General features: G+C 32.2%; 4 protein-coding genes and 2 long non-coding RNA genes across 11 annotated transcripts in view; 1 reads left to right on the forward strand and 5 right to left on the reverse strand.

Moving 5' to 3' along the window:
• Nucleotides 1-749, reverse strand: part of LOC132735785 (uncharacterized) — a 7,744-nt gene extending 6,995 nt beyond the window's left edge. Inside the window, exon 1 of the mRNA XM_060722773.1 lies at nt 625-749. The gene's annotated coding sequence lies outside the window, so the exon portion shown is untranslated. The remainder of the gene's footprint in view (nt 1-624) is intronic.
• A 2,203-nt stretch (nt 750-2,952) lies between these two features.
• Nucleotides 2,953-6,269, reverse strand: LOC132735783 (uncharacterized). The gene is made up of 4 exons (XR_009626497.1): nt 6,114-6,269; nt 5,109-5,237; nt 3,730-3,838; nt 2,953-3,066 (listed from the first exon to the last, which is right to left on the reverse strand). It is a non-coding gene; the product is annotated as an uncharacterized LOC132735783 (long non-coding RNA).
• A 13,377-nt stretch (nt 6,270-19,646) lies between these two features.
• LOC132735782 (uncharacterized) lies at nt 19,647-33,781 on the reverse strand. The gene is made up of 4 exons (XR_009626496.1): nt 33,622-33,781; nt 31,873-31,998; nt 20,890-21,005; nt 19,647-19,712 (listed from the first exon to the last, which is right to left on the reverse strand). It is a non-coding gene; the product is annotated as an uncharacterized LOC132735782 (long non-coding RNA).
• A 4,179-nt stretch (nt 33,782-37,960) lies between these two features.
• LOC132735786 (prolyl 3-hydroxylase 1-like) lies at nt 37,961-119,862 on the forward strand. 6 transcript variants are annotated; one of them, XM_060722776.1, is made up of 20 exons: nt 37,961-38,618; nt 39,323-39,475; nt 39,839-40,010; nt 40,784-40,909; nt 42,201-42,337; nt 43,678-43,803; nt 44,235-44,417; nt 45,743-45,799; nt 47,818-47,971; nt 50,190-50,271; nt 50,647-50,722; nt 51,024-51,159; nt 53,295-53,399; nt 54,168-54,274; nt 56,039-56,134; nt 57,591-57,704; nt 63,797-63,947; nt 116,151-116,268; nt 116,774-116,846; nt 118,282-119,862. In XM_060722776.1, exons 1-20 carry the CDS (start codon nt 38,211-38,213, stop codon nt 118,579-118,581), a joined length of 2,874 nt encoding a protein of 957 aa, XP_060578759.1. In that variant the 5' UTR covers nt 37,961-38,210; the 3' UTR covers nt 118,582-119,862. The 6 variants fall into 6 exon arrangements, with proteins under 6 accessions (XP_060578759.1, XP_060578758.1, XP_060578757.1 ...); XM_060722775.1 differs by lacking the exon at nt 116,151-116,268 and adding an exon at nt 64,938-65,055 and having other exon boundaries at nt 118,282-119,861; XM_060722774.1 differs by lacking the exons at nt 116,151-116,268; nt 116,774-116,846; nt 118,282-119,862 and adding exons at nt 64,938-65,055; nt 66,280-66,352; nt 67,179-70,680.
• LOC132735781 (uncharacterized) lies at nt 81,509-84,563 on the reverse strand. Its single transcript, XM_060722771.1, has 2 exons — nt 84,467-84,563; nt 81,509-83,690 (listed from the first exon to the last, which is right to left on the reverse strand). Exon 2 carries the CDS (start codon nt 83,687-83,689, stop codon nt 81,587-81,589), a length of 2,103 nt encoding a protein of 700 aa, XP_060578754.1. The 5' UTR covers nt 83,690; nt 84,467-84,563; the 3' UTR covers nt 81,509-81,586.
• Nucleotides 119,863-133,367: 13,505 nt separating the features above from the next.
• Nucleotides 133,368-135,723, reverse strand: LOC132735788 (uncharacterized). Its single transcript, XM_060722780.1, has one exon. The coding sequence runs from the start codon at nt 135,721-135,723 to the stop codon at nt 133,615-133,617; it is 2,109 nt and encodes a 702-aa protein (XP_060578763.1). The 3' UTR covers nt 133,368-133,614.
• Between the last annotated feature and the right edge of the window lie 8,456 nt (nt 135,724-144,179).

Here is a 144,179-nt window from a genome sequence, read left to right on the forward strand (position 1 = left end):
TAGAATTTAAGACCTTTCAACATTTCATTGGCTTTAGTTCCGCCGTTTGTTTTTATCGTTTAAGCAACACACTTTCTTTGACTTGGGGACCATTTTGTGATACGTCACTTTTCATGGAATGACACGTAAGTGTCTCATTGTAGTTTTCATAATAACTGCCGCATGAACACATCTTCGAATGTTTTTTATTTCATGTTTTAATGTTGACTTCTGCTTAAGCCGGTGCTAAGGGGCATGGACAGTATTGCACTTTGCAGTATCCATCATGAACAGGCACAATCAAACCTAGCATGCAACATGTTTAGTTTGTCGTTTCAAGATTCTTAAGGGATTCCGTTTTTTTCTATTTCATTTTTCTTCACTGACTATATGTTACATGGTGAATGAAATAGTTACCTTTACTTTCCTGTCTGCATGTTTAAAATGAATCTGACAGGATTGCCGAAGAGCGCCCAAAACGGCAAAATTTAAAGTTGCAGGCTCGATTTGTTGAGCCTTGTTCCTGGTACTGGAAAGTACAATCTACAGCCCTACTGGTCACGCCCCCCTCCTCAAGCACCATATTTAAACACGTAAACAATTGAAAAAAATATCAATCAAATTTGATGAAAAAATATTTCTTACCTTTCCAGTTTTTGGTTATACAGTTTACTTTATATAAGCTTTCCAAATTGATCAAGATCAATTATAAAATATCGTGTGTTTAATTTAATCAAATCATATGACCTACACGTTTATCTCTCATTACCTTACTTCCGTTTATAAAAAAAAACGTCTATTAATAGCACGTTCTAATTTATTTAAGGCCAGTTATGATAATTTTTTTTCCGCAGTTAACTCCCATTGATAATAAAGAACCATGTCAAATAAGATAATTATGTCATAAGAATACAAGACAAAAGAAAATGTTAATGAGCGTAACTTTAAAAAGATACAATGTACGAGTAAAACACTAGTTTTTAAAAAAGATAAACTATATTTGTGAAAATCAGTCATTGTTAAAATTTGAAGAGGGGGTAATTATTGCATAATCGATCGCTGTTTGAAACTCGCCCCTCTTAATTTTCAATTTCCCATGATAAAAGAAATGCTGATTTTCTGATATAATGTTCCTGTTCGTTTAAGAAGATTAATTTTCTTTTTACTTTTAACATTTTTATTAAGATGAATTATAAAAGTAGATTATATAGTTTTCTTGGTGATAATGTAACATTAAGTTTGATATGGTTGTCTTAGCCAAGAATGACCTCAGTTCCATTTGCACAAACAATTCCTAAAAGGTAGCGATGGGACAAGAAGCAGTTAATGACCAGGGATGTTTCTAGACAATATGATTATTTCTGATTATCTCGATTGACAACAAAATAACTGACAGTCTGTAAACGTATCAGAAACTCCGGACCGGAGGGTGATTACACATCAAAAATGTCATTATCTCCCATGGTATCAAAAATCATGAAAGTTTGCAATAGTGCAAGGAACAGTCGCAGACTAGTGCAATGCACTTCGGAGTATTTCCAGACATCAAATATGTCATAATGTCAATTGACATCGAAATTCATGAAAATCTGAGACTATATAAACGCTATATTTAATGTAAGAAAGAGGTTTTTCTGTCCTTTTATCACTTAAAATAATTTCAAAGTAGCTGTGAGAATGAGTTATTCGATTGAACTGTAATGTTATAAACCCCATGCATTTAAAGCCAACACAATTCTTATGCGCCATGTTATTGTAGCAATCATTTCATGGTATAATCATTTTCTTTCTTTTATTTCTTATTTCCTTTTTTGTATTTTCTGATCGCAGATCAGATAATACATAGCTACCATTCACGGTCTAACACAAAATTTCCTAACAGTCCTAACAACGCAAATTAGTTCTCACTCAAAACTGCTTAAAAACCAGCAATTTAAAAGAAAGAACAATTTTTTGTTACAAGTGTCCAACAAATAACTACACTTCAAACTTTTAAAGTAGCGTTGGCTTATAGAGTTGTCAATAAATGCACACTCACAAATTACGCGGATGAATATGACTTTAATCAATGAAAATGCTATTTTTAGCGATGTCGATTACCGAATACTACACAAATAAATCTGACTGGCGAGTAGTTGAATATATAGTTTCTACATGTTGGACTGTTTGGGCGAGAAGATTTTTGCTAAATTATTTACTTCAATTTTAAACAACAGGTTTACCCTGAACAAAATACCTCGAAATTACCCTAACCCGAAATGCAACGGAAATTCTAAATTTAGAATGACTTGATTTTATTCAGCTTTTGGTTATAAAACTTCTCCGTGGTGCAGGGGTAACGCGCTCGTTTAGTGTGTGAGAGATCTGGAGTTCAAATCCCAGTCGAGTCAACATTTTTTTAATTCTTTTTTTTTTTAGTGTCTTTGTTAAGGAAATAGCCACGTCATGCAAGGATAAAGTGTGGCTATCATCAAAAAAATTAACATAAATTATTTTTTGATGCAACTCTAGTTATGCAAAATTCCGTATGTATCAAACTCTGGTGCCCTGCAAGATGACTTATAGTACATAAAAATAAACTTATACAGGAAAACACATACAGATATACAGTACGATTTAGATTGCAGGGATCAGAAAATACCACTGAGCTTGCAGCCCTTTGATTTATCTTATTTTCATTTATTTTCTTAGACTTGTAAACGTTTGTTATAGATGAATATTGGGTTAGTTAATCTCGTATAAACAATAAAATGACAACACGCACCAAACACACATTGCTTGGTGAAAACTAAAACTTTTTTTTTAATTTGTAATTTCAAGTGGCTGTATAATATATATGCATTAAAGGTTTATGAACGTGAAGAAAATATATTGAAGAGCACACTATATTAGTATCATGGAACAGTTTTTTGTTGTAAATAAGCACATTCAAAACATTACATTCTACGTTACTAGACACAAAAGGATTCATAACTGTTTTAAAACTTTATTTCATTAAAAGTACGATTTCACTACATTTTTGAACATTTGAACAAAATTCATCCGAGAAGACCATGGTGTTGAATATTCCTTCCCTTTCAAAACGCACTGGAAAAGAACAATAACCACCTATTTCATGTGCATAAGATAGAATACAGATATCAAACTCCTCATCGTGATTACCTCCCTTGGCAGGTTGTACTGATAAGGGGAGATCACTGCGTAGGAGATGGTACAGATATACGAGTATTAGAATATGTTCATCACTGAATAATGAATGCGGTTTAAAAACTGATTTCGAATATTATCTTTTATTAAATATATTTGTATTGGATTAGAATAGTTTTATCCATAACGAATATTTGAATTATAATTGAATATTTGCATTCTTAACATATATATTTAAATTGAATCAGATTAACTATATTCATAATGAATATATCAATCCAATTTTTGTAATTGAATTCGAAAACATTTTTTTTCATTCAAAACGAATATTTGAATCCGAATTTCGAATTGTATTTGAATATTAACATTCAAAACGAATATTTAAATCAAAATTTTGAAATGAATGCAAATAGTTGCATTATTTACAAACAAATTAATAAACTAGCAAAATCAATGACATTTTCTCAATTATTCTCACTCTTAAGGAATATTAGAATACGAAGTTTAAATTAAATTCGAATATTCGATTCATTATAGTACTAACTACGATTTAAAACATTTTTCCCCCGTGAAATAAACCGATATTTTTAACAAGTAAAATACCTTGTCTATAGGCGCCGACATTCGCAATGTCCGTCTATACAGTGTCTGTCCCTAAATCTACAGTGATCACTGGCCCAGTAACCGTCACAGTCACTTAAGGTTGCACATGCTGTAATATAAATATATCATGGGACATCATGCCTACCATAAGCATCTTTCAATAACCATAAAGAAAATAGTGATATTGGAAGAATATTATCCGAAAGCTTTACAAATCACTAATTTCTTAAATCATGGGTGACCTCTTTCCCACCCCGCCCCGGACGTGGCCAGTCGCCTTCTGGTAGAGGGCAAAACGCCCATTAGGAGCATAATATAGACTGACATAGAAGGTAGACCTAAACACGTATTCAAAAATATACATCCGTGCAATAAAACGGCCTTAACATTTCAATATTTTTCATTTCCTACAAACTTTTTTGATTTTTCTATAGTCATTTAAAAGCCACGGTCATTTGGACGACCACACGCGTTCTTTGGCGCCATGAAGCTGACGCTGATATAATAAGAATAAACGCTGATAGCTCGGTGCTTTACCTTCTTTTATTTTATTATTATTTTTTTTATCATGAAAATTCTTTCTTTTAAGCGTCTTCAAACCACGATGATGTCTCTTTATCTTTGTTAGGGTGCTATATTATGTTTTATATAATAAAAACAACTTTTGATAACTTCGAGAGTGATTGTATTATGAAGAAGTAAATAACCAAGTATATGTCGTCGGCCTCGGTTAATATCACATAAGCCAGGGCCATTAAATTAGATATTCACTTCATCGCACAATATTTATAATAATAATTGCTTGAAAATTAACAGTTTCTAAAAAAACACGTGGTTAATTACTAAAAATAAATAGCAAGACGCCCGAGATCTCGTTTGACAGACGACTCCATTTTTTTTTGAAGTTGATTATCTTCATGTTTTTGTTAACAAAAATGTGGGTAAATCATATTTTGGACTTTGACCTTTTACATAATTGTAGGAAAATGGATAGATTACAATGCCAGATTTGGTTATAAAGGCTGGTTTTTGCACAGTTTTTGTGACTGTTGATGAACAGTAAATATTCTGGTAGCCTTCACTTTTGGGATCGACTGATAACTTTACTATCGCATAACGTAAATGTAAACAATGATAGTAAAAAATCAACAGCAACAACAATAACAACAACAACAGTATAAGAAAATAAAACAAATAAACAAACAAACTTATAAAGTTATGGAATTATGTCAGAGCTACTTGCATGTTTACTTAAAAATGGATTGCTACTCGGTAGAAAGACTGTGTATCTTTGACAAAGCAGCAATGGATTCACTCACGTGTCAATTATAACATAGAATTAAAAAAATAATAATAAAAATTCTGAAGTATAAAATTACTTGATCTATCTGGTGCTGGGTCGCACGTGCACACATTCGTTACACAAGTAGGTGTATATCCATCGGAACATAATACGTGCCCACAAGTTGTGGTGTCAGTATTCGTACAATCTTCAGCAAAACTCATGCCTAAATTTGATAGAGAAGAAAATTAATTAGAATCAAACTGTTGCTTGCCCTATAAAAAAAGTCTACTTGAACACAGGAACTTGAAATTATATCAATATTAACGATAATATGCAAAATCTACCCCCATAAAAATATAAAAGTATATAAGGGGTATTTTTGGATATTATCATTTATATTGGTTATTTGATAGAATTTCAAGTTCCTGTGACTTGATTATCATAGTAATGTTTTAAATAAAGATTTATTCATATAATTGCCATTATATATATATTTTTTCAGCATTTATTTCTGGGTGAAAATGAAAACATAAGTAACAGCGGCAACTTGAGAACAGCTTCAGAACTTCCGGTGTAATCCAGTTATAAAAGTAAAGTAAAAAATATCGAACATCATTTTATGCCAGCCCGCATAGCTCAATCGGTTAGAGCACGAGACTTGTAATCTCGACATTGTGGGTTCGATTCCCGAGCTAGCCAACTTGAATTAGTAATCAGTCTTTCGGATGAGACTTAAAATCGAGGTTCCGTATATGGGTGCTTAAACACTTGACACGCTTAAGAACAAGGAGAAGCTTCTGGAATTTGGTCGTCTTTCTGTATCTGTAATTGCACTATCCTCCAAAATCTAAAATGACTTATACTCTTCTGGAGGACTCGCCCATGTGGGCAGCCGGGGCGAGTATAAATGAACACAAATGCACACTCGAAAACCACCTCAACCCATAAGCCAGTTAGTACCGGTGTGCACACTCACGTTTTTCACGGCTCTTGCAGATTTCATGCCACACCGGTAAAGTTTGCTGCTTATTTCATGTATATATTACCGCTTTTGAAAATAAAGAACCATTTACATGTGTAACAATAAACAAGCACTTACCGACACAGATCACTAAAGCAAACGCTATCTTCACGTACATGTTTAATTCTCGTCCTTTGGTCGCAAACCGTAATAATGAAACTGGAAATTGTGAAAGCGGCTTATATATGGTATAACAAACGCGTGCTCTGATGTCATGGTTGTGTCCAAATGGTGTTTTGAATATGTGAACCAGTAACCAATAACCTTTCAAAATGACCTCTATTCACGAATCATCCCTTTTAGACGAGTATGACCTGAAGCGTACCAATTTTCTTGTTCAAAATGACACGAACAATTAAGACAAAGATTAACATATTGCGTTTCTCACATAACGTAGTACTTGTTTATAAAATGAAAGAAAATAAATTAGGGAAATGTGGCAACATCGTAAAAAGCAATTTTAACGTCGTCGGGTCATGAGTTGTCGATCATGTCATTTTTGGCTGTATTTAATTGAGCCATTTCTTTAAAGGCAGTTGTCAGTACTTGCTACCAAACAAAGCAACAACCTATGTTATTAGACCTTTCTACCTTAAACGGACTTCGTAAACGGACTCCGTAATACTGAATAAAATTGGGGATTTTCTGAAAACATATATGTGGAAAATAAGATAATTATAAAGATCAATACGCATAAACTGGAATACAGCGTTTTTGTACAGGGTTATGTTTGCTATATTATTTCTATAAACGACCAACACAATAATAGATATAATATAACCAAAATGTTTTTATAGACTTAAAAACAAAACAAGTTTCTTATTTCATATACTTTATTGTCATGTTAATTTTTCAACAAAGATAACCAAAATGACCATTTTTATGTGTGAGTAAGTGGAACTAAACGTAATTGTCATCACTGCTGTCACTGCTTAAGCTACAGTCTCACTTACATCCCGGCAAAAAAATATTTAATATTACCGGGGTGGTCCGGGATGATCCGGGAAGGTATAGCCTTGCCGGCTTCATCCTTAGCTCTGCCGGGAACGACCGGGGTTATACCGGGAAAGCACCGTAGCTCTGCCGGCACAAACCGGGGATGATCCGGGATATGATAGAGCCGGTAGAGCTACGGTAGAGCTACGGTAGAGCCCCGGTATATGCCGGCAGAGCCCCGGTAACTACAGGCAGAGCCCCGGAGGATAAAGGTAGAGCTACGGTTGATCCCGGTAGAGCCCCGGCAAAGCCCGGATCATTTCAAAAGAATAACGACAGTTTGCGATGATTGCACTTGTTTGTTTGTATTAAAACCCTTCCCATTTCGCTTCTATCCAGTATGGCATCAGGATTTTTCAGAAAATCATCACGAATTACTAATAGATATTGTATTATATAAAAATTATGTATCAATGTTATCATTTTCGGGCGTTTTCAATCCACCGGGGTTCTACCTGGGCTCTGCCTGGATCGTCCTGGGCTCTGCCGGGACTCTGCCTGGATCGACCGGGGCTCTGCCTGGGTCAACCGGGGCTCTTCCGGCGCCATCCGGGAACGACCGGGGAAGCACCGGCATGAACCGTAGCTTCACCTGGGCTCTGCCTGGATGATCCGGAGCGCATCCTGGGTGGTTAGTAGGGAACTACCGTAGTGCTGCCGGGGTAAGTGTGACTGCAACAATAATTTCATCCCGGATCGTCCCGGATCATCCCGGTAACTTACCGGGATGGTCCTGGGCTCTGCCGGGAGTAAGTGAGACCGAGGCTTTACGCCAAGTTCACGGAGTATTTTTTTAACTTTTTTGTCAGGAATCTCCTGTAGAGAGCCTGATTTTCTCTAATTTGATCTGCAAGGGAGCGCCTTTTCCTCCTGCGATGAACCGGCCGATTACGTTGACCGGCTTCAACATTTGAAACAGCCGGCACTGGGTGTTGTGTTGAATTCGGCCTGAACCTGCCCTCTCCTCGTAATTGTTGTCAACCTGCAAGTTTTGCTGATGTTGACCGCCCGCAGGCTGTGGAGCTCCTCTATCAAACATCATCATCGTCGGACTCACTGATCTGTTGAAGTAGGAGCTCCCTTTGATAGCTCTATTGCCTGGTGTTCACTTCGGTTGGTGGAGAAACAAGTCCCGTATACCTTGCACATGTGTCCTGTACATATATACATCAAGTTTGATAATAAAGATACTACACTTTTAACAAAAGTAATGTCTATCATCAACAGCAAGACAATGTGCAGTACTGTTGTTTTTTTTTCAATTACGTTTCGCTTGAAAAAAAAGAGTATTTAATATAAACTTATTACATAGTCGCTTATATAAATCATCGGTCAACATATGCCCGCTTTAACGTAAATGTTGTCTTGTAAAACCTTTAATTTCGAAATTTTGTTTGTTGATGTTTGTTTCTTCTTTCATTACAGAAAACAGCTCTTAGCTTAGATACTAGCATGCGTTTTTATTCCTCTCAGCATTGATGAAATCTTACCTTATATCAGCATTCTCAACGGTATCAATAGTGCTGTGAAGAAGTCGACCGAACTTATTTGATACTCTGTCTTTCAATTGTTTTAATGTATCCGTTCTGTACTGCAACTGATGGTTATTTGACAGCCTTGATATCAGTTATAACGTTGGTCCAGCTACATGGGTGAGCTCATATGCCCTTAGAATTAATACAATTTGTATTATATTGAATCATTTCTGATATCAGTATGTAAATTAACATGAAAACATACTGTATCTTCATATCACTAAGTCTCAACACAGTTGTTGCAATAGATGGAGCATCACACGAAATATTGCGACCAATGCATGAGTCACAAGAACAATTCTATTCTTGATACCGTCACTTCCACGCTATCAATTCGCAAGTTATTGTGGATTCAGATGGTGACGTCAGGATTTCCCGGTCATCTGAATGATGTTCAGCAGTTTAATCTTATGCTAGACATTGGCAGCGACATACTTCCATTTCCAGGGGAATGTGTTCTTCTAGGAGATAAAATTTATCCTAATCGACATCCCCTTATGACCCCATATACATCACAGCAAATTAACAGACGTAATGTTCGAAAAGAAAATGCAGAAAGATTAACAGGTTTATTCAGAAATATAGAGTTTTAGTTGATTAAGCTATAGGGGAGATCAAGCAATACAGGTCGATTAGTTCCATTTAGCGCCATTCTAGAGTTCTACTTCCCCCGAGTCGTTAATATATGTGCTTCTTCGGTGGGACGAAGAAAATTGCTGCAACTCTTTTAAGTTTAGAAAATACGAAACCTTGTGATTTTGTTGAGTAATTAATAAACCCCTAAGATTGACTGCTATTACGAAGTATGTTTCTGTTTATGTTTACGTTTCAGTTTAAGATAGAAAGGTCTATCATGAGGTTAATTTACTTTTACCGTGAAAAAGTATAAAATAATCGTTCATTTTTTTTATATTTTCCGTTTCCGTTTATTTTGGTCCCTGTTCCTATAATGTTTCCTAATGAAGTGCTGAGGGCACCAGTGTACGCATCCGTTTTCAATCAGAATACCTCGGCTTTTATCGTTATCTTGTAATTCGAAAAGTTGCGATGTGTCAATTCAGTACTTCCGACGAACGTTTACAAAACATCACAATTAAGCAGGTACTTGCGCTACCTTAAAGCTCGTTAATACATGTATGAAATTAGACAAAGCCTATGAACGGAGAAGTCGGTTTTTTTTAATCCATTTTTCCGTTTTAAAGGTGTCATTCTATATTTCATGCACGCTTCTTTTTTCACTGAGAACACCCAACGATTATTATTATTCCGAAAGGTTGCGAATGTTCTGTTATCGGAATACCCCGTGTATTATCATTGAATAACATCGAAAATGGCGGCGCAACAGTTCGGGACCCGGTCTTTTAACGTAATAACAAAAAAATAAAACTAGACAATTACGAAAATATCTGTCATTTGTTACGGCTCGGGTCTGAATATCCGGTCCAAGGGTAACCCGCCTTTTTGGCAGTAACGAGGCTTGCCGACTTGCCGCCCATGAGGGGGTACCCGATGGGTGGATATTCCGATTTAAATCGCAAACATAAGTCAGATATTTTTCTTGTATATTCTGCCATATTCTGCCCTTTTTAAAACGGTTTACCTCAATAAGATATTTTTTATGAAAATAAATCTTATTTAATTAATAACTGTTCTTACAATAGCGTATGAATTAAGAACTTTTTATTAACGGCGAAATGGTGTAATCCAGGGCATATACTAGTATTTTCATGAAATGACGACGTTTACAATTCGATTCATTCATAAAAAGCGCTAAAATGACATTCTATGGCACGCGACTCATATGGCACCCCAGTGCCAGTTGAAATTTCCGGCATGGGTTAAACTAACGACAACACCAGCTACATATGTAGAAGGAGGTGGCGGAGCAAGTTCAACGTGGCTCAATGAAATTCTCAATCGGCATGCAGGCTACAATACATCATTTATTTTGTCCTTTATAATTGGCCACCTTAACCCGTTGCCTCTTTTGCTCATCGGTCAACAGATGTGGCACCCATTTAGCAGAAATCTTTCTGATTTTAAAATGCTTCTTAAAAATAATGTGAACCGTTGAAAGTGATATGCCTACCTTTCGTGCAATATCGCGAACTGTAAATCTGGCATCTCCTTCAATGGAAACGATTTCTTTACGAGATGCAGATTTTGGCCTACCTGATTTTGGTTCATTTTGAATGCACTTTACACCAGACTCAAATTTCTTTTTCCATTGCCTAAATATGTCATTAGACACACAAGAAGGCCCATAAGCAGTAGAGTTCAGTCATTAACCGCTTCAAAGAGCAACCCAGTTTTGAGAGAGCTTTGATGTAAGCCCGTATTTCATCTTTTTTTGTCGACGCTTCTACTACAGTGGTCAATGACATGCTAACTGCAAACAGAACATTTTATTCGTCCTCAATAGTTTTATTTCAGTTAATTTTTACCTGCAATGTTTTTCCCCATTAATAGTCATCTTAGATTTAGACAATATTACTTACATTTTTTTTTTATTTTAATCAAAATGGAATCTGATTTGATTTAAATAGGAATTTATAATAAAACAAAGATTTAGTAGATACTGTACACTAATTCAACGGATAATTTTGCAACTGTAAGTTTGTCGAAATTTCGTTTCAATCGTCTTATGCCTGGCTCGAGAAGAGAATATAACGACTAGAAAAGCTTAGAAGGAAATCCAATCGAACGCAAAAGTATCAAAAAGGCGATCTGTCATATTTGATTTCATATATTTATTGAAAAGCTGTTAGAAACATCTAGAAAATATCATTATTGTGTTTTTATATTTATTCTGACTTATATCTTTTTCCAAAACTTCTTGCCATCGCGCAATCGAACAAACCTTTACTTTTAACGGTTGTTCTTCTAAAGTATCAATCGAACAGGCTTTTAGGGTTAAAATGACCACTGAAAATTCTACCTTTATTCATTTCTTTACTGTTAATTTAGCGGAAGTTGAGGTGAAATTAGAAGGCCTTCGGCCGAAAATTTAGTGTCCATTTCTCGATGCCAGTTTGAAACGGAGAGTGGTAAATACTACGCCAATGTTTACATACGGGTCCTTTAGTGAGGTCGCTAAAAAGTTTGTGCAAAATTTAGGTCAATTAATACATAAAGATATAGATATTTTGGACTCTGAAAAATAAAAATGAGGTAAAATTAATAAGTTCGGATCAAAGAATGATTTCTTTTGAAACATAATGTGGTTCAAATGGTGTATGCGTCATTGGCTATATCACAGGAGCTTGAAATTCTATCAATGATCGCTGAAAAGTCAGATTTAAAAAAAAATACATACCTATATATAAAAAGTGTTTCTTTATATATACAGGTATGGATTTTTTTAGATCGGACTTTGAGCGATTATTGATAGAATTTCAAGCTCCTGTGGTTATATTTAATAAAGGGTGAAATGAAGTTCTATCTGTGTCATGCAAACATGTAACAAATTATTACAATAGTTTCTATACGTGCATCTATATGCGTCTTGTACCTGCGTCAATGTGAGTCTTGTTCGCGCGACAATGTGTTATGTGTACGTGCGTTCACGTACGTCTATGTGCGTCTTGTGTACGTGCGTTCACGTTCATCTTGTTTGTGCGTCCTCTGTACGTGCGTTCACGTGCTACTTGTTTGCGCGTCCATGTGCGTCTTTTGTACATCTTGCGTACGTGCGTTAATGTGCATCTTGTTCTCGTAGCCATTTGTGTCTTGTTCGTGCTTCCATGCGCTTCTTTTTCTCGCGCCTATTTGTGTCCTGTGTAAGTTCATGTGTACGTGAGTGTCCATCTGCGTCTTGTTTGTGCGTCCATGTGCGTCATATGCATTTATTTGTCATTCATAGTCTCTTGGGTCGACAAAAAGAATGTCATTTATTTTATATTTTGATTTAATAACCAGGCTTACCTTGTCAGACACTCTTTATAGTACATGTGCATGTGAAATATTCTATGTACTAGTCTTCGGTTTAAAATACCATAAATTCAAATTCACATGTAGTGTTTTTATTTGAGTCACAATGTATGAATTTAATGTAAATTCGCGTTCCGTTTGGGCGGAGCTTCCGTTGTTTATAATTAGCGGTTCGCAAAATATAGATTCAGACAACACAAGTTTTATATCTAGCTGTGTTAAATTGGTTCTATGTCCCATTTTCATATTATCTTCAAAGTTTCTTTTGGGGTGTAACCACTTAGCAATAGGCCGATCGACGTCATTTTCTCAACAATTATTTCAAATGATAGGAAACAATATGGTGGTGTTTCCGTTCAAATGCTGTAACTGACGTGAAATTAACCGGAAGTGTCATTATTATAACTTCATTCTGCAAGTTGTCGTGTTGGAACCTTTCTGATAGCTTAAAGTTCTATCTAACTGACAATATATTTTAGAACTTTTCATATTTTTTATTGACCCGGGTACCAAGAACCATGTTTCTATGGAAACTTGCGCTTCTATGTACAAAAGGTGGTTTCATTTTATTTTATTTTATTTTTCAAAATAAATAAATACTTGAGACAGGTTTAGGTATTTACAGATCAAAATTTCAACAATATTGAAGAACTGTGATAAACTTTCAGAAATACCCAAGTGTATGACAATTTCATTAAAAACACAATTTTACTCCTAAACACAACATTTTTTCAATAGTAGGCAAATAAACCATTATTGTAAAGTTTAAGTATTATAAAAGATGTTAACATGTTATAATTGTGTAAAGTAGGCGGTTCCACGTTCTTATCCGGAAATGGCCGAAAATGTACGGCAGTGAAAGTGGAGTTTCCTAATTTTCGTTGTGAGCAGTTGGGAGAATGTGTTGACAAGGTTTGATTTTCGACGTTCCATACTGATTTGTCTTGATGCTTCAAGATATTAGAGAATGGGCTAGTCCATAGTTAAATCATAACATTTTTTTCTTAGTCATAGCCCTTCCCTTATAAAGCAACTTGATATACCCTGACATGCACGAACTTTACTGCGATACGATGCAAATGCTTTGCACAAAGACTGTTTAACGCTATATGGACCTTCCAGCGCTTTGGTCAACTCACATGGAAGAATTATACGCCCAAAGCGGTGAACGGGGTGGGTAGCGTAAAGTTGTATTGAACGTGTCAAGGATGGCGGCGTTGTAACAGGCGTAAGTCTCGAATCCTAATCATCTTTGTTACCAACGTGAAATAGTCACATGTTATCAAAGTAGGGGCGACTTACTAAAATAAGTAAGTCTTTTTCTCGATATCATCTTAAGTAACAATTGCATCTTGTATTTACCCAAAATTCAAAGGTTGCTTGTTTGTAATAGACCCGATCGACCCGATATACTGATAAAACTCCTATTTTCCATATTGTTCAGGAGATGAAAAAAATAAATACAAAAACCTTTTACTATTTTTAGTAACATTTATTTATCTTTTCATAATACTAAATATTACTAACAAAATTACAAAGATTGTTTAGGCAGCCACGATATTAATGTCATGAAATTCATCAATGGTCAATCTGAAAGACAAAAAATTAAATACATAATTAGACTTTTTATCACCCCTTCTAAATATTCATATTGCTTTGATAAATCATTGCTTTTACCCGTTGATCGGTCTCTTAAAGTTCGTCATTTGAATTCTGTTCAATATGCCTTAGACTGTCCATAATTTTTTTCATTGACCTTAAAGAGACTGGCCTGGAATAACTCCCTGAACCAAAAATATTTTATTGATTGACAAGACTGTACTTGATGAAAGAGACAGTGATTTTAATAATATATATAATAGAAAAATGAATGAATAATGGCGACTAAATTGGAGTGTATAAGTGAAATTGTATATGATTAATCCAGAATGGGAGAAATGGGAATTAATAAATAAAATGTAAAGAATAAGGGATAATGAAACAAAAAAGGGATACTTGAACGATAATAAGGGACAGTGTATAAAGTAGGGGTTACAGAATGAATAAGGATTAATGGAATGAATAGGTGATAATCACATGAAAAGAATGAATAATGACATCGAATAAGGGATAAGGGGGAATCAATAAGTGATAATTGATTTATATGAGCCGCGTCACGACAAAACCAACATAGTGGGTTTGCGACCAGCATGGATCCAGACCAGCCTGCGCACCGCGCAGTCTGATCAGGATCCATGTTGTTCGCTTACCAAGCCTATAACAAGTAGAAAAACTGAGAGCAAACAACATGGATCCTGATCAGACTGCGCGGATGCGCAGGCTGGTCAGGATCCATGCTGGTCGCAAACGCCATTGTGTTGGTTTTGTCGTGACGCGGCTCATTATGTATTTGGTTAATGAATAAAGGAAAGGTGAATAGGATAAAGGTGCGTTTTAAAATTATGATAAAAAGAGAACTCGAACCTATCAGCGTCCATGACCATGCGTACATGTACAGTGACCATTCATACACTGTTTGTGTGGTTTGCCACAGTGATGAGAGAACCAGTACTGGTCACAGTCGGCAAGGTAGCGCAACCTGAAAATTAAGAAAATATATGAAATTTATACACGTTTTTATAGTCAGTAGTGTGTAACAGTAGTTATGAGGGAAAAGTTTACATTTTTGTTTTATTTTTAAATGGTAAATTATAAATTGCACTCCGTGGATTTCAGTTTGCTATGATATTAAAACTGTCTGCATCTCCAACAAACTCTTCTGTTTGCGTGATAGTTTCTTAACTGTTAGAACGGGGCCGTTTTTTTTTTTTTTTTTTTTTTCACATATTATGACCTTTTTGTTAAGGTGATAAAACATTTTGTCAACCATCTCCGCTTGAAAAAAATGGCGTTAGTGGTCTCCCTCATTTTGTCATGTTAGAACCGAAATAATATCGGTCTGAGCGGTGTTTATCGGACACTTACACCGGTTTTTGTTGTCTTGATGCAAAAAAAAAGAAAATACTACTGTTTTTGTGGTCAATTTCTACGCATCAAAACTCCTAATAGGTGTTAAATAACCGAGACCGGTTTTATTTCCAAACTGACCGCGTGGTTCAAAACCAAGTCAGGGGCCATACGCCGTTCACCCGACACTCATTGGTTGATTCAATGAACGAATTCAAGTGTGTCTATAAGCTTATAGCTCCATACACATTCGAAATAAAATAAATATAAACTAATAAATTTTATGTTTCGATTTCTTGTATTAATATCATATCAATGTTTGACAATAGGATGAAATTCGTCCTCTATATAATTCACACACATATCAATATTGAAAGCAACTTACCAGTTTTGTCCGGTGTTGGGCTACATGTACAAATTCCAGATTCGCAAGTTGGGACATTGCCTACAGCACACACCTCGTACGCACACTGGGTAGTGTCAACACCATCACATCGTTCCGCAACCGCAATTCCTAAACAATATGCACGTAATTCACGTTAATTGTTATTGCAATTAAAAGATGTCTACTCAGATTCGTCAGTTGTTATTTTGTTTCTGTTTCAGGCAGAAAAAAATGATAATGAAAGTTATAATGAAAATATCTGTCTTCTTTTCCAAAAGAATATTGCTTAAACAATCATATAACATTTAAAAATTGTGATGACGATGGCAAACGTTAACAATTATTGAAAATAAGTAAAAAGGTAAGAGTTAAACAAAATATAATGACAATCAAAGGTACTGACCTGCCAGACAGACCAACAGTAGTACAATCTTCATGTTGCTTTGCTTTCAAGTCAGAAAGAAATGTGAAATATATGTCTCTGTCGTTGATTAATATAAGTCGGAGCGATAAGAGATTGAATTATGAAATCATGACTGCGAGATCGTGATTATTTTGTGTCGAGATATGGAACTGTTTGGCATCTAGATTTCGTACATGACTAAACGGTCACGAAGGGTAACGCTTTGTTAGATATGTAATAAACTAGGTCGTAGAGAGAGATAAGAAACTTTTTAATGAACTATAATTGTATTTGTCATTTTTTTATCCTTTTTTTCAGTTCGGTACTGTAGAACCTGTAGAACTTTAGGGTGGTATGAAGACTATGCATTTTTACTGGTAATTGAATTATTGAGTTTCGCGGCCCCTTCGTGCAGTATTGCACCGAAAAGACTTCCAACTCTTGCTGGATAGCTTCTGTCGATGAAAAAACAACATTTGTTTGTTTGTTGTTGTTTTCGTTGTTGTTGTCTTTAAAGTCTTCGATAGAATTCTAACCGTGCTACCTTAACCTAACTGCCACCGAATCCAAAATAATGCATAGAACTAGTAGATGTAAGAACTTACATAATAGGAAAATAATGTTGACTTTGCTAAACTACATATAATACCTTGGCGAATAATTAGGACAACGAATAATTTAGACAACAGTATTTTGGTCTATGAATAGTTTAGACAACTTTAATCTTTGTACAGTGTATATCAATAATTTAAACAATTGAACATTTGTTTGTGGATAATTTAGACAACTTTATACGTCCAGAGCAATCAAAATATGGAAATTTCATGACCTCTTTCCACATTACTTTTTTGACAAAAATGTGTTTTAAAAATTATATAAAAAATTTCCCGAAACAAAAATGTACAACAAAGTTTGTTACCTGTCTTACTTATGTCTTGGAAAACAGCAGATTTTGTAAAATATGATTATTTATGTGTTTTTCTAAACAGAGGCTATCTTAATAAATATACAGTCGTTTAAATGAAATCTTCAAATATTGTTTTACAATATTTGTCATGTTCACATTCTCAAAAATTTCATTGCTAAACTTCCAACATCTAACAGGAAAATTATTGAAATTTACTACAAGAATAACTATTTCATCACAAGAAACTACTTGAATTCATTGCATCCTCTCAGTAAAATATTGAAATAATATTTAAATAATTTCACTTCCAATATATCAGAACATAATTACACAATAGCTGATATTTAGAGGATATTGAATGAGTGTTCAATGTTCAATACTGAATTTAGTACCTGCGAGCAAAATATTATTTCATTCAACGAATTGAATCAACGCAATAACGATCCTACATAAATATAATATTCTATGTATCACATGTACAAAATAAAGGCTGTTTAAAGTAAAAAATAATAATGCTCCATTAATGCGCCTTTATTGTTCCTCTAACATTTAGGGCGTCTTTACCCTATGTTTGTATAACGGAAATGACATCGGATCTAAATATATGCACAGTTGTACAATACCATTTTTATGAAGTCAAAACATTGGCACTAGTATACTATAAATTTGCATACATCACATTCTCAAAATCTTGATACTGTTATAGATTTACTTTTAACACGAACATTTTCAACATGAACATTATGATGTCATGATTTGATGACATCAGAAGTTCCCGATCAAGTTCTGGTTGCTCATAACGGACGAAACTTCCATTTCACAATAAATTTAAATAACCTCATCATGTAAAAAGCAATAAAATGACCAAACAGTCACATAGTCACAGAAAAAACACGATTATCGTTTACTTCACATGTTAGATAAAATTATACTAGTATCATCGGGTGTGTGTATTTTAATCATTAGCATTAGCTTTTATACTAAAACTCATGGCTATGCCACTAATAAAAATGTTGCATCTGACGTTAACTTTAAGAAATATATTTTGATCTTACATGCAAAACCAAGATCATCCCTTGTATTTATTTTTAATATCAAAGTCATCCTCTGGCAAAATTTTTAAAAAGCTTTAAGGAGCACAACATTGTAAAAATGTCACTTTTGAAAATAAGCCAACAATTTTGGTATAACTTCATCAAGAACTTTCTTGCAGTTTGTAACTCTAGGTGCTCCTTCAGAATTTTTAGCAATAAATATATCTCTAAGGCCATCTTCTCCAGCACGATTGCATACAATCTGAAGATATTTAAGGATTAGGTATGAACCTGCAATATTTTCTGCCATATTGAGCTTACACACACCCGATGATACTAGGCAGGTAAGAGAAGAGATGTTTTTCCCTTTTTCCTTGTTGTAAATCATTGAATGGTACACATCTAATGGCATATAACTATGTTGCATGAGTGTTGAGTGTTTAAAATTAATAACCTAAGAGAATCTACATCTGTTGAAGCATTGTGAGCATTATAGCTCAACCTAAGTATTCTTGACACCGGATTTTCTTGCTTGAGAGATTCTCTTGGGTATAGCTTTCGAAATACTGTCAAGGAGTCAATGACTGCTTGAACAGTCCCGAAAAATTGTTGGCGCCGTAAAAGGAACGATGATTTTGGCTAACCTCGGGTGTTACAAACTAAAAACAACACCAGGGCTAAAGGTTTTAGAACTGTTCTCAGAGTTCTGTCTCAAATCCCATGATTTCCAAAGATCAGTGTTCATTGTGCGGCAGTTTCTGACCAATCAAATTCCTAAGATTTGAGTATGAGCATAGGGAATTTATTTATAACCCTTGGAACCTAGGGTCAACACTCCATTTGAAGGAGCTGAGAGATACATAGGTTCCACTCTTCGGATCCATTTAGTCGTCTCTTACAATCACGCAGAGATAAACGATAGCTGCAAATATATCACGTGCATCAACCCCACAGCCACAAGGCTCGATTGTATAAGACGACTGTACCTTTACTGATGAATAATTCACAGTTTATCTTTGTCAATAAACGATTTAAACAACACAACTTTATATTTGCCGATGAATAATTTAGACAACTTTTCCGCTGCTGACAACAGTTTACTATACCTTTTAGACAATTTTACGTCTGCTGATGAATATGAAGAGAAAGTTTTATTGTACCTTTTGCTGATGAATAATTTTGAGAACTATAACTTTTCTACCACACAAAATACTTTAATCACTATATAACTTTTACGAAAACATGTTGTCAAAAAGCTAATAGATGGTTCAGCTATGTGGCCAATCAATTTTGTTTCAGAAACTGTAACAAAATAAATAAATAAGTAAATAAATAAATAAATAAATAAAGGAACGAACGAACGAACGAACGAATATTAAAATAATAAATAAATAAATAAATAAATAATGTCATTACTTCGGCTTAATGGGCCTTTAAATTTTGTTTTAACTCTTATGTACAAGAAAACGACAACCTTTCTGATTCAAGATTCATTTATTACAAAATTAACACAGATCAGAGAGTTTGGCACTGCTCTGCTCCTGCAAAAGAAAAAAAACAACATTTATTAAAAAACCTTCATAAGTGCGTCATTATATCAATATATGTAAAAAAAAAATTCTTTTAAAGCAGCTACCCTACAGGTTTATGGTGTTTTTTTATGAAAACTGAAAACAAATCAAGTGATTTCATATAACCTAAGGCATTTATTAACAGCAGCTATTATGTGTAACGTTATGAATTTTGCAGCAATTTCTGTAACTCCGTTACAAATTGATTTGAAAGTTGTTGATAAATACTGTGAATTTTGTTATATTTTGATCAATGAATTTATCGTTTCGTCTTTATTTATATTGTATATGAAACACTTGGAGCTTTCTTAACCCTTTACTGAGGTGGCTGATTAGTGCTCGACCCCGCCAAGCAAAAAGTAGAGTGCAAATGAGCCGTGTCATGACAAAACCAACATAATGGGTTTGCAACCAGTATGGATCCAGACCAGCATGCGCATCCGCGCAGTCTGATCAGGATCCATGCTGTTCGCTATCCGTTTCTTTACTTGTTACAGGGTCTGTAAGCGAACAGCATGGATCCTGATCAGACTGCGCGGATGCGTAGGCTGGTCTGGATCCATGCTGGTCGCTAACCCATTATGTTGGTTTTGTCGTGACACGGCTCATTAACGTTTTAATGTTTTACACATCTTGCATAAATGAGGATTCAAATAATGCATCTTTCAGAAAGAAAAATAAAAGAAAAGAAAACCAACATTTATAGTGATATTTATGTAACTATATCGGTAATGTTTAAATAATATATAAAGTAATAAGGGCAAAGAATCGTGTGTTTAATAAAATTAACATTGAGAATTAATGTTTACATATTTGAGGGAGGATAAAATATGAACATTTTCCTTCATATGTTTTATTTTCATTCATTTGGCTAAAAGTAAAGCCCTTGATGATAAATGAAAGCATATTACAAAAATAGACCTGCAGTGATATGTTAAAGGCCCATGATGCCCCAGAAATGCTTTGATTTTTATTTCTTTACAGCATTCATATTTGCTGTTCTGTCAAAAGTTTCCAAAATGTTACTTGTTGGCCAGTTATCTGAAATTTTGCTTCCGTTGTTTTTTTTGTTTTTTTTTTGTTGTTTTTTTTGTTGTTTTTTTATTATTATTACTTTATTTACCTTTTGTTAATTTACTTTATTTACCTTTTGTTAAAAGTGGCCGCACACACATTTTGTGTCTACACAGTGACGTTGATCCTTATTGCAATGATGACTGTGAGTCCAGTAGCTGTCAGGGCAGTCATCTTTAGTAACACATCCTGTTACAAAAATCGTTCGATTAAATTATTAATAAAAATATTTTTTTTTATCAAGAATCAAATTTGACGGATCTCTTGCATATATATCTTCTTTGCTGTTTTTCGGACGAAGTCCGTCTAAAATCATTTGTTTTTTCCTGTAAAATTAATAGGGTAGAACTGAATATAAGAATACTTTTCATTAGTCATTTTAAAATTACTATCTGAATTCTGGGAATCTCATTAGTCATTCAAAAACAAAATGGCAAGGATAATTCTAACTATTTTAAATTAAAATTTTAAGGCTAGTTCTTACATTGAATGTAAAGGATGATTCTTTTGCCATTATACATATTTTAATGTAAAAGATAGTTCTAAATAAAATGTGCAGGATATTTCTTCAACTTTGTAGTGAAATTGATTTGATATTTAAGTTCTGTTTAAGGTAGTACACCTTTACATTGGAAAACTGCCTCGGCTATTATCTATAATAACCTGGAAACAAATACGGATTGAAAGTAGTTCTACCACGTGGTTTCAGATTTAAACAGAAACAGAGATGATGTAAAACATATGTTTATATATTATGACATTTAATGTCTGTTCCGGTACTCTTTTGCTTGAAAAATGTCTGACAACAATTTTTTTAAATATGCCCACTGATGTTAAAAAAAAACCGACTTAAATGTCAACAGGTTGGTTTTTTGTACTTTCGGTTTCTACAACCATAATAATAAATACAGTAGAATCCCCTCTTAAGACACGCCCGGAATTAAGACCAAACCCCGCTGTTAAGACCATTTTTTTTAAAAAAAGAACGGAATTTTCTGTTCTTTATGTCAATGTTTACCATGAATCCAGAAATTAAGACTACCTCGCTTATCCAGTTTTTAAAGACCACCAATTCAGTCCCAATTCTCTATTTTGTTCTTTATTTGACCCCACTATTGAGACCAACAGATTTAAAGTCAACACCTGCCTAGATTTCTTTAATTTGTTGTTATGTTGTTATTTTTCTGCTTAATGCTCTTAGGGCATAACACTTCATTTCACGAGGTGTCAAAAACACCATTCATTGTTGGGATATTGTATGAAAATAAGGTGAGAAGGTGGATTTTAGAGTGGTTTTTAATGTTGCTTTAAGCACATTGATTTTTGCTATAAATTTATTTCTTATTTGATGGGTGGTATTATATACACCATGTAATATTTAATATTGAAATCAGATCAAATAGAATTTGATATAAATTGCTTCCGAAAATGTTTTCTTCCATCAGAATGTAACTTAATATCATACTTTATGTAATATTTGTAGGTTTTGGATACATATTGTTTTATTCACACAAAATGACTAAAATAGAACATGGTCGTAAAGTGTATAAACAATAAAAATACTCACAATTAAGACCACCCCGCAATTAAGACCACTTTGTTTATTTCCAAGTCCCGATGGTGGTCTTAATTGAGGGTTTTTACTGTATATAAATGATGTATTGTTTGCTTTTGGAACTATGAATTCACTTATTTTTGGTGGACTTTTACTATATATATTGGAAATAAACCAGTATTAAATTGCTATTTGTTTACATGTCAAGTTTCTTAGCGTAGGTTAGACCGAAATACCGCATCCGTTCTGTGTATTTCGAGGTTCTTATCCGAAGACTGACGGAAAGGGCCGAGTAGTTGCACTATCTCCACTTTGAAGAGTATAAAAATAGGCTAGAATCACTGACGGTCTCAACCCGGTACGGAATTAGACCGAACCCATTGTAGACTAGAAAGTACCAGATATACCTACTGCGTGCCAAAAAGAATCAATCACAGTACCTGATATAGCCTCAATAATCCAAGCAGCAGTATCAAGCACACCTGTAATTGAAGCATTGTCAGACGCCATGTTGCCAGTACTAACTAAGGTAATAGAACATTCAATTAAACCTATCTTAATTAAAATGGAAAGTCAGGAAAAAGAAAATGTAACGATGAAATCACAAATGCTAGAACTTACCACATAAAAAATGAAAGCCTGAGTTTAATTGTCTATTAGCACCAAGGAAAAAGAAAATGAATGCTGGAAAAGAAATTAATAGAAACCAATGATCAAATAGAAAATCTCGAGACCAGCTTGGATGAGTTAGAACAGTATGGTAGAAGAAACAATCTGAGATTTTCATAATGTTGTAATTCCATGTTCCAATCATGATACCGAGAATAACGCTGCAACAAGGTTAGGAAAATCGAACAAATCAACACTGACCAGCTCATTCTTGATATATGCCAGAAAATGAAAATAACTCGCCAGTATCATTAGATCAAATAGAAAGATCACATATTATTGGAAAAGTTAAAGATAAGAAATGTCAAATCATTGTGAAATTCAATTCATACAGAACCAAAGATCTAGTCTACAGTAATAAAAAAGGCACTCAAACAATGTAAAACACCTGAGTTTAATGTATTTATCTCTGAAGACCTCACTCATGAACGGCAACGCATTGTGCAAAAACTATCACAACTCCGCAGAGAAAAAAACATTCACTCGTATTGGACGCTGGATGGCAAGATCTTCTATAAAGAGTGCGAAAAAGGTAAACGTAGACCAGTTAAGGTGATTCTGCTTTGTCAGCCATGTTTGTTTTCACTATGTGGGTCCAAAGTGAAAGTAGGCCAAAATTCATATAACAACAAAGCTCACATTGTTATATGATGAGCCATTTGCAAGTACACTTCCAGTTCTATGTTTTAAAGACTATTTTAAACAAAAATAAAATGATAACAATAAGAAAATTTACCTTGAACAGTTGAATGTGCTACATTTCTGAAGACCAAAAACATTCTGTTGCAAAGTTTTATGCACATTTCATGAATGGCAAATCCTTTTTAAAGTCTGTTTTAGTGCCTACAAAAGCTATCTTTTGCAGAAAATACAAAAAACTTTAAAAAATATAAACCTTAGGAAAGTAGTTTATCTGACCTTGAAAAAAATGGCCACCATGACATGTGTAAAAAAGTAGTAACCATGAAAATAAACATCATTTACCTATCTCTTGTGTACATGACAAACAGACACACTTCACTGTTACACATAAAAAGGTTAGAATTTTAAAGTTTGATAGTGTTTTTATATTTAATAGTAGTTCATAAGGCTATAAACGATGATTGTTTTCTTGCACTACTTTTTTACAAAAAATAATGGAGGCCATGTGCTTAGAAGGACATGAGATATGGATTTATTTGGAGTTAAGTTTTGAAAGATATTTGTATTTGCTGCAAAAAATAGCTTTTGTAGGCACTAAAACAGACTTAAAAAAGGATTTTTGCCATTCATGAAATGTGCATAAAACTTTGTAACAGAATGTTTTTGGTCTTCAGAGATGTAGCACATTCAAGGTAAATATTCTTATTGTTATCATTTTTATTTTTGTTTATAATTGTCCTTAAAATATAAACCTGGAAGTGTACTTTCAAATGGTTCATCATTTTACAATAAGAGCTTTGTTGTTATATGAATTTTGGCCTACTTTCACTTTGGACAGACTTTGTGAAAACAAACATGGCTGACAAAGCGGAATCACCTTAAAGAAATCAATGAAATAGAGAACTTTGTACCTGACCCAGACCCAGAGAATCATTTTCAGGCAATGGTGGAAAATCCCTGGAAGGATTGTGAAAATCAATGTGCCCAATTAACGCTGTTACAAGTATGTGATTGAAAGAAACTTAACGCTGCATAATTTTTGAACATACTGATCATACAGAAGTTATTTGAAATGAACAGATATATATTAAATACAAATACTTCTTTTACACAAATTTTCATTTGACTTTTTCGATCTGAACTGTTTAAATGCAACAGATTAAAAATCTTATAATATTGTAATTAAGTGCTAATCGCCCCTCCACCTTGTGTGTTCCAAGAAGCCCTATTTATAATCCATATAAATGTAACTCTATCATTTATTTTACTAACACATTCGCCGATATATATAATGTTATATATGCTATAATTACAATCATCACACGTTTCAATAGTTTGAATATGTTTAGTAGTTTTTCTCCTTTTCTTAACAAGTTAAAAAATAGCAATGTTATTTTACTCTATAATCCAATAATTTTTCCTTAAAAAATTCATTAAAACACATCTTTCGGGGAATCACACCTTGTTAAAATTCTTGTCAACAAATCAAAATTATTGTGCACGTGCTTCAGCCATACAAACAGAAGTTGTAAACGTACACTTTAAAAAATTACTATGGAATTTCATTGATAAAATCCCAACTGACACGTGCAAATCGTGAATGTGCATGGTATTCAAATCAGTTTTATTTTGTTATTTTTAGAAATGTGTATTGATTTGGATTGTATACAGTGCTCATATTTTTGTGTATATGCAACGTTTCATTGTATTATATTGAAAATGTAATAATGTTGACTTCAAGATGAAAATGATTATATTTCAATCGTGGCTCCCGCAACTAGGTTAATGTTTTTTTTTTGAAAACAAAAACAAACAAACTTGTAAATATTTATGTGTGTGTGTGTGTGTTTTTCACTCATGTATGTATATAAGTGCGTATGTGCGTACGTGCGTGCGTGCGTGTGTGTATGTATGTATGTGTGAAAAAGTCTTATATTGTTACATTGATAGATATTAGCTAAATTTTCATGTTCTACTTTTCTTTCTCCTTTCTACCTGTTTATTATTGTCATTAATTATTCTGATTAGAAATATTCCAGCAGTAAATTTTTGTTATGAAATTTTCCTTTGAATAAGCTGGTGATTATTTTAATATCTATATTTTTATGAAACAAAGAAACTGTTCAATTGAAGAATTAAATTTTTCCATATTTTTCTATACTAAAAATGTTAAGTAATCAACTTTTTCTCTCCCTAATATTTTCCTCTTCTTACAATCAGTAGAACAACAAGAAGCATTATGTTTTCTACAATACTTTTATTTCTGACATTTGTCATTTTTTTCCGTTTATCTCTTTTCTATCCTATAGAGTTCAGTTTGTTAGGGTTATTTAGACTGTATACTCAGTTAATGTCTGTATTTGCTGTCATTTTCACATTATTGTTACCTGCTTAAATATCCAAATGGGTAATTGCCTTAATTCATATCGGGCGGCAATCGGATTATTTAATTGTGTGGCAATAAGTTCAGAACGTAACTCTGTTTTCTTATCGTGAGAAATTCGTTACTGTTTCATTTTTGTGCAAAATTATTTAGGTTGATATTTCGCTCGTTACAAATATGGTTAATTCTGGTCTGCTCATTCTTTTATAAGAAATTTTATCATTTAAATAACAGTAAAAAGAGCCTACTTAAAGACCATCCGCGACACAAATAGTTCGTTATGCGAAACCAATTTCAGTTCAAATTTTATGTTTTTAAAGATAATGTTATGCACACATGTAGACATAAATCCTGGTCCTGATAGTGTGATACAAACTCAAACCTGTATTTCAATATATTTCACCGAAATTCGCATTATAATTGATTTCATTTCTGATTACTGGCTAGACAACGATATTTTATGCTTCACAGAAACTTAAATGAGTAATAATGTCACTGACTCCCCATTTTCTCTAGACGGATAAAGTAATTTGTGTAGAAAAGACTGTAATTCATATTCTGCCGGAATGCTTATATATGTATCTGATAAATTTATCTCAAAAAGACTAAATGATCTCGAAAACTTTTTTTTGAAGAGTCTGTTTGGGTTGAAATAAGAAAAAACGCAAGAAAGAATTTTGATATGTACTACATATCGACCTTCAAACTATAATAATGATTACTGGGATAAATTGAACTTGTGTATAGAAAAGGCTTTTGATTTTTGCCCCAAACATAACAATTCTTGGTGATATAAACGAAGACCAACTAAATTCGAGTAATTATAATCTTCGAAATATCTTATTTATTAAATGGTATGCGTAATATCATTACTGATCCAACACGTGTTACTGCTCGAACATCAACCCTATTAGATCCAATAGTAATTTCAAATAATTTAACTGTTTTAACGTCAGGAATTCATTGCACTCCAAAAGAAATAAGTGACCATTTTGGAACGTATGTATTTATTAAAATCTTCCCATTTACCCTCTATACTTATAAGAGAACGTATATGGAACTACCAAACGAGCGGATTTTGTAAAGTTTAATGAATTAATTAACACAACTGATTGGTCTTTTCTAAATTTAAATACTATTGACGAAGCCTGTGACTTGTTTACAAAAAGGTTCCATAATTTAGCTCAACAATGTATACCTACAAATATCATCACAATAAGGCCTAAGGATAAAACCATGGTATGATTCAGTAATAAGAAATATGAGTCGTAAACGGGATAGACAGAAATGTAAAGCAATTAGATCAAATAAAGAATCTGACTGGTTAATATACAAACGGTATAGAAATAAAGTGAGCAATATGATTAAACATGCAAAGGAGAAGTTTTATAATCACTTAGAACTTTCTATATCTGATCTTAATTGTAATAATCCCAGGCAATATTGGAAAACCGTAAAAATGTTAATTAAAGAAAACAAAGGTTGTGAGAGTATTCCCCCACTTTACATGGAAAATTCGCCTGGCAAAACTTACTTCTTCACCGATCTAGAAAAAGCAAATTGTCTTAACGATTATTTTGTTTCAGTCTCAACTGTAGACGACACCCATTCGTCCCTACCAGATTTTGTTTCTAAAAGTAATGTTAAATTTTCTAGTTTACAAAATAAGCGATCAGGAAATAAGTGATATCTTAATAACGTTAATTACAAATAAAGCAAGTGGACCAGATGAAATTAGTCATAAAATGCTAAAAGAAACAAGATATTCTGTCTGTGCTCCACTAGGTATTTTATTTAACAGATCTCTAGTCGAAAATATTTACCCTAATTCATGGAAATCAGCAGTTGTAATGCCAATATATAAAAAGGGCAGTAAAAAACATGCCTATGAATTATAGACCCATTTTCTCTAATAAGTTTGTGTAGGTAAAGTATTTGAGCGAATTGTTTTTAAGCACATTTATAATCATTTACATGTTAATAATCTTATATATCACCAACAGTCTGGGGTTTTTACCGGGTCATTCCACCGTTTTTCAACTTATTGATATTTATCATCAAATTACTCAAGCCTTTGACAAAAAACAATCTACATGTATGATATTTTGTGACATTTCGAAAGCATTCGATAGGGTATGGCACAAAGGGCTTATATTTAAATTGCAGCAATACGGTATTGATGGCGATATATTAAATTGGTTGAGCAACTATCTTTTAAATCGGCACCAAAAAGTTTTTGTAAATTCAACTTTCTCAAGTGAGAAAATAACTACTGCGGGCGTTCCCCAGGGATCAGTCCTGGGTCCGTTGCTATTTCTAATCTACGTTAATGATATTGCGGATAATCTATTAAGCATAACCCGCCTCTTTGCAGATGATAGTTCGTTGTCGATTTCCTCTAGCAATATGAATTTTATAGAAAACACATTAAATACCGATCTACATACTCTTCAAGAATGGTCCCATAAGTGGTTAATTAAATTTAATCCAGATAAAACAGAAGTAATGTTTTTTTTCCTTAAATGATGAACAACGCCCTTCTCTATTCTTTGAAAATACCCAACTTACTTATGTAAAAACGCATAAACATCTTGGACTTACATTGAGTGAAGATGGAAAATGGCACGAACACATTAATAATATTATGACATCAGCTTCTAAAGTTCTAAGCTCAATGCAATCATTGAAATTTAAACTCAAACGAAATACATTAAATCAAATTTATTTATCATATATGCGACCAATCCTCGAATATGCCTCCACTGTTTGGGATGGCTGTAATGAAAATGATAAACATTCTCTTGAAAAGATGCAATATGAAGCAGCGCGTGTTGTCACAGGCCTAACTAGATCGGTATCTATAGACCGTTTACTTAGAGAAATTGGCTGGGTATCTTTGTCGGATAGAAGAATTATGCAAAAATTAATAATGTTTTACAAAGCCATCAAAACAATGTTCCAAGCTACTTACTAAATCTTTTCCCAAATAGTGTCGCTAATTTTACTCCATACTTCCTCCGAAATGATAACAACTATGTGACAATCGCACGGAGAACACAAATATTCGCAAAATCTTTCATTCCTTCATCCATAGAGTTATGGAACAATTTGGATGATCATATTAGACATGCGGCTTCTCTTAATATTTTTAAATCTCGTCTCAAAGAAATTTATAAACCACATACTGTTCCTAAATATTTTGTATACGGAGATCGAAGTTTATCTGTTTACCATGCACGTATTAGAAACGAATGTAGTAATCTTAATGCGGATCTTTGTAAAAATCATCTACGAGATAACTCACTTTGTAGCTACTGTACATCCAGTATTGAAGATGCCGAACATTACTTTTTTAAATGTCCCAAATATAACGAAATAAGAGTGCAGTTATTCCGCTCAACTCGCAGTTTCCATCCTTTGAGCGTAAAGACCCTTTTGTTTGGAAAAGAATCTCTTTCTGATGAGAATAACTTATTTATTTTTGATAAGGTACAATTATTTATTAAATTATCGTGTAGATTTGAATCTTAATTTTTTATATTATCTGTACTACTTGCCACGTTCAATTGATATCCCTACTTACTGAACTCTATCCCCCCCTTTTTTTTTTTTCCTTTTTTGTAATGCTTTTCTTCTTCTTTCTCCTTGTGCATTTTTCCCTAATTGCTCTACTATCATACATTTTGGTTTGTAACTGTCTTATTATTATTAGATAATTCAATATATCAGGGAAGAACCGTTTGCTGATGTTGTAAGAACTCGTGGTTCAACCCTTTTGCTACTTTTGTATTTATACTATGATAATATAATGTTATAAATGTGTAAAAAAAAAAAAAGAGCAATAAAATATGTTTAAATCAGAAAGTAGTTCTTTAAAATTTTGAAATGGCCCAATTTAAGTCATCTCTAGTTAGATTGGTCATAATTAAAGTGTATTTATTGCATGTGTGTAGTTTTTGTGTGTTATATGATGACTTTCAAAGTTGTTTTTTTTTTGTGTATTCTCCAGGAACTCATTTGTTGGTGGAAGGATTAAAGATGTCAGGAGTTTTAAAGTGGTGAATTTAAACAGTGTTACAACAGAATGAAGATTTCTGAAAATATTAGATGGCTAACCTATTATATTGTGGGCCTCATTGGACTTCGATAGTGTTAATGTTTAAAGTTGGGACAGTATATAATTCATCAAGAACAGTGGAATCCAGAATTAATTTAAGTCTCAAATTTGACTGATTTACTATAGAACAAAAAGTACGAAAATTCACCGGGCCGAGTCGTGACAAGTGTATGGCGTGGGTTCAAAGCCCAGAAGGGGCAACTTTTTTCTTTATTTTCTTTCTTTTTAACTTATTTATGTATCTGTCAGATCCCTTATAGCAGGAAAAAGAGTTTGTTTGATTTTAATTTTATAATTATTGTAGATATTTATTTGCTAAAAATGCCAAATTTAATGGCAAATATGATACCAGTTATTCTCAAAGTTTAATAAAATATAAACTACACGGTTAAAGTATTTTGTATTTTGCAAGACCTGCCAATATACATTTAAGAAAATTTAGGCAAAATTTGAAAACAGCCCCTCATTTTGGTAACTTTAGGAATATTTTGAATAAGGCTTTTTGCATAGGGAAATGGTCAAATAAGTGTTTTTTTTACCATACTATAACATAACATAACATAACATAAAGTTTCAAAACTTTTAATATTTGAAAATTGTGTTCTCCCTTAATCAACACTGTGTTTATTAGAATTTAGTTTTAGATGGCAGGTTTCAATTATTAAGAAAATCTACAGTTTCATTTTTTAACCATTTTTTTGTTGAAATTTAAACAGAAGATACTGCATGTTACTATTATTGTCCAATGCATACCTAAAGTTCAGCGTTTTAAAGGGACTGAGGATTTTTTACATGACGGGACTGGATTTTTTTCCCCAAGATTTGTGTACCATTTGATGTTGGTCTGGGCCATTAACATGTGTCCCATTTTTGAGAATAATAATTTCTGTTGTGCAAAGTGACCCAAAAAGTTACAACGCTTTTCACTCAGATTCGGCTAAAATTCGATATGCACTTTAATTTTTGGTAAACATGTATTCTTTATGATATAGAAAATTCAAATTTTATGTTAAATTTAGGGTTTTTGACCTCATTGCAGTGATTTAATTATCATATTTTTTTATCTTCAAAAGGTAAATTTTCAATTTGTTTCCTAGGACTGAAATTAAGTATGATTAAAATTTGCACAATGTGTATAATATCAAATTCATTGAAAATTAATGAAGATTTTATTGTGAGCTGTGTGGAAAATTGTTTAATATTGTAATCATATACATTTTAGTGTCACATACATTTTTAGAGACATTTGTGTGATTGTTAAAATGTAAATACCTCATTTAAATATATATGTTATCATGCATATTATATAAGATGTCGAAAAGACGGAGCATGTCAAAAAATATCCAAACTATTAGTGGATGAAGTGGCGCAACAAGCTGGTTTTTGTGAGGGAAAAACTAATAGATTTAACTCAATACAGGATTGCAGCAGTACCTCTAGACGCTTGCAGAAATCATGATCAATAAAAAGACAAATATAGTTGTTTTTTATTTCCGCTGATTCTTACATTTTTCATTCATTATCATACATAAATCAGTGTGAAAAGATGAATAAGACCTTTTAAAGTTCATTGCAAGACTTAAGCATTTAATCATTCAATCGCCTGGTCCGGTATATACCGGAATACTGTATTTAGTGTGGTGCTCCAATCATTTTAGTCTAACTCAAAATGAAAAAAAAAATGGTTCACCTGAATTTGCCGGTCTAGGGGCACATGTACACACATGGTTAACGCATGATGGAACATCATTGCCACTGCAAACTTCCTCAGCACAGCTTGTTCCGTCGTTCCGACAATATTCGGCTGCTGCAAGCGCTAAAATTTAAAAATGAAAAAAAAAATCAGATATGTTTATCTGAACAATGGAATGTTTTTTTTAGATAATTGTTTTTTTCATAACTCATTTATCTCTCAAACAGTCTTGCTACATATGCATTGTATTTCCATTGGCAAAGATCTTTGTCATTGCTACCAAGAACAATCAAAGCACCGAAAGTGCTGTTAGCGGCTGTTAAGGGGTGATACAAACGTACTTCTTTCGTACAGATATTTTGGAAATTGTTTATCAACAATTAAGCGCTATTCCATAAAAATAAGAATGTCCTTATTTTATAGAAATGACCATGTTGCGTGTAGCAAATAAGTCATTTATAACGTTGCTGTTTTTTTGTTTTTTTGTTTTGTTGTTTTTTAATATTAATTACATTTCTGGAAGGCTATGAAAACTGTTTAACTGACAGTTCAGTGCTAGATTCTCATTCCGACCTAATAAATATGTTCATCAAAAGTTGGTTACTTTAACACTGCTGATTTTGTTTCACTATTTAAAGTCAGGATCTTTGATTACATATATCTCACAAAAAAAAAACGGTTTTTTTTGTTTTTTTTTTTTTATTTATTTATTTTTATTATTATTTATTTTTTTTTTTGCTTTTTTTTGCTTAATACTGATTGTATCCGGCCTTGGACATAATTTGATACAATATGTCTAATAAGATACAATATCCCCATTGATAAGGTATTATTCTGTCATAAAACAATTTAGTTCACGCCTTTTAATATGAAATATAACCATGGACTTTTAGAGTTTGGTTAGCATGATGTTCCAACAGAAATAATTATTGAATCTAATCTTATCAATTTTGTCTTGTTTCCAATTCCATTTTCAATTCCCCAAGTCCAAAAATCCACATCAAATCATATTGTACATGTACCCCATCAAGCTTCGTTTACAAAAATTTATCTCGAAACCATATATTGTACTTGATATATAACAAAAATCTGTCAAAATAAATAAAGATGTGAAAGAAAGATGCCATGATTCATTGTTGATAACAATACTGATTCTATTGGACTGACACAAAGCTGCAAAACCTATAACAGACTCGGCTAGCGCTTGTCCAATATATATTTAACAGCTGAGTAGTCGTCAAATAAAATTCAGTATTGTACTCAAAAATGTATTACAGCCTCAAACCATAACAGCTTTATGCTGAGTTAACAACGAGACAACAGCTTCCGTATTATAAATAAGATATGAACCGCGTCACGACAAAACCATCATAGTGCGTTTGCGACCAGCATGGATCCAGACCAGCCTGCGTATCCGCGCTAAACCCACTCTATTACAAGTAGAGAAACTGATAGCGAACAGCGTGGATCCTGATCAGACTGCGCATCCGCGCAGGCTGGTCTGGATCCATGCTGGTCGCAAACCCATTATGTTGGTTTTGTCGTGACACGGCTCATAATTATATTCTTTCAAGTAGGAGGTAGAAGCAAACAAAGACAATCTCGTAATTTATCGTCCTTAATTGTTATCTGCGAGATTTTTTACTCGCGTATTCCATGTAGAATAATTAATGCATGTATATATCTATGTGCGGTTACATTATATTTAAAAAAATGCATGCAGTCGATAAAGTATATGTTACTTACCAACAAAAAGGAAAAGAAAAACTAGCGTGTACTTCATTCCTGTATTCTGGTTGATTTTACTCAAGCTAAATTAGTTACAATTGTATCGCGTATCAATTTAATTAAGGCATGTAACATGATAAGACAGGTCAAGTCAATCTGATACTTGTAAACGTATTTGGCATGTTTCGTGTTGTAACAGTTCCATTCCGGATTACATCAGTTAACGGCCGCAGCTTTACGGAATACCGTTAGGGCCATCATGGTTATACTTTATAATCCATAGGGCGGCAGTGCGATAGTGCGATGGCGATAATACGACGGCGCAATTGCGACAATGCGATAGTGCGATGACGACAGTGCGTTGACAGTTGTCAACGCGTTATCATACTGTCGTCATTGCACTATCGTATTGTCGCCATCTGGATTATAAAGTTTAACCTCGATGTCCCTAACGGTATACCGTACAGCTTGGCTGAGATTTATGTCAATGCGAATACTTATAAACTGATATGACCGTGTATGTCCAGTAACGCCGAAATAGTGAAAATAACGTCCGATTCGTGCAATAAGTTACGCAGAATTGTACATTAAATGGCGGATACCTGACAGGATTTCCAACGCGGTAAGAAAACTGGCCAATATATTTTTTATTTAACTGAACTGAAAAAAATCAATAGCCGCATACGGCTGCGAAGGCATAATTCTTTATCACTCATCAAGATTATTTTCACGAAATTGTTTACTTTTCAAGATCATTCGTAAAAATGAGGAGCGAGATTTCGGCTTTTTTGTCGGCTCTTACAAGTACAATAATGCATATTATACCGGATATTTTCAATTTTCGGTAGGGAAGTGACATAAACCTAACTTCTTGTGATATAGAACATTGAAAATAAACTGATAAAATGTGATTCAAGCCGTTTTTATGAGGTAACGCCGATGTACGTGAATTGTGCTTCGCGGTAACGCCGGAAAATGTGATTTTTTTCTTATATGGTACAGAATTATTTATTACACAGGTAAAAGTAAACAATTTCGTGGAAATGATCTTGATTAGGGATAAAGCGAAATGTCTTTGCAGCCGTATGCAGCTATTCATTTTTTTCAGTTCGATTAAATAAAAATATATTTACCAGTTTACTTACCCCGTTGGAAATCCTGTCAGGTATCCGTCATTTATTGCATATTTCTGCGTTACTTATTGCACGAATCGTGGGTTATTTTTCACATTCTGGCGTTACTGGATATACACGGTGTAGACGTTGAAATATGAAATGTCCATAGATATTTGTAGATATTTGGCATGAAACATTGTGTATCGGATCATTTCAAACTTTGTTCAAATTATAGCCCCGGGGTCCGAAATGGTCCTACCCCGTGGTCATAGGTTTTCGTTATGTACATATAGTAAAATCTTATATGAAAATTATCCTCTGAGGCTTCAAAAGCTAGAGCTTGAAACATTGTGGACCTCTACAAAGAGTGTTCAAATTATGTTTCTTTGGTCAAAATAAAAACAAGCCTCATCCTGGGGGTCATGAGTATTCTTTATATACATAAAAAGTATATTTTCTGAAACCGAAAAAGCTAGAGCTTCTAAAGATATTTGACATAACTTATAACAAGATCTTGTGGTCAAAATTGACCCTGCCCAAGCGGCACACATGCAGTGACCTGCCTTTTGTTATTTGGTATAAAGCTTTAAAAATTTGATCATATTCAGCTTCAGATGTTGAATTGAACGTTTGATGTTGTTATAAGATGGTCTAGATTTTGACCTAGTGACCTACTTTCCTGACCTTTTATTTCTAGCTGTAAAATTTGAACCACACTATTGTGTTCAAGGTCCTTCATTCGCAATTTGTCGGCCCTTTCTGTAAGTCTTCGGATAAGACATCAAACACAATAGTATGAATACACAGAAGGGATGCGGTATTTCGGTCCAACCTACGCTAAGAAACTAAACATGTAAACAAACAGAACTTCAATAATGGGAGTTGTTGACATTTTTTTCCAATATATCAAGTAAAAGTCCACCTAAATAAAGTGAATTCATAGATACAAAAGCAAAGAATACATCACTTTTATATATTTATCATTATGGTTGTAGAAACCGAAAGTACAAAATGTCAAACTGTTGACATTAAATAGAATTTGTTTAAAATTGTACATGAGCTAGTGGGCATATTAAAATTAAAAATGATTGTCAAACATATATATTTTCACGAGACAGACTTTATTTTCTTTAGATGTCAAATGAATACATTCGTTTTACATTATTAAAGAAGTTTCTGTTTACATCTGAAACAACTTTCAATCCGTATTAACTCCAGATCATTATAGTAATTAATAGTCGAGGACGTTCCAACTGAAAGTCCTTATCCGAAATCTTACGTAAAGTCCGAAAAGTTGCGATTGGCTAATACTTGTACCCTAAAGGTACTTTTGTACATGTATCCTTAAGGTACTAATAATACCGGGAGGTACTTTGTATCAGGAATGTTCAGATGTTAAATATAATACTTACATAAAAAATCATTTTGTATGCAAGTGTTTTTCACTATAATTTCATACAAAATAGGGTACTTTTTAAAGAAAATTCAAAGTTTTAATAACCCTATTCACATGAATAATTTTATGCATAAAACCAGTAGTATTGCTAACGAGTTGGACCACCAAACATAATATTTTGAATGTGTGTGCAAATGCATTTCAATTTTTTACCATTTTACTGTGTGATAATTGATAAATATTGAATAGAACTTTAGTATCATTAGCAGAAATGGACCATTTATATATGTTTTTAACTTTTGATTGATTGTTTAAAAGTCATTCCTGGTATTAAGTATTTAAAAACGAAGATCATTGCCACTTATATGAGATTATTTACAGGACTATCTTTTCGATGTATACAATATGTAATTAAAACTTCTTTTGGATAATTGGTATTTTTATCCAAAAAAAGGTAGCTTCTACATTCTACGATTCAGAGTCAACTCGTCCTCTGGTCAACTCGTCCTCTGGTCAACTCGTCACCTTTTTGGTCAACTCGTCCCTTGGACAACTCGTCCCCTGGTCAACTCGTCCCCAACTCGTCCCCTATATTTTATTATTATTTGTTTTTCATATTTTTCATAAATTATTATAGACTGTTAAAATAATAAATTATAAAATTACTAAATTGGACATATTTTGACGCTTTTTGTATGCGAATATTTGGAGTTTTTATGTGTTGTTAATTAAATGTATCATGACACATGCCTTTGGTTATTAAAGTAAACACATAGTAATTTGAAAATAGGATTAAAGACACATTTGCCTCTGTGGTTGGATACGTATTTATATATTTAAAGAACGTGTGTCTTTAATTTGAAATTATACAAATCGCGTGAAAATCGTGCCAAAGGTTGTTATAAAATTTTATTTTCCAAATGTCGAATTTTGTTTTTGATGGTGTATGGTCAAATATATGAAAATGTTGAATTAAATACAATTAACACATTCAATATGTTGACTTGTATTATACAAGAAATTCTGGAACTCGGTTTTATACAGCTCCTCTTTGAGATCAATTTAAAGATTTATTTATGGAAATTTAATATTAATCTTTACTAATTATTAGATGGCAATTGAATACTTAGTAATTACTTTATGTTTTCAATTAGTTAATATCCAAGGCAAATATTATTGTACGGATTTTTTATTTAAAAAAAATAATGAAAAAATAAATAAATACTAACTCTTTCAAAAGGCATGTATGTTTATACAACTCCTCTGATAATGGACTATAATATTACAATGAAATGCAATTTTAAAAAATCAGAAACAATTAATTGACAATTTCACAACAAACAATTATCATGTTTTAATTGACACGATCCTTCTATAATGAGATCAATACGCACCGACATAAAGTTTTTAGCACTTCCAATTTCTGTTAATCTGTCGTCAGTCTTTAATCCATTCAGGGAGGAGGTAAAAATCAAAGAGTTGGACCTACATAATAGTGACGAATAGATCGAACGTAGGGGACGAGTTGACCATATTAGGGACGAGTTGACTCTTTGAGGACGAGTTGACCAAAAGTAGGGGACGAGTTGACCAAAAAGGTGACGAGTTGACCAGAGGACGAGTTGACTAGAGGACGAGTTGACCGGATTGCCATTCTACAGTATATTATCCTAGATTTGTTTCTGTATTATACAGGCCAACGAATAATTACATTCTCGGTAGATAGTAGAACCAGGATACTATTAATTACTTTTCTCTGGCTCACACTATTCTTTGCGTGTTCAAGATACGGAAGGAAATAGTTTAGTGTCGTTCAGCCTGAAATATTTATTGGTATTCAACCAAAGTATCCCATTTCACCGGAAGTCGTTTGAAAAGTTGCAGAAAGTTTTGTACGTGGGATGCTGCAATCGGAATTGTGATGTTGATATACCCAAAGCTTATATTAATGATTGTACTTTGTTTAAAACATTAAATTTTAGATTATTATTACTCTGTTGTAAGTTTTCGCTTTTCAGCGAAGCCGTTTAAATTTTTTTCTTCAACTTTTTGATAGAAAGTCCAAGATAAAGTAGGAAAACAAAAGAAAAAGAAGAATGAGGACCTCTTTAGCCGCTTATGTACCATTTTTGATTACACTTGTTGAAAGTCTAATGCATGACCGTTTGACAAATTATGCACAGTATTATGATCTGGGTATGGACGCATATAGGCAGGAAAAATGGCCAAAATGTGCTGAATTCTTCCAAAGAGCCATTGACGATTTTCATTTCTTCAAGGATACTGTGATAGATTGTCGACTAAATTGTAAAAAAGGTCAACCAGAATTTAAAGAGATTTCCCATCAATTAATTTTTCATGATATTCTTGAAAGATCTAATTGTTTAAGAAGATGTAAGAAGAAGAAACTAGGTGATCGTGCGGAGGAGGAAATTGAAATGGTGTATGACAAGAAGTTTGAAGAGAGGACTCCATATAATTTCATGCAGTTTTGTTATTTTAAGGTTTGTTATGGTGGTTACAGATTGAATCTTTGATAAGTTTATTAGTATAGAGTATTCATAATTATGTCACAGTCAAATATTTACACGATAATTAAATTTAACATAATTATATAACCTTCGTATTTGGTATTCTCACATTCTGGTATATTTTTGCCTTTTTTGGTCAGGATAATTTGCAACCTATGCAATAAATTCATTTAATTTCATTCAATGACATGCTGCAGGTAAATAATAATTGTCTTTGTTTACAACACTATTTCAGACAAAGTTCATTTATATCTATTGAATATTCATATTCTATATCCTCTTTCTATTTGGAAAATCCCAGAAGAGCTGATTTTATGAAAATAATATTCATATTCGGTACTCCCGTTCATATTCGCGAAAAATGAATTCATATTTGGTATTTAGACATACTGGTCTAGACTAATAACTTGTGTGCAAAATTTCAGATCATTCCATCGCAATGCTTTTCATTGAAAACAGGATAAAAAGGGCTCTAAAATATGATATACATTTTGAATTTATTCAAGTAAATTTCTTAATTATCTCCCACATATTTCTGTTCTAGTGCCCCAGTTGATCTATTTTAAAAAAATCAAATTTTATGTTTTTAGGCTAGATGACAGTGGAGATTCTTTAAAATTACATTTTAATAAATGTTATATTATGTAATAAGCTAATTTTATTCTTCTTGAATTTAGGGAAAAAAGCTAACAGAAGCAGCGGCGGCAGCATATACATATTTCATAACACATCAAGATGATACCCGTATACTAGAAAATCTACAATATTACAGAACTTTACCAGAGCTAAAGGAAACAGATTTTGTTGATTTAGAAAGAAAAGAATATCAAGTAAATTTTTCACATTTCTTATCTCATTTTTTGTTGTAAAACTTATTCTTATTTATGTGTATAATGTCATGTAAAAATGAAACTGTAGTCTGTACCGAGACAACTCCATAAGCATGGTTTATTTGCATAAGATAGAGGCCTCTAAATTTGGAGAAAAATAACACTGTTAATTTTGCAGAAAACAGGAAGAATAGATTTGATATTAATTGAATTGTACATAATGTAAAACTGCATGATTTTGAAGAATTTTACTGAAGTATGGCATATATGAATGGCCCGCGCTATGAAAGGTAAAGAAACCCTGTTAAGTAATTTAGGTTTGAGCAGTAGCAGATGTAGGAAATTTTTTTATTTGTATTTCAGAAACAATATGTTAAGGCTCTAAATGCTTATAACCAGGGTAATTGGGACGAGGCTGCAGCAACATTTGAGGAATCACTTAGGTTGTATTTCATAGAAGAGGAGAAATGCCGTGCAGGTTGTGAAAAGGGATTCCGTCATAACAGACTGCCGGATTTTTTCAATGCTATTGGAGGTTCAAATTTTTACTGCTACAACTATTCATGTACAGTCAAATTTTGTTTACTCAAACTCCTAGTGCCCATGATAATTTGTTTGAGAGTTTGTAGATGGAGCTAATTTTTGAGAAATGGTATCATGTATAATAAGTTTTTATTAACTGGGGATGCAAGCATAGAACAAAGGTAGAAAAATATAGATATTTTGTAGCTATTAATCTTGCCGGGACAGGATGGTGAGTTTGTATGAATGGAGTTGTTTGAGTGAACTGTATATAATGATACCATATAGTATAGGGTGTCTTATATCTGACAATTATATAGTCATGAATGGTGTTTCTTTTTTCAGAAAAGATTCTCAAATAAAATTTCAAAATGAAATTGATACTAATCTTTTATTCTTGAAAACTGAATTACAACTTTAACCAGTGGTAAAAGCCTTTTAGTGTTAGCAATATACATACATGACTCATTGATTTATTCATTTAAATTGAAAAAAAGTGATAATTTATGGTGTCTTAGGTTTCAGGGCTTTTCCCCTAATTTTTAGCAAAACATATAAAAAAATCCCCAATTCAAATGGTATATGTTGTGTCTCTGAGTCTGACTGGTTATGGTTCTTTACAATATGCATAATTATCAGGTTGCTAAGGCATTGAATTAGAACCAGTCTCAGAATTTTCCAATTGGTCAGTTTGAAAATTTAAAATTTGAAATTAGCCAATGAAATGCTATGATTTTAGACTGGTCTCCACTATTAAGTTTATTTTGATTTTTTATGTAATTGCAGATCATTATGTAGCAGTCTTGGTGTGTCAGCAAAAATGCCTGAAGAAGCTAAGTACATTTGGAATGGAAGAGCTAGAGAATTTTGTTCAGGAACATTATAATTATCTTCAATATGCATACTATGAAGGTAAATTTGTACTATCTTAATTTTGTCAAATTAATATCAGGGATTTTAGATGGATCTCAAAGAGTCAATTGACTAAATTAATATCACAGCTTGATCTCAGGGCTTCCATGGAAGTTTGGGAGTCAGTTTGGCTTGTGTCTTCCAGAATATAATGCTTTTCCTTCTTTACCTATATAGTGTGACTTCCAATTATCAAACATTTTCAGTCCCTTTCTTCCAAATTTTGTAAATAAATGGAAGCCCTATTGATCTTCCAAATATTCCATATTATTCTTTCTTAAAATGAATGGAGTGTATGAGAATCAAATTTCAAACTCTGACAATCTTGTGTTTTCTGTTGTCAAAATGCTGTTGTTAATGTGTGTTTTTATCTTACCTTTGAATGGCATCTTCTCTTTAATTGCAGGGCAGATGTTTTGCTTGACTATTAATTAATTAATTACTAAGAATAGGGAGAGCTATTGTACACAAGTGGTGTCGGCATCCCACTTTGGTACAAGTTGGTATCCCAATAACTAATGTAGGGAATGGGTTGCATCTTCACACACTTGTTCTCTATGATTATCCAGCATGATGGGCACAAGTCCCATACCTCTAAATTACTGTTATACAGACTGCCCCTTTACTTGCTGTCAAAGTGCACGCTGTCTTATGGACAGCTCATTATGAATCCTAATAGGAATAATCTGTGAATTGAACTTCACTGAGGTCCAAACAGTTAAAAAGCATAAAATTTCAAATTGTAACATAGACCAATTTTGGATGGTTTCCATGAAGATATGCAAAAGGTGAAATAAGAAATATACTCAAATATAAATTGCAAATCAAATTTTTGTGCTATTCTTAGCCCGATTTGAGTTATAAACGTTGCAACGCTTTTCAAATTTGCATTGTTTTACACAATTAGAATGATTATTCCGGAAAAATGGAAATAAGTAAATGATCTGAAATTTTGCACACAGGTTATTGATTGTATTTACAGCAAATGGACCATTTGCATTTACATCAAATGGGACACTAATCTGGAAACAAAATCCCGTCCCTTCATGTCCAAAAATCTCAGTGGTCTCCCTTTAATGACTGTGTATTATTCTTGCTTACATGTAAATTGTTCCTGTCTGCTAAACAAGATGCTGAAATAGAAATATAAAGATTTAAAGGAGTTATCTTCAGAACCACTGCACAGACTTTGATTAGACTTTACAGAAACCATTCTTTGAGTTTCTTGTTCAGCTAAAGGAAAATAAATGGCCTGAAATTAATGTTCTTAATTTCTGTTATTCTATTTCAGCGAACAACTTGGAAAAAGCCTTTGAATCAATAGCCAATTATCTTCTATTCAGGCCCTTTGATGATGAGATGCTAGCTAATAAAGACTATTACATCAGAACTTTACGTCATAAAGAAACAGAATTTGTACCATCAGCGGTATTTCATACTTTAATTTACCAAGTATAGATGTTTTAAAGTGGCATGCATCCAGATTCATGTTAATTTTCATGAAATATTTTTTTTTAAATGTATTAAAATGTAAAATTTTATCAAAATAATTTACACATTGTCAAAAAAATGGACAAAATTTGGTAAGAAAAAGCAATTTAAGGCATTTAAACAAGTTCAATATTTAGCTTATTTTGCCCTAAAAATTTATGAAATCATACAATATTATTATTCTGGACTAAATAGAATGAGCAAATGATCTGCAATTTTGATCTTACATTATTGTTTATAGACCCAAATCAAATAGTATATGAAATTAGGCAAAACCTATATAAATTGGGAAAGTCGGTTAAAATAATAGTTTATTTTTTATTTTACATTTTCCGTTTTATAGGTTAAATCCGTTATTTCATGTACCGCTTCCATTTTCATTTGGAACACCTTGCAGAATATTATTAGTCTGAAAAGTTTCAATTGTTCCGTTATTGGAAATCCCCGCCTTTAATCATTATGTTACATTCAAATGGCAGCGCGCAACTTGATATGACACTGAAAACGTCACTGATAGGTTTAGAAAAAAATAATTTTTAATTGTTTTTATTTGATTTCCTTTTAAATATACATGTGTAGTCTATAGCCGGGAAATTCAAAGCCAGGGCCCGCTACGCAGACCCGGTCTTTGACTTCCCTGTATAAAAAATCTCAAAAATTAATTTCCAGTCCAGACATGTCCAAAAAAAGATCAAATCATTGGAGTCTCTTTAAGGATTGGTGTTAAAGACCTGCATTCATGTAATGTTTAATTAAATATAGTGATATTATTTGGAAAGGAAGTGCATTTGAGTTTTTGTATAGAGAGCATTGGAGTTTTTCTGTATAAAGAATTAGGTATTGGATGCTTGCTTGTTTGTTTTGTTGGATTTTAAGTTACACTGACACAGTAAAGGTCATATAACAAGTCTCCACCTTTCCTTGTGAAGGAAGACCTCGGGTGCTCTTTATGCATTATCTTAAGTGAAAAAAACCACCAACCTTCCGAGAGGTATTGAAATGGAAGTTCACCCATGTTCTCAAATTGACCTTGGCTCATTTATGACCTTGAAGGTTAAATTATTGGATTTCACATAAAACATTGAAAATTAGTGCATTTATGTTGTCTTAAACATAGACCTAAGCTAAGGATGGAAAAAGAACTATATTCATGTTCAGCTTAGCTGCTGTAATAAAAACTGATGTGATGGAAAATGAGTGTATTTGAAAGGATTATGAATTATATATTATGAAATGGTCTATAATATACATGTACTTTGATGTTTTTCCATATAAAGGCTGCGGCTAAATATGTTGAGCTATGGAGGCAGATTGATGAAAGTATAAGTTATATACGAGAAAAATACACGTTACCCAGTGATCAGATTGCGGAGGAAAATATAGAAGAATCAGGGAGTAATTCTGTAAGTTCAACATTTCTTTCTTTATTATTGGACCTGTTGAATAATAAACTAATGCTTTGACTTAAAAATATTACATTCATATGTTAATTATGTTACATATTAAACAAACTATATATATGACAAATGTGCGGAACATTTTTAGATTAGGGATCTCAGGATACTGTCATAAAAAGGCTCATGTACCACAGAAATTGAGCTGGTCCTTGGGGCTTTTGTAATGTCATCCCTACATCTCAGACTTTGCTCAGTTTGCTTAAGTGCTGTTTGGTTTGTGAAACCTGAAGTCTTTTCCCATTTGAAAATTAAGAATAACATTCAATTACATGTAGCAGATAATTGGGATTCAAAAATAAAAACTGTAAATCCATGGGAAAGAAAATGCATTTCATATGAATTATTATAGATATTATCTTGAGATTATTTGTTTCCAGAATGATGTGGCTGATTCAAGCACGGTAGAAGGGTCTGTAAATCGTAGTGAGAATGTAAAGGGGTTTGAGAAGATCGGGGTTAAGTTGCTGCAAGATTCTAAACAACTGAATGGGCAGGACCGATTTCTGGCTGATGGATTTATCAGAGAGGACCAGTGCGAGGCTTTAGCAGATCTTGCTAGGGTATGATATTCTCTGAACCAGACATTGAAATGATAAGCTGGACCACAAGACTTATGAAAAAAATTGCCTGTTACTGACTGAATATTTGTTTGTTTATTTGTTTGTTTCATTTTACGTCTTTTCCCAACAGTAATTCAGTCATATAGGCGGGTTGTTTCCTAACCATCGTTCCTGGAGAGTTACATTAGTACCAGACTACCTTCCTCCGTGCTAAACTACCAAAGCATCTCCCGGGGATCGAACCCACGCCAAAGAGGTAACTGGACTAGAAGTCATCGACTCTAGCCCCTCGACCACGGTGTCGGTTGTCTGACAGAATATAAATTACTGTTATTGAATAACTCAGAAACATTTAATAACTAGCCATAATTTTGATGTTTATGTACGAATTTGCTTTAAACTTTTACAAAACGAGACTTGCTACGAAACAAAAATATTGAATAATTTAGATGTGACCTTGACCTTAAATTGACCTTGACTGTCAAGGTCAAAATAATGAAATTATCTTCTTTTCTGTAATTGGCTGTAGCTTTGTAAGTGTATAAGTGGATGAACTTCATATTGAGACACAAGTTCTTTCAGGTCAGGACCTTCATGTATATCAAACTTAATATGACCTTGATACAAATATGGTCTTGACCTTGAAGGTCAAATTTTATAATTTTTACTGATTTTATCGCTTTAATTGGCTGTTGCTTGGTAAATAATCAATGGATTATTTTCATACTTTGACAAAACAACCTTTTGGACAAGAAATCCTAAAATATTGAGTGACCTTGAGCTTTAAATGACCTTGATGGTAAAGGTCAAATTATTGAATTTTGTTTAAGTTGTCACAATTTTGTTATTGATGTATGAATTTGATTTATATTTTGGCAAATCAACACTTGTGACCAAACAGACATGTAAAATAATTTTGATATGACCTTGACCTTTAAATGACCTTGATTGACAAATGATTGAATTTTGATTATATTTTCTTAACTTTGTCATTTATTCATGGCAAGGATTCATACTTGGACAAAACAATAAGTGTGACTTTACAGACCTATTAAAATTTAAAAAAGGAAAAACTTATTTAATTTTCTTTTTAAAGATTTGTTTAAACCATATATTTTTTGCTTTTAGAAAAAGTAAAAGAGTCAAGCGTTGCCCGGTGGTGGCTCTTGTTTTTCTCTTTTGTTGGAAGTTTTAAAATCATGGTATTGCAATAATAATATCAGATATTTTTATGTTGTGGAATTCTCTGAATATATAGAATTTTACAGGAAGAAGCATGGTCTTTGATACAAATATATTTTGAAATTCTGATTTGCTAATTTTAGAGAAAAGAATTTGACAAGTTTGGATACAGAGAGGTGACTGTCTCGGAAGTAATTGAGGTAATTTTGTACATTTTAAATGAAGTAATTGAGGTAATTTTGTACATTTTAAATGAAGTAATTGAGGTAATTTTGTACATTTAAAATGAAGTAACTGAGGTAATTTTTTACATTTAAAATGAAGTAGCTGAGGTAATTTTGTACATTTAAAATGAAGTAACTGAGGCAATTTTGTACATTTAAAATGAAGTAACTGAGGCAATTTTGTACATTTAAAATGAAGTAGCTGAGGTAATTTTGTACATTTAAAATGAAGTAACTGAGGCAATTTTGTACATTTAAAATGAAGTAACTGAGGTAATTTTGTACATTTAAAATGAAGTAACTGAGGTAATTTTGTACATTTTAAATGAAGTAACTGAGGTAATTTTGTACATTTAAAATGAAGTAACTGAGGTAATTTTGTACATTTAAAATGAAGTAACTGAGGTAATTTTGTACATTTAAAATGAAGTAACTGAGGTAATTTTGTACATTTAAAATGAAGTAACTGAGGTAATTTTGTACATTTAAAATGAAGTAACTGAGGCAATTTTGTACATTTAAAATGAAGTAACTGAGGCAATTTTGTACATTTAAAATGAAGTAACTGAGGTAATTTTGTACATTTAAAATGAAGTAATTGAGGTAATTTTGTACATTTAAAATGAGGTAAACTGAAGTAATTTTGTACATTTAAAATGAAGTAACTGAGGCAATTTTGTACATTTAAAATGAAGTAACTGAGGCAATTTTGTACATTTAAAATGAAGTAATTGAGGTAATTTTGTACATTTTAAATGAAGTAATTGAGGTAATTTTGTACATTTAAAATGAAGTAACTGAGGCAATTTTGTACATTTAAAATGAAGTAACTGAGGCAATTTTGTACATTTAAAATGAAGTAGCTGAGGTAATTTTGTACATTTAAAATGAAAGTAACTGAGGCAATTTTTGTACATTTAAAATGAAGTAACTGAGGTAATTTTGTACATTTAAAATGAAGTAGCTGAGGTAATTTTGTACATTTTAAATGAAGTAACTGAGGCAATTTTGTACATTTAAAATGAAGTAACTGAGGCAATTTTGTACATTTAAAATGAAGTAGCTGAGGTAATTTTGTACATTTAAAATGAAGTAACTGAGGTAATTTTGTACATTTAAAATGAAGTAGCTGAGGTAATTTTGTACATTTTAAATGAAGTAACTGAGGCAATTTTGTACATTTAAAATGAAGTAACTGAGGCAATTTTGTACATTTAAAATGAAGTAACTGAGGTAATTTTGTACATTTAAAATGAAGTAATTGAGGTAATTTTGTACATTTAAAATGAGGTAAACTGAAGTAATTTTGTACATTTAAAATGAAGTAACTGAGGTAATTTTGTATCAAAATGAAGTAACTGAAGTAATTTTACATCAAAATGAACATATTTACATATTGAGCAATTTTATCTCTTTATTACAGTCTGAGGAAAGGAGACTTTACACCTAGACTTTTTTCCTCTAAAAAATTATATCTTAAAGACTTTTTTTAAAGACATGCCCATATAATGGCAATGGTATTGAAATGAGCATATTTGCATATATAGCAATTTTTTCTTTTGTTAGATATAGTCGTCCCACATAGCCCAATAGGGAGAGTGTAGGGTCAGTATTCCATGGGTTGTTGATTCAATCCTTGGTCGAGGTGTAATTTTTTCATGACAGTTGATCTGGGACATTGAATCTTATAGTCATTTGTTTCTCACTTCAAAAAAATTCAAAATTCACGTAGTATAAGTAGTCTGTAACTTTCAAAGAATTTGGTAATTACTGTTGTGTTATCAAGGAAAGTCGATTATGTGGATCGACTGACAAGTTAAAGCCAAAAACATGTGTTAAGAATCAGCGTTAATATCTAGAAAAACAAAGCCGGTCAGCTGGATTGACTGGCATGATATGACCAAAAACATGTGTTAAGAATCAGCGTTGATATCTAGAAAAACATAGCAAACGGGTATTTTTCAAACTAGTTTTTTGTTGCCGTTTGTTTACAGCTCATCAAGGTAGATAAAGGCTATGAAATTTCATTGCGTTTATTGCTCAGAGCGGCTGAGGTGATGAAGATATATACATCAACATATTTCAGCCAATCAGAACTGCTGTTACATGATGTCAAACTCAACTGTAGGTCAGCTGGTGCAGATTTAGGTATGTTTTTATAAAGTGACTGGATCAGTCGATTCATTCAGGTTAACTCATTCGACCCGTACGCCGAGTATAGTCGTCGTCTTTATCTGTTATCGTGTACCGCGCGCCGAGTATAGTCGTCGTATAAAATTTATCGGCTATCCCGCATGACGAGAGTAGTCGTCGCGTATTGAACTACTACTGTATACCGCGTGACGAATTATGTCGGCGCATTTCATTGGTTGTTTCGACGGGTTATATTTAGATTTGAGGTATTTTGACCAATCACGAAACGCGTTATATGTATAGTATAAAGGATTACCTATACGAAAGTGAAAATTTTATCGAAATATCTCTATCTGAAAAAAAGTTATACTGCGTTAAAAAAATGGAAAATCGGAAGAATTTATTTGACATTATGTTTGATACCGACACGGAAAATAGCGCAAATTCGGATTGTGACATTAGTCTCGATAGTGAAAGTGAAATAGAATCAATTGGATAGATCGAGTGACAGTCAAAGTGAAATTGAAAGTGCGGACGAAAATGTGGAATATTTTCAGTGGAAGACAAACGATCGGTCAGAATTGCCTAAGAGACCATTCACAGGCCCAAATCCAGATCTTGATTATCGGACTCAAATGAATTTGATTTCTTTGAACTGTTCTTTTCTGTGTTTCTGATTGAGCTACTTTGTAGACAGTAATTTTGATTTTGTTTACAAAAATATTTAGTTGATGACCTTTTTTTCATTCCTTTTTATCCAGAAAAGTAACATAATTGAAAGCTCTAGAAAATAAGAGTAACTGTTCTAATGTAAGAAATACAAAAATGTTAATACCTTACAGTTTTTGTATTTATTTTGTAATTATTTTTATATAATTATTATATATAATTTTTATAATTATTATATATAATTTTGAAATTATCTAAAATTAATCCACACATATAACAATTTTCATTCATATTTCATCGATTATTTTTTCCGGCTAATATTTTCTTACTTTTAGACACAGTAGTAAAGATAAATTATTTATTGTTTTTTTTTAAATTTTCTAATTTTCTTTAAAAAAACAACAGGAAAATAAAAGTTTTTTTAATGAATATGAATTTCTGATGTATATACACATCTGCACCATAAATGTTACATTTCTTGTCTGTTTTTATGAGCTTCATAACATAATACTTATATTTGCTCATTAGTCATTACTATACTTATTTATTTGCATAATGCTTCCAAAGTATTCATTTCTAATTTGTAAATTAGCAGTAAATTTCTCAATACATTTTTTAAATTATTATATTATGGAGAAGAATGTTTTAATAGAAATTTATACAATAAATAAAGTTCTTTTATAACAAATAAACTGATTTCATGTTGAAAATCTTCTTTATTTTATTGATAATAAATCAGTCCAACATGTTGCCATAGTGATGGAAGTTACACCACTGATTAGGTAATTTTATTGCCAACATTTATGTGTCATTTCAGCTTGATTGGATTAAAAATGAGATTGCCAGAGGCAAATTACATAATGCACCCCCTATTATTTATGACCTGTCAATAAAACAGCAATATCCCTCAGGGAGACAGTTTAGATAAAATCAATAAGGTAACTAGGAGTTGGCTTATCAGTTATCAGTAGGGTTTAAGTGGTAGACAGTGTACAGGGTTGAATGAGTTAAATGAGGGTCCATCTGCCATTTTTAGTTGCTAAAAATACGGACCCCGGAGATGTATTCAGTGGTGCTGTTAGAAGGTTTGATATTGAAGTGTTAAGTGGAATTTCAAAGTATAAAGCTGCTAAAATTTGTCATTTTGCAATTTCCATTAGTGATCTAAACACAGGTATGAACTTAGTCTTTCTTATTGTTCTGCTTTCATGTCGATTTTTTTTTTATTTGATATGCATTTTGTTCTTGCAAAATCCTGGTTATACCTGGGCATTTTGTGTGACATTTTAAGTTCTATATTTCAGCCATTGATAGGAATACTTCATAAATTGGCCTTAAATTTTAGGTATATCAACAGATGTGTCATTTTTCGTAGTTTTACCAAATTTGACCTAGACCTTGATAGTTGACAATTTTCAATTATTACCTTATTTTTTGTATTGAAATAAATATCTATTAATAACATTTTATATGAATTGTTCATTTTTGTTAATTTGATATATATTTATATGTACATATATTTTGTAAACTTTTAAGTGAGCTTGTGTTTAAACTTTTGCTTCAGACTATTCCTTACCAAGCGACTGTGTACTACAAGAAAATGGAGACTGTAAAATGTCACAGGTTAATAATGCTGATGATTATATGTAAGTTGATCTATGAAGCTAGAACAGATATACAAATAATATGTACAATAAAATAGACAAAAATAGAAATAAAGAAGCCCTTAAGAATGCACAAAACAACAAAAATTGACAATGTTGACGGCTCAGTTTGATTGAGCCTGTTCATGGACAGTAAAACAATGGATGGAACTAAATAAAATGGAATTTTGAAAAAAAAACAAAAAAAGCAACATATTATTGAAAATTATTAAAAAAAATGTTAAAGTATCATTTAGAGTTTTGTTTAACCTATAATTGAAATATTATTTATAGTTTTGTGTAACATAGTTTTGTTAAATATACAATAAGAAAAAAAAGGAAATAAAGTATAGGACACTGTTTTGGTAATATTTTCAGAATTGTTGCATATCTAACAGACATGGTGGATAGTACTGGACAGTTTTATTTTACCGATGAGAACGGTGAAGTTCAGGTTGGTTACTATGTTATCTTGTAGGGTAATGGACGGATATTATAAAATGGAAGACAATTTTTTCAAAGGAGCATAGTTGTTTCATTTGTTGTCTTTATGTAAAATTGTATAATTCACTGACAACAATCACTTTTGAAAGTGTAATTATATGAAATTCTGACACAAAAATGACTTAAAGAATTTGTTTGCTCTAAATTTGCATCTTGTTTTAACTCGAATATGAAGAATGTTGGTATTATCTCCCCTGTTTGAACTTGTTTTTGTTGATCAATCTAAGTTATAAGCAGCTGCTATATTTCAGGCCAGTATTCAACCTCTTTGTGGACTTATGGTAGGCTTCTCAGCCGCTGATATGCACAGAGTAAACGTCCCCTGGAAACACGAGAGGTGTGCCATAGTTCTCTCCCTTACCAAAGATGAATCATTGAAAAATTCAGGTAGAATAATTTGCCCAAGCAATCTTATGGGGAAAAAACTCTGAAAACCCACAAAAGTTGATTTCCCCCCCCCCCCCCAATATTGATAAAAATAGAATTCAGAAGGGAGAATGGTTTTTTACTCTCAGGTTGATTGACACAAGAGGATATTGTTTTAGGTATAAGTATTATTGTACATGTATTATATTTTCACAAAACTTTTTAAACATAGAACTAACAAGTAAAAAGTCCCTTCTAACCTAAGTCTCCCCATACCTTGGTAATACTTGTTGATCTCTACTGGATAGACCCATCAGTTTAGAAAAGGAAGGTAGTCTAGTCTGGGTTAAACCCTCCAGGAATGAAGGTTGGAAAGACTACCCCTAGGAATTGACAGAAATACTGTTTGGGGGAAAAGGCATAAAAATGAAACAAAGAAACAAAACAAAAAGAAACTTTTAAGAGGTTACCCATTTGGGGCACTTTTTGGTGTTCAGATTGAAAGCAAACCGATGCTTTTTTTATTTTTAACAATGATAATTTTGCAATTTTTAGTTGCAATATGTCATTGTGAAAGGGTGGATCGTCAATTTTGCTTGAATTTGACATTTTATTTATTTAATAGCTAAAATCGGCTATTTTTCTTTTTTGTTCATGTTTATAAAGGGAAACCAAAACCATGCGTTAAACATAGTCACGCCTCTTTTTTTATAGCCCATGTTTTCACCTATGGCGGCAATACATACAGGGGCCCAGTAAAACAAACAAAACAAAATGTATGATTGGCCCTTTTGCCAAAGGAGTCGTGGCGCTCTTTGTTTATTGGGAAATTTATTGATTCGAGGGCTCAGTCGGATATTAAGAACATGCCCGGAAAAAAGGCGGTAATAGACACCGGGCTAATTTGGTTGTGCCTTTCTTTAAGAACGGACAGTTTGTTCAATGTAAACAAATCCACTAGAATCTTAACTGTCATTCAGTTTACACTCCCGATTTAACTTACAAAACTAGATAACCAAAATTAATATGAGAAAATGTTTTTTATTTTAGGTTTATTTGATAAATTGTCTATATATGTTTTGAGAGAATAATGCTTAGTTGCCTGATTTTTTTTGTAAACCTTGTTTGCTTGAAGAAAAAAAAACCGATTCTGATGTAATTATCTTTTTTCCTACGTCAATCTGAAATCATTCTAAGAATTTCTGAGGGTCGATGTTTTTGTTCTTGGGTACAGTAGGGGTAGAAGCGTAAGGTAAGGTTTTGTTTAGAGATAATAAAATCTTTATAAAGGCAAGCCTTTGTTAAATCAATCAATATTAAAAAATTCAAAATTTCGTTCGGGGTTCGAGAATTCCCAAAGTTGTTGGCCCCGGAAAAATGAAACGCATACGTAAAACATAGAATTGGATAAATACCGTCCAAGCACAGGAATTTAAATGTAATTGTGTTTTGTTAAAACATACATCTCGAAAAATTTGTTTGAAAATTTTTATGCTATAATAAAGGTCAACGCACATTTATTTTCGTGTTATAAAGTCTGCAGAGTCCCTCGGAACTGTTGGAGCCCTCGCCCTACCGGGCTCGGGCACCAACCGTTCCTCTGGACTCTGCAGACGTTATAACACGGAAAAACGTGCGTTAACCCTATATTGGCTTATTGGAGCACCAGAAATAGGTCAGATGGCTTGCCATGTGGAAAAATAAGTACATTTTGAGACAGGTCTAAAAATAGGTCAAAATGTGTAATATTTAATGGGTCCGAACTGCTACTGTAGTGCAGCTTTTGGTATAATGGCAGAGATTTAAAGGGAGACCACTGAGGGTTTTTTTTGAAAGAAATCGACTATAAATATTTTTAAGAGCTTTGTGTACTATCCGATGTAGGTCTGAACATTTCCTCACCCTGTTTTCCCAGAAAAAATATTTTATGGAGTGCAAAATGACCTAAAATGAAAAGCGTTGCAATGCTTTTCACTCAAATTGTACTAAGAATCGCACAAAAAAAAATATTTTCAGCATATTTCTTTATTATCCTATGCATATTTTTCCATATTAAACGCTTCACTTGATGTATGTCAGAATTTCAAATTGTATGTTTAAAGGCTTTTTGACCTCAGTGAAGCTCCTTTACTTGAGCAAATTGTTTTTGTTTTAAGATGTTGAAAAGGCGAAAGAGACGTTGTTAGATCTAGAGGAAAGACGTGTAGCAGAGTTCATTGATGCTGACAATTCAGATATACTCAAGGAATTCAGTGATCAAGGTAAATTAATATTCAAATTTTTTAAGGCTTATGGCCATCTAGTTGATGGCAACGTGTCCGCTATTTTTAAACATGAGCGAAACAAAATAGTTCTCTTTAAATGTTGTAAAGTTTACTGTTTGTGTTTTGAAATAAATATATTTTAATTAATTTTGAGTGATAACGTACTACAACACTGCTAGACGGTGTAGTTGCTCATCTGATATTTTAATAAAAAAAACATTAAATATAACCCCGAAGTGCCCCCATACCCGCCTCCCCCCTCCCACCCTTGAAATAAAAACTAAAAACTTAATAAAAGTTTTTAAAAAAAAACTAATTGAACTTGAAATCTGGTAGCGAAAAAAAAAATCAAGAAGTTAAAGATTACTTGCTTGAAAAATTATCGGAGCTCTGCCATTAGCCATTATGGCCCTTCAGGCTTTTAATTTTCTTCATGAGTAATAATACAAAAACTAGACCAATGATTACGCAAGTAATGTAAATGTATTTACTGTGAATATTGGAAAATTTACATAAACTATTCATTACATATAGATACTTATCTTTTACTAACATTAACATTATATTCAGTAATAAATCAAGGTGTTCCAATATGAAATAAAAAAACAGTCTTGACTAAAGATTTTTTAAACTGCGAGCTTAACACTTATTTATTCTGAATATTTTCCCATTGGTGTCTTATGTTTATATGGTTTTTGAATGAAAATGCTGATTTCTTTGACAAATTTGGATTTCTCCAAGTTCATTGATTATTTATGAACGCAGGAGTAAAGATTACACAGAGAGGCGAAGATCTGTTGGGAAAGGAAAGATTTGTTGCCGATGGGCTAGTTACCGAGGAAGAATGCCAAACTCTGATACAGCTTGCTAGAGTAAGTTGTTGTTCTTGTCGTTGTTGTTATGAAGAGTATTTTACTAGGGTTGTTTTACCTTCTTCAAATGGGTCAGGAGAAATGAAATTGTACAAAATTGTCATATAGAATATTTTTACTGGATATTGGCAATTTTTTTCTGAGTTTCTATAAAGTGTTGTAAGTGCCATTAAATTTGCATTTTTACAAGGGAATTACATAATTTGGCTAATTGTGCAAATACTTACTCCAATTGAACTGATTTCATGACTTGGAAAATTAAAGTTTTCTCAGACCCACACTTGATCACATAATTGTGAGGGGGAATAAACAACAAAAAGCAATGATTGTTTGCAATGCGCCATCCGCTTTTCAGGCAATTTACTACCACACTTATTGTATACAACTATTTTGGAAGCATTCTTTTTAAAAACCTGAACAATAATTTTTGCAGTAGATATGTGGCTTTATAAATTCAAGGTGTGAAAAATTTAATGTCAAACTTAAATAATTGTCATTCAAATTTATAAAATTGGTTTGGAAAAAATGTTGTTGTTTTTTCTGTGTACAGAAAAATCATATCAAATATGTAACCTTTTCAGTTTTAATTCTATAAATCCATAAAAAAAACAAATTTATTAGCTGAATATTTGGAAATTATACCCCTTACCTTTTTGTCAAGCACTGATAATAGTAGAGTGCGAAGTCTTACAGACTGAAAGCTCTTGTTAATCATATATGAAAATCAAAATGTTTTTATATACGGCAGTGATCATTCTGGTAGGTTGAAACATTAGAAACAGATATTTATTTACTTTGTCTACTATGCCTAAGTCACAAGTGACAAACAGCCAACTGGCGATGTCTATTTCTCCAAAAAACCGTAATACCGGCCACCGTGACAATTGGATGGCAGCAGCTGAAGGTTTCGCTCATTGGGCGGTCCCTGTCGAGTTTTAAGTACTACTTAAAAGCTAATGGCATCCGGAAGATAATTTTGGGGGTCATTGAGTTGAAGAAGTCATCTGGCGGGGATCGACCGGTCCCTGGCAATGTTTTTTGGATCGGACATTGTCTTTGATACAAAAACACACTCTGATTTTAAAGGTGGACATAGCCTGGGCCAGGCCAGCACCCGAATAGAAACCAGTTGGTGAACAAGTATCGCCCAGTACCCAGACGATTCATGCACAGGCACCGGGCAGTCATCGTTTTGTCGTACGGCAATCTTGGGGCTTGAGTTTGTTGTAATTGTGGCTTGAGATTTTGTAGTTATCTTAAAATGTATCTTTGAATACTTTATGATTTAACATGAACTTAATGGCTGAGCAAGAATGTCTACGTGGATATGTATTAAGGAAAAGGGAAACTACATTGTTGCATTATTTGCTTGGTCTTCATCTTGTCTCTATCAGCTGCCTTCTATCTCTATCAACTGCCTTCTTTGCTGGCATATTGACCATTGACTGATTTTTAAAAGATTTCATAAAATACCGAGCCTTTACCGCACGGCACCAATGCGGCGACCGTCCGATCCATTTATTAATCGCACAGATGCTGTCCGGATATCAGATGGCGACCGCACAGTCTTTGAATGCTGTCTGTTAACATAAATTTTGCATAAATTGCTGGTGCAGTTTAATTCATGACCACGCAAGGTATTGCGTAATTGTCAAAGCCGCCGATGTTTTCAAAAATGTAAAATCGGGCGGCGGCTGTTTTATTTGTGACCTAGGCATTACTATTATGGTATGCATGTATTCTTGAATTTTGCTATGTTTACAGCGTGAAGGTGTTTCGGGGGACGGTTACAGTGGACGTGTCTCCCCCCATACTCATCATGAGATTTACACTGGTCTTGATGTAGCCAGGGGTGAACAGGTAGCCCATATTCCTCTAGGAAATTATACCTGATTAATACTCAACCTTGCTGTTATATTTACTTGGTATTTTTCTCTTAAAAACTGTGTACTTCCTTAAAAATGTTTCTGGTTTGTTTGCTTTTCTTGCACTTTGATGGCATTTTATTGTTTTGCTTAAAACTAGGCCTAATATTGAAAGAACAGAAAACTGAATGAAATTACTGTCAATAATAATGATCTCTGTTATCTTTGGACTAGAAACATTTAAAGGAGGTACACACTTTGCTTTGTGCAGGGATTCAGTTAAAACATTCCATGCAGTGCCATGTGATTTTGAAATCAAACAAAAAAATCTCTAGTGTAGTGAATTATTTTCCTTTTTCTTTTTTTTTTTGAAAAACGTCTTCTTTAAAAGGTTATATCCAGAAATATGGTTTTATGGAATGTTTTTACTGAATATAGGCTGTTTTGTCATGGTATTCTATGGAGTGGTGTCAAGGTCATTATAAAATATGTATTTTTTTTGCAATGTTTTATAAATCTTGTTTGAATTACATATGTAGTATACAGGACAGTGTTCAGTACAGCATATCAGATGATTTACAATTTTATAATATTAATATGAAAATCTGGATCTATTACAGTAGTAAAAATTTTGGGTCTCGAATCATACAAAAAATCCTGCTAGGAAAATAAAAAAACGAAATTTGTGTATTTTGACATTACATTAAAATTTTAGAATTTTCTTTACCAAACTCAAGTATGAAAATTGTTAGTTTGTTTTTAAATTTCATGGTTGCAAGTAACACTAAGGTTTTGGTACTGACTTTATGATGGCTTTGAGTGTTGTTTCTATCTCTTGAGCGACTGTTTTGTATCGCACTCAGGATGAGACTAATATATGGTTGAATAGCTTTTTACTGCTTTACCGCTCTGCCTTTCATCATAATATTATATATTTACCAGTCTTTTCTAGCAACACCTTTTTTTGGGCAAAAAAAAGAAGAAAATTTAGATTATAAGATTAAAGTTTTCTTTGGCATTTTGGTCTTTTAAAGCTGAATTGAGGTCTTGTTTTACTATTAATTTACTCTGCTGAGTTGATGTGAGTTGCCATTTATTTTATATGGAAAAAAAAACAAAAACATATTCTTGTCATTTTGAATCAAGCTTGCTTATATGAAAAGCTTTAGATGAAATTTTGGCATTAAGAATGAAAAGTGGCGCCCCATGTAAATTTAGAATTGTGAGTTTGTTGTTCCAGTCTGCAGTGTATTATTTAATATGTATTAATGAATTCAATCTAATTCTTTTTCTCTTTTTGTAGCTCCTAGATGTTCATTTTTTTATCATAGAAGTTAGATACTTTGTTGTATCGATTAAACTACTTTGTAGATATTCTTTGTAGATAATTTAGTTATCATGGGCTCTCATTTCTTTACCTACATTTCTTTACTTCCTTATCGCTTATGCAGAAAGGTGTAACCAAGGGAGACGGCTACCATGACAACCGGTCCACCAGTAAATTTGTCTCCCCTTATACCCAATCAGAAAGCTTTGAAGGGCTCAATATAAGTAAAAGTCTTCAGGTTTGTACTGATCTATATTACCCCACCCACCTTCTTTGCTTGTGAATGCAAAAAAATAAATAAAACCACCTATTTAAGTCCTCACACAGCATATTGCATATTTCTGGTAACTACACTGCTATAAATAGTAACATATTGTCTGAATAGCTTAAAATAGTAACATATTGTGTAAATAGCTATAAATAGTAACACATTGTCTGTCAGGCATGCTTACATTCTTGAGCATGCTTAAAACCTGCTCGAGTATAATATACATGATTGTATTTCAAAAATAATATTCTGCTTGTTTAGCAGAAGAGAGAGCATCAGATTTGTACAAAAGGGATAACTGGTTTAATCCTCGGGTGTGGCAAAATTTTTCAATTGATCTTTAACATTCTTCTCTCACCGTGATTCAGAAATAATGGTGGATTAGTAGTCGTTCACTAGGGGAAAATTGGTAAGTTATCCAGGAAAGCCTGTATTGAGGATCGATTCCTGAGAAATGACTAAAATGACTGTTAAAATCGACATAAAACCAGGGAAAATAAACAAACAACATAAAATATTATACTGTCACTCTACTTTTTCACATCTGCTTGTATTCATTTTGATTTTTTTTGTTTTCACTTTTTTGCTTCTTATTTATTAATGTTTTGCTTAATATTGATTTTTTTTTAAAAGAAATTTGACTAAGTGTTTTAATACTTACTTTATCATTTACTCTTATTTCATATTGCTTTTTTATGCATGCTTAATTTTGAATATGTGAATATATGATTATGTAACCTGTCACCTTTTGAACTGGAATAATAATTATTATTATATTTATACTTTGTCTTAAAATTTCCTTTTTAGTTCCCTACCGGTTTACCGGAGGGGACTTTAGGTTTACCCTCCGTCCGTCTGTCTGTCTGTCCGTCTGTCAGTCTGTCTGTCTGTCAGTCCGTCAGTCCGTCCGTCCACAAAACTGGATCCCGCGATAACTTGAAAAGTACTGAAAATATTTTTATGAAACTTGATATATGGATAGATGGCAGTATGGAGATTATGCACGTCTTTTTCTTTTCTTCCTATGTTGAAAATTCTGGTTGCTATGGCAACAAATAGGCTAAAAATATGGCAAATTTTACACATAAACTGGATCCAGTGATAACGCAAAAAGTACTGGAAATATTTTTATGAAACTTGAAATATGGGTAGATGGCAGTCTGGAGATTATGCACGTCTTTTTTTTTCTTCCTATGTTGAAAATTCTGGTTGCTATGGCAACAAATAGACTGAAAATATGGCAAATTTTAGTCCACAAAACTGGATCCCGCGATAACTTGAAAAGTACTGAAAATATTTTTATGAAACTTGATATATGGATAGATGGCAGTATGGAGATTATGCACGTCTTTTTCTTTTCTTCCTATGTTGAAAATTCTGGTTGCTATGGCAACAAATAGGCTTAAAATATGGCAAATTTTACACATAAACTGGATCCAGTGATAACGCAAAAAGTACTGGAAATATTTTTATGAAACTTGAAATATGGGTAGATGGCAGTATGGAGATTATGCACATCTTTTTTTTTTCTTCCTATGTTGAAATTCTGGTTGCTATGGCAACAAATAGACTGAAAATATGGCAAATTTTATACATAAACTGGATCCAGTGATAACGCAAAAAGTACTGGAAATATTTTTATGAAACTTGATATATGGATAGATGGCAGTATGGAGATTATGCACGTCTTTTTCTTTTCTTCCTATGTTGAAAATTCTGGTTGCTATGGCAACACATAGACTGAAAATATGGCAAATTTTACACATACACTGAATCCAGTGATAACTCAAAAAGTACTGGAAATATTTTTATGAAACTTGAAATATGGGTAGATGGCAGTATGGAGATTATGCACATCTTTTTTTTCTTCCTATGTTGAAATTCTGGTTGCTATGGCAACAAATAGACTGAAAATATGGCAAATTTTATACATAAACTGGATCCTGTGTTAACGCAAAAAGTAATAGAAATATTTTTATGAAACTTGTAATATGGGTAGATGGCAGTCTGGGGATTATGCACGTCTTTTTCTTTTCTTCCTATCTTGAAAATTCTGGTTGCTATGGCAACACATAGACTGAAAATATGGCAAATTTTACACATACACTGAATCCAGTGATAACTCAAAAAGTACTGGAAAAATTTTTATGAAACTTGACATATGGGTAGATGGCAGTCTTGAGATTATGCATGTCTTATCTGTTCTCCCTATTTTGAAAAAATATTGGTTGCCTTGGCAACAAATAGGCTTAAAACATGGCAAATATAACTTTATTTGTGATTAGTCAAAAAGAGCTGAAATTTTTTTATGAAATTGCATCTTTAATTCAAGAGTTATCTCCTCTTTAAGAATTTTGCTTTTAAAAATGTTATATTTTGGTAACAGGGATGTTTCAAATATTAACTTTAGAGTGTCCTTCAGTCTGTCTGTCTGTCTGTTCATAAAAACTGTTTCCTGTGATCACTTTTAAAGAACTTTTCCAACAAATTTACTTAAAATATAGAAAAATTGAAACATTAGTGAATGGCCAATGGCCCTTTAGAATGTTGATGGGGTTCTAACAGGTAGGGGACTTATGAATTGCTTGCAATACTATGATAATTACTTGTTAGATTTAAGTAACATCACTGATAACAAATGTATGGTATGCAAGTTTGTGACTAACAGATAAATTCAAGTACTTTTATATGTGAACACTAACAGATATACATGTATTTTAACACTGGTTTATGTTGTTGTAAAGCTCAGCATTTTGGATAGTCTGATGTCTGTCTAATAAAGCATGTTTCATTAAACTGTTAACATTATCAACATTTTCTTTAATGACATTTTTCCCATCCAACTCCAAGAGTTAAGTCAAAATAAGTTTATATTATTTTATTATTGGTTCAATTTTATATTTTCGTTTTCCCCCAAAAAAATCAGTTACTAGCATGGCCCACAGAAATTATTTGTTAATGTGTTAATGTTCAAGTGGTAAGGAAGAGAGGATCAAAATTTTAGTTAATTGTAATTTAGATATGTAAAATATTTAAACAGGACCATTTTATAAGTCGATAACAGTTGCAGCCTTTATATAGGCCCATGTTCCTACTTCCAAGGTCCAGCTGGTAAGTGGTTAGAGAGAAAAAAATTATGCAATTATTTACTTTTTTTCTAATTTCATTTCACAATACCTTTCTGCAATACTTACAATACCGTTTTGAGGGTATCCTTCACTTTTGTGCCACAGCGGATTTTCTTTCTTCAGATTTGATTAAACCAATTTTTGTTTTAGAAAAAAAAGGTAAGAATTGTCGCGGCCCAATGGTGGCTCTTGTTATATGGTATTATAAACATTTTTCATTATCATTTATTCGCCAGTATTCATAATTATAGTAATTCTCCTCGTAAATATATTACTAATTAAACTCAACTTGACATTGAGGGAATGAGCCTTATGTCACTTTAAGACTGGGGATACGTCTGTTGTCTGTACTAATTCCAAAAGTGCTAAACAGGCGGTTGGATCCTGATCAATCCATCCATCTTGTGCACCAAAGCCAAATATTAATTTTGATGAGCAATGGTCCTTTGTTAGAGACGTTCTTCTAGCTTTGACCCGCATATATATTGAAAGAATATGATGATCATTATATTATCTGTATTGTATCTAAACATTTGTTTAGAATTATTGTACACAGTTGATACTTCATGAATTACATTTTTGAGTTCAAATTTTGCTTAAGACAACTTAAATTTCCGAAAAATTCAAGGTCACACTATTATTTTGAAGTTTCGCATACTTGCAATTAGAGTAAATAGGTATACACATTTGTTCCGGACTGTAACTTTGTCATGCATTGAATGATTTTTGAATAACCAGTCATAAATGTCTACCACATTAAGACAAAAGACAATGTGTGATGTTCAAGAATTACATCCCTACCTCAAAGGTCAAGGTCACACTATCATTTTGAAGTTTCACATTATGATGCGATTAGAGGAAATAGGTACACACATTCGTGTTTTGACTGTAACTTTGTCATGCATAGAATGATTTTAAAATAACTAGGCATAAATGTCGACCACATCAAGACAATGTGTCGTGACCAAGAATTATATCTCTAACTCAAAGGTTAAGGTCACACTATCATTTTGAAGTTTCACATTATGATGTGATTAGAGGAAATAGGTACACACATTCGTGTTTTGACTGTAACTTTGTCATGCACAGAATGATTTTAAAATATCTAGGCATAAATGTCTACAACATTAAGACAATGTGTTGTGTCCAAGAATTATGTCTCTACCTCAAAGGCTAAGGTCACACTAACTTTTTGAAGTTTCACATTATCACAATTAGAATTAATAGATACACACAATCATGTTTGGGCTCTAACTTTGTCATGCATGGAAGGTATTTAAAATAACTTGGCATAAATGTCTACAACATCAAGATGATGTGTCGCATTCATTCATCACGTCCCTATTTTAAAGGTCAAGGTCACACTTCCATTTTGAAGTTCACTTTTTCACAGAGTTTATAGGTACACACATTCATGTCAGGGCTGTATCTTTGTCATGCATCGAAGGATTTTAAAATAACTAGGCATAAATGTCTACCACATCAAGACAATGTGTCATGACAAAGACCCATGTCGCTACCTTCAAGGTCAAGGTCACACATATAGTTTGAGGGTACTCATTCTCTTGAGAAGAGTTTGAAGATACACATTCATGTCCGGACTGTAACTTTGTCATGCATAGAAGCATTTTAACATAACTAGGCACAAATGAAATGTCTACCACATCAAGACTATGTATCGCGACTAACGCTCATGTCCGTCTGTCCGTGTGTCCTCTCTTACACAATAATCATGTCCAGACTGTAACTTTGTCATGCATTGAGGAATTTTGAAATAATGTGGCACAAATGTCTATCTCATAACAAAATTTTGTCGCGTCCAGGAACCACCTCACTTCTTCAAAGGTCATACTTATATTTTGAAAGTTCAAGCTATCGCAATTACATGTAGAGATTTAGGGCACAATAATACAAAAAACAATATTCAGCAATTAGTTACTTTCAATTTCTTTTCTTTTCATAATACCTGCTTGCTTAAGAAACCTTTTTGTGGGCATTTGTCACTTGGGTGACAGCTCTTGTTAATAAATGTTTTTTAAGTTATTTACACAAATCGAAAAGATATATAGTCCGCTGCAAAATACTCGGGTGACCTTTAAGGCCCATGGGCCTCATGTTTGATCTAATAATAATTTGTGAAAATAAAATGTAATGTAACAAAAAATAATGAAAGCAGATATTCTGACATTTGAATCAGTTTGATACATACAAGAATTATGATTTTGATCAGTAGAAATTCAAGTCTTAATACTGTCTGCTTTTGACCACGTGTTTTATTGGCCCGCAAATAAAAACCCCAGAAAGGAGCTTATATACATGTATATGGTAGTTTGCCACATTGTTTCTTGCCCTTTGCTGAAGAGAAAGCTGGTAGCATCTTAATGCTGTTTGAGGTCTGTGTTCTTGTTCCATACATTGTCCTAAAATGTTTAAGGCTGTTTCTGTATGTTTAAGGTTTTTATCTGTTCCTAGGGTTCTTATAAGTTTACTAAGTGCTTGCATATGTTGTTGATCTTGGTGTCTTTGTAGATGAATGTAGATCTTGTATTGTAGTATTGCAGCAGGTATTTTAGGGAATTAATTATTTAATATTAAAACGGTACTGTGTTTATACATTTGTATATTTTAACTTTATACAAATCACAACATACAGAATCTTTAAAAGAAAAAATACACAAAAGGATAAGACTCAATATAACTGAGCCACGTCACGACAAAACCAACATAATGTTCGCTTACAAACATGGATCCAGACCAGCCTGTGCATCTGCGCAGTCTGATCAGGATCCATGCTGTTCGCTTACAAACCCTATAACAAGTAGAGAAACTGATAGGGAGCAGCATGGATTCTGATCAGACTGCGCGAAGTTCTATATATTTAAACAATAAAGAAATTATTAGGACATGTGTTTGACTAAATTCCTGATATTTCAGTTAGTTAAAGAAAGAACAGTGTTACCAGAGACGTTACATTTATTTCTCGATGCCAGCGAACATTCGAGACTTCTTGTAGAAAAGTACCTGAACTTGACACGACCACTGTACTTTGATTACACGCACCTTGTCTGCAGAACGGCAGTTGACGGTAATTTCAAATATCTCTATGGATGTTTAATTCATTCAACTGTCAGAGCTGTCATAAAGAGACTGCTTCAGTCCAAAATATCTGCCATTAAATGCATTTATGCCACGTAAATAATAAGGAAACACTCTTGCTTGTATGCAATAGGACCAAAAATGATCTGAAATTTGAAACAAACCGTTGCACTTTCCAAACATTAAATTTTAGCATGGCCGTTGTAAAATGGACTTTGGCCAGTTTAAGTATTTTCATAATATAAAAAAAAAATTGCCTGTATTGACAGTTTCTTTTTTTTTCAACTTCATGATTTGGTTTAACTTATAATTAAAGGCACATAATGCCTCAGAAGCAATTGAAAGAACTCTTATTTGAATAAAGAACAAGTTAGTTATGCTTATTACTTAAAGAAATTAGGGCTGAATGTTATAAAAGTAGCAAAATGTAGAGAAGTAGTATTTTGACTTCCATACAAAATACTTAATCATAGTAACTGTACAAGCAACAGACATAAAGTATGATTCTGATAAGTGGCTGTGACTGTAACAGAACACTTTGGATGAATAGGAATAAAAGCATTTCTTGAGCATAATGGGACTTTAAATATTGCATTGCATTTTACAACCAATTGGGTAAATGCAGTCAGTTTCACAGAATTTATCAGCATATTATCAGATTCATCTGTAATTAATGTTGTTCTTTAAAATCAATCTTCTAGACCGCCTCCGTGGTCGAGGGGTTATAGTCGATGACTTCTAATCCAGTTACCTCTCTGGTGTGGGTTCGATCTCCGGGTGATGCTTTGGTAGTTTAGCTCGGAGGAAGGTAGTCTAGTACTGGTGTAACTCTCCAGGAACGATGGTTAGGAAACTACCCGCCTATATGACTGAAATACTGTTGGGAAAAGGCGTAAAATCAAACAAACAAAACAAAATCAATCAGCATATTATCAGATTCATCTGTTATTAAAGTTGTTCTTTAAAATCAATCTTGTAGGTGACACTGATGACAGGGAGGCTGATCTGAGTCACCCAGTGCATTCTGACAACTGTATGATACAGCCAGATGGTTCCTGTATTCCTGATGCCTTTGCATATGTACAGAGACATTACAGGTAATTCTAACAACTGAAATTTTCCATTAAATAATCAAAGGTTTCAAGTGCGCCCCTTTTTGTGTCGCCTTGAAAAGGTGACATAAAGGGGTTACTTTTGTCGGCGGCGTCTGTGTCGTTGTCGGCATCCCCTAAAGCTTGTCCGGAGCATAACTCAGTCACTATAAGTCTGATTGACTTCAAACTTGGTATGCATGCTTCTTTCAATAACCCGAAGTGCAGTGCACAAGGACCGGTACTATGCATTTCTTATTTTTTTGAGTTATTGCCCTTTGTTCATTTTCATACTTTTATTTTGTCCGGGCCATTTCTCTTCAACTAAAAAAGCTATGGACTTGAAACTTCATAGGATGATAGATCTCATTAAGAAGAAGTGCAGTGCATAAGAACCGGTACTCTGCACTTTCTAATTTTTAAGTTATGGCCCTTTGTTAATTTTCATACTTAATTTTTGTCCAGGCCATTTCTCCGAAAGTATAAAAGTTATGGACTTAAAACTTCATAGGATGATAGATTAAGAAAAAGTGCAGTGCATAAGAACTGATACTCTGCATTTCTTATTTTTTGAGTTATTGCCCTTTGTTGATTTTCTTACTTCATTTTTGTCCTGGTCATTTCTCCTCAAGTATGAAAGCTATGGACTTGAAACATCATAGAATGATAGATCTTATTGATAAGAAGTGCAGTGCACAGAAACTGCTGCTCTGCATTTATTATTTTTTTAGTTATTGCCCTTTGTTATTTTTCATATTTCATTTTTGTACTGGCCATTTCTCCTAAACTACATTGTTCACAAGGCGACACATCCGACTCGCGGAGTTCTAGTTAGAACAATGCACCATCCTCCTTAATTCTAAATTTATTTGAGATTTTCCTAAATAAAAGTAGTTGTAAAGCTTCACCACAATGCACTAGCCATTTTTACAAATGAAAATAAGCATGGATGGATCTAGAGCTGTGCTTATTTAAAACAAAATGAGATACTTGTCCATCTTTAAACCATTCACAATTTTTAGGAAATTTCTTACTAATTACAGAATAAGTAATAGGGCTGACCATGATCAGACAGCAAGTTAAGGGCTGCTGGTCTTGGTCTTCACTGCTCCCAGGGGTAGAGTATGCTAGGCTCAGCAGACTGGGGGGATAAATAAATTGAAAGCTTGTATATTACCAGTAATTATTTTGGAATGATAATTTCCATTCATTATGTTTCTTTCATTGCAGTGGAGTTTTATATCTGAATGACAACTTTGAAGGGGGACAATTCTTCTTTGCTCACACAAACAAATCTGAGCAGGTAAGCTTTACCATAGAGTAGCTTGATGAAAATAATGATAATTCTTAAGGGGGAAATGATGATTATTTTAAGGGGAAATAATGATAATTCAAGGAAAAAATGATGATAATTCTATGAAAAATGATGATAATTCTAGGAAAAAATGATGATAATTCTAGGAAAAAATGATGAGAATTCTAGGAAAAAATGATGAGAATTCTAGGAAAAATTGATGACAATTCTAGGGAGAAAATCATTTTCCTTATATGACTCACATATTTGCAGCTAGGTTTTCAGTTACTGCTGCACAATTTAGGTTAATGTAACATTTTTGCTCTATTGTTGGACGTAGTTCTCAAATGGATTATTTCCAATTTTCGAACATGGCATAAAATAAAACTAAAACCTTTCAGCTAGAGGAAGTGATCTGAATTCGACAAAGTCTGTATTAAGATTATTTGCAATACTTGTTGTTTAAATCATTTATGCATTAAGATATAATTCCCCTTTAACTTTGTACTTTGTTGCAAATAAAGAACAAAAGCATTTTGGTTGAATTGAAGGGACATTGTTTGTTTCCATTTTACATATCTGGTTCCCATTTATCTTGTTTACATGTTATGTATTTAGTTCCTGTGTTCCATGCCTTCTTTCAATTTTACATATGGTGTTCCTGTGTTACATATGTTGTTCCCATTTTACATATATTGGTCCCATTTTGCTTATCTTTTCCCAATTAAATAATTATCTTGTTCCTTATGAAATCCCTAAAACAGTAGACTGTTCTTTATTAAAAAAACGACAATTTCATTTGACGAGTGGGATGTAAACTATTTGTTATTTTCAGATATCAGTGAAACCTCAATGTGGAAGATTTGTGGCCTTCAACGCTGGTGATTATCACGGTGTAAAAGCTGTAGTGAAGGGGCAGAGATGTGCCATAGCCATGTGGTTTACTCACGATCCAAATTTTGTTGAAGTTTCTAGGTTACATGCTCATCGTTCATTAGAAATTTTAACAAAGTTAAAAAAGAAAACAGACGATCAATTGACAGAAGATGTGACAAATGTTGATATTGAAAGTGAAATTATTGACGTAACAACTGATTTAGAAAGTTCATTAGATGAAAACCATGATGAATTGTGATTTTGAAGAGTTTATTGGATTGAAAATTCTATTAATTAATCGTAGGAAACAGTTCTTAAAAGAAATCAAAATTATCATACAGTTCTTTTAGAGGGAATCTGTGATGAATTATGATTGGGACAGTTTATTGAAATGAAAATTATATTGAATTATCGTCAGAGATAGTTCTTTAGATGGTATCCATGATTAACTATTATTGAGTTTATTGAATCAAAAGTAAAGCCATTTCAGCCAAATACTGCTTCTGCATAGCTAAAAATATTTTTGTAAAATATGACTAATATGATTATATGAATTGTTTATATGAATTAATTATATAGATAACTGTGATATATCCATTTATCCAGCCATAAAAAGTATGCTTAAAGCATTATTATTTTTACTATGCATTTCTAGCTTGACTATTTGAAGAATAGGGAGATTTTTTTTGAACGACCGGCATGCATCAGCATAACACTTTGGTTAAGTTTTTTTGCATTGATGTTGGAATCTCCAAAACTACTGAAACGAATGGTATGAAACTTCATAAACTCATTTGATAGCACAATAGCAGGTCAATGTCCAAAGTCCATAACATTAATGTTGATTAAGATAGAATTATGGCTCTTTTTAGTCCCCTACCGGTTTACCGGAGGGGACTTTAGGTTTACCCTCCGTCCGTCTGTCTGTCCGTCTGTCTGTCTGTCAGTCCGTCCGTACACAAAACTGGATCCAGCGATAACTTGAAAAGTACTGAAAATATTTTTATGAAACTTGATATATGGATAGATGGCAGTATGGAGATTATGCACGTCTTTTTCTTTTCTTCCTATGTTGAAAATTATGGTTGCTATGGCAACACATAGACTGAAAATATGGCAAATTTTACACATAAACTGAATCCAGAGATAACTCAAAAAGTACTGGAAATATTTTTATGAAACTTGACATATGGGTAGATGGCAGTCTTGAGATTATGCATGTCTCATCTGTTCTTCCTATTTTGAAAAAAATATTGGTTGCCTTGGCAACAAATAGGCTTAAAACATGGCAAATATAAAGATATTTGTGATTAGTCAAAGAGAGCTGAAATTTTTTATGAAATTGCATCTTTAATTCAAGAGTTATCTCCTCTTTAAGAATTTTGCTTTTAAAAATGTTACATTTTGGTAACAGGGATGTTTCAAATGTCTGTCTGTTCATAAAAACTGTTTCCTGTGATCACTTTTAAAGAACTTTTCCAACAAATTTACTTAAAATAGAGAAAAATTGAAACATTAGTGAATGGCCAATGGCCCTTCAGAATGTTGATGGGGTTCTAACCGGTAGGGGACTTATGGATTGCTTGCAATACTATGATAATTGCTTGTTGAAATTATGCACTATCCAGGCTCTTGTATTACTATCAGTTAAATATTCTGTCCTACTGACAGCTCTTGTTTTCTAGTGTCTTAAAAATAATAATATGCTTGCACAGTATGTCATGTTAACCTTTTAGTTCATTATTTAGCTCTACTGAGCTTCATTTAAGTGTTTTCCTACTTTATTAAAAAGATAATTTTGTCACTTTGTTGTTAGCCTATATTATACTGTATTTTAATAATGTTATTTTTTTTTCATAAAAGAGAAATGCTTGTGTCAAGGGCTGTAACTCTTGTTTTGTATTTTATCTTAATGATTTATTTTTCTACTTTTGTATTGGAAAATTGTTAATTAATTAAAATGTTATAACATAGGAGGCTACATTTTGCCAAAATAATGTGACCTGCTATGTTTTTTTATCACATTGTTTAACTATACATGTTTAGCTATTGTACATTGATTAACTATACATATTTGACTATTGTACATTGATAAACAATATATGTTTAACTATTATACATGTGCATGCTCAGGCTTGTTTTCCTTTTTATACCCCCAAAAACGAAGTTTGGGGGGGGGGGTATAAAGGAGTCAACCGGTGGTCGGTCGGGCGGTCGGTCGGTCGGTCCAGACGTCCGTTGCATTTTCCTTGTCCGGAGCATAACTTGAAAACTAATGGTTGGAATTCTATATAACTACATACAATGGTCAAGCACATTGAGAGGAAGTGCAGTGCACAAGAACCATAACTCTATCTTGACTAATTACAGAGTTATTGCCCTTTGTAACTTTTCCTTGTCCGGGGCATAACTTGAAAACTACTGGTTGGAATTCAAAACAACTTCATACAATTGGCAAACACAATAAGGGGAAGTGCAGTACACAAGAACCATAACTCTATCTAAAGTAATTACAGAGTTATTGCCCTTTGTTGCTTTTCCATTGCTTTTTTTTGTCCGGACCATAACTTAAAGACTAATAGTTTGAATTCAATATAACTACATACAAAGGTCAAGCACATTGAGAGGAAGTGCAGTGCACAAGAACAATAACTCTATCTTGACTAATTACAGAGTTATTGCCCTTTGTTACTTTTCCTTGTCAAGGGCATAACTTGAAAACTACTGGTTGGAATTCAAAACAACTTCATACAATTGTCAAACACAATAAGGGGAAGTGCAGTGCACAAGAACCATAATTCTATCTAAAGTAATTACAGAGTTATTGCCCTTTAATGCTTTTCCATTGCTGTTTTTGTCCGGACCATAACTTGAAGACTAATGGTTGGAATTCAATATTACTTCATACAATGGTCAAGCATATTGAGAGGAAGTGCAGTGTATAAGAACCATAACTTTATCTTGACTAATTACAGAGTTATTGCCCTTTGTTACTTTTCCTTGTCTGGGGCATAATTTGAAAACAACTGGTTGGAATTCAAAACAACTTCATAAAATTGTCAAACACAATAAAGGGAAGTGCAGTGCACAAGAACCATAACCTTATCTAAAGTAATTACAGAGTTATTGCCCTTTGTTACTTTTCCATTGATTTTTTTGTCCGGACCATAACTTAAGACTAATGGTTGGAATTCAATATAACTAAATACAATGGTCAAGCACATTGAGAGGAAGTGCAGTGCATAAGAACCATAACTTTATCTTGACTAATTACAGAGTTATTGCCCTTTGTTACTTTTCTTGTCCGGGCATAACTTGAAAAATACTGGTTGGAATTCAAAACAACTTAATACAATTGTCAAACAGAATTAGGGGAAGTGCAGTGCACAAGAACCATAACTCTATCTAAAGTAATTACAGAGTTATTGCCCTTTGTTACTTTTCCATTGCCTTTTTTTGTCCGGACCATAACTTGAAGACTAATGGTCGGAATTCAGTATAAAACTTCATACAATGGTCAAGCACATTGAGAGAAAGTGCAGTGCACAAGAACCATAACTCCATCTTGACTAATTACAGAGTTATTGCCCTTTGTTACTTTTCCTTGTCCTGAGCATAACTTGAAAACTACTGTTTGGAATTCAATACAACTTCATACAGTTGTCAAGAACATTAAAAGGAAGTGCAGTGCACAAGAGCCATAACTTCATTTTGACAAAATACAGAGTTACTGCCCTTTGATACTTTTCCTTGTCAGGAACATTACTTAAAACGTACTGGTTGGAATTCAACAACTTCATACAATGGTCAAGCACAATAAGAGGAAGTGCAGTGCACAAGAACTATAACTCTATCTTCAGTATTTATAGAGTCATTGCCCTTTGTTCCTTTTCTTTGTCTTTGTGGACTTATTACAGAGTAATTCAATTAAACTTCATCAATGGCCAACCACATTGAAAGGAAATGCAACATATAAGAACCACAACTATCTTTAATTGCCCACAACCATAATTCTATATTTCAATTCTTTTACAAGGTATTCTGTTACTAGTAGCATCTTCATTTCCGAAGCAGTCTTGTGGGGGTATTAATCACAATTAGTGATAGTTCTAGTTTGACATACATTATTTTCTCCCTCGTTTTTCTTTTGGATGTAATCTAATAAATTAAATTCAAAAGGTAGAAGAGTACTGTAATTTATTATCATAGAACAAGAGAAATTTGATGATATGTATCTGTGGTTATATGCTATCATAATTGTATTATGTTTATAGGTATTTATGCTGATAGTTTTTATATGCTTACAGGTTTTTATACTGATTTGTTTTATATACTGATATTGCTTTTATGCTTTATACTCATATATAGGTTCTTATGCTGATATTGGTTTTATGCTGATATTTTTCTTTATACTGATAATGTGCTCATGCTGATATTGGTTTTATGCATGCTGATAGTTTTTTATGCTAAAAGATTTTCATGCTGATATTGATTTTATGCTTATAGGTTTTCTTTATGCTAATAATCAATAGGTTTTCATGCTGAAGTTGGTTTTATGCTTATTGATTTTTTATGCTTATTGGTGTTATGTTTAAGCAAACATTTATTTTATTCATTTTAAGGAATCTCATATGTTTTACCATTGGTAAAGATTTTCTTTTCTCTTGTCATCATATTTTTGCAGTCAGTTGTAATGTTAAAGCAGCATGCCCCCAGGTTCATGCTCAGTTTCATGAACATTTTTGAATTTTTTTAAGTAAAATATTATGAAGTGAACGAAGAGAGTAAAATACACTTTGCAAACGGCATTTAACAATCCACGTAAATTACCAAAAAGAAGTTAAAATATGCAAAAAGCATAATTACACAGTAGAAATATGTTGATTAAACTGCAGTCATTAATGACACACAACATTTAAATTATTAATCGAATCTTAAATCTTTTCACTTTTTTAAAGTCAGAATTGCAGCAACCGTTTAACTATATGTGACCATAAGAAGCCATTAAATGGGTTCAAATTACTAATTATTAATCCTGTTTCAGCGTCATATGATGTAAATTGTGTTGGTGTGCCGTAAAGCCAAACGAAACAAAAGCCAAACAAAACAAATCACATGGTATAGGCACCATTCTTAAAATATCCTGCTTAAATGTTAGTAAATACTGTACATGTATACGTGTTTTAAGAGTCCTATTAAAAAACGTGAATTTTTACATTTAATTCTTCGTTTTGTGTTTTAGATATAATTATACATTGTAAATAGTTTGTGCCATTTTCATATTTTGTGCCAAAAATGCATTTTAGCTTTTTCTTTGTAATTCAAGTATGTGAATTTTAGCATTTTGTTGTACAAATGAATTTTTGCATGTTTTTTTTTTCTATCAGAATTATCTTGTAAAGGGTTTTTCATACATTCCTTTGTAAAGGTTGTTCTGAAACTATGTAGTTAGAATTAATAAATGTATATTCAAATATGTATTTATATAAATCATACATGATGATATGTCACTCTTATCTGATAGGGTTACCATATGGCCTCTGATCCCACCCTCCATTTCTTGTTAGAATGTACCGTAAGAAATAAATTGCCAAATAATATGCGCATTTGGCCTTTTAACATAGACAAATTTATAATACTGCACGTTTGTAACGTCGCCTTTCATTGGATAATCATGGCATTGATATATTTTATATACACGACTGATGTCAATTTATTAAGAAATATTAATTTTAATTAGAGTGGCCTTTTTTACAGAATGCTCATTATTTAATGATGTTTTTTTACACAGGTTTGACTGTACATGGAAAGTATGTTATTTTGGCCAGTATGTTTTGTGTTTAGCTTTAAGTCAAGAGATGTCAAGAGAAAAAATGTTTGTGCAAATGCATATCAACGTTTGTGTATTTTGCTAATAAAACATGCTCTAAAAGACAAACTTGTATGTTTTTTATACTCCTTGATGTAAGTCTGATGTTGTCTGTTCAGCATCTTTGTCTGTATGTCCCTCACAATTACTGTGTCCATGAGAAGTTATAACTCATGGAAAAGTAGCTAAGAGCTCAGGAGTTGCAACTCTTCACTTCGCCTTTTCTGAGTTATTCCCCTTTGCTACCTTACCATCGGATCATTACACATTAGATATTTAAGTTATGAAAGATGCAAATGTGTCAAACACAAGAACTGTAACTCTTCATTTAATGATTTGAGTTATGGTCCTATGACATTACTTAAGACAAATTACACTTTGAACCATTTTATAAGTAACTGGTTTGAAATTAGGTGACAATTAGCATGAATCATAGAAAAATTATATGAAATGTGTAACCTTTTCAGTTTGAATTCTATAAATCAATAAAAAGCCCAACAAAATTACTAGCTGAACAATTGGAAATTATACACCTTTTCTTTTTGTCAAGCACTGATAATAGTTGAGTGCGAAGTCTTACAGACTGACAGCTCTTGTTCTTCAAAATGTTATTATATACAGAAGTGATCATTCTGGTAGGTTGAAACATTAAAAACAGGTAAGTGTTTTTACTTAGTCTATTACAATTATGGTATGCATGTATTCTGGAAATTTGCTATGTTTACAGCGTGAAGGTGTTTTGGGGGACGGATGCAGTGGGCGTGTCTCCCCCCATACTCATCATGAGATATACACTGGTCTTGATGTAGCCAGGGGTGAACAGGTAGCCCATATTCCTGTAGGAAATTATACATGTTTAATACTCTACCTATATGTTATATTTACTTAGCTTTTTTTTTCTCTTAAAAAACTGTTTACTTCCTTATGAATGTTTCTGGATTGTTTTTTTTTAATCGCACTTTGATGGCATTTTACTTTTCGCTAATTATCGCCTAATATTGTGACTTAAGACCTCATCTTAAAAGTTGAAGAAATAACAGAAAAAAAATCTAAATGAAATTACTGTCATTAATAATGATTGTTGATATCATAGGAAAGGAGATACACACTTTGCTTTGTGCAGGGATTCAGTAAAGTCTTGATTTTGAAATTAAACAAACAAAATCTTGAATTGTTTTCCTGATAAGAAAAAAAGTTATACAGTACAAATACAGTGTACCCTCTGCAGATTGCCCTCTGTAGAGCAATCATCTCTTCAAAACAACCATATGATTTTTATTTCTCAAAGTTAAACTCTAAATTCAACCTCGGCTCAGCAAAGCCTCTGCCAAGCAACCAAAAATTTTGTCTCCCAAAGGATGTTGCTCTACAGTGGTGGTATTTTTATGCCCCCCTCCCCTTCGAACAAAAAACGGGTATATTGTTTTGCCAATGTCGGTCGGAAGGTTTGGTCTGTAAATCGGTAGACTACATAGTTTCTGCTGATTATCTAAAAACTGTTATACCACAAAGTCTTTATATTTCACATAATGATTGGTCGCAACTAGTAGATGACCCCTATTGATTTTGGGGTCACTAGGTCAAAGGTCTAGGTCATAGGGGCCTTAAATGTCGAATGGTTTCCGATGATCATCTTAAAGACTATTCATCACGAAGTCTTCATATTTCACATATTGATTGGTCATAACTAGTAAATGACCTCTATTGATTTTCTAAGGTCAAGGTCACAGGTTCAATTCATACAAAAATCCTGTTAGGAAAATAAAACCAGAAATTCTTGTATTTTGACATAAGTTTTACCTTACATAGCTCAAGTATGAAAATTGTTAGTTTGTTTTTTAAATTTCATTGTTGCAAGTTTAAACTAAGATTTGGGTACTGACTTTATAATGGCATTGATTATTGTTTCTATATATTGTATGATTAAAAGCGAATGTTTTATATTGCATTCAGGAAGAGACTTATGTGGTTGAATAGCTTTTTACTACTTTACTGCTCTGCCATTCATCATTATATTACCAGTACCAATATACATGCATATACCAGTCTTTTCTTGCAAGACCTCTTTTGGGGAGAAAACGAAAAAATAAAGATATAATCCAATATTTATATAGAGAAGGACTTTCAATGCCATTTCAAATATCCGATCAATTTACCTGTAGGGATAAAATTTGTTAGAAAATTGTAGCTCATTGTTTGGGCTGTTGCGCCAACACCGACAAACATTTATGTGAGATTAAACCTTGTTTCGCAGTTTGGTCTTTTAAGCTGAATTGAGGTCTTGTTTTACTATAAATATATTCTGCCGAGTTGATGTGAGTTGCCATTTATTTTCTGGAAAAAAACAACAACATATTTTCTGATCATTTTAAATCAAGCTTGCTTATTTGAAAAGCTTTAGATGAAATTGTGGCATTTAGATTGAAAAATGGCATCCCATGTAAATTTAAAATAGTGAGTTTCTTGTTCCAGTGTGCTGTGTATTAATTAATTCTGATTGAATTTAATCTAAATCTCTTTCTCTTTTTTTAGCTCCTATATGTTCTTTTTGTATTATATAAGTTAGATTCTTTGTCGTATTGAGTAAACTGATATGTAGAGATACTTAGTAAATATTAAGTTATCATGGGCTCTCATTTCTTTACCTTCATTTCCGCTTATGCAGAAAGGTGTAACCAAGGGAGACGGCTACCATGACAACCGGTCCACCAGTAAATTTGTCTCCCCTTATACCCAATCAGAAAGCTTTGAAGGACTCAATATTAGTAAAAGTTTTCAGGTTATTACTGCTCTACATTACCCAACCCACCTGCTTTACTTGTGAATGCAAGAAAAATCCCTATTTAAGATCTCGCACATTATATTTTTGGTAACTACACGGCTATAAATAGTAACAAATTGTCTAAATAGCTATAAATAGTAACATATCTTCTGTCAGGCATGCTTACATCCTAAAGCATGTTTAAAATCTGCTTGAGTATAATATACATGATTTTATTTCAAAAATAAGTTTTTGTGAAGTAAAATGTTAGTAAAACGCTGCCCTGGTGTCTATCTGTAAATAAATAGTGACAGAAAAGCAAATATTGTAGAACATGATCGGATGTGCCAGTTGATCTTTGTCTGCACTGGTATCGTAAGTAAATGCAGAACTTTGCTACCGGCAGGTTAACATGTTTAAAAACTGTATACGTTAAAACTTGTTAGAAATGGTTTGTAGAAAATGTCATTTGATGTTTATCAGTGAAATACTGGTTTTTGCCAGTGAGATATGGTTTACATAACTCACGTTGCATCCACAGTGGTAAAATGGTTCTTAATTCTTGTTCATCACTACTGTAAGTTATTGCACAAAAAATTCTCTTATGCCTGAGGCAACCCAGATACCATATGGAAGATTTTTGCTAGTACTTAGCTGGAGCCTGCTAATGATTGAAATAAAACACACTGAGGTACTGATGTATGACAGCCTGGTACAGACATGCTCTAAAATAGCACTTAGTCATAGTTTTACCTTTGTTATGTTGGTGTGACATAAGATGAATAAGAAAGATGAAAGAAGATGATAATAGAAAAAATTAGTCTAATAGGGAGAGCATCAGATTGTTATAATGTGAAAGCTGGTTTAATCCTCGGGAGTGGCAAAATTTTTCAATTGATTTTTAACATCCGTCTCTCATCGTGATTCAGAAATAATGGTGGATTAGTAGTTGTTCACTAGGGGAAAATTGGTAACTTATTGGTTAGTTATCCAGGAAAGCTTGTATTGAGGATCGATTCCTGAGATATGACAAAAATGACTTAAAATCGACATAAAACCAGAAAAATAAAACAATTAAACAACATAAAATATTATACTGTCCCTCTACTTTTTCACATCTGCTTGTATCCATTTTGAATTTTTTAGTCAACTATCGTTATCTCGACATCGCTTTTCTCGATATTTCGTTATCTCGATGAAATTTTGAAAGTCCCAATTCTCCTCCTTCTTTATCTATATTGGAAATATTTGTTTATCTCGATATTTCTATTTCGATTTTTTCAGTATCTCGATGTAAAATTTTAGCCCCAACAGTTATTTTCAAACTATAATCCTTTGTTTATCTCGACTAATAGTTTTTCTTTCGTCTGCTCCCTTAAGACGTGTGAAAAACATAAATTAGACTATAATTGCTCAATAGCGCGTGTATGTTTGTAAAACGTTTAGCTGTGTTTATAAAAGTTGATCTATTTAGCGTGTTGATTGACTTATGTCCAATATGAGTGAATTTTACGTTCTTTATAAATAATTCGAACACTGTATCAATTCATTATGACTTTAAAAGTAAATGAAATAGTGAAAGTATAGAAACGCTATCGTTGCAATATTGTTTCACAACATCACCAACAATCAATCAGCGATCGAACAATCTCGAGACCCGACATAAAACCCGGGAGTATATCCGGATCAACCACCCTGAAAACAAAGTTTTCACTATATTGGTGTATTCACTATGTGTTTTTATCAAAGACACCCGTATTTCCGCTGGTAAATATCCGCTTATGTTACTTTGTTAAATTTGACTAGGCCTATGGAAACAATACATGGGGATATCATAGTTTATTTGACATAAAGGTTTGCACATGTCTTTTGTAAAAATCAGTTTCCGCCTTATTCAAACCCTAATATGTTTATCTCGACATTACGTTATCTCGATACTTTTAGGACGGTCCCGATGACTTCGAGATAACGTTTTCACTTTTTATATGCCCGAAAGAATTTCGGGCATATTATGTTATACCCCCTGGCGTCCGTCCGTCTGTCCGTCCGTCCGTTAGCGATTTGGTTTCCGGAGTATAACTTAAATTCCATTTGGCCCACAGTATTTAAACTTCATAGGATGATTGTCCATATTGAGTAGAAGACCCCTGTTGATTTTGGGGTCACAATGTCAAAGGTCAATGTCACTATGACCTTAAAACTGAAAACAGTTTCCGGAGCATAACTTAAGTTCCTTTTGGCCCACAGTTTTCAAACTTCATAGGATGATTGTCCATATTGGGTAGAAGGCCCCTATTGATTTTTGGGTCACAAGGTCAAAGGTCAAGGTCACTATTACCTTAGAACTGAAAACAGTTTCCGGGGCATAACTAAAATTCCATTTGGACCACAATATTGAAACTTCAAAGGAGGATTGTTTTGTGAAGGAGGTAGTACTTTATTTAATTCCCATGTCTTACAAATGCTTCATCTTTACTAAAAAAAATTACTTTCGGGCATGTAATGCTCCGCCTAGCGGTGCTCTTGTTTCATTCTTATTTTTAAATGTCTTGCTATATATGGATTTTTTTAAAGAAATTTGACTATTAAGTGTTATTATTGTATCATTTACTCTTATTTCATATTGCTTTTTTATGCAGGCTTAATTTTGAATATGTAAATATATGATTATGTAACCTGTAACTTTTGAACTGGAAAAATAATTTTTATTATATTTTTACTTTGTCTTAAAATTTCCTTTTTAGATTTAAGTAACACCACTGATAACAAATGAATGGAATGAAAGTTTGTGACTAACAGATAAATTCAAGTACTTTTATATTTGAACACTAACAGATAAACATGTATTTTAGCACTGGTTTATGTTGTTGTAAAGCACAGCATTTTGGATAGTCTGATGTCTGTCTTATAAAGCATGTTTTATTAAACATTATCAACATTTTTGAATGACATTTTTCCCATCCAACTCCAAAAGTTAAGTCAAAATAACTATATTATTTCATAATTGGTTCAATTTTATATTTTCATTTTTGCAAAAATAATCAATTACTGGCGTGACCCACAAAAATTATCCATGTGCTAATGTTCAAGTGGTAAAAAAGAGTAGGGAAGTGTTTTTGTCATCTGTCCGTTTGTCAAAAACATGTCCGGGGCTTCCCAAATATCACTGGTGTTATTTCATCTGTACAGGAATATTGAGTTATGGCCCTTTCATGAGTTTTAGTTTGACTTTCTTTTTGAGGAAGAAAAATAGAGGTATTGATACAGTCAGGTTGGGGATTTATTTCCCGTCCACAATCTTTAATGTTTATCATAACATTTTTTACTCATTGGTATATTAATGTCTTCGAACCTGGCCGCAACAACACTAGGGACAAGAGCATCAGGTAGAACACACTAAACTTGGCCTTCATATACTATAAATGATCTTGATCCTCAAGGTCAAATGTCTAAATTTTGATTGAATTTGCTTTTAGTAGCTATAACTTCGTTATTTTTTTAAATGCTTTATTATTGTTTTTTCTCATTATCATAGTTAAGCTGTACGTAACTATCATTTCTCTGTGTGAACAATAAAATATAAACACATTTTATATTTAAAACGAATTATGTTGGAATTTGTTAAACTTTACTATTGCCATTGGTTAATTAAAGCAAACAGCATTTGTCTGTGCAACCTTGGAAGAAACAAAGACTAACAAGGCGCAAACAATATCAGGTGATTATTTTTATCATTTTGTATTCCAGTAAATTTATATTAAGACATTTCGAAGACCTTAACGCAATTACATTAGTAAAAACCTAGTACGCCACAAATTGGAATTGAAATAAGTAATTAATACATTCATACTTTCATGCACTTTATACACTAGTTTATATCATTCTGTATTTTACATGCAAATTTATGGATCTTTCCCTCTATAAGGGGACAATGACTACAATAAGGGACATATATAGACACATGCACTACAAATGTGAACAAAAATTCACAGACTTCCAAAGTCTTCTAGGCCTTGTAAAACTTTGATAGATAAAGCTTCCTACAAGTATCTACCAACTGCATTCTTCAACTTAGAACTTTCCTTTAAAATGATCATAATTAAGGCGATTAACACAGCTTATAAGACAGGGAGAAACGCATTTTTTCAAAAGTCTTTCCTTTAAAATAATATATCTATAAATATATCATTGTGTTCTCTTTTAAATAAGCTGTTTGGCGTCTGGTCAATTAATTAATTGGTTATTTTCATACTTGAAAACTTTTATACAGGACCTTTTAAAAGGTTGGACTGACCTTGAATAATCTCAATGTATAAAACATGCTTGCTACCAAACAAACATTTAAAATAATTTAGATATGACCTTGACCTTTAATTGACTTCGACCATCAAAGCAAATTAGTGAAATCCTCTTGACTCGAACTGTTTCCTGTTACTTGCTATCAATTTGGTTATTTATGAATGGATGAACTTAGACACATGATCTTTAAGGTCATGACCTTCATGTATATTAAAGGTACTCCACTGAGGTTTTTTGACATGATGTGACTGGAAATATTTTTTCCAGATAATTGTACCATTTGATGTAGGTTTAGACCACTAATCTTTGTGCAAAATTTCAGATCATTCTCGCACTTCGTATTTCAAAAATAATTATTCAAATTGTAAAAAAATGACCAAAAATGAAAAGCGTTTAAACACTTTCCACTCAAATCGAGCTAAGAAAAGCATAAAGATACGATTTTTAATTTATTTCAAAGCATATTTCTTAACTGTCTTGCATATACATGTATTTCTGTTTAAAGTGCCCCATCTCATTTATGTAAGAAATTCAAATGTTATGTTTTAGGCTTTTAAACATCAGTGGAGTCTCTTTAATTAAACTCAAAATTGGCTTTCACTCATGAATGAGCTTGAACATGAAGGTTAAATTATTCAATTTTTGTAATATGGTCATTATATTGTTAATTTTGTACCGATTTGATTTGTAAGTGAAAAAGACATTACTTGTGACCAAACGGACATATTGAATGAATAAGATATGACCTAGTTCTTTAAACAACCTTGACCATCAAGGTCAGATGATTGAATTTTAATAAACTTTTCTGATTTTCTAAATTTTATAATGAAAATGATTTATACTTTGATAAAACAGCAAGTGTGATTAGACAAACCTATTAAAATAAAAAAGATAAAAAAAATCTTTAATTCTCTTTTTATAGATGTGTTTATATCGTTTATTGATTATAAGTTTGTTTTTAGAAAAAGTAAAAAAAATAATCAAGTGTTGCCCCTGCTCGGCGGTGGCCCTTGATTTATTTGTATTATAAGCATGTTTCACTATCATTTATGTGTCAGTCATCATTCTGATAGACAATCACCTTTGAACTAATTGTATCACTAATATCAACTCAACTTAATAGTGAAATGAGCTTTTTGTCTTTTTAAGGACAAGACTGGTGAAATGTATGTGGTCTGTACTAGCCAAAGCTGCTATTTGTGGCTAAGCAGGCAGATGGATCAATCTGCACCAAAGACAAAAAATATTTTGATGAGCAGTGGTCCTTTGTTAAAGATGTTCTTTAAGCATTGACCCTCAATTTTATAATATTATGTGAAAATAAAATGTAACAAACAAAATTATACAAACACATATAATTATTTGGTACACAAAAGAATTATGATTTTGATCAATAGAAATTTTCAAGTCTAAATACTGTCTGCCTTTGACCAAATTTTTATTGGCCAGCCAATACCCTAGAAAGGAGCTTACATATATGGAATTTTGCTGCGTTATTTCTTGCCCTTAGTTGAAAAGAAAGCAGGTAGCATTTTAATGCTTGTTGAGGTTTGTTTTCTTGTTCCATACATTGCCCTAAAATGTTAAGAGCTGTTTCTCTATGCGTACTTAGGTTTTCATCAATTTCTATGGTTCTTATAAATTTACTAAGTGCTTGTTGTTGATCTTGATGCCTTTGTTGGTGCCTGTAGATCTTGTATTGGAGAAAGTATAGGAAAGGTAAAGAGTCAACTACAGCCCAGTCCATCCAATAGTCTAACTGATGTCTGTGTATCATGTCATCTTGTGTAGATCTGAACATTTCATATTGTAGTTCACGAGGAACACAGTTGATCTCTTTCTGTATAAATCTGACACAAAATGCTGTAATATGTTTGATACAGTTCTCACTTTGCTCACTACAAACCCTCATGAATTCTGCTGATACTGCTGGTCGAGCTGCACGACAGCAGTTACAGAAAGGTAAAACAGGATAAGAGTAATATTGTTGTTCAGTGTGTCTCAGAATTAGTTCAGCTCTCTCCATATCTCCTGTACTGTAGAACACTGAAGCCAGTTTAAGTCTGCTAGATGAGATATCAGAGTTTAAACCAGCTGACAGCCATACGCATGCTTCAGGTGACACTTGATTATTTTCACCAATGCTGGAAGATGCCAGAACAGATCCATATGTTGTAAAAATAAAAGGTGCTAGAAGCTTGAATGCAGCCTGCTGTAATCTTTTACCATTATTTCTGAAGATCATAAGTTTACTAACAGATTGCTTCATTGTCATAATGCTTTTATTGTTAAAATAGTTTAAAACAAGCTTATGACAATGACTTGTTCCAGCTGCAATGTTTATATATCCTCCGGTCATTATATGTTGATGTATTTCAAGTAAAGTCGGAAAATTGTAGTCTCCATGTAGTACCATGTTCAGTTTAACCTGCAGTCTTTGACCAAGATCATCGATATTTATTCTAAGTAACCCGTTTCCATCACTCTGTATCAATTCAGTTATAGTTTTTGAAAGTTCAAGTTTCTTTTCAGATGTAAATTGCCCTGCCATCAAATTGTTTTCTTCGATAATGAAATGTGAACAACAGTCATTCTGTACACAGGTGTGTAATTCCAGTAAGCAATATGTTAAACATGTTAATAAATTGTTGTTTTTCCATATACTTTGCTCTGTGTGTTCTATACAATGTAATAGTACTGTTTTACACATGAAACTTGATACATTGATTTCATCTTGAGGATTAAGGAGGGATTTCAGAATCATTTTCAGTAATACATAGCACCTTATTTGTGTTATATTTAGATTAAGTATAAGGCACCTTTCTGCCAGGGATGTAGATATTCTCCATTCCAGTTCTGGATATTCACTAACCTTACTTCCAGTTGGAACAACAAAACATTCAGTATAGGCTGCGTAACTTTTCATGTCTTGTGTTGGCCATCTACCAATACCTTGTCTCTCTAACCAACCTGATGCTGATTGAGGCCATGATTTACAAGGATAAGCTAACACATGGTCACTATCACAGAATCCATGTTGTCCTTGGGTAGCATTTGATGGTCCGTGATTTACAGCACCCTGAATTAAATCATTAAAGCTTGTGTTTTTCAACAAAATTCGTCCACTTCTATCATTTATATGGTGTTCATCAGGAATGACAGTGGCAGGAATAGGTTCATCAGATAGAAGCAGTTGTAGGAAACAATAACCAGGGGTAGTGTTCTCATCCTGTATCATGAGATAGTTTTCCTTGCCACATTCCCACTCTGACCAGTCTTGTATTATATTGCAATCATGATTTAAGAGTAGTGAATCAAGGTCTGAATCAAGTCCTTTAGTAGTTGTACCTTCACTTTGACTCCCTAGATAATATGTAGTCACATTGTTATCAGTTAACCTGCACCTGATAATCCTCATAGTCTCTCTTAGCATGCAATGTCTTCTCCTTCTCATCACCATTCTTTCATTGACACCAATATCATGTAAAACCTCTGATAACATCAATGATAGGTTTTCTCTGTAGTCAGGTTCTTGAAACATTCTGTAATATATAAGTAAAAGGAAAAATAGTTATAGTCACTCACTAACGTCATATTCTTCTACTTGTTACTTTCTTAATTTTGTCCTTGATTCCATAGAACAAAACAGGATAGCCATTTCTGATATTATGACATTTTGTATACTTTGAGGTAGATATCAGTTAAAAAAATAATATTTCATACATGTAGATTATTTCAGTCTCTTTATTTGTTTCTTTCATCAATTTGTTTTGATATTTTCTTATCATTATTACGTGAAAATGTTGATGTCAATCAGAATTTTAGTAGGTTTTGTTTTCTCAATTTTTATTGTTTAAATTTAATCATGGCAAACTGTAACTTACTAAAAATTTCTGATAATTATGATGCATTTTTTCTTCTACTGTGTTTTGATTTACAACTTTATTCAGTATAAATTCATAATTTTTTTATCTTACTTCGATGTTTGTTTGTAAACAAACAATATAGATGATCAATAACTCATTTTTAAATATTTATCAATAATTAATTGAATTGATAATGTCCCTTAAAATAACGTAATTTGACTGTTTTTAATTGTAATCTAATTTTACAGAATCATGTCCGTTTAAAAGCTGTAAGCAATTTTAGGTATTTTATGTTTTTTGAAATTTCAATCATATTAAATCGTAACTTGAAACAGAAACGTTACTCGGGAAATACTTTAATCAAGCACAAACTAAACTAATAATATTCCATTTAAATACTTTCTTATATGATAACGTAAAATTATGTGTATAAAGATGAAATTTAAACTTACTTTAAAAATTGGATTTGATACTATTTGATAAAAATTATCAAGTAATTGTATTGACTTTCTGTTTGACAAAATAGAAAGTTGGAAACTTTACTATTTTTACTTCCTCTTTTGGTTTTGAATGAGAAAACATGAAGGGGAAATAACTCACTTCCGCGTCCTGTTGTAAAATTAAATTTGATTATTTCCCTTGTTAAAAGAAAAATAAAGGACACTATAAGTCTTAATAGATATATATTCTAATATAATAATGTATTTATTTTAGTATAAAATTATGTGCTAAAAGATAAATTGTAAACTTACTTTGAAAGTTGGATTTGATACTATTAAGTAAAAATAATCGAGCAATTGTATTTACTTTCTGTTTAACAAGATTATAAGCAGGACTTTGTACTAGTTTTACTTCCTCTTTTGGGTTTGAATGAAAATATGAAAGGGTAAAAAATTAATTGACTTCCTCTTCCTGTTGTAAAATTTATTTCTGATTATTTCCCCTGTTAAAAGAAAAATAGACTCTATATATAAATAGAAATATTAAGTACTATCTATTTAACCAATAAAGAAATTATTTTTCAAAATTATTTTAACACTATTGCATGTACAATCATGCTAATAGAGATAAATAACTGTACAGTAAACTCCTCTTAAAAAGATATCACTTTAAAGAATATGCCACTTATAATGATGCTGTTGGCGCGATCTCAAATGATACAGCAATATCAATTCGGCCTTGACATTGAATTTAAGTGAATCAACTTTCACTGATTTTTGCTATAGCTTGTTTAATAATAAATGGATTATCTTGATACATGTCCAAAACACATTGTTGGACAAGACCTTCTAACAGGTTGAATTGACCTTAAGCTATTTTTTCCCGAGTTAATTAAGGGTAAAGTTTTAATTTGCTACAGTTATATGAAAAAATGAAATTAGAAATTCCAGAAAATGTCTTGTTACTAAGAAAAGGTTTAAATTTGATTGACTCAATTGAAGTCTGAATTTTAGGGAATGAATTGTTAACTAATAAAGTACTGTGTTTATATAAGTGTATATTTAAACATTACATGCATATATTTTTAACAGTCATGTGCCATCTAGGAAATTTTGTTATTTTAATATAATTTTACCGTAAATTTTGTTTCTTCTGAAAATTGAAGATTTGGATAAACTAAACAAACCCTCCCGAGTATAAAAATATCCTTTATCTCTGTATATAGTTTGTTGTTATTATATCTCTCATATTGTCACAAGACCGAGTACTGTTAACTCACTTAATTCCGTGGACATAAAATTTCATGGTTTTGTCACAAACAATATTTTCGTGGGCTCCTAAGTCTGTCTAATTTTCCAAAAGGTAAAATATAAATAATGTAATGCAAAATAATCATATGGCAGATAAAATGAAAATTTAATGTTGAATCTTAACGAAAAGCAAATAAGTCAGTGCCCCATGAATAATAATGATTTTGCGGTATTTAGCAAGTATGTTTGGATGTATAAGAAAAAAATGTATAAGTTTGATAAGCTTCATGTTTTGTTTCACATAAATTTGTACAGTTTTGATAAGCTTCACTTTGCTTTTTATTAGGTATTGAATTTATTTCCCATGATCATATAATGTATTTTCCAATAAGATACCCATGTGTATGATCCCCTGTAAAAAGAAAAAAAATACATGAAACGATAAGACCCAATATTTATTTCATGCTTTCCAGTGTTTTATTGTAATATATCAGATGATTATATTCTGATAAACCACTAGTGAAATTTATAAAATATAATTTTCACTGTAGCCGGACTATATCTGAATGCGGATGAAAAGAAAATCATAACTAAATGGAATAACAGGCAGAAATAAATGCCGTCATGCGTAAATTTTGCTTCTTTAGGAAAAGAAAGTCGATGTCACTATACATCATGTTGAAAATGTAACAAAATTAGAGAAATTTAACAGAACTATATTTCAAAATTGATGATGTGACGTCATGATGTGATGACGTCACAAAGGAGAATGCGCGACGTTACGCGGCAAAATCAGTAAAAATTACTTAAAATCACTTAAAACGCATGAAATAAAAAGAAAATTTATTTGTTTTACATATAAGATTGAAATATATTTCATTCGTGAACACCAGCTATTATATTTTCACTCGTGGCTACGCCACTCGTGAAAATATTGCATCTGGTGTTCACTCAGTGAAATTATATTTCGATCTTACATGCAAAACAAACAAATATCCTCTATATAAAAAAAGTATCTTTTTAAACAATATGGAAATTATTAAGACGTGTGAATGACTAAATTCCTGATATAACAGTTGGTTAAAGAGAGAACAGTGTCACCAGAGACGTTACATTTATTTCTCGATGCCAGTGAACATTCGAGACTACTTGTAGAAAAGTACCTGAACTTGACGCGGCCACTGTACTTTGATTATACGCACCTTGTCTGCATTCCTGATGCCTTTGCATATGTACAGAGACATTATAGGTAGTTCTAACATTGTAATTCTTCAATAAATAATCGGAACGATGGTTAGGAAACTACCCGCCTATATGACTGAAATACTTTTGGAAAAAGGCGTAAAATGAAACAAGCAAACAAAAACAAAAATCAATAAATAATCAAAGGTTTGAATTTCATGCTCTTTTTTGTACCTTACGCTTTCCAACACTATCTGAGATTTTCCTAAATAAACAAAGAAGGTGTAAAGCTTGCATTATTTCATCACAATACACTAGCCTTTCTTAATAATGAAAAAAAGCATGGATGTAAAGCTTGTGCTTCTTTAAAACAGAATGAGATGTTTTAATTCTTCACCACATAAATATCAGAATTAGGCTTGTCCATATTTCAATCTGGACAGAATCATTCATCACTTTTAGGGACATTTTTAACATAAGTACTGAATGAGAAACACGGCAGACTATGATCAGACATGTGGCAGCTAGTCTTGGTCTTAACTGCTTGCATGGGTAGGGGTCTGTCACCGCAAAAAGACTTGGGGGTAAATAAATAAAAAACGTGTATATTAATTATATTGGAATGTTAATTTCCAATCATTATGTTTCTTTCATTGCAGTGGAGTTTTATATCTTAATGACAACTTTGAAGGTGGACAAGGGAGAGTAGCTAGATAAAAATGATGATAATTCCTGGGGGGGAAATGGTGATAATTCTAGGAAAAAAATCATCTTTGATTCTCATAAGCTATACCATAGGGAAGCTAGATAAAATGATGATAGTTTTAGGAAAAATATAATGATAATTCTAGGGAAAATGATAATAATGATAATAAAAAATCAATTTCCTTATATGACTCACATATTTGCAGCTAGTTTTTCAGTTACTGCAGTACAATTAAGGTTGATGTTCCTTTTCAACTTTATTGTTGGGCGTGGACCTCAGATGCATTATTTCCGAATTTCGGACATTTTTCTAGCATAAGGTAAAACTATAGATCTTCAAAGAGATGAGTGATCTGAAGCTCACAATGTCTGTATTAAGGTTATTGGAATTACTTGTTATCTAAATCATTTATGCATTAAGATATAATTTCCCTGTAACTTGGTTCTTGTTACAAGTAAGGAATTAAAGCATTGTTGTTGAAGGGACATTTCTTGTCCCCATTTTGCAGTCTTATTTCAGGTAACATATCTGGTCCCCATTTATCTTATCTTGTTCCCATGTATCATATCTTGTTTCCATTTTACAAATCTTGTTTCCATTTTATATTCTTTTTACATTTTACATAGCTTGTACTGTGATACATATATTTGTCCCATTTTAGATATATTGTTCCCATTTTACATATATTGTTGCTATTTTATATATCTTGTCCCAATTAAATAATTGTCTTGTTCCTAAAGAAATCCCTTAAAACTCCATTTGACTAGTGAGATATAAGTTATTTGTTATTTTAGATATCAATGAAACCTCAATGTGGAAGATTCATGGCCTTCAACGCTGGTGATTATCACGGTGTAAAAGCTGTAGTGAAAGGACAGAGATGTGCTATAGCCATGTGGTTTACTCACGATCCAAATTTTGTTGAAGTTTCTAGGTTACATGCTCATCGTTCATTAGAAATTTTGACAAAGTTAAAAAAGAAAACAGACGACCCGTTGACAGAAGATGTGACAAATGTTGATGTTAAAAAGTGAAATGATTGATGTAACAAATGATTTAGAAAGTTCATTAGATGAAAATCATGATTAATTGTGATTTAGAAAGAGTATTTTAGATCAAAAATGATATCGAAAAAAATTATTGTAGGGGATAGTCTTTTAGAGGAAACCCAAAATTATCATACAGTTTATTTAGAGGAAATCTATGATGTATTTTGATTGGGATAGTTTATTGGATTGCAAATAATATTGAATTATCGTCGGGGATAGTTCATTAGATGGAATCCATGATTAACTATTATTGGGAGGAGTGTATTTAATCAAAATTAAAGCCCTTTCAGCCAAATACTAGTATTGCTTCTGCATAGTTTAAAATATTTTATAAAATATGACTAATATGATTATATGAATTGTTTATATGAATTAATTATATAGATAACTGTGATATATCCATTTATCCAGGCAAAATAATTATGCTTAAAGCATTATTATTTTTACTATGCATTTTTAGCTTGACTATTCGAAGAATAGGGAGATTTTTTTTGAACGGCCGGCATGCATCAGTATAACACTTTGGTTAAGGGTTTTGCATGGATGTTGGAATCTCCAAAATTACTGAAAGGAATTGTTTGAAACTTCACACACTTATTTAATAGCACAATAGCAAATCAATGGCCAAAGTCCATAACATTAATGTTGATTTAGACAGAATTATGACCCTTTTTGAAATTTTGCCCTATCCCGGCTCTGGTATGTATTACTATCAGGCATTGAGAATAGTCGAGCATTCTGTCGTATTGACAGCTCTCGTTTTCTATTGTTGTAAAAATAATTTGCTTGCACAGTATGTCTTGCTAACCTTTTAGTTCATTATTTAGCAATATGTGTTTTCATACTTTATTAAACAGATAATTTTGCCACTTTGTTGTTAGCCTATGAGATATTATACTATATTTTAATGTTGTTATTTTTTCATAAAAGAGAAATGCTTATGTCAAGGGATGTAACTCTTTTTTTTGTATTTTATCATGATGATATACTTTTCTACTTTTGTACTGGAAAATTTTTATTGAATTAAAATGTTATAACATAGGAGTCATAGCTATGTTGCTACATTTTGCCAAAAGAATGTGATATGTTATGTTTTTTATCACATTGTTTAACTATACATGTTTAGCTATTGTACATTGATTAACTATACATATTTAACTATTGTACATTGATAAACAATATATGTTAAACTATTGTACATGTACATGCTCAGGCTTATTCACCTTTTTAGACATACATTACTTTCTCCCTCATTTTTCTTTTGGATGTAATATAACATAATAAATTCAAACAGTAGAAGAGTACTGTAATTTATTATCATAGAACAAGAGAAATTTAATAATATGTATCTGTGATTATATGCTATCATAATTGTATAATGTTTGTATGTATTTATGCTGATAGTTTTTATATGCTAGCAGGTTTTCATGCTGATATTGATTTTATGCTTATACAAGGGGTTATCCAAAAATTCGTGGACTTTCTTTGTTGCGTAAAATATATTTGAGATATTGATTTGAAATTCTTACACTGCTTAAAAGAATGAATAATAAATAAACACAGAAAAATTCATGTTAGTAGCTACTTATATAACAACAATATTTAATTTTACATAAACACATGTCTGCGACAGCGGCGCACTCCAAAAAGTAAGTGACGTCAACGTCATAATATTTAACGTCAACTTATGCTTCAACGTTACGCAGTCAACAATCATATCTGCTTTACGAAGTTATGTCCATCACTAAATTTTTATGCCAATTAAACACTAATGATAGTGAAATTTTATTTTTTCTGTTCGCCTGCTGTCTTTTGTTATTGTTTTTTTCAAATGTTTGTGTTGGTGTCATTCCCAAATTACAACAAAATATTATGATCACGCTTTTTTCTAATTTCTGCGTGTCCGTCATTTTCCCGTTGTAAACAATATCATCGTCTGGCGTTTCTGGCGATTTCAACAAAAATGAATGGAAATGACGTCCATAATTTTAAAGAATTACTTAAATTACATCATAGAAGAAATATGCGATGTTTCACGGGTTTTCTACGTTATTTAGTATTTTTTTAGCAAAAAATATACGCTGACTAACTGCGATTTTCTACAGTGCGCCGGGTGCCGTGTATGTGCTTATTTCAAAGCAATATAAAATCCATGTTTTATTGACGCAGTTAACTCTTCGTTTCAAAACGTGTTGATAATATTCTACAATGTATGCTGATAAAATTTCATATCAATACACGTTGATGTTCAAAAGATATTTAAAAAGTCCACGAACTTTTGGATGACCCCTCGCATGTTTTCTTTATGCTAATAATCAATAGGTTTTCATGCTGAAGTTGGTTTTATGCTGATAAATTTTTATGCCAATATATTTTCATGCTGAAATTGGTTTTATGCTGATTGATGTTTTATGCTTATAGGTTTTATGTTTAAGCAAACATTTATTTTATACAATAATAAGGAATCTCGTGTGTGTATTCATTGTCCATGTTTTTTACCATTGGTAAAGATTTTCTTTCCTCTTGTCATCATATTTTTGCATTCAGTTGTAATGTTAAAGCAGCGTGCCCCCAGGTTCATGCTCAGTTTCATGAACATTTTGATTTTTTTTTTAAAGTAAAATATTGTGAAGTGAACAAAGAAAGTAAAATACACTTTGCAAACGGCACTAAACAATCCACGTAAATTACCAAAAAGAAGTTAAAATATGCAAAAAGAATAATTTCACAGTAGAAATATGTTGATTAAACTGCAGTAATTAATGACACGCAACATTTAAGTTATAAATCGAATCTTAATTAAGTCTTTTCACTTTTTTAAAGTCGGAATTGCAGCAACCGTTGAACTATATGTGATCATAACAAGCCATTAAATGGGTTCAAATTACTTATTAATCCTGTATCAGCGTCATCTGATGTTAATTGTGTTGGTGTGCCGTAAAGCCAAACAAAACAAAAGCCAAACAAAACAAATCACGTGGTATCGGCACCATTCTTAAACTATTCTGCTAAAACGTTAGTAAATACTGTATGCATGTTTTAAAAACGTGAACTTTTACATTTAATTCTTCGTTTTGTGTTTTAGATATAATTATACATTGTAAATAGTTTGTGCCATTTTCATATTTTGTGCCAAAAATGCATTTTAGCTTTTTCTTTATAATTCAAGTATATGAATTTTACCATTTTGTTGTACAAATGAATTTTTGCATGTTTTTTTTCTTAGACTATCAGAATTATCTTGTAAAGGGTTTTTCATATATTCCTTTGTAAAGGTTGTTCTGAAACTATGTAGTTAGAATATATAAATGCATATTCATGTATGTATTTATATAAATCACAAATATAAATTGATATGTCTGTCTTATCTAATAGGGTTTTCAAAGGTCTTCTGATTCCTCCCTCTATTTCTTCTTAGAATTTACCTTAATAAATTAATTGCCAAATAATATGCACATTTGGCCTTTAACATAGACAAATTTATAATACTGCACGTTTGTAACGTCGCTTTTCATTGGATAATCATGGCATTTATTTAGTTTTATATACACGGCTACTGTCAATTTATTAAGAAATATCAATATTAATTAGAGTTGCCTTTTTTTACAGGATGCTCTATATTTGATGATGGTTTTTAGCACAGGTTTGACTATACATTGAAAGTATGTGATTTTGGCCAGTATGTTTTGTGGTCAGCTTTAAGAGATTTAAAGAGAAAAAAATGTATGTGCAAATGCATATTAATGTTTGTGTATTTTGCTAATAAAACATGCTCTAAAAGACAAACTTGTATGTTTTTAATACTCCTTGATGTAAGTCTGATATTGTCTGTCCAGCATCTTCTCCTGTATGTCCGTCAAAATGACTGTGTTTATAGCATTATTTCATTTGAAGTTACAACTCATGGAATAGTAGCTAAGAGCTCAGGAGTTGCACCTCTTCACTTCATGATTTCTTAGTTATTCCCCTTTGTTACCTTATCATCGGATCATTACACGTTAGGTATTTAAGTTATGAAAGCTGCATATGTTTCATAAACATTAACCAGCACATAAGAACTGTAACTCTTCACTTAATGATTTGACTTATGGTCATTTGGCATTACTTAAGACACACGTTGAACCTAATTTCAAAAGTAACTGGTTTGGAATTAGGTGTCAATTAGCATGAATCATAGAAAAATTATATGAAATGTGTAACCTTTTCAGTTTTTATTCTATTAATCAATAAAAACAACAAATTTACTAGCTGAACAAATCAAAATGGTTTTAATGCTTCCGAGGGATCACTTTGTTTCCAGATTTTTATATGCAGCAGTAATCATTTTGGTAGGTAAAAGCATTAAAACAGATAAGAGTTTTTTTTACTTTGTCTATTACTAGCGGAGGCTGTTTTATTTGTGACCTAGGTATTACTATTATGGTATGCACGCATTATAGAATTTTGCTATGTTTACAGCGTGAAGGTGTTTCGCGGGGGGGCGGTTACAGTGGGCGTGACTCCCCCATACTCATCATGAGATAAACACTGGTCTTGATGTAGCCATGGGTAAACAAGTAGCCCATATACCTCTAGGAAATAATACCTGTTTAATACTCAACCTTGCTGTTATATTTATTTGGTATTTTTCTCTACTTCCTTATAAATGTTTCTTGGGTTTTTTTCTCACACTTTGATGGCATGTTATATTTTTGCTTAAAACTAGGCCTTATATTGAGACTTAAGTTGAAAGAGCAGATAAAAATCTGAATGAAATTACTGTCAATAATAATGATCTTGGGACTAGAAACATTAAAAGGAGGTACACACTCGGCTTTGTGCAGAGATTCAGTAAAAACAGTCCACGCAGTGTCATGTGATTTTGAAATCAAACAAAAAAAATCGTGTATAGTGAATTATTTTCCTTTTTATTTATTTTTTTTTCTTTTTTTGAAAAACATATTCAGTTACACTCTGCAGAGCAATCACCTCTTTAAAACAACCATATCATTCTTGTCTATCTCTTAAGCGAGTGTTTTGTATCGCACTCAGGATGAGACTAAAACAAGGTTGAATAGCTTTTTACTGCTTTACCGCTCTGCCTTTCATCATAATTATATTTATTTACAAGTCTTTTCCATGAAAGGTCAATCAAAACCGAGCCGCAACATTTTTCATTTGCCCGTCTTGTTTGGGCTTTCTTTAGGGATTCTTGGCTTCTCTTATTTTCTAGCAAGCACCTCTTTTGCCGGGCGAAAAGAATTTTATTAAAAATAGGCGTTCGTGTTGGCACCGTTCCAAGATTTTAAATTGGGAAAAACATTTTCCATTTCATGTATTAAAATTTTGATTTGAAAACAAAGGAAAAAAAACAATTTACATGAAGGAATATTTAGATATTAATAAAATGCAAACATTTAAAGAGAAGAACTTTCATGGCCCAATTTTTTAAAATTCTGGACTAATTTAACAAGCAGAACTTATATTTTGGGTTGAAAAAATTGTAGCTCATTGTTTTTGGCTGGGGTGTGCAAAAGCTGAAAGCGTTTTTTGCCTCAACATTTTATAAGATTTAAGCTTTGTTTCTTAGTTTATGTATTCTAAATTGAAGGTCTTGTTTTACTATAATTAATTTATTCTGTTGAGTGGATGTGAGTTGCCATTTTTTTCTGCAAAAAAAAAAAAACAAAACAAAAAAAGTATTTTCTTAATTGTCATCTTTTAAAATCAAAATGCTTAAGATGAAATTTTGGCATTTAGAATGAAAAGTGGCATCCCATGTACATTTAGAATTGTGAGTTTCTTGTTTCAGTCTGCCGTGTATTACTTAATATTCTGTTATTGAATTCAATCTAATTCTTTATCTCTTTTTAGCTCCTAGTTGATATTTTTTATGTTGAATACTATAATATCAAAAAAACTATATTGTAGATATACTTTGTAGATTATTTAGTTATTATGGGCTCTCATTTCTTTACCTTCTTTTCTTTACTTCCTTATCGCTTATGCAGAAAGGTGTAACCAAGAGAGACGGCTACCATGACAACCAGTCCACCAGTAAATTTGTCTCCCCTTTTACCAAATCAGAAAGCTTAGAAGGGCTCAATATAAGTAAGTGTTCAGGTTTGTACTGATCTGTATTACCCCACCCACCTTCTTTTTTATGTAAATGCAAAAAATAGAACGACCTATTTAAGTCCTCACGCAGCATATTGCATATTTTTGGTAACTGCAAATCTATAATATTTTTGATTTGGTTTTACGTCACATCGACATAGAATAGGTCATATCGGGACTTTTCAGCTAAAATACTGGCGGAGGAAGACCTCAGGCCCCGTGTTCACAAAGAATTAAGGATCAAGATCCGGATCAAATTTAAAAACTCCAATATTCTTCATTGTTTATCCACATATATTAAATATCTAATCTTAATTTGATAAAACTGGACTTGCAATAGCAAGTTAATGAAATTTAGAATAAATTTATTGTTACTTTTGCAAGATACAGGTATTTTACAGTTGATCCAAATATTGATCCTGATCCTAAAACTGATCCTTATTTTGATCCGAATATTTTTGTACCTGTTTTGATATTTGTTTATTTTATCCCAAAATGGTTTGGTTTCTTTACAAATAAGCATGTTTTACCTTTGAATATTTACCATTTAATTCTAGTAAAACACGATTGTTTTTAGCTACATAAAACAATTAATATAACATCAGGATCACTTGATCCTGATCGTGGCCTTTACTTTGTGAACACGGGGCCAGGTGCCCTTCTGTGTATTTTTCAGGCACGAACGGTCACCTGAGTGGAACCACCGACGTTCCGTAAGCTTGCTGGATAGCTTCCTCACATGAAAGAATCCAAAGTCCCTGTCGGGATTCGAACCCACAGCGGTAAGGAGCAAGTGGTTTGAAGTCTACGACCTCAACCACTCGGCCACGGACGTCCCATCTATAAATAGTAACAAATTGTTTGAATAGCTATAAATAGTAACATATTGTCCGAATAGCTTAAAATAGTAACATATTGTGAAAATAGCTATAAATAGTAACCCATTGGCTGTAAGGCATGCTTAAATCCATAAACATGTTTAAAACGTGCTTGAGTATAATATCCATGATTGAATTTCAAAAAAAAATTTTGGTTTATTCTAAATTTTGAAATAAATTCTGACAGAAAAGCAAACATTTCAGAATATGATAGGATGTGATGGTTGATCTTCAGGTCTGCACTGGTAGCATAAGTAAATGCAGTTGCCACTGGTAGACTTATAAGTTAGATTAGACATATTTACAAACTGTATACGTTAGAACTATAATAAGAGGTTTGAAAATGTCATTGAAATGCTTATCAGTTTAAATAACTAGTTTTATCTTTAGATTATGGTTTATATCAGTCATTTGCAATCCACAGTGGGTTAAAAAGGGTTTTAAAATTTATAAACAAATTTTTCATCGCTTGCGTAAAGTCATGGCACAAAACTTCTTTTATTTGCCTTAGACAGAACCCAGATTACCTATATGGAAGATCTTTGCTTATACTTAGATGGAGCCCTCTAATGATTGAAATAAAACATATTGAGGAACTGGTGAATGACTTCCTGGTACAGAAATGCTCTATAATAGCGCACTTATTTATATACCACCTTTGCAATGTTGTTGAGACCTTAAACCACCAAAACAAATAATAATAAAGAAAATAGCCTGCTCGTTTAGCTAAATAGGGAGAACATTATATTTGTATAAATGGGATTGCTGGTTCGATCCACGGGCGTCTTAAAACTTTTCAATTTATTCTGAAGTTTTTACTACATGTATATAGGGAAAATCAATGACCCCCGGGGCTTGGTCAATTTTGACCTCAGGGCTTTTTATTTGCACTATCTTGGTAGACACCCATTAGAACATGTTTCATGCTAAATATCTTAGCTATAGCTCTTTGGGTTCTTTAAAAGATTTTTTTTTAAGTTTTTACTATATGCATATAGGGAAAATCAATGACCCCCTGGGGCGGGGCCAATTTTGACCCCAGGGCTTTTATTTGAACAAACTTGGTAGACACTGATTAGAAGATGTTTCATGCTTAATATCTTAGGTCTAGCTCTTTGGGTTCTTTTAGAGATTTTTTTTAAGTTTTTACCAAATGCATATAGGGAAAATAAATGACCCCCTGGGGTTGGGCAAATTTTGACCCCAGGGATTTTATTTGAACAAACTTGGTAGACATCCATTAGAACATGTTTCATGCCAATTATCTAAGCTCTAGCTCTTTGGGTTTTTTAGAAGAAGATTTTTTTAAGTTTTTACTATATGCATATAGGGAAAATCAATGACCCCCTGGGGCGGGGCCAATTTTGACCCCAGGGCTTTTATTTGAACAATCTTGGTAGACACTCATTAGAAGATGTTTCATGCCAAATATCTAAGCTCTAGCTCTTTGGATTTTATAGAAGAAGATGTTTAAAGTTTTTTCTTTTGGTTGGCATGGCAACCAGAGTTCTGCATGGAATGGAATTCTTTGAACAATTATGTTAAGGCTTCACACAAGGAACATCCCTGTGAAGTTTCATTATGATCTGCCTTATGGTTTCAGAGGAGATATCGTTTGAAAAGTGTGAACGGACAACGGACGACGTACGACGGACGACGGACGACAAACGACGGACGAAGAGTGATCCTAATAGCTTACCCTGAGCATATGCTCAGGTGAGCTAAAAATGGACAATTTCATTTGATTAGTGGGATGTAAATGATTTGTTATTTTCAGATTTCAGTGAAACCTCAGTGCGAACGGTTTGTGGCCTTCAATGATGGTGATTATCATGGTGTAAAAGCTGTAGTGAAGGGGCAGCGATGTGCCATAGCTATGTGGTTTACTCACGATCCAAATTTTGTTGAAGTTTCTAGGTTACATGCTCATCGTTCGTTAGAAATTTTGACAAAGTTAAAAAAGAAAACAGACGATGCATTGACAGAAGATGTAACAAATGTTGATATTGAAAGTGAAATTATTGACGTTACAACTGATTTAGAAGTTCATTAGATGAAAACCATGATGAATTGTGATTTGGAAGAGTTTATTGGATTGAAAATTCTATTAATTAATCGTAGGAAACAGTTCTTAGAAGCAACCCAAATTATCATATAGTTCATTTGGAGGAAATCTGTGATGGGGTATGATTGGGATAGTTTATTGGATTGAAAATTATATTGAATTATCGTCGGGGATAGTTCTTTAGATGGAATCCATGATTCACTATTATTGGGAGGAGTTTATTGAATCAAAAGTAAAGCCATTTCAGCCAAATACTGCTTCTGAATAGCTAAAAATATTTTGTAAAATATGACTAATATGTTTATATGAATTGTTTATATGAATTAATTGTATAGAAAACTGTGATATATCCATTTATCCAGCCAAAATAACTATTCTTAAAGTATTATTATTTTTACTATGCATGTTTAGCTTGACATTTAGAAGAATAAGGAGGATTATTGCACTGGCCGACATGCTTTAGCATAACATTTTGGTTAAGGGTTTCTGCATGGATGTTGGAATCTCCAAAACTACTGAAAGGAATGGTTTGAAACTTCACTCACTTATTTGATAGCACAATGACAGGTCAATGGCCAAAGTCCATAACATTAACGTTGATTTAGACAGAGTTATTGCCCTTTTTGAAATTTAACGCTACCCAGGCTCTTGTTTTACTACTAGTATCAGGCACTGAGAATAGTCGAGCATTCTGTCGTACTGACAGCTCTCGTTTTCTATTATATTGTCGTAAAAATGATAATGTGCTTGCACAGTATGTCATGCTTACTTTTTTTTTATTTTCATAATTTAGCTCACCGTAACTTCACTTATTAGTTTTCTCACTTCATTAAAAAGACAAGTTGGCTACTTTGTTGTTAGCTTCTAAGTTATTATACTATGTTTCAATGTTGTTGTTTTTTTTTTCATAAAAGAACTGTTTATGTCAAGGGCTGTAACTCTTTTTTGTATTTTATCATAATGATATATTTTTCTACTGGACATTTTTTATTGAATTGAAATATTATAATTTATGAGTCATAGCTTTGTTGCTACATTTTGCCAAAATAATGTCACTTATTATGTTTTTTTCTCTCATGGTTTAACTATACATGTTTAGCTATTGTACATTGATTAACTATACATATTTAACTGTTATTCATTACATGCTAAGGTTTGTTTGTATTGTTTGATATACTCAGTTTATTTTCTCTTCAATTTGTCTTTTGAATAATTTATCTAAAAAATCAAAACGTAGAAGAGTACTGTATTTTATGATCGTAGAATAATAAAATTTTGATAATATGTATCTATGGTTATATGCTATCATAATTGTATGATGGTGATATGTTTTATTGAATTTTTGCTGAATTATTTTTATGCTACTATGTTTTCATGCCGATATTGGTTTTATGCTGAGATATTTTTCATGGTAATAGGTTTTCATACAGATAATGATTTTATGCTGATATGTTTTTCTTTATGCTTATACTTAATAGGTTTTAATGCTGAAATTGGTTTTACGCTGATAATATTTAATGCTAATATTGGACAAAGATTTTGATGCACCCCTTGATGATTTATTTTCTGAATTAAACTGGATGAAATTTTCTGAAAGAGTAAATTATAAAAAAGCTATTTTAGTGTACAAGTCCCTTAACAATCTTCTCCCTGATTATATGCAAAATCTTTTTACTTATACAGAAAATACACAATTAAGATCATATCAACAAAAACAACTTCAAATCCCAAAACCTAGACTTGAGTTCTGCAGAAAATCTTTATCATATTCGGGGTCAAAACTTTGGAATTCTCTTCCCTTAGATATCAGAAATTCCACAAATTTACAGTCGTTCAAAAATAATTATCTTAAATGGTGGTTCTCTGGTTCAAGTTGCATTATAAAATGATAATGTTTTTCCGAATTGCAATGTTTATATTCTTATATAATGTTTTTTCCCTAGATTTTCTTTTTACATGTTTCTTAGCTACATTGTATTTGTAATTTTGTTGTTGTTTATCATACCTTTTGTTTGTAAATGTTTATATTATGTACATTGTATAATTGATAGAGGCTCATAGGGAAGACTGGGCCTGCCCAACTATGTTGCCTCTTTAAATAAAGTCTTTATTATTATTATTATAATGCTAGCTGATAGGTTTTCATGCTGATATTAGTTTTTTATGTTGATAGTTATGTTTCAGCAATCATTTTATACATTTTAAGGAATCTCATGTGTGTATTCATTGTCCATGTTTTTTACCACTGTTAAAGTTTTTCTTTTCTCTTGTCATCATATTTTTGTATGCAATTATAAAAGAAGAGTTGCACATTAAAGCATATTATGCTTATTTTCATGAACACGAGTATTTTGAAAATGTTTTTTTAAGTAAAATTTTGTAAAATGAACAAAGAAAGTAAAGTACACATTGCAAATGGTATTTTCACAATCCACATAAATTACCAAAAAGAAGTTAAAATATGGAAACTGCATAATTTCATAGTAGAAATATGGTGATAAAAACTGCAAAATCAGTCATTAATGGCACATAACATTTAAATTATTACTTGAATCCCAAATCTTTTCACCGTTTTAAAGTCGGAAATGCAGCCACAGTTTAACCCTTTGTCACCGTAAGAGGCGACTTAATGGATTCAAATTACGGGAGTCTGTACATCTCTTAGTTTCAGAAGGTAATGTGTTTTTGACCCATGATGTTGCTTTAAGTTTGTAACATTCAACTTAAGCTAAAATCATATTTCCTGTTTCGCCGCATATGACCTTAATTATGTTGGTGTGCGATAAAGCCAAACAAAACAGACCAGCAAATAATGTGGTAAAGGCATTATTTTTATGACATATCCAGCTAAAAAATTAGTAAATACAGTATGAATGTTTGAAATAATAATATTTACAAACAAGAATGTTGACATTTTATTCTCGGTATTATGTTTAGATATAATTTTACATTGTGAATAGTTTGTGCCATTTTATATTTTGTGCCAAAGATTTGTGTTTTAGCTTTTACTTTGTAATTCAAGCATGTACATTTTAGCATTTTTTGTTGTACACATGTATTTTGCATGTTTGTTTTTTTATCAGAATTAACTTGGAAAGGGTTTTTCATACATTCCTTTGTAAAGTTTGTTCTGAAACTATGTAGTTATATATAATATATTCATGTATATTCATATATGTATTTATATATGTCATACATATAAAATGATATGTCTCTCTTATCTGATAGGGTTTTCATAGGTTCTCTGATTTCACCCTCTATTTCTTGTTAGAATGTACCCTAAGAAATAAATTGCCAAATAACATACACATATGGCCTTTTAACATAGAAAAAATTTTAATACTGCATCTTTGTAAAGTCGCTTTTCGTGGCATTTATATTATTAGTTATAAAGATCGTTGATAGGTTATATGGTCCTATATAAACGGCTATTTGTAAATATATTGCAAACAGCCGTTTATATACGGCCATATAACCTGTCAACAATCTTTATAACGAATTTATAATACAGCAAGCATCATTTTTAGAGTAAAAAGTAAGATTTCTTCATGAATCGACAGCAGCCGTGTATATAAAACTATATAAACGTCACGGTTATCCAATGAAAAGCAACGTTACAAACGTGCAGTATTTTAAAGTTTTATATACACGGCTGCTGTCATTTTATTAAAAAAAATATCAATATTAATTAGGATGGCTTTTTTACAAGGTGTTCTATATTTAATTATGGCTTTTAAGTACAGATTTTACTGTACATTGAAAGTATGTGATTTTTGGTCAGTATGTTTTGTGTTCATCTTAAAGTCAAGAGATGTCATAAATTTGGGGAAAATGCTTGTGCAAATGCATATTAACGTTTGTGTATTTTTGCTAATAAAACATGTACTAAAATGCTAACTTGTATGTTTTTACTTCTCCTTGTGTTAACAAAGGGGTGTAAGTCTGATGTTGTCTATCCAGCATCATTGTCTGTGTGCCTGTCACAATGACTGGGTTTATAACATTATTCCATTTGAAGTTACAACTCGAGGAATAGTGTTCAGGAATTGCTACTCTTCACACAAGTACACAATAACTGTAACTCTTTATTCAATGATTTTAACCTTGTTTTATAGGTAACTAGTTTGGAATTAGCTGACAATAAGCATGGATCATAGAAAAATCATATGTAATGTGTAACCTTTTCAGTTTGAATTCTATAAATCCACAAAAAATTAAAAAAAATTACTAGCTGAACAATTGGAAATTATACACCTTTTCTTTTTGTCAAGCACTGATAATAGTCGAGTGCGGAGTCTTACAACCTCTGTTTAGCAGCGCCTCTGCCTGACAACCAAAATATTTGTCTCTCGAAGGATGTTGCTCTACGGTGGTTTTATTTTTTTATATTTATATACGAATGTCACAAAAAGTAAGATACAAAAGCATACTGTAAATGAACCTCTGAATTTTATGAGTGTAATATACATGATTGTATTTCAAAAATAACTTGATTGGATTCTAAATAATTATCTTAAAACAAATACTGATAGAAAAGCAAACGTTGTAGAACATGAGCGGATGTGCCGGTTGATTTTTGTCTGCGCTGGTATCAGGGGTAAATACATTTGCCACGGGCTAAGAGTAAAATTAGAAAGATTTACATACTGTATACGTTAAAACTTCAAAAATGGTTTGTAGAAAATGTCATTTAATGTTTATTACTGAAATACTGGTTTTCATCTGTGAGATATGGTTTATATCAGTCACTTTGCATCCACTGTGGTAAAAAGGTTTTTAATGTAACAAACTACTTGTTCATCACTGCTGTAAGTTATTGCACAAGACATTCTTTTATGTCTGAGACAATCCAGATACTATATGAAAGATTTTTGCTTATACTTAACTAGAGCCCGCTAATGATTGAAATAAAACACATTGAGATATCTGTATGTCTACCTAGCTGTTGTAGATATACCCTGAAGTAGCACTTAGTCATAGTGATGTCTTTGTAATGTTGGTGTGACCTAAAAACTACCAAAGCAGATAATAAGAGATAATAAAAGAAATAAAATATAGCAAAACAGTCAACCCACTTACTTAAATAGGTAGCAGAAAATAGCAGAATAGGGAGAACATCAGATTTGTATTTTATTGGATAGCTCGTTGGATCTTTTCGGGGAAGTAATATTTTTCAATTTGTTTGGACATTGAATCTAATCAATCTATTTGTTAATTCTTCACGCACAGTGATTTAGTAGTCAGTCACTAAGGGGAAATGGTTATTTATTGGTAAATTATTCAAGAAAGCCTGAATTGAGGATCGATCCCTGAGATTTGATCACAAAATAATGTGTTAAAATCAACATAAAAACAAGAACACACAAACAACATGAAATTATACTGTTTGTCTACTTTTTCACCTCTGCTTGTTTCCATTTTGATTTTTTTAGTATTCACTTTTATGTTTCATATTTATTATACCCCAAAAAAACGAAGTTTTGGGGGTATATAGGAGTCACCCGGTGGTCGGTCGGTCGGTCCAGACGCGTCCGTTGCATTTTCCTTGTCCGGAGCATAACTTGAAGACTGAATGTTTGGAATTCAATATAACTACATACAATGGTCAAGCACATTGAGAGGAAGTGCAGTGCAAAAGAACCATAACTCTATCTTGACAAATTACAGAGTTATTGCCCTTTGTTACTTTTCCTTGTCCGGGGCATAGCTTGAAAACTACTGGTTGGAATTCAAAACAATTTCATACGATTGTCAAACACAATAAGGGGAAGTGCAGTGCACAAGAACCATAACTCTATCTAAAGTAATTACAGAGTTATTGCCCTTTGTTGCTTTTCCATTGCTTTTGTTTTGTCCGGACCATAACTTGAAGACTAATGGTTGGAATGCAATATAACTACATACTATGGTCAAGCACATTGAGAGGAAGTGCAGTGCACAAGAACCATAACTCTATCTTGACTAATTACAGAGTTATTACCCTTTGTTACTTTTCCTTGTCTGGGGCATAACTTGAAAACTACTGGTTGGACTTTTCCTTGTCCGGGGCATAACTTGAAAACTTCTGGTTGGAATTCAAAACAACTTCGCACAATTGTCAAACACAATAAGGGAAAGTGCAGTGCACAAGAACCATAACTCTATCTAAAGTAATTACAGAGTTATTGCACTTTGTTGCTTTTCCATTGCTTTTTTTTGTCCGGAGCATAACTTGAAGACTAATGGTCGGAATTCAATATAACTACATACAATGGTCAAGCACATTGAGAGGAAGTGCAGTGCATAAGAACCATAACTCTATCTTGACTAATTACAGAGTTATTGCCCTTTGTTACTTTTCCTTGTCCGGGGCATAACTTGAAAACTACTGGTCGGACTTTTCCTTGTCGGGGGCATAACTTGAAAACTTCTGGTTGGAATTCAAAACAACTTCGCACAATTGTCAAACACAATAAGGGGAAGTGCAGTGCATAAAACCATAACTCTATCTAAAGTAATTACAGAGTTATTGCCCTTTGTTGCTTTTCCATTGCTTTTTTTTTGTCCGGACCATAACTTGAATCATAATAGTTTGAATTCAATATAACTACATACAATGGTCAAGCACATTGAGAGGAAGTGCAGTGCATAAGAACCATAACTCTATCTTGACTTATTAAAGAGTTATTGCCCTTTGTTACTTTTCCTTGTCCGGGGCATAACTTGAAAACAACTCGTTGGAATTCAAAACAACTTCATACAATTGTCAAAAACAATAAGAGAAAGTGCAGTGCACAAGAACCATAACTCTATCTAAAGTAATTACAGAGTTATTGCCCTTTGTTACTTTTCCGTTGCCTTTTTTGTCCGGACCATAACTTGAAGACTAATGGTTGGAAATAATATAACTTCATACTATGGTCAAGCACATTGAGAGAAAGTGCAGTGCACAAGAACCATAACTCCATCTTGACTAATTACAGAGTTATTGCCCTTTGTTACTTTTCCTTGTCCGGGGCATAACTTGAAAACTACTGTTTGGAATTCAATACAACTTCATACAATTGTCAAGGAAATTAAAAGGAAGTGCAGTGCACAAGAGCAATAACTCCATTGGACAAAATACAGAGTTACTGCCCTTTGATACTTTTCCTTGTCAGGAGCATAACTTAAAACGTACTGGTTGGAATTCAAAACAACTTCATACAATGGTCAAGCACAATAAGAGAAAGTGCAGTGCACAACAACTATAACTCTATCTTCAGTATTTATAGAGTTATTGCCCTTTGTTCCTTTTCTTTGTCTTTCTGGACTTATTACAGAGTAATTCAATTAAACTTCATCAATGGCCAACCACATTGAAAAGAAATGCAACATATAAGAACCACAACTATCTTTAATTACCCACAACCATAACTCTATATTTTGATTATTTTACAAGGTATTCTGTTACTAGTAACATCCTCATTTCAGAAGCAGTCTTGTGGGGGTATTAATCACATTTAGTGATAGTTCTAGTTAGATTTTCTATACAAAAATGAAGCATTGTTTGTGACATTCAGTCTTTTTTATTTGCCATTTCATCCTGTTAATAAGGAAAAGTTGTGTCGAAACTTGTTTAAGGTAACTGTTTTGAAACTGTAAAGGGCCGGATTACTATTATGAATGTTGATTAAAGGTAGTAATTAGACCTTAATGCATTTATTAAAATGTAGTACAATATAATGAAATCGAAAGTAGCATGCAGACAGCGTACAACTTAGAAGATCATTGGAGATCATATGAAAAATGATCAAGTCTCGAGTTTTGATTTTAGTATTTGTTGCCATCCCAAATGATAGAACTCCATACACATATTACAAGCATGTAGTATATTTTACAGAGGAGGCAGAACAGAAATATGGAGCAGCTGATATCAAGATTTACTCGTCAACATTTGTTCCAATGTACTACGCTATGACAGAACATAAAGTCAAATGTAGCATGAAATTGATTTGTTTGAAATCAAAGAATGAAAAGGTATTTTTGAGCTATTTTATTTTTTGTCTTGCTATGTGTTGATTTGTTAAAGGAAACTTGACTACATGTATTAAGCTTTTAATTTTTATCATTTACTCTTATTTCATTTTGCTTTTTTATGCATGCTTAATTTTGAATATGTAAATATATGATTATGTGATACGTAACTTTTGAACTGGAAAATAATTCTTATAATATTTATACTTTGTCTTAAAATTTCCATTAAATAGATTTAACTAACACAACTGATAACAAATGTATAAAATGCAAGTTTGTGACTATATTTTAGCACTGGTTTATGTTGTTGTAAAGCTCAGCATTTTGGATAGTCTGATGTCTGTCTAATAAAGCATGTTTCATTAAACATTATCAACAATTTCTTTAATGACATTTTTCCCATCCAACTCCAAGAGTAAAGTCAAAATAAGTTAATATTATTTTATAATTGGTTCAATTTTATATTTTCGTTTTTGCAAAAATAATCAATTACTGGCGTGACCCACAGAAATTTTTTGTCCATGTGCTGATGTTCAAGTGGTAAAAAAGAGTAGGGACGTGTTTTTGTCATCTGTCTGTTTGTCAAAAACATGTCCGGGCTTCCCAAATATCACTGGTGCTATTTCATCCTTCATTCACTGTACAGGAATATTGAGTTATGGCCATTTCATGAGTTTTAGTTTGACTTTTTTTCGAGGAAGAAAAATAGAGGTATTGATACAGTCAGGTTGGGGATCCAGTTCCCGCCACAACCTTTAATGTTTATCATAACATTTTGACTCTTTGGTGTATTGTCTTCCAACCTGGCCGCAACAACACTAGGGACAATATCATCAGGTAGACCACACTAAACTTGGCCTTCATATACTATAAATGACCTTGACCTTCAATGTCAAATGTCATAAATTTGGATTGAATTTGCTTTTAGTGGCTATAAGTTCGTTATTTTTCTAAATGCTTTATTATTGTTTTTATCTCAATATCATAGTTAAGCTGATCGTAACTTTCTTTTCTCTGTGAGTGCAATAAAATATAAACACATTTTATATTTAAAACGAATTATGCTGGATTGAAATGGTCGTTTAATGTGTTTTCCGGATGTTACCTATTGAAATAACGATTTTGTTATCTAAAAATATAATTAAAAGGACAAATCTGTGACCGGTAAAATAATCAGTGAGTAAAAACCAGAAAAAAAAATACAAAATTAAGATTTTGTTAAACTTTATTATTGCCATTGGTTTATTTAAGGATTCAATGTTTCTCTGTGCAACCTGAGAAGAAATAAAGGTTTTGTCAGGCGCAAACAAAATCAAAGTTATTTTTATCTAATTGTAATCCAGTAAGTTTATATTAAGACATTTCGAAGACCTTAACGCAATTTCTTTAGTAACAAAACCTAGTTGAAATTGGAATAAGTAATTAATACAAGTCTTGAATATCTCAAATACAGGTACTTTCATGCACTTAATACACACTAGTTTATATCATTCTGCATTTTACATGCAAATTTTAGGATCTCCCTGTATAAGGGGATGATGACTTCTATAAGGAACATATATGTGACAAGCTCAGCGATTTTTGGCCCAAATGTGATGTCCGGGCGAAAATGTGTTATGACTTGTTTGTGGTAGAACAACATCTGCTGAATAGCTGGCAACAATTATTTTTTAAAAATACTTGATATTACATGAAATATTCAAATTCGTATGACATCACCATAACAACAAAATAAATAACATTTTAAACTTTTATTGGTATATAAACTAGAAATAATTCCATAGTTATTCACAATAAAATACACAATAAAATAAACAAAATATAAAGTTATCATTCATCTTGGTGTAATATATGTAATATCTTGACCGAATGCAACATTTTGCACTTAATATGATCAATACATCACCAAATTAATGCTATATTATATTAAAAGACAACAATATTTAAGACTTTTTAGATAAAGAAGAAAAAAAAGATTTTTCATTTTCCCCCTAAAGTGTTATTGATAATAAATAAAACGTAAGGATTAAATTCTCAGAATTTCAGTAACTTTTCCATGATTAAGGCGATTATCATTACTTAAGTTAGTCCACTTTAAAGCACATAGCTTTAACATGTTAGCATATAAACTATAAATCCAACGCAAAACAAATATTCTTTAATGCACTGATTACAAAAAGGTGTATTTTTGGTTGCCATGGTAACAAAATTATGCAAAAAACTGTATGACTTAAAATAATGAAATAACGGCATTTTTTTTAAATTTCATATAAAATAATTGTATTCACAAAAATTTCAAAGGTTTTTTCAAAAATTTAACCAAAAAATAGAAAGATCTTGTACTAGATATTGACGGTGTAATCATATTCTGATCAGTGTATTATAGTTACATGTACTACAAATGTGAACAAAAATTCACAGTATTCCAAAGTCTTTGTCTTCTAGTCCGTGTAAAATTTTGAAAGATAAACCTTTCTACAAGTATTACAAGATTTGTTTTTCTAGTAACTGCATTCTCCAACATAGAACTTTCCTTTAAAATGATCATTATTACGGCGATTAACACAGCTTATAAGACTGGAAGAAACGCATTTTTTCAATAACCTTTCCTTTAAAATAATATATCTATAAATATATCATTGTGTTCTCTTTTAAATAAGCTGTTTGGCGTCTGGTCAATTAATTAATGGATTATTTTCATACTTGGACAAAACTAACTTTTATACAAAACCTTTTAAAAGGTTGAACTGACCTAGAGCAATGTCAATGTACAGAACATGCTTGCTACCAAACAAACATTTGAAAATAATTTAGATATGACCTTGAACTTTAATTGACTTTGACCATCAATGCAAATAAATGAAATTCTTTCGACTTGATTTTGTCCGGTTATTTGCTATGTTTTTGTTATTTATGAATATGTATATTAATTAAACTCAAAATTGACTTTCACTCATGAATGAGCTTGCACATCAAGGTTAAATTATTGAGTTTTTGTAATATGGTCATTATTTTTGTACGGATTTGATTTGTACGTGGAAAAAACATAACTTGTGACCAAACGGACATGTTGAATGATTTAGATATGACCTTGTTCTTCAAACAACCTTGACCATCAAGGTCAGATGATTGAATTTTAATAAAGTTTTTTTTAACGTTTTTATTTAATAATGAAAATGATTTATGCTTGGACAAAACAGCAAGTGTGATTAAACACACTAGATTAACACTATTAAAATAAAAATGAATTAAGAAAAATCTTTAATTGCCCCTTTTCCGCGGTGGCCCTTGATTTATTGTATCATTAGCATTTTTCACTATCATTTATTTGTCAGTCATCATTCTGATAGTAAATTTCCTTTGAATTAATTGTATCACTAATTTTAACTCAACTTTACATCGAAATGAGCTTTATGTCTCTTTAAGGAATGTCTGTGGTCTGTACTACAGGAAAAGCTTCTATTTGTGGCTTAAAGGCAGATGGATCAATCTTGGCACCAAAGACAAAAATAATTTTGATGAGCAGTGGTCATTTGTTAAAGATGTTCGTAAAGCCTTGACCCTAAATTATATAATATTATGTGTAAATACAATGTAACAAACAAAATTATATAAACACATATATTTGATACACAAAACAAAAGAATTATGATTTTGATCAATAGAAATGTTCAAGTCTAAATACCTTTGACCAAATTTTTATCGGCCAGACAATACCCCAGAAAGGAGCTTACATATATGGATTTTTGCTGCGTTATTTCTTGCCCTTTGTTGAAGAGAAAGCAGGTAGCAATTTAATGCTTGTTGAGGTTTGTTTTCTTGTTCCATACATTGCCCTAAAATGTTTAGAGCTGTTTCTCTATGTGTAAGGTTTTCATCAATTTCTATGGTTCTTATAAGTTTACCAAGTGCTTGTCGTTGATCTTGATGTCTTTGTTGATGCCTGTAGATCTTGTATTGTAGGAAGTATAGGAAAGGTAGAGAATCAACTACACCCAAGTCCATCCAACAGTCATTTATTTTATCTCTGTGTATCATGTCATCTTGTGTAGATCTGAACATTTCATATTGTAGTTCACGAGGAACACAGTTGATCTCTTCCTGTAAGAATGTGACACAAAATGCTATGATATGTTTGATACAGTCCTCACTTTGCTCTAAACAAATCCTCTTGAATTCTGCTGTTACTGTTTGTGGTGAAGGCTTATTCAAGCAGTCACATATAGAAGTAACAGGATAAGAGCAATATTGTTGTTCAGTGTGTCTCAGAATTATTTCAGCTTTCTCCATGTCACCTGTACTGTAGAACACTGAAGCCAATTTAAGTCTGCCAGATGAGCTATCTGAGAACAAACCATCATATAGCCAAACCAATGCTTTAGGTGACACTTGATTATTTTCACCAATACTTAATGATGCTTGTATTAATCCATATGTGGTAAAAATAGAAGGTGCTAGAATCTTGAATGCAGCATGGTCAAATTTATTCCCATAATCTCTAAAGGACATTACATTACTAACAGTTTGTTTCATTGTCATAATGTTTCTTTTGTGTAACTGGTTTAAAACAAGCTTATTACAATCATTTGCTTGAATTGCAATGTTTATATATGCATTGGTTTTTAAATGTGCATATATTCCAAGTGAAGACGGAAAATTGTAGTCTCCATGTGGTACCATGTTCAGTTTAACCTGCAGTCTTTGACCAAGATCATCTATATCTATTTTAAGTAACCAATTTCCATCACTTTGTATCAATTCAGTTATATTTTTTGAAAGGTCATGTTTTTTTTCAGCTGTAAATTGCCCTGCCATTAAATTGTTTTCTTGGATAATGAAATGTGAACAACTTTCATTCTGTAAACAACTATGTAATTCCAATAAGCAGTATATTAAACATGTAAATAAATTGTTATTTGTCCATATACTTTGCTCTGTGTTTTCTATACAATGTAATAGAACTGTTTTACACATGAAACTTGTTATATTAATTTCTGCTTGAGGATTAAGGAAGGATTTCAGAATCATTTTCAATAATACATAGCACCTTATTTGTGTTATATTTAGATCTGACATCAAGCACAATTCTGCCAGGATTGTGGAAAATCTCCATTCCAGTTCTGGATATACACTGACCTTACTTCCAGTTGCAACAACAAAACAGCTAGTACTGGCTGCGAGTCTTTTCATGGATTGTGTTGGCCATCTACCAATACCTTGTCTTTCTAACCAAGCTGATGTTGATTGAGGCCATGATTTACAAAGATAAGCTGTCACATAGTCGGTGGCAGCTCTTCCAGGTTGTTCTTGTATAGCAAGTGATGGTCCGTGATCTACAGCATTCGGAAGTAAACCATTATATTTTGTGTTTTTCAACAAAATTCGTCCACTTCTATCAGTTATATGATGTTCATCAGGAATGACAGTATCAGGAAGAGGTACATCAGGTCGGAGCAGTTGTAAGAAACAATAACCAGGGGTGGTGTTCTCATCCTTTATCATGAGGTAGTTAAGCTTACCATGTTCCCACTCTGACAAGTCTTGTATTATATTGTAATCATTATGACAGAATAGTATATCTAAGTCTGAATGCAGCCCTATAGTAGTTGTACCTTCACTCTGACTCCCTAGACGATATTCAGTTATATTTCGATAAGTTAACCTGTACATCATATTACCAATAATTTCTGACAGTATGTTAGGTAGTCTCCTTATCATCACTCCTCTTTCATTGACACAAATGTCATCTAAAACCTGTGATAACATCAATGATAGGTGTTTTCTGTAGTCATGTTCTTGAAACATTCTGTAATATATTTGAAGAGAAAATTGTTTTAGTCATCCATCATAGTTTATTTTGTCACATACTTCTACTACTTGTAACTTATTTGTCCTTTATGTCCTAGAACAGAACAGTACAGTACAGGATAACCGTTTTTAATATTATGACAATTTATATAAGTTGATGTAGATATCAGTTAATAAATAATATTGTATAGATTATTTATGTCTCTTAATTATTGTCTACATGTAATTGTTTTGTTATTTTCCTATCTTTATTATGTGAAAATTTTGATATCAATGTATAATTAGCTCAAGTTTTATTATTAGGTTCAGTTTTTTGAATATTTATTGATTAAATTTAATCGTGGCAAATTGTAAACTAAAAGTTTCTGATATGGTGTTTTTTTCTTCCACCGTGTTTTGACTTACAACTTTACTAGTATAACTTCATAAAAAGTAACATTTGCCTCTATTTTTGTTAATAAACATAAAAAATTAGATAAATTACTCACTTTTTAATGCTTTATGAATTATGTCACTTAAAATAGTGTAAGCTTTTTGCATTTCAGAAATGTTGATGATAATTATTTAATGCTCTGATACATCAATAAACATGATGTATAGTAATAAATTGGATCAATTTTCAGTGTTAAATGTTTTTGAAATTTACATCATATTAAGATTGTAACTTGAATTGGAAGATAATTCAATTAAACATTGGCTAATTTAATAATATTTCATCCAATAATTTCTTATATAAAAATGTATTTATTTTTAAATGTAATTATGTATTTAAAGATAAATTTTAAACTTACTTTGAAAGTTGGAATGGATATTATTTAGTGAAAATAATCAAGAAAATGTATTAACTTTCTGTTGACAAGATAAAAAATTGGATTATTTTCCCCTTTTTTACTTCCTCCTTTGCTTTTGAATGAAAATATAAAGGGAAAATAATTCACTTCCTATTTCTACTGTAAACTTATATTTGATTAAAGAAATTATAAATGAAACTTTTAGACTTAAATGATGCATATTTATCTGTAACAATGTACTTATTTTAATGTGAAAATATGTGTTTAAAGATATTTTTAACTTACCTTGAAAGTTGGATTGGATATTATTTAGTGAAAATGATAAGGAATTGGTATTAACTTTCAGTTTGACAAGATTGTTAGCTGGAAATTTTTCTATTTTACTTCCTCTTTTGGTTGACTAAAATATGAAGGGGAAATAACTGACTTCCTCTTCCTGATATAAAATTTAATTTGATTATTTCCCCTCTTAAAAGAAATTATAAATGAAATTATAAGACTTAGTTGATATATATTCTTCTATAAAATAAACTGATCTTAATGTGAAATTATGTGTTTAATGATCAATCTTAAACTTACTTTGAAAATTGGATTAGATACTGTTGAATGAAAAAAATCAAGAAATTGTATTAACTTTCTGTTTGACAAGATTGTTAGTTGGAAATTTTACTAATTTTACTTCCTCTTTTGGTTTTGACTAAAAATATGAAGGGGAAATAACTGACTTCCTCTTCCTGTTATTAAATTAAAAATTTGATTATTTCCCCTCTTAAAAGATCATATAAATGAAATTATTAGACTAAATTGATGTATATTCTTCTATAAAATATACTGGTTTTAATGTAAAATTATGTGTTTAAAGATAAATCTTAAACTTACTTTGAAAGTTGGATAAGATACTGTTTAATGAAAATAATCAAGAAATTGTAATAACTTTCTGTTTGACAAGATTGTTTGTTGGAAATTTTACTGTTTTTACTTCCTCTTTTGGTTTTGAATGAAAATATAAAGGGGAAATAACTGACTTCCTCTTCCTGTCGTAAAATTTATTTCTAGTTATTTCCCCTGTTAAAAGCAAAATATAATTATTCAATATAACGAAATCAATAAAAATATAAAGTTCTACCTATTTAACCAATACAGAAATTATTTAGTCAACATATGATTCAAAATTATCTATAGACTATTGCATGTTCAATCATGCTTACAGAGATGAATAACTGTTAAGTAAACGTCTCTTAAAAAGATATCACTTAAGTGGATATGCCGTATAAAATGATGTTGCCACAATCCTGACTCTTGTTTTCAAATTGGTTGCCTCTTGGATATAACAGCATAAAGTTTAATGGTCCCTTGAATATCGTTTTGAGTGGAGTTTAGTATGTTTTCATTGGTAAAATTTTTGATATATTAAAATTGTTTTTCAGAGATGGCAATCTTATATTATGGAAGACTCAATAAATTAAGAAAGCATACTTATTGTTTACACAACTGACATAGTTTTCATAATGGTAACATTGGTATGAATATTTTATCATGTCATTACATTGATTTGTGTTGATAAAGTGCATGACTGATAAACCTAGCTTTATCGGTCACCCTTAGCTTTATCAGACTCCTCATCAATAAACATTTTGAACTTGACGGAACTACTTTTTTCGGGTCATTTCTGGTCTACTGTTTTCATTGGATACTACATATACTTCATATTTTGATACGATGAAAATAAAACATATTAAAAACACAAAATAATGTTACTGTTTATTTTTATTTTGTTGTATTGCTTCACACTTTTTAATGAATTTTAAAAAAAAGATAAATATTTTTTAGTCCTTTCATAAAAATAAATAAAATAATAATTATTAACACAACTGTCATTATGCTAACATTGGTATGAATATTGATTAAAAAATTTGAAAGATGTCTACTAGAAAAAAAAAAAAACGCCTAAATAATGACTGCATTGCCTTTGTGAAAATTTTCGGTATTTTAATGAGAAAATTTATATTAATGTATATAAACTTTATTCATTAATCTTTATTTGAAAAAAGGAGTTTTTGTCATGGTCATGTCGGCATTCCGGTACCAGTAGCAGTTGCTTTGCATTTTACCGTTGTTGTCCAGATATTTAAACAACGATCATACCTTTTTATTTCTTGGTGAATTGTCTTCATACTTAAGCAACAAGATCTTCTGGAACACTAAATTAGCCTTGACTTTTATTCATAAATGACCTTGACATACAAAGTCAAATGTCTGAATTTTGCTTGATTTTGCTGTAAGTAGCTATATAGTAAATTTTGAATTGGTTATCTTAAAACGTTAGCACAATTTTTTTTTAATTTACCTTCAAATTTACAAGAAGACCGGACAGATATTTTAACATTTTATGAATTTTTAATTTACTGCTGGGTGCCATAAAGAAACCATTGTGTTATAAATAGAATTTTAACATAGATTTCTTTGTACGGAATAAAACAAATAAAACCTGCCAAGTTTAAATATCCTTTATCTTTGTTTGGTTTGCTGTTAAATATTTCTCATAATTTCACTAGACTGAGTACTTAATTCCGTGGACATAAAAATTTGTAGTGTTCTCCTAAGTTTGTTGGCAGTCTAGTTTTCTTATAAAAGGTAAAATATAAATAATGTAATGTAAAATAATCTTAAAGCAGATAAAATAAAACTTTGTTGGATCTTAAATTTCTCGATTGACCTATCCATGAAAACCACGAAATTGGTGTCCCATGAATAAAGATGATTTTATAGTATTTAATAAATATTTTTATAGTGTTAAAATAAGAATTGTACAATATTGATAAGCTTCAATTTTCATTTTACAAGGTATTGAATTAAGCCATTATCATATAAAATATTTTCTCTTTAAGAATGTATACGACTAAATTCCTGATATTTCAGTTGGTTTTAGAGAGAACAGTGTCACCAGAGACGTCACATTTATTTCTTGATGCTAGTGAACATTCGAGACCACTTGTAGAAAATACCTGAACTTGACAGAATCGCTGTACTTTGATTATACGCACCTCAAACTGCAGGACCGTTGTTGACGGTAAATATTAAATCTCTTGATGGATGATGAAATCAATCAACTGTCAGAGTTGTCAGAAAGAGGTGGCTTGAGGCCCAAATAACTGTCTGTAAATGCATCATATGCCGCCACAAAACTTAAAAAACAGTCTTTGAATGTAATGAAACCAAAAATTACCTGAAATTTGAAACAGACCATCTTACTTTCTAGTCTTGAAATTTAAGCATAACCCTTAATGTGCTAAATTTGTATTATGCACTTTGTCCTATTTAAGTATTTTCATAATATTGAACATTGGTAAAAATGCTTGAATTTAGGAGTTTCTTTTTATCTTCAGAGTAATGTTAAACTTTTTATTAAAGACACATTATGCCTAAGAAATGAATAAAAGAATTCCTTGTTTAGAAAGGGAAAACACGAGTTTTATTTAAAATGCTTTAGATGGATTTAGAGCATAAAATGCTTATTACTTAAAGAAATTACGGCTGAATTTTTCAGACCGTATTTGCCATAACAGTAGCATAATGTAAAAAAATAGTTTGATTTCCATACAAAATACTTAATCACTTTAACTGTACTTATTCCCAGAAAGCAATAGATGTAAACTGGTAATAAGCAAATGAGTAACTTTTTGGAAACAGTTACAGGACCCAGAAAACAAAGTCTTTATGAATGAAAATAGAAGCATTTTTAGGCATAATGGACCTTTAAATATTTTATTTTCTTTTACAACAGATTTGCTAAATGCAGTCAATTTCACAAAATTTATCAGCATATTATCAGATTAATCTGTTATTAATATTGTTCTTTGAAATCAATCTTCTAGGTGACACTGATGACAGGGAGGCTGATCTGAGTCACCCAGTGCATTTTGACAACGGTATGATACAGCCAGATGGTTCCTGCATTCCTGATGCCTTTGCATATGTACAGAGAAATTACAGGTAATTCTTACACTGAAATTTTCCATTAAATAATCAAAGGTTTGAAGTGCACTCCTATTTACAACAATGCACTACCCTCCTTAATTCTAACACTATCTGAGATTTTCCAAAATAAACAAAGTAGTTGTAAAGCTTGCATTACTTCACCACAATGCACTAGCCATTTTTACAACTGAAAATACGCATGGATGGATCTAGAGCTGTGCTTATTTAAAACAAAATGAGATATTTTAATCCTTTACGACACTAAATATGATAAATGGACTTGTCCATCTTTAAACCATTCACAATTTTTAGGAAATTTCTTACTTATTACAGAATAAGTAATAGGACAGACCATGATCAGACAGCAAGTTAAGGGCTGCTGGTCTTGGTCTTCACTGCTCCCAGGGGTAGAGTATGCCAGGGTCAGCAGACTGGGGGGATAAATAAATTGAAAGCTTGTTTATAACCAGTAATTATTTTGGAATGTTAATTTCCAATCATTATGTTTCTTTCATTGCAGTGGAGTTCTATATCTGAATGACAACTTTGAAGGGGGACAATTCTTCTTTGCTCACAAAAACAAATCTGAGCAGGTGAGCTATACCATAGAGTAGCTAGATATAAATGATGATAATTCTTGGGGAAAATATAATGATACTTCTCGGGGGAAAAATGATGATAATTCTAGGAAATATTGATGATAATTCTAGGAAAAATAATGATAATTCTAGGGAAAATTGATGATAATTCTAGGAAAAAATGATAATTGATGATAATTCTAGGAAAAATGATGATAATTCTAGGAAAAATTGATGAGAATTCTAGGGAAAATGATGATAATTCTAGGGAAAATGATGATAATTCTAGGGAAAAAATCATTTTCCTTATATGACTCACATATTTGCAGCTAGGTTTTCAGTTACTGTAGCACAATTTAGATTATTGTAACGTTTCAGCTTTATTGTTGAGCGTAATCTTCAAATGGATTATTTCCAATTTTCGGACGTGGCATAATATGAAACTAAAACTTTTCAGCTAGAGGAAGTGATTTGAATTTGACAACGTCTGTATTAAGATTATTGGCAATACTTGTTATTTAAATAATTTATACATTAAGATATAATTCCCCTTTAACTTGGTTCTTTGTTGCAAACAAAAAACAAAAGCATTTTGCTTGAATTGAAGGGACATTGTTTGTTTCCATTTTACATATCTGGTTCCCATTTATCTTTTTTACATTTAATATATACAGTTCCTGTGTTCCATACCTTGTTCCAGTTTTACATATTGTGTTCCTGTGTCCCATACCTTGTTACAGTTTTACATATGGTGTTCCTGTGTCCCATAACTTGTTCCAGTTTTACATATGGTGTTCCTGTGTCCCATACCTTGTTACAGTTTTACATATGGTGTTCCTGTGTTCCATACCTTGTTCCAGTTTTACATATGGTGTTCCTGTGTTCCATACCTTGTTCCAGTTTTACATATGGTGTTCCTGTGTTCCATACCTTGTTCCAGTTTTACATATGGTGTTCCTGTGTTCCATACCTTGTTACAGTTTTACATATGGTGTTCCTGTGTTCCATACCTTGTTACAGTTTTACATATGGTGTTCCTGTGTTCCATACCTTGTTCCAGTTTTACATATGGTGTTCCTGTGTTCCATACCTTGTTCCAGTTTTACATATGGTGTTCCTGTGTTCCATACCTTGTTCCAGTTTTACATATGGTGTTCCTGTGTTCCATACCTTGTTACAGTTTTACATATGGTGTTCCTGTGTTCCATACCTTGTTCCAGTTTTACATATGGTGTTCCTGTGTTCCATACCTTGTTACAGATTTACATATGGTGTTCCTGTGTGACATATTTTGTTCCCATTTTACATATGTTGGTCCCATTTGCTTATCTTTTGCCAATTAAATAATTACCTTGTTCCCTATGAAATCCCTAAAACAGTAGACTGTTCTTTATTAAAAAAACGACAATTTCATTTGACGAGTGGGATGTAAATAATTTGTTATTTTCAGATATCGGTGAAACCTCAATGTGGAAGATTTGTGGCCTTCAACGCTGGTGATTATCACGGTGTAAAAGCTGTAGTGAAGGGGCAGAGATGTGCCATAGCCATGTGGTTTACTCACGATCCAAATTTTGTTGAAGTTTCTAGGTTACATGCTCATCGTTCATTAGAAATTTTGACAAAATTAAAAAAGAAAACAGACGATCCATTGACAGAAGATGTGACAAATGTTGATATTGAAAGTGAAATTATTGACGTTACAACTGATTTAGAAAGTTCATTAGATGAAAACCATGATGAATTGTGATTTGGAAGAGTTTATTGGATTGAAAATTCTATTAATTAATCGTAGGAAACAGTTCTTAGAAGCAATCCAAATTATCATATAGTTCATTTAGAGGAAATCTGTGATGGGGTATGATTGGGATAGTTTAATGGATTGAAAATTATATTGAATTATCGTCGGGGATAGTTCTTTAGATGGAATCCATGATTCACTATTATTGGGAGGAGTGTGTTGAATCAAAAGTAAAGCCCTTTCAGCCAAATATTGCTTCTGCATAGCTAAAAATATTTTGTAAAATATGACTAATAGGATTATATGAATTGTTTATATGAATTAATTATATAGATAACTGTGATATATCCATTATCTAGCCAAAATAAGTATGTTTAAAGCATTATTATTTTTACTATGCATTTTTAGCTTGACTCTTCAAAGAATAGGGAGATTTTTTTTTTAAAGGCCGGCATGCATCAGCACAACACTTTGGTAATTTTGCATGGATGTTGGAATCTCCAAAACTACTGAAAGGAATGGTTTGAAACTTCACACACTTATTTACTAGCACAACAGCAAATGAATGTCCAAAGTCAATAACATTAATGTTGATTTTGACAGAATTATGGCCCTTTTTGAAATTTTGCACTATCCTGGCTCTTGTATGTATTACTATCGGGCATTGAGAAAGGTCGAGCATTCTGTCATACTGACATCTCTCGTTTTCTATTGTCGTAATAATAATAATGTGCTTGCACAGTATGTCATACTAACCTTTTAGTTCATTATTTAGCTCTCCTGAGCTTCATTTAAGTGTTTTCCTACTTTATTAAAAAGATAATTTTGTCACATTGTTGTTAGTCTATATTATACTGTATTTTAATGTTGTTATTTTTTTTTCATAAAAGAGAAATGCTTATGTCAAGGGCTGTAACTCTTGTTTTGTATTTTATCTTAATGATTTATTTTTCTACTTTTGTATTGGAAAATTGTTAATTAATTAAAATGTTATAACATAGGAGGCTACATTTTGCCAAAATAATGTGACCTGCTATGTTTTTTTATCACATTGTTTAACTATACATGTTTAGCTATTGTACATTGATTAACTATACATATTTGACTATTGTACATTGATAAACAATATATGTTTAACTATTATACATGTGCATGCTCAGGCTTGTTTTCCTTTTTTGACATACATTATTTTCTCCCTCGTTTTTCTTTTGGATGTAATCTAATAAATTAAATTCAAAAGGTAGAAGAGTACTGTAATTTATTATCATAGAACAAGAGAAAATTTAAGAAATAACATCGGCCTGAGAGGTGTATATCGGCTATTTAACACCGGTTTGGAGTTTGGATGCGTAGGAATTGACCACGAAGGCCGTAGGCCTGAGTGGTTAATTTTGTCGCATCAAAACGACAAAACCGGTGTTAAATAGCCAATATACACCTCTCAGACCGATGTTATTTCGATTCTAACACGATAAAATAAGGAAAATCACTAATGTTATTTTTCAAGCGGAAATAACTTCCGGTACCGATTTTCGTATAACGCTGTTCGATTTTCGCACCCCACTGTTGCGAAGATATAGAAATTATCGATCAAAAGAAATGATAAAAAAAAAACGTTATTTTATCAAGTTTTCAACAATAAAAACTTACGTCGTATTGTGTTTACATCAGTGCCCCATTTATAATTCTTGTATGTATGAAATAACGTCAGCTTGTTTATGAATGAGTTGTTTACTTAGGATGACGTCATTAATTACGCTGCTTACGGATTGGCGCCGTTTTGTCAAACTATTTATTAACTGATATGCATCTAATATGTGGCGTTAGTGTATGTGAGATATTATTTCGGTATTGTATGAAAAAAAAACATTATACGAACTGAAAATATAAATAAAAATGCTTTTTATTGTTGCTTTAAAATGCTTTGTAAACTATAGAATCGAGGGTGAAAACATAACAGCGCATATACAAGTAGTCCCTAACCGGTGTTTATTGGCAGTTTAACACCAGTTTTTTTCCTTCTTTGTCTATAGTGACAAAATCACGTGAGTGTTAGAATTGATAATATACATCTGTGGTTATATGCTATCATAATTGTTTTATGTTTATGATAGATTTTATATGCTTAAATGTTTGTATGCTGATTTGTTTTATATACTGATATTGCTTTTATATTTTATACTTATATAAAGGTTCTTATGCTGAAATTGGTTTCATGCTGATAGTTTTTTATGCTAAAAGGGTTTTGCATGCTGATATTGAGTGTATGCTTATAGGCTTTCTTTATGCTAATAACCAATAGGTTTTCATGCTGAAGTTGGTCTTATGCTGATAAATTGATAAATTTTTATGCCACTATATTTTCATGCTGAGATTGGTTTTATGCTGTTTGATTTTTTATGCTTATAGGTTTTATGTTTAAGCAAACATTTATTTTATACATTTTAAGGAATATCATGTGTGTATTCATTGTCCATGTTTTTTTACAATTGGTAAAGATTTTCTTTTCTCTTGTCATCATATTTTTGCATTCAGTTGTAATGTTAAAGCAGCATGCCCCCAGGTTCATGCTCAGTTTCATGAACATTTTGATTTTTTTTTAAAGTAAAATATTGTGAAGTGAACAAAGAAAGTAAAATACACTTTGCAAACGGCACTTAACAATCCACGTAAATTACCAAAAAGAAGTTAAAATATGCAAAAAGCATAATTACACATTAGAAATATGTTGATTAAACTGCAGTCATTAATAGCACACAACATTTAAATTATTAATCGAATCTTAAATCTTTTCACTTTTTAGCTCGACTATTTGATAAGAATAAGTAGAGCTATTGCAGTCACCCGAGCGTCGGCGTCGGCGTAACCTCTTATGTTAAAGTTTTTGTAATAGTTCAAATATTTTCAAAGTCCATAGACATATGGCTTTGAAACTTTGCACACTTGTTCACCATCATGACCCCAACCTGTAGACAGGAGGAGGTAACTCTATCAAGCATTTTTACAGAATTATGCCCCTTTTTCGACTTAGAATTTACGTTAAAGTTTTTGTAATAGTTCAAATATTTTCAAAGTCCATTGACATATGGCTTTGAAACTTTACACAATTGTTCACCATCATGACCCCAACCTGTAAAGAGGAGGAGGTAACTCTATCAAGCATTTTGACAGAATTATGCCCCTTTTCGACTTAGAATTTATGTTAAAGTTTTTGTAATAGTTCAAATATTTTCAAAGTCCATTGACATATGGCTTTGAAACTTTACACACTTGTTCAACATCATGACCCCAACCTGGAAACAGGAGGAGGTAACTCTATCAAGCATTTTGACAGAATTATGCCCCTTTTTCGACTTAGAATTTACGTTAAAGTTTTTGTAATAGTTCAAATATTTTCAAAGTCCATTGACATATGGCTTTGAAACTTTGCACACTTGTTCACCATCATGACCCCAACCTGTAAACAGGAGGAGGTAACTCTATCAAGCATTTTGACAGAATTATGCCCCTTTTTCGACTTAGAATTTACGTTAAAGTTTTTGTAATAGTTCAAATATTTTCAAAGTCCATTGACATATGGCTTTGAAACTTTGCACACTTGTTCACAACCATGACCCCAACCTGTAAACAGGAGGAGGTAACTCTATCAAGCATTTTTTTAACTATCAAGCACTAAGAATAGTCGAGCGTTGCTGTCCTACCGACAGCTCTTGTTCGACTTAGAATTTACGTTAAAGTTTTTGTAATAGTTCAAATATTTTCAAAGTCCATTGACATATGGCTTTGAAACTTTGCACACTTGTTCACCATCATGACCCCAACCTGTAAACAGGAGGAGGTAACTCTATCAAGCATTTTGACAGAATTATGCCCCTTTTTTGACTTAGAATTTACGTTAAAGTTTTTGTAATAGTTCAAATATTTTCAAAGTCCATTGACATATGGCTTTGAAACTTTGCACACTTGTTCACCATCATGATCCCAACCTGTAAACAGGAGGAGGTAACTCTATCAAGCATTTTGACAGAATTATGCTCCTTTTTCGACTTAGAATTTACGTTAAAGTTTTTGTAATAGTTCAAATATTTTCAAAGTCCATTGACATATGGCTTTGAGACTTTGCACACTTGTTCACCATCATTACCCCAACCTGGAAACAGGAGGAGGTAACTCTATCAAGCATTTTGACAGAATTATGCCCCTTTTTCGACTTAAAATTTACGTTAAAGTTTTTGTAATAGTTCAAATATTTTCAAAGTCCATTGACATATGGCTTTGAAACTTTGCACACTTGTTCACCATCATGACCCCAACCTGTAAACAGGAGGAGGTAACTCTATCAAGCATTTTGACAGAATTATGCCCCTTTTTTGACTTAGAATTTACGTTAAAGTTTTTGTAATAGTTCAAATATTTTCAAAGTCCATTGACATATGGCTTTGAAACTTTGCACACTTGTTCACCATCATGACCCCAACCTGTAAACAGGAGGAGGTAACTCTATCAAGCATTTTTTTACTATCAAGCACTAAGAATAGTCGAGCGTTGCTGTCCTACCGACAGCTCTTGTTTAAAGTCAGAATTGCAGCAACTGTTTAACTATATGTGACCATAAGAAGCCATTAAATGGGTTCAAATTACTAATCATTAATCCTGTTTCAGCGTCATATGACGTAAATTGTGTTGGTGTGCCGTAAAGCCAAACAAAACAAATCACGTGGTAAAGGCACCATTCTTAAAATATCCTGCTTAAATGTTAGTAAATACTGTATACGTGTTTAAGAGTCCTATTAAAAACTGTGAATTTTTACATTTAATTCTTCGTTTTGTGTTTTAGATATAATTATAAATGTGCCATTTTCATATTTTTGTGCCAAAAATGCATTTTAGCTTTTTCTTTGTAATTCAAGTATATGAATTTTAGCATTTTGTTGTACAAATGAATTTTTGCATGTTTTTTTTCTGAATTCAGAATTATCTTGTAAAGGGTTTTTCATACATTCCTTTGTAAAGGTTGTTCTGAAACTATGTAGTTAGAATATATAAATGTATATTCATGTATGTATTTATATAATTCACAAATATAAAATGATATGTCTCTCTTATCTGATAGGGTTTTAATAGGTTCTCTGATTCCACTTGTTAGAATGTACCATAAGAAATAAATTGCCAAATAATATACACAGTTGGCCTTTTAACATAGATAAATTTATAATACTGCACGTTTGTATCGTCGCTTTTCACTGGATAATCATGTCTTTTATAATTATAGTGTTATATACACGGCTGCTGTCAATTTATTAAGAAATATCAATATTAATTAGAGTTGTCTTTTTACAGGATGGTCTGTATTTGATGATGGTTTTTAGCACCGGTTTGACTGTACATTGAAACTATGTGATTTTTGGCCAGTATGTTTTGTGTTCAGCTTAATGCCAAGAGATGTCATAAATTTGGGAAAGAATGTTTGTGCAAATGTATATTAACGTTTGTGTATTTTGCTTATAAAACATGTTCCTAATAAAAAACTTTTATGTTTTACTACTCTTTGTTTTACCAAGGAATGAATATCTGGCGTTGTCTGTCCAGCTGTTATTAACCAGGTTTTCCGAAGGAAAAAACTGGTTATTAGATTGAGGTATGTCGGCGGACGGGCGGGCGGGCGTAAACAATTTCTTCTGTGCGCAACTCCTCCTACATTTCTCAACAGATGTTGACCAAACTTTCACAGAAGCTTTGTCATCAAGTGCCCTGGCGCATATTGTCGGGGTTTTGCGATTAGATAATATTTGACCTAATTATGGCCCTTTGTTTTTATTCATTATATAGAATATATAGTGAACAATTTCTTCTGTGCGCAACTCCTCCTACATTTCTCAACGGATTTTGACCAAACTTTCACAGAAGCTTTGTCATCAAGTGCCCTGACACATATTGTCAGGGTTTTGCAATTGGTATATATTTGACCTAATTATGGCCCTTTGTTTTTATTCATTATATAGAATATATAGTGAACAATTTCTTCTGTGCGCAACTCCTCCTACATTTCTCAACGGATTTTGACCAAACTTTCACAGAAGCTTTGTCATCAAGTGCCCTGGCGCATATTGTCGGGGTTTTGCGATTAGATAATATTTGACCTAATTATGTCCCTTTGTTTTTTTTCCTTATATAGAATATATAGTGAACAATTTCTTCTCCTACATTTCTCAACGGATTTTGACCAAACTTTCACAGAAGCTTTGTCATCAAGTGCCCTGGCGCATATTGTCAGGGTTTTGTGATTGGATAATATTTGACCTTATTATGGCCCTTTGTTTTTTTTCCTTATACAGAATTGAACAAATTCTTCTGTGCTGAACTCTTCCTACATTTCTCAACGGATTTTGTTCAAACTTTCACAGAAGCTTTGTCATCAAGTGCCCTAGTTTTAAAATTGTGAACATACTTTTCTTGATATCGCACAAAACACCACACGCCAATATTGTTGACAAAAGAAAATGACAAGAGACGCAAAAATGCAAAAATTAAGCAAAAATAAAGTACTGTTTACCTTTCTAAAACATTTGGGAAAAAAAGGCGAATAGACAACATAAAATTTCTCAATCATTTTTGTTTGAGGAATATTAAAAAAAGCCATAATTCCTCCTAAAAGTTCAATTAAAATTTAATTAAAAAAACAAATGCCCCTTCATGACAAAGCTTCTGTGAAATATTTTGCTGAAAACCTGGTTGCATCGCATTGCGATGTTCCTTGTTTTTATCTTTGTCTGTATGGTCTGTATGGTCGTCACAATGACTGGGTTTATAACATTACTCCATTTGAAGTTACAACTCGTGGAATAGTAGCGGGGAGCTCTGGAATTGTATTTCTCACTTGATGATTTCTCAGTTATTCCCCTGTGATCATGTTCATTGGATTATTACACGAATGGTATATAAGGTATGAAAACTGCATATATGTCATAAACAGTAACGGAGCACACAAGATCTGTAACTCTGCACTTAGTTATGGCCATTGCTGAAAATACTGATTTTCTAAAACCTACGTTTCACATTTTCCAATTTTAATGAGATCAACATAGCTGTATCATTTAAACAAAATCACGGAGACAATAAGTTAAGTTAAGTAGGTCTAGTCACTGTGCACGATGACGGATGTTAAATAATAACATTATTTTTCTCATTATTCTATCGTTATACCATTTTTACATGACAAATGTTTTATAGATTGTTGTAAAATAATTATGTGACATACAAGCGTATAGACAATCTGGTAACATCCAATAAACAATCTAGACGGATTGTCTCCCTTGTATCGTTCATTCTTTGTATAGGTCTTATATCATTTATATAGATTATAAATAATAACTATTTTGTTTTAGGATTACTAAGATAGGAAAACATGATTTTGTGCTCTCACAATATTGTATCAATGAAAAAAGAAAGTAAATATTTAATTATTAAATTGGAGGCCTTATTAAAAAATGTGACTTCGAAAATAATATTTTATGTTATTAAATATTTATTTTTTTATTAAAGGCCACATGTTGCAAGAAAGAGACTTGTTAAAAAAGAAAATGAGCAATTAATTATGAGAATTTTGAATACAGTGGAAATATCTGACTATATGAGTCTAAAAGAGGATAATTGATGCGCCCTACTTGTATTGTTATGAAGGAAAGAAAATATGTCGTCGAGCTTTTGATCTAAGAGCTTAAAGCACGCACGTACATGATCATGGCATCTCTCAAAGACACTATTTTATTCTATTATTTTTATGTTGAGAGTAAGTTACGGTTACTGATATCGTTTAAAAAAGCAAGACTTTGTCAGATATGGAAACCCGCATATAAGTTATTGTTTCCCCAAGAGTCGTAGACTTCCATCCGTTTGTCAGCATTGGAAGATCGGGGGATATGAGGGATCAGTCATTTTACCTTAAATGTAAAAATGGGATCATTCACTCGTGACTGAGCACCAACAATAGGTGGATATCCTATGACAATCGAGGATAGGTCATTGCACTCTGGCATCAGGTAACGGGGAAATTCCCGTAACGTCACCGGCCACAACCTCACGGAGAACAACGAGTAGTAAGTGAATCAGCCCGGCAAGTTATTACGTTCTATTGAGGTCATTGCCAAACCTCTTTTACGTTACAATGGCAAGGTATGACAATGGTGTTTTACACCTAGATATATAAGTTCAAAACATGAATACGTCCGGATTTCTTTCTTTTCTTTTTTGTAATAATGCATTTAACATTCTTCTCTTTTATTATAATTTCGTATTATCTCATATTAATTCATTCATTTAACAATAACTATAACGAATTAATAAAAGTATAAATTTTAGAATAATTAAAGGTTTTCACCTATGAAACAAACTAATTTTTGTCAAAATATTATCTCCAATAAAATCAATCTTGTGTCAGAGTATACATTACACTAAGTGCGCAGGCCGTGAAAATTATTATATCCATTTCAAAAGCTTTTCTGTTAACCATTCATCGATTAACGTAACCATTTAAACACTTTAAAGACAGCCGGGTAAAAATACCAGATCATTATTTTGTCACAGGGAATAAAATAAGCCAATGAAATTCGATATTTGTTTCTTTTTTCAGAATTCGTTTTGTTCTTCTTACGATATTTGTTCATATTTTCGTCCGTACTATTTCATGCAAAAAAAATAATAATTTTGAACAAAGTATCGAGCGATATTTATATCCCGTTTTCAATTTTGAAGAAGAGACGTTCGGTCCTAATTTATTTCATCATCATTATCGTCATCATAATCAACAGCATCGTCGTCGTTGTCGTCGTCTTCGTCGTTGCTTCTTGTATCATTTTTGCTACCATTCTTATCTTTCTTTTCTGCCTGATGTATCATTCAATAAGTGCTTCAAAATAACGTTTATATTTCATTAATGACAGACGAATGTTCACATTCTTGAGAAGGAATATTGCTTAATTCTCATAATATTGCTGTGAATATAACTCTCTCTCAACTTGAATATATTGGGAAACAACGTCATTATCAATCTTTCCTAGAATATGACCTCATCACTACATTACAAGAATGTTTTTAATCTTTCCAAGAGTAAGACCTTATAACAATATTTCAACAATGTCATCAATCTATCCCAGAGTAACACCTCATAACTTTATTACAACAATGTTATCAATCTTTCCCAGAGTAAGACCTCATAACATAATTTCCGAGAAAATGACCTCATAACCTTATTAGAACAATGTCATCAATCTTTCCTAGAGTAAGACCTCATAACATAATTTCCGAGAAAATGACCTCATAACCTTATTACAACAATGTCATCAATCTTTACAAGAGTGAGACCTCATCACCTCATTAAAACACTGTTATCAGTCTTTTCCAAGGTAAGACCTCACATACTAATTACAACAATGAAAATCTTCTTTGAATGCATGTATTCAGGACAATGTTCGATGAACCTTATCAGATAATATACAATTTTAAAATATAAATAAAATAATCTTGATGTATTACAGTAAAAATAAGTCTCAGCCTCGACGAGTCATACAAATTAAAAGAAACAAAATAATTGATATTTTGACATTTCATTAAGATTTTAGATTTTCTATGTACAAGTCGTGTATGAAAAATGTAAGATTGTTTTTAAATTTCATGGTTGCAAGTTTATACTAAGGTTTGGGTACTGATTTTAAAATGGTCTTGAGTGTTGTTACTATCTCTTGAGCAAGTGTTTTATATCGCACTCAGGATGAGACTGATGTGGTTGAATAGTTTTTTACTGCTTAACCACTCTGCCTCGGATTAATGATTTACAGGGACGGCAAAATCAATTGCCCGTCTTGCCAGGGTTGTCCAAGAGCCTGTACAGAAAAGTGGAAATTTTCAAGAATTTACTACATAGATATCATACTGTTAAGTTAAGAAATGCTTAAGATAAAAAAATAATTGCCGGCCCTGTCTTTTCTAGAAAGACCTCTTTTTGGGGCGAAGAAAATGCAGATATATAAGTAATGTATCATGGGGAATTTTCTCAGTTGAAGTGGGATGGTCAGTGCCATTGAAAATATCCCATCAAATTTACCTGTATTATTATATTTTGTTCGAAAATTGTAGCTCATTGTTTTGACTGTTGTGCCAAAGCTGAAAAAGCACAAAAATTGATATCAGACTAAAGCTTTGTTTGACATTTTGATCTTTTAAGCTGAATTGAGGTCTTGATTTACTATTAATTTATTCTGCGGAGTATTTATGAGTTTCCATTTTTAAACCCCCTCCCTGCCACCCCCCCCCCCCAAAAAAAAAATAATTATTTTCTTGAAAACTAAACTTACGTATTTGAAAGATGGGTGTAACTTTGGATTTTGAAAAAAAGTGGCATCCCTTGTGCATTTAGAATTGTGATTTTCTTGTTCCAGTCTAATGTGAATTATTTCAATATTCTGTTGTTGAATTCAATCTAATTCTTTTTCTCTCTTTTTAAGCTACCGGATTTTTTTATTATATAAGTTACTAAAGATACTTTGTAGTATCGAGTAAACTACTTTGAAGATTGACTTTGTATATAATTTAAATATCATGGACTCTCATTTCATAACCTGCATTTATTTACTTTTCTTATCGCTTATGCAGAAAGGTGTAACCAAGGGAGACGGCTACCATGACAACCGGTCCACCAGTAAATTTGTCTCCCCTTATACCCAATCAGAAAGCTTTGAAGGGCTCAATATAAGTAAAAGAGTTCAGGTTTGTACTGATCTATATTGCCCCATCCACCTTCTGTTTGTGAATGCAAAAAAAAAACAACACCTATTTAAGTCCTCATACAGCATATTGCGTATTTTTAGTAACTACACAGCTATAAATAGTAACATATTGTTTGACTAGCTTTAAATAGTAACATTGTGTAAATAGCTATAAATAGTAACATATTGTCTGTCAGGCATGCTTACATCCTTGAACATGTTTAAAACCTGCTTGAGTATAATATACATGATTTTATTTAAAAAATAACCTTTGATTTTTTTTTAATACTTACTTTTTTATTTCATGTTTATTTGTCCCGCTATATAATAAGTTTTTAAAAGAAATTTGACTATTGAACTGTTCATTTTTATCATTTATACTATTTTTATATTGTTTTTTGTGCAAGCTAAATTTTGTATATATAAATATATTATTATATAACATGTAACTTGAATTGGAAAAATAATTCTTAAAATAATCATGCTTTGTTTTAAAATGTCCTTTACACAACTGACAACAATTGTATGGAATGCAAGTTTGTGACTTACATATAAATTTTGGTAGATCTACTGTTTTATTTGAGCACTAACAAATTTATTTAAGCACTGGTATATGTAACGCTGTCAAGCTGAGCTAGTCCTAAAATTAAAGCATTTGTGATAGTTTGATGTCAGTCTTCTAAAGCGTGTGTCATTTATTATTATCAACCTTTTTTTACTTTTCTTAAGTGATGTTTTCCCCATCAAACCCCAAGAGTTAAGTCAAAATAACATTATATTATTATACCCCTGCACAGCAAGTTTTAAGGGGGTGTTCAATGGAATCAGCTTGTCCGTCCAGCTGTCCGTTTTCATATATGGCATGGAGGTTAGTTATGATTAGCAGATGACCCCTATTGATTTCAAGGTCCACAGGTCAAGGTTACAGGGGCCTTGACTAAAAAATCTTGTCAGCCCAATAACTAAAGAATTATTTGACCCACAGTATTCATATGTTTTTATATTGAGGTTAATCATGATTATTAGATGATCCCTTTTGATTTTCAGGTCTCCTGGTCAAAGGTCAGAGGCCTTGACTTCTAAAGGCTTGTCCGTCCAATAACCTAAGATTCCTTTGACCCACAGTCTTCATATTTGGCATGGAGGTTGGTCATGACCATTTGGTGACCCATGTTGCTGTTGAGTTCATATTTGGTATTGAGGTTTGTTATGGTTTGTGTATGACCTCTATTGATTTTGAGGTCAAAGGTCAAGGTCAGTAGGGCCTTGACGAAAAAAAGGCTTGTCCGCCAAATAACTTAAGAATCCTTTGACCACAGTCTTCATATTTGGTATGGAGGTTGATCTTGACCATTAAGTGATCCTATCTATTTTGAAGTCACTGGGTCAATAGTCGAGGTCACAGAGACCTTTAGTTCAAAGGCTTGTGCGCTCAATTGTTTAAGAATGCTTTGGTCATCAGACTTCATATTTAGTATTGAGGTTGGTTATGACTATTACATGACCCCTATAGATCCTTAGGTGACAGTGCCAAAGGTCAAGGTCACAGGGGATTTTACAACAATAAGCTTGTCTGTTCAAATGCATAAGAGTGCCTGTCCACATTGTATTGGTTTTGATATTTTCGCATTTGAAACAATTAATTACGTTCTCATATATTCATCATAAAACAACCGCAGGTAAAGCTGCATGAATGGGGATATTCAAGTCATACAGTGGCAGTTTCAGTTTTGAGGTCAGTAGGTTAAAGGTAAAGGTCACTTTAATATTTGCCACTAAAACATGTAGAATACATAACATAGCAATGCACTGGCTTACTACCATCATATTTGGCTTGGAGGTTGTCCTTAAACTTTAAATGACCACTGTTGATTCTGTTGACAGTGGTATGCTTGGGTATTCACGCCATGGCAGTGGCAGTTCTAAATTAATAATTGGTTCAGTTTTCTATTTTAGTCGCAAAAATATTCAACTACTGGCATGACCCAAAGAAATTTATTGTTAATGTGCTAATGTTCACATCGTAAAAAGGTTTAGGGCAGTGTCTTTGTCGTATGTCTGTTTGTCAAACTCTTGTTCGGACTTCCCAAATATCACTTGTGCAATTTCATCCATTTTTACAGGAATGACGACATTTTCCGATAAAAATTTTGTCAGAGTTATGACTAATAAATGAGTTTAAGTTTGACTTTTTTCATGTCGGCGATCCAGTTCTCTTCCACAAACTTTAAGGTTTATCGTAACATTTCTTTCCTTTTTTGTGTATTGCCTACGGAGATTATGACTACAACAAGAGACATACATATAATACAAAATACGAACGGAAATTCATGATATTCCACTATTGTTAACAAATGTATAATATTACTGCAATAAAGGAATGGAATTTCAAGGTATTCCAATATCATTGTCTTCGGTTCTGCGTAATATTTTGACAGAAGTTTTTCTAGCAACGGCTTCCTATAAAAATCATTATTACGGCGATTAATGCATCTGATATGATGGAGAGCACTGCATTTTAAGCTCACCTGTCACAAAGTGACAAGGTGATCTTTTCTGATCGCTTTTCGTCCGTTGCGGTCAATAAACTTTTACTTTAAAAGGACATCTCATAAACCACTAAGCCAATTTCATCCAAACTTCACAGGAATGTTCCTTTGGTGGTCAAAGAATTAAATTCTATGAAGAACTCTTTTTGCCATGGAAACTAAAACAAAAATATTAAAAAATCGTCTTTTGAAAAACTAGCTAGAACTTAGATCTCAATCATGAAACAACTTCTTTTGAGTGTCTACCAAACTCGTTCAAGTAAAAGCCCTATGGCCAAAATTGTCCTCGCTTTTGGGGCTTATAGGGTTTTCTTAAATATATATAGTAAAAACTTAAATGATATATTCCCCCCCCCCCAAAAAAAAAAAAAACACACACAAAGAACTAGAGCTTAGATATTTAGCATGAACTATCTTCCAGTGAGTGTTTACAAAGTTTGTCATATAAAAGCATTTTGGTCAAAATTGGCCCGCCCAGGGGTCTTTGTATTTCTTTATATGTACACATCTTTTGGAACTGTTGTTTTCCCTAAGTAATAGCAACTAACCAGTCATGATTTCGAAAATTGTCACTCCTAGTCTTGTATGCAGCTCATTGTCGTTGTTATCATCAAGAAGAGTTTCATCATGAGATTGACATTGTAAAAAAACGTCATTAATGATTTCCTTGTCAGTGAGATAAGCGCATACTAGAACACTGCCATTGGCTGATGTGTATTGTTCAAACGAAACACCAGAGGTCAGACACTTCCTAGTTGATTTTTTTTTAGATTTTTTGAAAGATCATTTTCCTATCTCAAAAAGCGGTTCTTTCTCAGACTCTATCATGATTGCGCAAACCATAATTGCTAAGCCATCCTTTTTATTTTACCACCCAGGCACTGAACATCTTTGAATTAGCAACATTCTAAAGAACTGGCCAGTTTCAACAGCATTGTAAATGTTCTGTGGTTCACATTCTGAGTCAGATAGGTCTGAAGTTTAGATTTCTACTTGGTCATTTCTGTGGAATCAGAGTCAATAGATTTGTCTTCACCACAAACTTTTTGTTGGAAAATTTTTAAGTAATTAACATTTGTCAGACAATTAATTGTCAATCATCAAGTAGGCGGAAAATGTGTTAAAATTTCTCGAGATCAAAGACGTCAAAATAACTAAAGGACTTCGGCTTATTTGTGGTAATTAGCACTCGATCAATTCTATACGTACCAGGAATAAACTTTGACACATCGAAAAATTCTACACATAAAATTTCGACTCATTTATCATGAATATATAGGCGGAAAATTGGGGCTTTCATTTTTTTTCGACAAATCGAGCAAATTGATTAATCGAAGGCCGACACATAGATGTTCTTCTGCATGTTCTTATCTTTGTCATTTTTAATGTAAATGATTTATTCTTGAACTAAACATCAAATGTGGCTACACAGATATTCTTAAAAAAATAATTATTTAAATACAGTTTTTTCTGTTATTTTTTATTTTCCAAGGTTTGTTTAAATTGTTGATTTGTTTGCTTTTAGAAACAGAATTGTATTGTTAGAATACTAAAATCGTTCTATTAAGATATCTTTTTCTGATTTGATAATTCATGTGAAAATCATTAGAGTGTAACAAAAAGAATTATAAAAACACATATTTTGACATTTGAATCACTTGATACACACAAGAATTATAACTATGATCAATAGAAATTCAAGTCTTAAAATTGTCTGCTTTTGACCACATGTTTTAACGGCCAGCCAATATCCTAGAAAAGAGCTTACATATATGGAACTTTGCTGCATTGTTTCTTGCCCTTAGCTGAAGAGAAAGCAGGTAGCAATTTAATGCCTGTTGATGTGTGTTTTCTTGTTCCATACATTGTCCTAAAATGTTGAATGCTGTTTCTCTATGTTCAAGGTTCTTATCCGTTACTATGATTCTTATAAGTTTACTAAGCGCTTGTTGCTGATCTTGGTGTTTTTGTAGATGACTGTAGATCTTGTATTGTAGAAAGAACAGGAAAGGTAAAGAGTCAACTACAGCCCAGTTCATCCAATAGTCTCTATACTTATCTCTGTGTATCATGTCATCTTGTGTAGATCTGAACATTTCATATTGTAGTTCACGAGGAACACAGTTGATCTCTTGATGCATAAATCTGACACAAAATGCTGTTATATGTTTAATACAATCCTCACTTTGTTCACCACATACCCACATGAATTCTGCTGTTACATGTATTTGCTTATGCAAGCAGTTACAGATAGGTAAAAGAGGATACGAATAATATTGTTGTTCAGTGTGTATCAGAATAAGTTCAGCTTTCTCCATATTACCTGTACTGTAGAATACTGATGCCAATTTAAGTCTGCTAGATGAGATATCTGAGTTTAAACCAGCTGATAACCAGACCAGTGCTTCAGGTGACACTTGATTATTTTCACCAATGCTGGAAGATGCCAGGACAGATCCATATGTAGTAAAGATAAAAGGTGCTAGAATCTTGAATGCAGCATGTTGAAATCTATTACCATTATCTCTGAAGGTCATAAGTTTACTAACAGATTGCTTAATTGTCATAATGCTTTTATTGTGTAAATAGTATAAAACAAACTTATGACATTCGCCTGTTTGACCAGCAATGTTTGCAATGTTTACATATGTTTGGATCATTAAATTTTTATGTATTTCAAGTAAAGACTGAAAATTGTATCCTCCATGTGGTACCATGTTCAGTTTAACCTGCAGTCTTTGACCAAGATCATCGATATCTATTATAAGTAACCCATTTCCATCACTCTGTATCAATTCAGTTATATATTTTAAAAGGTCATGTTTTTTTTCAGCTGTAAATTGCCCTGCCATTAAATTGTTTTCTTGGACAATGAAATGTGAACAACAGTCATTCTGTACACAAGCATGTAATTCTAATAAGCAGTATGTTAAACATGTAAATAAATTGTTATTTTTCCATATACTTTGCTCTGTGTTTTCTATACAATGTAATAGAACTGTTTTACACATGAAACTTGATATATTGATTTCTGCCTGAGGATTAAGGAAGGATTTAAGAATTATTTTCAATAATACATAGCACCTTATTTGTGTTATATTTAGATTTGACATCAAACATCTTTCTGCCAGGGACGTAGATATTCTCCATTCCAGTTCTGGATAAACACCGACCTTACTTCCAGTTGCAACAACAAAACACCCTGTACTGGCTGCATATCTTCTCATGTCTTGTGTTGGCCATCTACCAATACCTTGTCTCTCTAACCAACATGATGCTGATTGAGGCCATGATTTACAAGGATAAGCTAACACATGGTCTTTATCGACGATTCCAGGTTGTCCTTGTATAGCATTTGAGGGTCCGTGATCTACAGAACCCGGAATGATACCATTACTTTTTGTGTTTTTCAACAAAATTCGTCCACTTCTATCTGTTATATGGTGTCTATCAGGAATGACAGTGGCAGGAAAAGGTTCATCATGTCGGAGCAGTTGTAAGAAACAATAACCAGGGGTGGTGTTCTCATCCTGTATCATGAGGTAGTTTGTTTTGCAATGCTCCCACTCTGACCAGTCTTGTATTATATTGTAACCATAATCACAGATAAGTATATCAGAATCGGAGTGTAGTCCTATAGTAGTTGTACCTTCACTCTGACTCCCAAGATAATATACAGTCAAATTTTGATTAATTAACCTGTTTGTGATATAATTCATAGTCTCTGTCAGCATGTTCATTCTTCTCCTTCTTATCACTATGCTTTCATTGACACCAATGTCATCTAAAACCTGTGATAACATCAATGATAGGTTTTCTCTGTAGTCAGGTTCTTGAAACATTCTGTAATACATAAGTAAAATGTAAAATTGTTATTGTCAGTCAATAAGTTTATAATGTCACATTCCTAAGTTTATAATGTCACATTCCTCTACTTGTTCCTTATTTGTCCTTGATGCCTTAGATCAAAACAGTACAAGGCAGCCATTTTTAATTCTATGACAGTTTATATGATTGAGGTAGATATCAGTATCAGTTTTAAAGTTTTCAGTGTCATACTAAGATTGTAACTTGAATTGTAAGATAATTTATTAAACATTGGCTAACTTAATAATATTCAATTAAATAATTTCTGATATAATAATGTATTTATTTTTAAGTGAAATTATGTATTAAATGATCAATTTAAACTAACTTTGAAAGTTGGATTGGATATCATTTAGTGAAAATAATCAAGAAAATGTATTAAATTTCGGTTTGACAAGATAAAAAATGGAAATTTTCTCTTTTTTACTTCTTCCTTTGGTTTTGAATGAAAATATAAAGGGTAAATAATTCACTTCTTATTTCTATTGTAAAATAATATTTGATTATTTCCATTCTTAAAAGAAAATATAAATGAAACTATTAGACTTAATTGATATGCATCTGTAACAATGTACTTATTTTAATGTGAAAATATGTGTTTAAAGATATTTTTAACTTACTTTGAAAGTTGGATTGAATATTTTTAGTGAAAATGATCAGGAAATCGTATTACCTTTCTGTTTGACAAGATTTTAAGTTGGAAATTTTACTATTTTTACTTCCTCTTTTGGTTTTGACTAAAAAATTGAAGGGGAAATAATTGATTTCCTCTTCCTGTTATAAAATTATATTTGATTATTTCCCCACTTAAAAGAAAATATAAATGGAATTATAAGACTTAACTGATATATGTTCTTCTATAAAATCTACTGATTTTAATGTGAAATTATGTGATTAAAGATAAATCTTAAATTTACTTGGATTAGATACTGTTTAATGAAAATAATCAATACATTGTATTGACTTTCTGTTTGACAAGAAAAAGTTGGGAATAATACTATTTTTACTTTCTATTTTTGTTTTGAATGAAAATATAAAGGGGAAATGACTTCTTCTTCCTGTCGTAAAATTTATTTCTAGTTATTTCCCCTGTTAATTTAAGAAAAATAGACACATAATAAAGAAATAAATAAAAATATAAAGTTCTATCTATTTAACCAATTGGGAAATTATTCAGTAAACATATGATTCAAAAATATCTATAGACTATTGCATGTACAATCAGGTTTACAGAGAAAAATAACTGTTTAGTAAACGTCTCTTAAAAAGATATCACTTAAGAAGATATGCCGTATAAAATGATGTTGCCCCAATCCTGATCCTTGTTTTCAATTTGGCTGCCTCTTTAAACCTTAATGGTCCCTTAAATATCGTTATTAGGGGAGTTTTTAATTTATCATTGGTTAACTTTTAGATACAATTAAAATTGTTTTTTCAGACATTGCAATCTAAAATTATGGAAGACACAAGAAATTAAGAAAGCATACTTATTGTTTACACAACTGACATAGTTTGCATATAATGCTTACATTGGTATGAATTTTGTATAATAATTAGAAATTTGAAGACGGTAACTATTAAAAAACACTTAAGTAATGACTGCATTGTTTGTGTGAAAATTTTCGGAATTTTAATGAGAAAATTTATATTAATGTACAAACAATTATGTAAAGATAATTCTTTTGATGAAAATTTAGTCATATATCTTATTTGAAAAAAGGAGTTATTGTCAAGGTCATATGGGCATTCAGGTAACAGTAGCAGTTGATTTGCATTTTACCGTTGCTGTCCAAATATTTTAACATCGATCATGCGTTTTTATTTCTTGATGAATTGTCTTCATACTTACCAACAAGATCCTCTGGAACACTAAACTAACCTTGACTTTTATTCATAAATTGCCTTGACATTCAAAGTCAAATGTCTGAATTTTGCTTGATTTTGCTGTAAGAAGTTATATAGTTATGTCTCCCAAAAATTTTGGAAACATATTATTTTGTCTTCGCCGTCTGTCTGTCTGTCCGTCGTTGTCCGCTGGCATTAAGCTTGTCCGCTCTTCACAGGTCAAACTACTGGTGGGATTTTAATCAAACTTTCTTGAAGTGATCAGTACCATCCCTAGTTGTGCACATCACCGGCACGTTCCACTTCGCTGCACAAAATGGGCGTCAGAGCTAAAAATAGAAAAACCTTGTCCGCCCTTCACAGGTCAAATTACAGGTGGGTTTTCAACCAAACTTTACAGGTGTGATCAGTACCATCCCTAGATGTGCACATCACTGGCACGTTCCACTTCGCTGCACAAGATGGCCGTCAGAGCTAAAAATAGAAAAATCTTGTCCGCCCTTCACAGATCAAACTACTGGTCGGATTTCAATCAAACTTTACAGGAGTGATCAGTACCATTCCTAGTTGTGCACATCACCGGTACGTTCTGCTTCGCTGCACAAAATGGCCGCCAGAGGTAAAAATAGAAAATTCTTGTACGCCCTTCACATGTCAAACTACTCGTGGGTTGTCAAATAAACTTTACAGGAGTGATCAGTACCATGTGTAGTTGTGCACATCACTGTCACATTCTGCTTCGCTGCACAAAATGGACGCCTGAGCTTAACATAAAAAAGATCTTGTCCAGCCTTTACAGGTCCAACTACTGGTGGGATTTTAATGAAACTTCACATGAGTGACCATACATAGTTTTGGTGGACATATGTTTTTGTGACAAAAACCCTTCTAGTTAATTTTGAATGGTTATCTTAAAACTTATTATCTCATTAAGTTTTACCTTCAAATTTACAGATATTTTAACGTTTTATGAATTTTTAATTTACAGCTGGGTGCTATATAGAATCCATTGTTGCAAATAGAATTTTATCATATATTTCTTTGTTCGGAATAAAACAAATAAAACCTGCCAAGTTTAAATATCCTTTATCTTTGTATACTTTGCTGTTAAAATATATCTCATAATTTCACTAGACGGAGTACTGTAAATTCACTAAATTCCGTGGAAATGAAATTTTGTGGTTTTGTCAATAACAATATTTTTGTGTGGGCTCCTACGTTTGTTGACAGTCTAGTTTATTTATAAAAGGTAAAATATAAATAATGTAATGTAAAATAATCTTAAAGCAGATAAAATGAAACTTTGTTTGATCTTAAATTTGTTGATTGACCTATCCATGAAAACAACGAAATTGGTGTCCAATGAATAATAATGCATTTGAAGTATTAAATAATTTAGTATTTTTACAGTGCAGAAATAAAAACTGTACAATTTCGATTAGCTTCAATTTTTATTTAACAAGGTATTGAATTCAGCTATTATCATATAAAATATTTTAAGATATCCATGTATACGACTAAACTCATGATATCTAAGTTGGTTAAAGACAGAACAGTTTCACCAGAGACGTTACATTTATTTCTCGATGCTAGTGAACAACTTGTAGAAAAGTAGCTGAACTTGACGTGGCCGATGTATTTTGATTATACGCACCTTGTCTGCAGAACGGCAGTTGATGGTAAATATCTTATCACTCTGTGGATGTTGAATTCATTCAAATGTCGGGGTTGTCATAAAGAGGCGGCTTAAGGTCAAAATGCCTTTAAATGCATTATATAACGCCTCCAAACTTAAACAATAGTCTTAGCTGTATGTAATGAAACCAAACAATTTTTTAGCAAAAACCTTCATGTGTTAAATTTCTATTATGCCCTTTTTCTTATTTTAGTATTTTCATAATATTGGACATTGATAAAAGTGCTAGAATGCATCAGGTTTTTTTTTCATCTTCAGGAAAATGTTTTTATATGCAGGAGTGATCATTCGTGTAGGTTATTTTTCTTTTACTATAATTGTATGCATGTATTCTGGAACTTTGCTATGCTTAAAGGGTGAGGGTGTTTCGGGGGACGGTTGCAGTGGGCGTGTCTCCCCCAATACTCATCATTAGATATACACTGGTCTTGATGTTGCCATGGGTGAACAGGTAGCCCTTATTCCTCTAGGAAATAATACCTGTTTAATACTCAAACTTGCTGTTATATTTACTTGTTTTTTTAAAGTGTGTTCTTCCTTAAAAATGATTCTGGTTTGTTTTCCTTTCTCGCACTTTGATGGCATTTTATTGTTTGCTTAAAACTAGGCCTTATATTGAGACTTAAGCTAAGACTTCATGTAGAAAGAACATAAAAATTCTTAATGAAAATACTGTCAAAAGTAATGATAACTGATTTGAGTTATGGCCATTTTGCATTATCTAATCCAAATTACCCTTTTGAACCTTTTTTGATAGGTAACAGATTGGAATTAGGTGACAATTGGCACGAATTATCCATTGAAGAACTGTAACTGTTACTCTTCACTTAACTCTTCTAAACTGTCAGCATCTTTTAATCAAATGGCGTTACACAAGTTTTAAAACAATGGTGCGCGTAAACAAAAAATGATCCGTTAAATCATGTAAATATTAAAAATAATGTCAGATGTTGTTAAGAATTTTGTTCATTTTTTGCAGGAAACTGTAAGTATATCTATGTTTAAGATTGGAAACAATTTGAAAATGTAAAACAATCGGATTTCTCATCTTCCATGTAGGTCTACATGTATAGAATAAACAGACCTTGTTAAAATGTTTAAATCAAATATTTTTGTCCCAGAAAATTTTGATTTTCTAAACCCTACGTTTCAAATTTTTTTCCTATTTTAAAAGATCAACATAGCTGTAATATTTAAACAAAATCACAGAGACATTAAGTTAAGTAGATCTAGACACTGTGCACGATGACGGAGGTTGAATAATAACAGTATGGTTTTTTTTTAATTCTGTAGATATGCCATTTTTTACATGACAAATGTTTTATGATTGTTGTACAATAATTATGGGACAAACAAGCATATAGACAATCTGGTAAACATCTAATAAACAATCTAGACGGATTGTCTCCCTTGTAACGTTCATTCTTTGTTTCTACAGATCTTATATCATTAATACAGATTATAGATAAAACTATTTTGTTTTACAATTACTAAGATAGGAAATGATGACGTGCTCTCAATAATGTATGAATGAAAAACGAAAATAAATATTTAATGGCCTTATTAAAAAAATGTGACATCGAAAATAATTTTTAATTTATATTAATATTTATGATTTAATTTTGATGGCTGCATTTTTTCTGTAAGAGACATGTTAAAAAAGAAAAAGAGCACTTAGTAATGAGAATTTTGAATACAGTGTAAATATCAGACTATCTGAGTCTGAAAGAGGCTCATTTATGCGCCCTACTTGTATTGTCACGAAGGAAAAAAATAATGATGTCGTCGAGCTTTTGATCTAAATGCTTAAAGCACGCACGTACATGATCATGGAGTCTCTCAAAGAAAATATTTCATACTATTCTTTTTATGTTGAAATTTAGTTACGGCTACTAAAAAGGTTTAAAAAATGCAAGACTTTGTCAGATATGGAAAGCTGCATGTAAGTTATTGTTTCCCAAGAGTCGTAGGCTTCCGCCTGTTTGTCAGCATTTGAAGATTGGGGGTTATGAGGGATCAGTCATGTTACCTCATGTAAAAATGGGGTAATTCATGCGTGACTGAACCCTCACGGTGAACAATGAGCAGTAAGTGAATCAGCTGTGCAATTTATTACGTTCTACTGAAGTCATTGCCAAACCTCTTTTACGTTACAATGGCGAGATATGATAATGGCATTCCAACCCAGATATATATGTTCAGAAAATGAATACGGCCGTATTTTTTTCTTTTCTTTTTTTGTAATAATGCATTAAACATTCTAAACATTCTTATCTTTTATTTTAATTTTGTATTATCTCGTATTAATTTATTCATTTAACAATAACCATAACGAATTAATAAAAGTATAAAGTTAAAAAAAATAAAGGCTTTCACCTATGAAACAAACTGATTTTTGTCAAAATATTATCTCAAATAAAATAAATCTTGTGTCAGAGTATAAATTACACTAAGTGCGCAGGCCGTGAAAATTATTATATCCATTTCAAAAGCTTTTCAGTTAACCATTCATCGATTAATGTAACCATTTAAATACCTTAAAGACAGCCGGGTAAAATTACCAGATCATTATTTTGTCACAGGGAATAAAATAAGCCAATGAAATTTGATATTTATTTCTTTTTTTCTGAATTCGTTTTGTTCTTCTTACGATATTTGTCCATATTTTCGTTCATACTGTTTGATGCAAAAACAAATAAATGATTTTGAACAAAGTATCGAGCGATAGGTATATCCTGTTTTCAATTTTGACGAAAAACGGTCGGTTTTAATTAATTTCATCATCAAAGTCATCATCATAATCAACAGCATCGTCGTCGTCTTCTCCGTCGCTACTTGTGTTATTTTGCTGCCATTATTATTTTATCTTCATTTTCTTCCTTATGTATCTTTCAATAATTGCCTCAAAATAATGTCTATATTTCGTCAATAAAAGACGAATGTTTCGTTCAAGATCAGATTCTTAAGAAAGGTATATTGCTTAATTTTCAGAATTTTGCTGTGAATATAATCCTCTTTCAATTTGAACATATCTGGAAACAACGTCATTATCAATCTTTCCCAGAATATGACCTCATCACTCCATTACAACAATGTTTTTAATCTGTCGCAGAGTGAAATAGATAAACACAGAATCCCTAAAGAAAGCCTTATAACATTATTTCAACAATGTCATCAATCTATCCCAGAGTAACACCTCATAACTTCATTGCAACAATGATTTCAATTTTCCCAGAGTAAGACCTCATAACCTTATTACAACAATGTTATCAATCTTTCCAAGAGTAAGACCTCATAACTAAATTTCCGAGAAAATGACCTCATAACCTTATTAGAACAATGTCATCAATCTTTCCCGGAGTAAAAACTCATAACATAATTTCCGAGAAAATGACCTCATAACCTTATTACAACAATGTCATCAATCTTTCCAAGAGTAAGACCTCATAATATAATTTCCGAGAAAATGACCTCATAACCTTATAACAACAATGTCATCAATCTTTCCAAGAGTAAGACCTCATAACATAATTTCCGAGAAAATGACCTCATAACCTTATTAGAACAATGTCATCAGTCTTTCCCAGAGTAAGACCTTATAACCTTATTAGAACAATGTCATCAATCTTTACAAGAGTGAGACCTCATCACCTCATTAAAACACTGTTCTCGGTCTTTTCCAAAGTAAGACCTCACATACTCATTACAACAATAAAAATCTTCTTTGAACGCATGTATACAGGACAATGTTCGGTGAACCTTATCAGATAATATACAATTTTAAAATATAAATAAAATAATCTTGATGTATTACAGTATTAAGATTTTAGATTTTCTATGTACAAGTCGTGTATGAAAAATGTAAGATTGTTTTTAAATTTCATGGTTGCAAGTTTATACTAAGGTTTGGGTACTGACTTTAAAATGGTCTTGAGTGTTGTTTCTATCTCTTTAGCAAGTGTTTTATATCGTACTCAGGATGAGACTGATGTGGTAAAATAGTTTTTTACTGCTTAACCACTCTGCCTCACATGATGATATACAGGGACGGCACAATCAATTGCCCGTCTTGCCAGGGTTATCCAAGAGTCTGTGATATATATATATATATATATATATATATATATATATATATATATATATATATATATATATATATATATATATATATATATATATATATATATATATATATATATATTATTTACCAGTCTTTTCTAGCAAGACCTCTTTTTGGGGCGAAGAAAATGCAGATATATAAGTAATGTATCATGGGGAATTTTCTCAGTTGAAGTGGGATAGTCAGTGCCATTGAAAATATCCCATCAATTTACCTGTATTATTATATTTTGTTCGAAAATTGTAGCTCATTGTTTTGACTGTTGTGCCAAAGCTGAAAAAAGCACAAAAATTGATATCAGACTAAAGCTTTGTTTGACATTTTGATCTTTTAAGCTGAATAGAGGTCTTGATTTACTATTAATTTATTGTGCTGAGTATTTATGAGTTTCCATTTTTAAACCCCATCCCTGCCTTCCCCCCCCCCCCCCCAAAAAAAATATTTTTATTGAAAACTAAACTTACGTATTTTAAAGGTGGGTGTAACTTTGGATTTTGAAAAAAGTGGCATCCCATGTATATTTATAATTGTGATTTTCTTGTTCCAGTCTAATGTGAATTATTTTAATATTCTGTTGTTGAATTTAATCTTATTCTTTTTCTCTCTTTTTAAGCTACCGGATTTTTTAGCTCACCTGTCACAAAGTGACAGGGTGAGCTTTTGTGATCGCTTTTCGTCCGGCGTCCGTCCGTCCGTCCGTCCGTCGTCCGTCCGTCGTCCGTCGTCCGTCCGTAAACTTTTGCTTTAAATGACATCTCCTCATAAACCAC

The sequence above is a fragment of the Ruditapes philippinarum genome, unplaced genomic scaffold (genome assembly GCF_026571515.1).
Source record: "Ruditapes philippinarum isolate M1 unplaced genomic scaffold, ASM2657151v2 ctg839_1_1_1_1, whole genome shotgun sequence".
Lineage (NCBI taxonomy): Eukaryota > Metazoa > Mollusca > Bivalvia > Venerida > Veneridae > Ruditapes > Ruditapes philippinarum.

What these genes read in the sequence shown, in the direction of transcription:
- LOC132735781 (XM_060722771.1), bottom strand. Translation starts at nt 83,689, where the DNA reads ATGTTTCAAGAACCTGACTACAGAGAAAACCTATCATTGATGTTATCA.
- LOC132735788 (XM_060722780.1), bottom strand. Translation starts at nt 135,723, where the DNA reads ATGTTTCAAGAACCTGACTACAGAGAAAACCTATCATTGATGTTATCA.
- LOC132735786 (XM_060722776.1), top strand. Translation starts at nt 38,211, where the DNA reads ATGAGGACCTCTTTAGCCGCTTATGTACCATTTTTGATTACACTTGTT. An exon ending in CTTTAGCAGATCTTGCTAGG is followed by an intron (nt 44,418 to 45,742) that starts GTATGATATTCT and finishes TGCTAATTTTAG; the next exon opens with AGAAAAGAATTTGACAAGTT. An exon ending in CAAGGAATTCAGTGATCAAG is followed by an intron (nt 53,400 to 54,167) that starts GTAAATTAATAT and finishes TTATGAACGCAG; the next exon opens with GAGTAAAGATTACACAGAGA.